Genomic DNA, 121,896 nt, shown 5'->3' with positions numbered 1-121,896 from the left:
AAGACCCTGAAACTGAGCTGCAGCACAGTGGCCAAGACCATACAGCAGTTTAACAGGACAGGTTCCACTCAGAACAGGCCTCACCATGGTCGACCAAAGAAGTTGAGTGCACGTGGTCAGCGTCATAACCAGAGGTTGTCTTTGGGAAATAGACGTTTAAGTGCTGCCAGCACTGCTGCAGAGGTTGAAGGGGTGGGGGCTCAGCCTGTCAGTGCTCAGACCATACGCCGCACACTGCATCAAATTGGTCTGATGGCTGTCGTCCCAGAAAGAAGTCTCTTCTAAAGATGATGCACAAATAAGGCCGCAAATGGTATGCTAAAGACAAGCAGACTAAGGACATGGATTAGTGGAACCATGTCCAGTGGTCTGATGAGACCAAGATAAACTTATTTGGATCAGATGTTGTCAAGCGTGTGTGGAGGCAACCAGGAGTACAAAGAAAAGTGGGTCTTGCCTACAGTCAAGCATGGTGATGGAAGCGTCATGGTTTGAGGCTGTACGAGTGCTGCTGCCACTGGGGAGCTACAGATCATTGAGGGAACCATGAATGCCAACATGTACTGTGACATACTGAAGCAGAGCATGATCCCCTCCCTTTGGAGAGTGAGCCGCAGGTCAGTATTCCAACATAATGACCCAAAACACACCTCCAAGACGACCACTGCCTTGCTAAAGAAGCTGAGGGTAATGGTGATGGACTGGCTAAGCATGTCTCCAGACCTAAACCCTATTCAGCATCTGTGGGGTATCCTCAAACAGAAGGTGGAGGAGCGCAAGGTCTCTAACATCCACCAGCTCCGTGATGTCGTCATGGAGGAATGAAAGAGGACTCCAGTGGCAACCTGTAAAGCTCTGGTGAACTCCATGCTCAAGAGGGTTAAGCCAGTGCTGACAAATAATGGTGGCCACACAAAATATTGACCACTTTGGGCCCAATTTGGACATTTTCACTTAGGGGGGTACTCACTTTTGTTGCCAGTGGTTAAGACATTATTGGCTGTATGTTGAGTTATTTTGAAGGAACAGCAAATTTACACTGTTATACAAGCTGTACACTCACTACTTTACATTGTAGCAAAGTGTAATTTCTTCAGTGTCGTCAAATGAAAAGATAGAATAAAATATTTACAAAAATGTAAGGGGTGTACTCGCTTTTGTGACATACTGTACATGTGACCACCATATTTGCTCACTGCATATATCTGCTGTGCATACTGCATAGGGGCAACGCACTATGCCTGCTCTTTACTACTCCTATTCTTTCAAGTGTATGGACAGACCAAACTTTCTGTGAAAACAGAATACCATATGTGACTTCTCTAGCAAAAGATATATCTAGTAGCAGTCCTTAAAGCGGTAGTACATCGCTGAAAAAAGCTAACAGCATAATGTGCTAGTATGCACTGCATACTAGCACATTATGAAATACCTTAGAACCCAGTCACCACTGAGGGAGCTGACATGTTCCCCCTGCATTTCTTCCGGGTTCGCTGGCTCCAGCACTGTGAATGGCTGGTGCCGTGCGGGAGTTTTCCGTTCCGGCAAGGAGCTCTGAATTTCTATCACAATCCGCAAAAATGACCAAGTGGGGTATACAACTGCTTTAAGAAAGGATGTCGACTGCACTGCCTGTAAGGTAAACACTAGAGGGAGACTTAAAGTGTCTGTATACGAAATAGAAAAGTGACAATTTGTCACAAAAAGTAGGAAAATGTGATATAAATATTACCATAATAGCTCAAGATAAATACTTAAAATACAAAACTGTGTTCCTAACTCAGGAGTAGGCTAGTATTTGTAAAGGGATTCACCTGGAATGAACCTGTGTTTTGCCTATGCAAAGAAAACCTTATAGGCACTTGCCCTGCTGCTGAGAGCTAGCAAAAGCTCCAAATCACTTTAAATTAAATTAAGTGGCAAGGGGGAAAGCAAGATATAATATTGTATTAATATTATTTAGAAGTCCGCAGTCAAGAAAATATAACTTTAGAAAAAAATTAATAGCAGGAGCTGCAATAGCAAATGCAATCTGTTTACCAAAACTGCACACAAAAGCACACAGACAAATATTTTATGCATATTTTTATTTATATTCATAAAAAAAATATATATATATAAAACTTCAGACTCCTAGATTGTTCCCTTGTATTGTCTTCAATCTTTCAGAGCATAGCATAAAATATAAATGAAAATGGCTATGAATTTCTTCAGAGAAATAGAACGTTTCTTGTGTCCCTGATTCCCTCATTTTTACTAGAACAAAATCATTATGTAAAATAAAAATCAGCGGCTCCACCTGGTGGTTATTCTGGAAAGTGACTCATGTCTTAGAAAAAGCTGTCAGAAGAGAACCAGATAAAACAATACAAAACGCAAGTACTAGCAGCAAGTAATTTCTTCTTCCCTGCAAAAAAATAAAAGAAAAAAATCAGATGATTTTTACAAATAATACTTTTAACTGAAGCTGGTAATATATACAGAGATAGTCAAGATCATTTTTGAAAGGAAAATTAAGATTTAATGATTACATGTCTGGTCTTCTAAGTAAACAGTGAAAAGGGAACATGCTAACAATGGGTGTCCTACATCAAATACAGTTTATGAAGCAATACAAAAATGTCAATATGCATGCACATATCAATAAAGTTTTTCAATTGTAGGCGACTTACATTAAAGTCGTTTTTCCACCCTCCCCACCCTGCGTTTTTTTTTTTTTTTAATAAACCCCTACCTTCATGATGGTGGGATCAGCACATTTTAGATACTCACCCTCTCAGCAGATCCAGTGCTGTCCAGCAGTGATCCTCCTCTCTTCTGGCAGGGCTCGGTCCAGTGCCAACATAGGGAAGCTGCCAGCTGCTTCGGGTTCATCCGGCACATCTCTCGATGACGCCCCGCTAGGCCCACCCCCTCTTCTTTTACTGAATGAGGGACTTTGCCTACTGGGATATGTGATGTTCCTATGCCAGGAGACAAATGGGGAAAAGTGCACATCGTCCACCTAGGCAAATGACGTGCATGGGGGAACGGGCCAGGCAATTTCATTAATGTGAAGTAAATAATGAAAAAAAAAAAAAAAAATCGAATCCCCAATTGTGCAGAGGACTGCAGAAGGGGTGTAGAGGAGGGATGATTACATGGAGGGTAAAGATCCGCTTTAACTGGCGAGTACATATTCTGTATATATACATATTTAAAAGAGAAGTATGGTGTTTTTCCTGATTTATACTTCCCTAGGTGGATGCAGCATGGGTCCTATGCTGTATTTGTCCCCCAGCACCTCTACACTGAGAGCCGAGCAATCTAACATCGCTGATCGCTCTGTTCTGACAGCTCACCAAGCTCACTAGGGCGCTGAACTGTGGAGGGGCAAGGAGTGGCGGGCTCATTCTCTCAGCTGCTCGCTGAGAGGCTAAGCGGATTGTCAGTCCAGGCACCTGGCGGATCCCGACTTCCATTATCGCGATGATGCAGTGTCTGGACTGATTCCAGTGACGTCAGCAGAGAGCAGACTTCAGCCCGCTCTCTGCTGAAAACAAGTCACAGGAGTGCAAAACAAATTGCACTCCTGTGATCCATAAGAGAAGTACAGCCAAACAAGCTTTGGCTATACTTTTCCTTTTAAAGGGTTTGTTAACCCATATAACTCAAACACTGCCAGACCCTCTATTAGAGCCTGGCATAGCTCACTACATTAGAAAAACGAGCATTGTAAATACCTATTTGGAGCGGTCTTGAGGCCGGTCACATGACTTGCGGCCACTGTACAGCTAGGATGAATGGCTTTTGCAGGAAGGGCCGTGATCTCCCTCTGACATCAGCCGGAGAGATCACATGACTGCTCAGCCCCTCCTGCAGTAGCCCTGGAAACCGGCCGAGAGTCACGTGACCGGCTGAAGACAGCGCTAAATCTGTATTTACAAAGCTCGTCTTTATAAAAGCCTAATGCATTGTGCTATGCCAGGATAGCATAGAGGGGCTGGCAGTGAGTATGTAACATTTTTAGTTTTGCTAATAGCGGCAGGGGGCAGTGGAGACAAACAGACACAAGCTGACAGGCAGGAAGGAGGGGATGAGGGGAAGAGAGGAGAGCAGAATGGACAGCTGCGTATGACGGAGGGACGCACTTTGAACACGGTGGTCAGGGCTCAGCAGCCCTGGTTTTAGTGGTCAGTATAGAGAGGGGATACAGGAAGTGGCAGGTTCATGGAGGTTTTTTTTTTTTTTTTTACAGTTTAGATGGGGGCGGATTACACAGCAATGTGCTGTTTAATCTGCTTTAAGGGACCAGGAAATCCATTTTTTTTTTGTTTGGGTTAACAAATACTTTAAGGCTGAACTTCAGGCAAACAGCTACAGCTGAAACATACTCATGCGATCCTGCAAAAGGATCTGCACTTCTTGCCCATCCACTTCTAAGATAAACACAGACCTACCACGAGGTACACGGACCTAACTTTTCTCTGCTGCAGTTATGCAACACAGCTAAGTCACTGCCCCACCCCCAGCCTGTGACAGGGCAGTGAGCAAGGCAGGAAATGGACTGATGATATATATCTTCTCTTTATCTCTCCCTTCTGTCAGCACTTGTGAATGGAGCGCTTAGAATTTTGTTAATACATACATACGGTAACTGGTATCTGCCTGGAATTCAACTTTAAGACACATATCATGCCACCAGACAGCTATGCCCTGGCAATGCTAAAATAAGACAACTGAAATAGAACACAAATGTATGGCCTGTCCACCGAAAACAGTTTAGTACTGGATAGTTGCTGGTGACCACCCACCATATCCTTCTATATGTCAGTAACTGACAGATTTTTTTTCGTTCTACCCTTACAAATTATCCCACTTTTTATTTATCATGTTTAACAAAGCTATACAAAATGTTCCATATAAAATACAATTATTTCAATGCAATTCATCCCAAAATCTAGCAAACCTTACTCATCAGAAAAGGCATAAAACCAGCATTAGTACAATGTAAAGTTAAAATCTACTGAAGTGAAAGGGACAATAATCCCAAAGTGGGTAGCTCACAGTACCAGAGAGATAAAAGAGAATCTTGAGTTATGGAGGAGTACTATATTTGCATTTCATTCCCTGACTATTCTACCAAGGCTGGAAACATTCTCTAAAATTTGGCCTATGTCATAGTAATACTAACTCCGGTTTTATGCAAAGCTGAAAAAATATATTTTTTTTAGGATTCCGCATTTTTGATTCTGCATTTTAGAAAGGGTGATTACATGACAGTACCGTACTTTATTTTTTCTTTATTTGAGAATTGTAACATACACTTTAGGTTGACACACCCCTTAATGGGTAAAGTACTCATAGCAACCGATTTAGCTTTAATCAAATTAAGTTAGTCAGGACAATGTAAATAGTTGTGATACATGCAAACTTGCTTTGTGCATAAAATTATATCAAACGTAGAAGTACAGAGGGCTCAATTAAACACCACTTATAATGAAAATACAGAACTAGAAGCTAAAGAAAACTACAAAGCTGATGCAAAATGTTTCATAAAAAGATATATGAAGCAAATGCAATTAAATGAAAATAAACTGAACATGATAGAAGCTGGTGGAAAATATGATGCATATTTAGAAGTAAAATCACTCTTTTTGGAAAATCTGCAAAATGCAGTCCTATATTTTAAAATTTAGTTTGGTAGCCAGCACTGCCAGATTCTAAAAGCACAAGTTAAAGGTTAGGTATACATCATGGGAGTCATTATTTATTCCTGCATGTACCCAAGTTCCTACCAGGGGCGGATCGGGGGGGGGTTGCAACAGTGAAATTGCCCCCACCCCAGAAAATAATACTGACTCCAAGGCTTTCTCCCTCCACCACCTTACCAGATTTGGAGGCATCATCTAAATGCAGCTGCAGGGACTTTATTTCTGCTTTCCCCAGCTCCCAGGTGGCTTAAAATATATTCCCTGGGCCCCATCCGTTCATTTAGAGGGGCCCAGTGATGTGGACCGCTGTGACACCGGGGCCGCTGCTACACACTGTAACATTACTGGCAGAGTTGCAGCAGAGTGGTGCGAGTGTCACTTCACTTCCCTGTCAGGCAGATTGATCTCCACCCAACAGGTCCTAATTCCTGGCTGGTGTGACAACATGACTCAGAGACCGGGAGCGCGGGATTGAAAACAAGATGCTGCCGATAGGACCTGTAGCCAGAGCTCATGTGCACTGCAAGCGAGTGATCACTTAACTCATTAACACAATAGTGCCTTAACTAACACCTTGTCTTAGCTGTGTGAAGTGGTTAACGCTTTGGGGGAGGGGGGTTAAATAATTTACAATAGTAATTGTAATATGGCACATGGAGGGGGTTAATGTACTCACTGATGTATTATTGACCAGTAGCAATTAACCCCTTTGTGCTGCATTAATGACAGTGGCACCATCAGTGTTAATGAACCCCTTTTATGCTACAGTATGAAGGGGGTTTATAAACACTGCCACTAATGCAGCACAAAGGGGATGATTAATTGCCACTGGTCACTAATATATCAGTGAGTACATTAACTCCCTCCATGTGCCATATTACAATTACCAAATCATCATCATCATGATAATCACACAGTACAGGTGCATTGAGCCACAGCACCTGTATTGTGTGATTATCATGATAATAATGTTGATACAGAATGACAGAAAAATTCTTCTGTAGGCTTCATTTACACAGGGCGTGCTGCAGACATGCGTGTAACATGCAGGACTGTATTTTACTGGCTTGGGGATGAATAAAGTGTTACAAGCATCCCAATGCTGTCATAGCGGCTGTGTGTCTCAGCAGAAATAAATGGGATGCATGTAACACTTTAAAACAGTGTCACAGTTTTAAACAAGATTAGGACTGTATGATATGTTAAATACAGTTCTGTAAACAACACCTTATTTTCTAGCAGTATCCCTCCCGAGACTAGACTCTGGATCCGCCCCTGGTTCCTACTGCAGATACACCACTTCTACACTAAACAGGATCAAAGGGGTGAATGAGGGCAGGCAAAGGTAGCGTGTAAAACACATTCAGGTTTATGTTCCTGCTTGTAAAGCCCAGTTAGATTCACAGCTTGGAATTGTGGCCCGTTCCCAATGCTGTCAGCCCTTCACAAATTTATAGGGAAACTTGCAAGTTTCAAGTAGATACTGAAGTAAGTTGCTAATCCCAAATGGCCATTAAAATGATACATAAGGGCAGTGATGGCGAACCTTGGCACCCCAGAGGTTTTGGAACTACATTTCCCATGATGTTCCACTACACTGCAGAGTGCATGAGAATCATGGGAAATGTAGTTCCAAAACATCTGGTATGCCAAGGTTCGTCATCACCGCATTAGGGGATCCCAGGGATTTACAAATTTCACTTGCCTCGCACCCCTTCTACCCTAATGCCGCGTACACACGGTCGGACTTTTCGTCTACAAAAGTCCAACGGACGCCGACGGACTAAAGCTGGCTGGTAATCCGATCGTGTGTGGGCTTCTCCGGACTTTCAGCAGACTTTTTCAGCCTCAAATCCGACGGACTTTAGATTTGAAACATGCTTCAAATCTTTACGTCGTAACTACGACGGACCCCGAAATCCGCTCGTCTGTGTGCTAGTCCGACGGACAAAAACCCATGCTAGGGCAGCTATTGGCTACTGGCTATGAACTTCCTTATTTTAGTCCGGTGTACGTCATCACGTACGAATCCGTCGGACTTTTGTGTGGTCGTGTGTAGGCAAGTCCGTTCGTTAGAAAGTCTGCTGCAAGTCCGCCGAAAGTCCGCCGGAAGTCTGTCGGACAGGCTGTCGGACTTTTGTAGACGAAAAGTCCGACCGTGTGTACGCGGCATAAGACTTTGATTTTAATATAGAGTTGCCCTGTAAGACAAGTCTGCACAGTGAGAAAACCAACAATGATGTCCTGTTAGAGTTTATGTTAAAATATTGAACACAGTCATGTGTTAAACATACCTTTATTTCTTTAAATACAAGCACCCCCCACAAGGCAGCAACCAGTCCAGGACCCTGTGACCAGAATATTAAGTTAAGATACAATTGTATACAAGCGGGTCAATACATTACATTTACATTGCCCTTAAATCATTTCTGTGTCCCTCTGTTGGTGGAGGTCTATCATTGCTTATGGTCCCAATGTTATTTGCGAATGGTGCAGAAAGCAAAGAAACATCCCTCATTGACAGCTGACGCTGTCAAAGGAACAGGAGGCGGGTAGAAATCCCCCAGTGACGGTGCTTGTCCTGCAGACAGCGGCCAAAGTAGAATTTCCTCCTCACTTCTCTCCTAACATTGGGTCAGAAAGTAATAGAAACTCTCCACAATAGGAATGCTTTCAATTGCTTTAGCAAAACAAAAAAAACAAAAAAAAAAAAAAAAAAGGCTTAATTAAAACCTAAAACTAAAAGATTCTATACCATTTACATGCAGAGACTCTTGTTAAATGCCTAACTCTAGTGACAGACATCACATACCATATTTATGATTTTGTACTTTATGTATGCTTCAACCCACGATTTTTGAGTGTTAAGATTCTTAAGATGGATATACAGTATAGCGCTGTGAAAAGTACTAGTTACTTACCGGTAACTGTCTTTCTGGGAAATCTTCCAGGACGGCACACCTGAGAGATGAGAGGCTTCTCCCCACAGGAAACACAATCAATCAACAGCTGTTTTAAGTCCACACCCTTCCCCCTGATCCTCAGTTTGTAGAGAAGTAACTCCTGAACCTGGTTCACAAGGGAAATCATTCCTCATAGGCACTCACCTTCTAGTGTTCTAAAATTTTCCCTCCTCCAACTGGTGGGAAGTAGGCCTGCCGTCCTGGAAGATTTCCCAGAAAGACAGTTACCGGTAAGTAACTAGTACTTTTCTCAAGTCATCTTCCAGGACGGCACACCTGAGAGGATAATCAAGTACCTCAGGCCTACCTTAGGGTGGGACCACTGCAAGACTCTTGGCGAACCTCGGTTCTGCAGTAAGCTTTACCTTTACTCCATATGCTTGATGAAGGTATCTTAGCTGGATCATGCGGCTGATCTGCCGGTCTACTCCACCGGTGTCCCTGCCTTCTCTATTTCGGATGCAGGATCTAGGTGGAGTGGGCTCTTAAAGATGGAATCAGAAAACATGTTAAACTTGTAGGTTATCAATGTTGCCTGTCACACATCTACCAACAATGGCCTATTCTGCCTATAGGTGCTGTTTAGAACCACTAAAAAGATTAATCGGAGACCTGTGTTGTAAGACAAGGACACTACATTGATCCATAAGGGGGCCTGTCTTAACACAACCCTGTCCAGGGAAATAAAACTGCCAAAAATGGGGGGCCCCTGACAGACAACCCCTTTTTGTTCATTTTTATCTTTATGTCAGCAAAGACTGAAGGGAAACCTACTTAAGGGAAATAGATTAACAAAAACTTAACCCCTGGGTTTAAGGCATGCCCAATCTATAGTTTTACTTACGCCTGAGAGCCTACTCAGGAGATTAACATCTATAGCAGGAGAAGAACACTCATATTGCTACATCTAGTTTTGCTAGAAGGGCAAAATGAAGGCCATGCACCGAGCTGTAACCTATTTGGTCGGGTATACATGTTTATACTTCATCTTCAGGCCATAAAAACTCCTCTGAACCGAACTTCCTAAGTTCTTATTAAACAGGGCGATTCATTATCGCCTTCCTCCAGTGACCCATAACTCTACTGGGCTTCAACCCTAGGAAATGGCTCTGGCATCCCTGAATGTAAGGGGTCGAGGCTTTCTGACATGTGACATCTGCACCAGAACTCCTGGCCCTTTCACGGAAGAGAAGGCTGAAATACAAAAAGGTGATACATGTATTAATATCACAAATAAAAAAAAAAATCATAGATTGTGGACATAGCACAATAGATTTAGACAGAAAGGACACAAGCATAGACATCAATGTTGTGTATCTGAGTGTGACTAGCTAAACCAAAATATCAAATATGGGAAGAGACCCAAATCTGAACCTCACAGTCTGGTTTTCTGATGTGCGGCCAATATGTAAGCATTAAGACACAAACACACCTTAAATGCTGCGCATTTCTGAAGTGCAGCTAGCTAGGTCATAACTGGTAAATACAGAAAGGACGGGAACCCCCTTTTACAGTGGTGTTTTACTGATGTACAGCAAAACAAGGCTATAAAGAGAAGACAGAAAGACCCAAACTTCTATGTTGCGTATTTATGACGAACCACCAAGTACAGTTATAAGACAATCCTTCCTGTTATGCAGTTCTGTAGTGCAGTTACATAGAACCAACAGAAAAAGAACACAAGCAACCTACAGCATTGTGTTTTTCTGAAGTGCCATAAGGTAAGGCAATATGAAACAGAAAGCACCAACAAGCTTCAATGTTGAGTACTTCTGCTGTGCAGCAACATAAAAACAAACAAACAACAGACAGCCTTTACAGCTGCGATCTTTCTGGTCTACTGCAAAATAAGGCAATAACTCCACAATGAGTATTCCTGCAGCATTGCAAAACCTGAACCAGAAGGGACAGATAAGCTTAGGGTTCCCACACCCGTGCGACCCAACCTGCCACTTGGGACTGCAAGACGCATGAGAAGTCATACTATGGCTTCCAAAGGGTATCATTCGTAACTGTGCGACTCCAGGTCGCAGCGTATCCAGCAGTCCCTGCTTACGGAACCACAGACCTCAAGATTACACAGGTCGCAGGAAAAGCAGTCTTCGGGTCGAACAAACAAGGGGTCCCCATGCTGTGGCTCCCTGGAGGAGTGCAGCCAACAACCCCCTACTGTGTATACCTAAGAAACAGCAAGGAAGATCAATGAGAAACACCACTTACTGCTGTGTCTTTCTGATATACGGACGATAAGTCAGTAAATATAGGACATACAGGACACAAACAATGTTCAATCTTTGTGTATGTCTGATGTGTAGCATATACCAATACTGAGCAGAGATGTCATTACCCTCAATGTGTCTCCCTGCTGAGCAGCAAAAACAAATCAGAAAAAGACAAACAACCTTCACTGTTGTGTCCTTTCTGATATGCAGCCAATAAGGCAGTAAACCTTCAAATTTGTATGTGTCTGATGTGCAACAACAATCTTGAATAGAGATAGCACATCCATATTCAAGTGATTTGGCATGTGACTCAACATGTCAAATCGCATGCCTAAAATTGGCAGCCATTGCCGTTAATAGCACTGTCTGAATCAGCCCGGGCCACTTTGTGGTGCTGCACTGATTACCAATGGCAGTATGTGTACTACCCCTGGCACAGGTTCAATTTTGTATTTTCCAACAAAATCAGGACCATCTGTCATCACTGCTGCCTTTCTGATAAGCAACCAATAAGGCAGTAATACAGGACCCACAGACAGACCTCAATCTTGTATATCTCTGATGTGCAATAATATAACAGTTCTGAATAGAGATAGCACATCCATATTGAAGTGATTTGGCATGCAACTCAACATGTCAAAATCGCATGCCTAAAATCGGCAGCCATTGCTGTTAATAGCGCTGTCTGAATCAGCACGTCACTTTGTGGTGCTGCACCGATTACCAATGGCAGTATGTGTACTACCCATGGCACAGGTTCAATTTGTATTTTCCAACAAAATCAGGACCATCCATCTTCACTGCTACCTTTCTGATAAGCAACCAATAAGGCAGTAATACAGGACCCACAGACAAACTTCAATCGTGTATATCTCTAATGTGCAACAATCTAACAATTCTGAATAGAGATAGCACATCCATATTGAAGCGATTTGGCATGCGACTCACATGTCAAATCGCATGCCTAAAATCGGCAGCTATTGCCGTTAATAGCACTGTCTGAATCAGCACGACGCCACCTTGTGGTGCTGTACCGATTACCAAAGGCAGTATATGTACTACGCCTGCCATCAATCTTTCCTGCTGCCTTTCTGACAAGCAACCAATAAGGCAGTAATACAGGACACAAAAACCCCACAGACAGACCCCAATCTTGTGTAGGTCTGATGTGCAGCAATATAACAATTATGAGCAGAAATGTCATCACCAGACTCAATGATGTGCGTTTCTGGCGTGCAGCACAAAACCAGAAAGTACAGACCACCTTCCCTGTTGTATTTTCTGATCTGTAGCCAAACAAAGCAGTACCTTTAGGATATAAAGGACACTCAACAAGCTTCAGCAGAGATGTCACAAATCTCAATGTGTACTTTAGTTGTGCCACCAAACACCCCAGCAAGGACAAACCTTCACTACTGAGGTCTACTGGTGAGCAGCCAAGAAGGAGTCATGGTGTATCCCTTTATGAAATAACCAAACAGGAGCAAATTATTTCATAGGCATAGCCTGGGCTGTAGATACTAATCCTTCACCACCAGTGAAGGAACCAATCCTAAAATGGTTGGACACCTTACTATAGTAGCTGTTGTCCTACCTTACTTCCGTAGATTGAGCAAACGCTAGCCAGCTCATACACGGGTGGGGCTGATCAGTAACTAAAGTCTCAGTGAGCCCAGCCCTAGAGACCAATATAAGACCTCTAAAAAGGGTGGTTACCAAATTAGCCTGGAGGTAAATAGCCACCTGCAGCCCTTAAAGAAGCAATCATATAGCCATCTAGCTCTTGCATATGTTTGCACAGAAAAATCCTTAATCAAAGGATATAGGAAAAACGATTTATGGTAAATCGCTTTTAGATCTGTCACTGAGTGGACTGTAGCCCAAACCAACAAAAAGGTTTTTCTTACCCCCTGCATTAAAATATAACCACAATGTAAGAGTGGAGTGGGAGGTTGGAGCTTATGAAAAGTTACCCATAGCAAGCAACCCCCAAAAGGAGGATCTGTCACAAGGGAACCCCTACTGTGCCACACAGAAGCTTGGTCCCTGCCACATTGTTGAAAGCTAGGTCAGCTTTTAAGTATCTTGGAGCAACTTTAAGCAGATTCCTAGCAGCTGGGCTAATAGGGCCAGATAACCTAGTGCACCTGCTGAGCAAGGGAGTTTACTCCTGAATCCTTCAACCATTGAACCATTAATAACTTGTTCAGTGGTATACCTGGCCAGTAAGGAACTCTTTGTTCTACCAGGTCACCCTCTTTGCTGTATTCACCCCTACTAATGTACCACAACCGGGTATGTAGGGAGAGGCTGGCAACCTACTGTTGTGATAACCACAGTGTCTCTGCTATAAGAGGAAGCTGTGGCTGGTGGTTTTTAGCAGTAGCTTCTGGGCTATTTTGTTATGGAGACCCCAGGTCCTGCACCGCACCACTCAGTAAATACAGGTGGAAGGGGAAAAAATGCCTTACCTACCTCTTTCCCATCTGAGGTGGTTTAGGCACACTCGCTCCTCTGCACCACTTGTCCACCATACAGCATCTCTGATGTAGGAGGGAGCTGTGGCTGGTGTCTTTAGCAAAAGCTTCTGGGCTATTTGAATCCAGACCCCAGGGGAGATTATCTCAAATGCCCAGAAGCCATCTGGCTGGGATTGGGGATTTTTGACTCACCGTTGTCGTCTTCCCCTTTTGCCACAGCCACCGGGCTTGCTTTTCCATCCTTATGGTCCACACGCAAGGAGGATAGCCGCCAAAGTGCCCCCCCCACAACTGCTGTCCCTTTTAGGGAGCTGCAAGGTTAGGTTGTGTCCTGCACTGTCCAGTCGGTATATACACATGGGGGGGGGGGGGTCTCAATGCCGTACATTCCTCATTCCCATGAGGTGGTTTAGACAGACATTCACCATAGTAAACTGGTATCTCCTCGAAAGGAGGATGTGGGCGCCTGCTCCTGCTGACTCTCAGCCTTTCCTTCTGGGTAAGAACGCGGGTCGTTCAGGCGGTGCCCTCCCTTGCAGCCCACGCGAGCTAACAGGGACCCAGGAGTCAGGGGATACGATCCCCCTGGAAAGAACCGACGGCCAGCACATCCGTCTGAACGGACGTCAGGACAGGTAAGGGGGAGAGACAGGATAAAGGCCCCTGAAGTTCTGGGGACACCACTGTACCCAGGGGCCTTCAGCTCTCAGGGGGGCTTTCCTAGTTTCTGCTGCCCCCCCTTAGGAAAGGATAGGGGAACCCCCCGGGAAGGATAAATATATCCCGCCAGACCCAGAGGCTTCCCAGGCATTTGGTCCGGCTCCCAGGGGGAGACCACCAGCCCCAGGCTTCGGTCATTTGGAAAAAAACAAACAGTTTCGCCGTGTAGGGAGAAACACAATCAAAAACTGAGGATCCGGGGGAAGGGTGTGGACTTAAAACAGCTGTTGATTGATTGTGTTTCCTGTGGGGAGGAGCCTCTCATCTCTCAGGTGTGCCGTCCTGGAAGATGACTTGAGAAAAAGTATTTTCCTGATTTTTTTTTTCTGCATATTTGTCACACTTAGGCCTCACATACAGGGGGCAGTTAAAAACCCTCTTCTGAACATTGGAAACTGACAGCTGATAAACGACAGTGGAAAACCTCCATTTAACAGCTTTTACATACTGAGTTTAGCAGCAGTTATCAGCAGTTGAGGTTAGAAGATTTTTTAAAGATAACCTCAGGAGACCCTCCAAAATGTCCACAATGCAGGGAAAACATGGAAATGATTAATTATTTCAGCCATTCTGTGAGAAGAGAGAGCAGTGTGCTTTAACTATGGAGTCTCTCCCTCGGTCTGTGCCTGCCCGTCTCTCTCTCTCTGCCTCTGCCTGCCTGTGCCAGTCTCGCTCTCTGCCTGTGCCAGTCTCGCTCTCTGCCTATCTCACCCTCTCCCCCCCCCCCCTTCCCCTGCAGGCAACAGCATGTGGTGAAAATTGTGTTTCTCCCATATCTCACATGTTCCTCTTTAGGGATGCTTATAAACGAAGACGTGCCTAAACTCAGGTTACAGCTTTTACACAAGTTTACATGCTGTTACAGGCATTTGGCATTTCAAATGCCTCTGATCGTCCGCCCTGAACCTATTTTTTTGCATTCCAAAAAATGCTTCTAAACCCAACTGCCTAGAAAGGACTATAAACTACCCTGTGTACATGTACTGATAAGATAACAAGGAGGAGAGTTCAGGGGCAGCTGAAAAAAATGCCCTGAAGCGCTGCGGCTTCACTTCCCGGTTCCCTACTGCGCATGCTCGAGTCGCGCTGCGCATCGTAACTGGTCCCCGCTATCTCCTGGGAGCTGTGTGTTTCCCAGGAGACAGCGCGGAGGGACAGGAAGAGGCATAGACTCCCATGGGAGTCTATGCCGGAAGTGGGTGCAAATACCTGTCTTAGACAGGTATCTGCACCCCCCTCCCCCCTGAAAGGTGCCAAATGTGACACCGGAGGGGGGGAGGGTTCCGAAAAGCGGAAGTTCCATTTTTGTGTGGAACTCTGCTTTAATATTACACAAAGAGAACTTGAGTAAATACAAAATGCAGTTTTTAAATGATGATTTCATTAATTAAGAGAAAGAGCTGGCACAATGAGAAAAAAGTAATTCCCGCCTAAACCTAATAATTGATTGTGCCACCCTTGGCAGAAACTGCAATCAAGCATTTGCCATAACTAGCACCAAGTCTTTCACGTTGCTGTGGAGTAATTTTGGCCAACTCTTCAATGCAGAATTGTTTTAAAGGGGTCGTAAACCCTCAAGGTTTTTCACCTTAATGCATACTATGCATTAAAGGTGAAAAACCTCCTGTTATGCAGCAGCCCCACTTTTTTTTTTTATCAAACATTTTTTATTGAAACGTTATATAGGCATTACAGAATGCGATAACAAAAGAAGCTTCCATTGACAAAATGTTCCAGATTAGGAACAAGAAAATTAACATTTCTGCATCTTCAGACAGAATGGCCCTATACCATACTTATAGTGGGGTTAACCGTGATTCTATAATGTGGTCTGGGCAGCTGAACTATATTCATAAGTGTTACCGTGTACTTCTAAAGTTATCCTCAGGGTAATCATTTGGGAGCTTATCTGGTGGGAAAGGGTCTGTAGATTATCCATAGTCCAGTCTCCCACTTCATGTTGGTAGGGGTGGGGAAAAAAAAGGCAAAGGGGGGGGGCTAAGCAAAAAGAGGGGAAAAAAGGAAAGAGGTGCGAGAAAGAGAGAAACCGAGAGGGGGTGGGAACACCACCAACAATCCTCTCCGTCTAGTACTGGCAGTTATGCACAGTACGTTGGGGCCCACAATGTTCTCTGGATTGTCATTACCAGAAGCATATTTCAGGTGCTTTCCTGTATTAGATCATGGTGTAAATGGGACTTCTGAAAAGCGAACCAAGGTTCCTGGATAGAGCAGCCCCCCTTTTACTTACATGAACCGGGTCTTTTCGGCGACGGGGACGAGCACACCAGCTCCAGCCGTTGTCTCGGGTCCTGATTGGATAGATTGATAGCAGCGCAGCCATTGTCAATCAAATCCAATCACATGGGAGCCGGGGGCAGGGCCGAGTCCTGCTGTCTGTGTCAATGGACGCAGCAGCAGGACACCAGAGCGTGCAAGCATGAGTGCCCCGAGGGAGAGCGCCTCTCCAAGGGGGCACTTGAGAAGAGGAGTAGCCAGGAGCGCCGCTGAGGGACCCCAGAAGAGGAGGATTGGAGTTACTCTGTGAAAAACTAACTACACAGAGGAGGTAAGTATGACAGGTTTGTTTTTTTAAACGAACCTTTACATATCCTTTAATTCAGCCCCAGCCTGTTTAAGGTCATGCCACAGCAACTCAATCGGATTTAAGTCCGAACTTTGGCTAGGTCCCTCCAAAACCTTCATTTAGTTTTTTTGGAGCCAGAGGTGGACTTACTGGTGTTTTTCAGGTCATTGTCCCGCTGTATGACCCAAGTGTGCTTGACCGTGAGGTCACAAACTGATGGCTGGACATTTTCCTTCAGGATTTTCTGGTAGCGTGCCGTTTTCATGGTTCCATCAATTTTGTCAAGTTGTCCAGGTCCTGAAGCTGCAAAGCAGCCCCAGACCATCACGCTACCACCATGTTTGACTGTTGGTATGATGTTCTTTTTATGAAATTCTGTTAGTTTTACACCAGTTGTAATGCACACCTTCCAAAAAGTACAACTTTGGTCTCGTCAGTCCACAGAATATTTTCCCAAAAGCCTTAGGGATAATCAGGGTATTTTTTGTGAGATGAACCATTGTGTTTTTTTTTTAATCCGCAGTGGCATTTGCCTTGGGACTCTCCCATGGATGCCATTTTTGCCCAGTCTCTTTCTAATTGTTGAATCATGAACACTGACCTTAACTGAGGCAAAAGAGGCCTGCAGTTTTTTAGATGTTGTTCTGGGTTCTTTTATGACCTCCTAGATGAGTCATTGTTGTACTCTTGGGAGTAATTTTGGCAGGCCGGCCACTCCTGGGAAGGTTCACCACTGTTCCAAGTTTTCTCCATTTGTGGATAATGGCTCTCACCATGGTTCGTTGGAGTCCCAAAGCCCTAGAAATGGCTTTGTAACCCTTTCCAGACTGATACATGTCAATTCCTTTGTTTTTCATCTGTTCTTGTATTTCTTTAGATCGCTGCATGATGTGTTGCGTTTGAAATCTTTTAGCGTGCTTCACTTTGTCATACACCTTATATTTAAGTGATTTCTTGATTCAACAGGTCTGGCAGTAATCAGTCCTGGGTGTGGCAAAGTGAAATTTAACTCAGCTTTCCAAAAAATGTGGTTAGAATGCATTCATGATTTAGCAAGAAGGGGGGTGCAATTACTTTTTCACATAGGGCCAGGCAAGTTTGGGCAACTTTTTTCCATTAATAAATGAAATCATAATTCAAGTAAATACAAAATGCAGTTTTTAAATTAATTTTGTGTAATATTAAAATCTGTTTAATGATCTGAATCATTTAAGTGTGATAAATATACAAAAAAAAAAAATCAGGAAGGGGCAAATACTTTTTCATTTCTGTGAATGTGTCCTGGATGGCGAGTACATCTCCCTGATATTTGAGTTGTGGTCTGTTTAAGGGGACCATTTGGAGACATTGCTGAGTACTCAGGGGTTTTCACCCATGCAGGATGAGGTGTTCTGTGGGAGTTTGGCTAGAAAGAGGACTGACTTATTCAGTCTGTATTGGGGAACCAGGATTTCAGAGAATTGAAGAGTTTTGGGTGGGAAGAACCTCCTCCAAATCCTGACTACAAGGGCTCTGGTCCTGAAAGGGAGGCTTGAAAGACAGCAGGATTGAGTTAGCATCTGTGTCTGAGGCAGTGTCGAGTAGCTCACAAGCTGTAAGGCCCCACACATATATACATATATATATATATATATACACACACACACACACACGTACATACATATACACACACACGGCTCAAAATTTCAAGTTTCTAGGGTTACTCGCCATATACACACATACATACAGTACATACACACACATACTTGGTTAGAAACAATTATCAATGTTTACAAATGATGGCGCTATGTAGGTTACATACTTTATAATGGCAAAACCTGACAGATTGATTTGTTTATTGTATGCACTGAATGTTTGGTGAATTAAAATAGAAGTGGTTGTGTACAAGATTCATGCATACAAAAACATGATTATTGGCAGTAAAGGCCCTAAACACCCTTTTCTGAACATAACAGACCATGCATTGACCTAACTTAGTAACTTCTTAAAGTCGAATTTTAAATTTTATTTTACTACGCAGCACCAGGGACATAACTTACCTCTAATGTAGTGAGTCCAATGTGTTTCACTCCTTTTATAAAACAATGCAAATGAGTTTAGTTTAATGCCTTGGAGTGATGAGCCCTTAGTACCAGGCTCTGGAGGCCCAAAGGTCTTGTTGGCTTTCTTTGGGCGAGGAGAAAGCTAAAAGAGCTCATAAAATTTAGCCTGACAAAATAGGTATACATGGCAAGTAAAACGTTATTTGGATGGTGTTATCTAACAAGATGAGGCTTAAAACGAAGGGACTGAATCTTCTACATTCCTTAAAGGTCATTTCATGTTGGGTAATTGTGCAGTTTGACATTTGGAAGATTTACTTTTCTCTATCTAATATCACAAAAGACCACAATAAATACTGACCGCAGTGATTATTGGGAAGCTGACCACAGCACTGAGGTAGTTATTAGCCAGGAACCAGCAGCAGTTTGCGATTGCCCAAAGGATGCCAGAGATAAAACCTTAGGGTTGCAGAGTAGGTACAAATTGTCATTACAAAGTATATGCAAGCCAGGACAAAAATGGCTTTTAGCAAACTTAAGGATCACATAACACACAGGTTTAGGATTTATGAAACCCTATAGACATTGCAGATTTCTAGGTATTGGAGTGATATCAAATTTAAATATGAGTTACCAATAATAAAAAATATTCATGTTGTAAGCATAATTGTATTAGATTTGTAAAGTGTATATATGGCCAAATTTTTCTTTTTTTCTTTTTTTTTTTAGTTTAAGGTGGGGAATGATTAAAACCTCTGTATTTTATTTTGGTTCTCTGTGTCCCACTGTGGGGATTTCCCTTAACATTTTTTCTGGGAGACAGGACAGGAAGTGAGGGAATCTCCCCACAATGAGAGGAAGCTGTTTAAAAGCCGTGTCTACAAGAGACGTTCGCATTGGAAAATGTTTTCCTCACTAATGTAGTATTTCCCATCACTTTCTGCCCCAGAGGCAATGGTAACCAGGATGAGGGTAAAACTCCCCAGTAGAGACACAGAAAACCTGACAAAAGTTTTAACTCCTCCCAACTCTATCCAAAACGGAATAAAACTGTTTGACTTTAGATATATGGTTAAATCCCTGTTTGCCTTCCTCTATGAGGTGAGGAGATATTTGACTGTAAGGGTGCTTTCACACCGAGGCGTCATCGGTAAAAATAGCAGCGCTTTACTGTGGTTTTAGCGGCGTTATACGGACGCTTTTAACACCCGCTAGCGGCCAAAAAAGGGTTAAAACCGCCTGCAAAGTGCCGTTGCCGGCGCTGCCCCATTGATTTATTAAAAATATAGATTACATAGATAAAAATAGCGCCTGCATAGTGCCTGTAAAGAGCCTCTCCTGTGCGCTGAGCGGTGCGCTTGCAGGACGGTAAAAAAAAGCATCTTTTCAGCTCCTACAGCGTCCCTGCCTATTGAAATCAATGGGGCAGCGGCGCTTTGCGGGCGGTTTTAACCCTTTTTCGGCTGCTAGCACACCGCTCCAGTGGAGAGACAGAATAGGCTCTATGCAGGCGCAATTTTTAGCGCTGTAGCGCCTGTAAAGCGACTCAGTGCGAAAGCAGTCTTGGGGCTATAGGAATGTGTGCTCAACTTTAGTGAGTTATATGCGAGGAGAGCGACAAGTCTTACATATATAGGTTGATTTACTAAAACTGGAGAGTGCAACCTGGTGCAGCTGTGTGTGGTAGCCAATCAGCTTCCAGGTGTTTTGTCAAAGCTTAACTTAACAAGCTGAAGTTAGAAGCCGATTGGCTATCATGCACAGCTGCACCAGATTTTATACTCTCCAGTTTTAGTATCAACCCCATAGTGCAGGGGTGTCAAACTCAACTTCATCACAGGCCGAATCAGCATTATAATTGCCCTTTAAGGGCCAGTTGTATATGTATGACCATATAAATTTATCCAGGGCTTTTTTTTCTCAGAGAAAAGGTGCAGGAACTTAACCATGCCCCCTTGCTGAACCACACTGAACAGTGGGTGGGGCCAAATTGCTCTGTTCACAGTGGGAGGATCTTTAGGGGCAATAAATACTAGCAATGCGTTGTGTGTGGCGTTCAGGGATGCACTATAAACAGACTGCAGAGTTCAGGTGGATGCGCTACATAAATAGTGCAGAATTCAGGGGTGCCCTATGCACAGAATACAGAGTTCAGGGATGACCTATATACACAGTGCAGGGTTTAGGGGTGTGCTATGCAGAGTTTGCACCTTTCACAGGAGTAAAGGGGGCAATAAATACCAAGAGCACGTTATGTGTGGAATTCTGGGATCCACTATAAACAGAGTGCACAGTTTAGGGGGATGCACCAAGTACATATAGTGCAGAGTTCAGGGGTGCACAAAGTGCAATTTCAGGGGCGTGCTATGCACAGAGTGCAGAGTTCAGGGGTGCGCTATGTACAGAGTGCAGGGTTTAGGGGTGTGCTATGCACAGTTTGCAGCTCTCTTTCACAGGCTGTCCACATTTCACTTCCACCCCCTCTTTCTCGGCTCCGACATCTACACCACTGTCCCCCATCCCAAACACCTCTGCACACATCTCCCTTTACAGCCCTCATCTCTCCCTTTCAATGCATCTTGCATACCCAGCCTGGCTCTAGTACCTCTCAGCAGTGTAGGAGTCTCTGCATCTCTCACTTACAGGGAGATCATTGCTCGGAATCTGTGTCCCTGGGCACTGGTGGGGATCACAGTGCAGCATACCGTGTGATGCCCCACACTGCACCTGCATTTCCCTTGTCCCGGCCATGAGTGCAGGGCAGGCAGGGAATCTGTGAGAGCCACTGAGACGAAAGCTGTCCTTGTAAATACAGAAGGCTTTTGTTTTTACAAGTTACAGTGCTGAGCAGAGGGTGAGAGACGGAGGTGGTGGAAAAAAAAAAGCCCTGGGTGAGAGGGCCATATGAAATGGGCTGGGGGGGGGGGTCAGATTTGGTTCACGGGCCTTGTGTTTGATATATGTGCCATAGTGTATGTGAAAATATGTACACAATAAGCCATAGTCATAAAGTAGTATTGTGACATTCACCAATTATTCAAAGGTGTTTAATTACGCCCTGTAATTTAAAACGCATACACCAGAAAAACTCACCTGCAGTGAACATTTGAAAGATACACGGCTTTATAAACATGCCCCTAAAGCCGCCCATACATGGGTCGAATTTCCAAAGCGTTCTCTTTTGAAAATCATAACCAAGAATTTTCATTCAAATGTCGCACCATTAGTGGACCACAGCAATGGCCAATTTTCATGCAGCCATCGAATTTGAGTAACTGTTCATGTTGGAAATTTTTTGACAAACAAATTTCTAATCAATGATGGGAGAATCGTGCGAGAAATATAATAAAGAAAGGAAATGTGCATGAGCTGTGACCTGGAAAGAAAAGATTCACAAAAAATCTTTTCTGTAGCAACACGAGATGAAATTGAAGGCTTGGTTGGTCAAATTTCGACAACAATGGTGGCACCATCAGATCACAAAACCCACAAAATTTCTGGTTCTCGAAAGAAAATAAATCCAGAATTTGACTCATGTTTGGCCTGCATAAGTGCATGTATGTTAGGGCAAAAAGAACAAAACATATACAGTACATCTGTGCAATACATGCACATTTCCCTGTTTTATCACCTACAAGTAAAAAAAACGTCTCTTGATCTGCCAGAAATGCACTTAGCTCCCAAGTCCTGTTCTGGGCCGACAACATGTAAAGGGGTATTCAATAAAGCTTTAAACTATGTGTTTTTGGAGGTAGCTACCTTTACAACTACCTGTACGTATTTAAGCAAACATTTGCGCCAGTTTCAGCAGCACTACCAACATATGCACCAAATTCAGGTAGTTCTATGGCCAATTTAGGAACCTGTTGCTAAGGCAGCAATAAATGCTTAACTACCTCCCACCAACCATATAGTAAAACAACGGCAGACGGGATCCCCTCTAGTCCTGAGGCAACGTCATATGATGTTGCCCAAGTGTCACTGCTCTCGCGCCTCCCTAGGACACGCGCAACCCGATCTTAGTAAAGAGCCCGTGATGTGACTCTTTACCATTAAAAGTGTCGTTTATCGGCTCTCCTCGCTTCACACTGACAGAGTGCCCTGATCATCAGTGCAGCCCCAGCAGTGCTCATCAGTGACACCAATCAGTGCCCATCAGTAATGCCAATCAGTGCTGCCCATCAGTGCCACCTATCATTGCCCATCAGTGCTGCCTTTCAGTGCCCATGAGGTAAAAAAAATACCACCGGTTCACATATTAGGAAACTGACAGTAATTATGACCAACTCAGAGCTGGTGTTTAGAGGCACATCAGTACTTGAATTGCAGCATGACTATGCTGCAAAGTTGATAGTTCCCCACGTGGTTGTGTATTCCGGCCCCATTCAGCTGTCTGCTGGGAGATTCCCCGAGCAAAAGCTAAAAATGCAAACAAAGCAGTAGGGAATAGTAGTGATGTCATTTGGTGGGTGGGTGGTGTCTCATGGGGAACTGAGAGGCTAGTTCCCCATCAGATATAACTAGAGGTCGACCGATATATAGGCCGATATTTGGCCTTTTTTAAGAGATTGGCATCGATTAATTATTGTGCAAATTAGGCCGAATAAGTTTCCAGGAGGAGGAGGATAGGTCAGCACACACCAATCCTGCAGCCGCACTCTGGCTGGCCTGGACAGGACATCTCCCCCTCACCTGTAGCCGCCCCCTGCCAAGCTAATGTCTCCATTGCCAGCGCCATTTTGTTTACGTCTGCCCATATACACAGAGTGGAGTTGGTCTTCAACAAAATGGCATCCAAAACCACAACTATGGGACAAATGTTATTTGTGAATGAGATAAACAACACTGAACGGGCAGGTGATATGAAGAGGGGGAGTGGGAGAGCCGGGAGGAGAAGCAGATCAAAGATTAAAGCCAAGGTCTCCCAGAGCCTGTCCTGCACCCGAGCAATGGAGGAGGTGAGGTCAGTTTGACAGCTCCAGCCAGGCCACACAGTCTATGGGGGGGGGGTCACCAGAGTCCCCCCTCCACATCATACCCTTTACATCAAAGTCTGAAGGATTCCCCCCGTACAAGGGGAGAAATCTGCGGCCCTTGATGTAAAGAGGAACTCTGATGTAAGCTGTGGGGTTCCCAAACGCCAAATACCTCCCTTCCTGCATTTTCCCACCCTGTCCCTTCACTCTAAAACGACCCCCACCCCTCCCTGCCTCTCCACCCTAAACAATAACCTCCTCCCCACATCTCCACCCTAAACAATAACCTCCTCGCCGCCTCTCAACACTAAATTTTATTAGATGAATGGAAAAAAAAGAAAAAGAAAAAAAAAAAAAAAAAAGAAATCTGCCTAAAATATCGGCAGTAAAAATCGGCAACATATATTTCTACATATTGGCATTGACCAGAAAAAACCCATATCGTTCGACCTCTAGATCTAACCCTACTTTTAAATGACAGTGAATGGCAGCGTGGATTTCGAAAGCCTCTACTGAACCAATAGGGGCTATAAAACTGCCCACTGCAGTGCGTAGTCAATCAAAAGTAAGGCAGACCTTACTTTTAGCGCACCCCTGAACTCCATGCGCCCGTTAGTGTGATGGTACAATAAAAAGGAGTACCCTGTATGGATAGTCCAGCCTTTTTGCCGGGCTTTGACCAAATCCCCAAAACAGGGAGCAAATTGCTAGGGTTTACCTACCCTATAACACACACAATGACTATTAGAAAATGGTTCTATATATCTTTTATTTGGAAGAAACAGACGGAGAAACTCACCAGGCAATATTGCTTGTGGATAAACTTTAGGACGATTTTTCATAACCGCACAGTAGATAAGAAAATAAACAGTGCTGGTGACAAAAATTCCACTGAAGTGTGCAAACACATAATCTAAATCTGAAAAAGAATATATTTTTTTTTAGTAGACTGCACTAATAGAGGAATTACCCAGATCCCACTGAGAAAATAATTGCACCCCATCAGTTGTAGCATTAAAGCATCTCACAAGCTAATGCATAAATTGTATGCGTCATCACAGAATGCTGCCTACACAAAAAAGGTCACAAAGCACATATGGATTTATCAATTAAGAAGAGGTAAATACGTTTTACCATAAGACATAAAGTCGTATATAATTGTGTCTCTTTGTTGAGTTCAAGTCAGCAGGCAACATATTACCTTTATGATTAATCATGCCTATAAAGTGCCATCATTTTCTTTAAAAAGTGTGATGCCACTATTTGAAGAGCAGTAGAAACGCTCATAAATAGGCATTCCATTTCTCTCCTTGTAGTGTAAATCCCACTTTGCTGGAACTATTTACAAAATATCTTCAACCATCAATAATTGCAGACTAAGGGAAAAAAAAAAGAAGGAGATCCAGTTTATCTACCTCTTACCAAATTGGCTTGCTCCAGCATATATGCTTTCATTGTGCTTGCTGTGGTCTTTGATATACAGGACAGGAATAAAACATGAGCCATAAAGGACACCTGCACAAATTGCCATCACTGAGCCTCTGTCAGAAAAATAAGAGCAGAGAGAATATAAACAAACAAGATTTACCCCCCTTCATGGCCAGGCCATTTTTTTTCCGATAAGACACTGTGTTATTTTTACTAACAATTACGTGGTCATGCAATGCTGTACACAAATTAAATTTATGTCATTTTTTTCCCCACAAATAGAGCTTCCATTTGGTGGTATTTGATCACCTCTGGGTTTTTTATTTTTTGTTCTATAAAACAAACATGGGCCATAATTTTGAAAAAAATATATATATTTTTCACCTTTTGCTATAAAACATATCCAATAAAAGTTTTTTTTAAATTTTAATTTCTTCATAAAATTTAGGCCAATACATATTCCGCTACATATTTTTGGTAAAAAAAAAAAAAAATCCCAATAATTGTTTATTGATTGGTTTGCGCAAAAAAGTTATAGCATCTTCAAACTATGGGATATATTCTGGAACTTTTATTTATTTATGTTTTTTTACTAGTTATGATGGCAATGAGGGAATTCTATTGGGACTGCGATATTGCGGCAGACAATCTGACACTTTTGACACTTTGTGGGAACCAGTGACACTAGGGGGCCCGTTAACTCCACAAAAATACACTCCGGATACATTCTGGATCAGTTTTTGCTTACAGTTCACACCACAGTTCCGTTTTTGATACAATTTGCTATGTTCCAGTACAGTTTTGTGCAAAAAAAATGCAGCACACTCTACTTTATTTTCTGCCCCAGAAACTGACTGCACTGGTGTGAACCAGAGCCTTTGGAATACATGGAAAACACTGTGCATGAATTTTTAGTGCAGAAAAAAAGTGCACGGAACTGCATCTGGTGTGAACTAGCATTAATACAGTGATCAGTGCTAAAAACGTATACACTGTCACTGTACTAATGACACTGGCTGGGAAGGGGTTAAACATCTAGGATGATCAAAGGGTTAAATGTGTGCTTAACCAGTGTTTGTGTGTAATATGTGTTGTGTTTCCTTTGCAGGAAAAGAAAATTCATCACCCCCCTCCCCTCCTTATAGGACGGAGCTCTGCACTGTTTACATGCAGAGCTCCATCCAGCAGTCATTCATTGGCCGGCACCCACTGATCAGCTTCTGCTGTGACTAAACACAGCAGAAGTGCAGAATCACATATATATATATATATATATATATATATATATATATATATATATATGTATATGCGGCACAGTGGTGTAGTGGTAGCACTCTCGCCTAGCAGTAAGAAGGGTCACTGGTTCGACACGACACTACCTGCTTGGAGTTTGCATGTTCTCCCTGTGCCTGCGTGGGTTTCCTCCGGGTACTCTGGTTTCCTCCCACACTCCAAAGACATGCTGGTAGGTTAATTAGATCCTGTCTAAATTGTCCCTAGTATGTATGAATGTGAGTTAGGGACCTTAGATTGTAAGCTCCTTGAGGGTAGGGACTGATGTGAATGTACAATGTATATGTAAAGCGCTGTGTAAATTGACGGCGCTATATAAGTACCTGAAATAAAAAATAAAATTATATATATATATATATATATATATATATATACACACACATACACACACACACACACACACACATACACACACATACACACATATATATATATACACACACACACACACACACGATTCTGCACAGATTGGCCACCCTATATAGCAGTAAACCGCTAAGGGGTGGTCAGCAAGTGGTTACCAAAAATAATAAAAAATAAAACAGTGAATAGCACTGCTGAAGGCATTACCACTGCCTACAGGCAGCTTTCTTGATCCATTCTGATCATGAACAAGCAAAGGTACTGTAATGCTGCATACACACAAGCAGACTTTCTAGCAGACTTGGTCCGGTGGACCGGACTCTGTCGGACAATTCAGTCGTGTGTGGGCTCCAGCAGACTTTTTTTTTCCCAAAAGTCAGACGGACCTAGAAAATAACGAGTTACATTTACTGGTAACGGTGTTTCTGGGAAGTCTTCCAGGACGGCACCCTGAGAGATGACTGGTCCACCTGACAGGAAACACAATCAATCAAAAGGTTAAAGGCCTCCGCCCCTCCCTGTGCTCCTCAGTTGTGACAAAGTATTGACACCACCACACTCTATACATAAAATGACACCTAAAGAGAATGGGTGGGAAGTAGGCCTACCGTCCTGGAAGACTTCCCAGAAACACAGTTACAGGTAAGTGTAACTGGTTATTTTCTCAAGTTGTCTTCCAGGACAGCACCCTGAGAAAGGAGCAAGTAGCTCAGGCCTACCTTAGGGCGGGACAACCGCTTGCAGGACCTTCCTGCCAAACGTCAGATCCTGAGGGGACAGTAACGCGACCCTGTAATGCCTCAGGAAAGTGTTCTGACTTGACCATGTAGCGGCTCTACATATCTGCTCCACCGAAGCTCCGCCCCTTTCCGCCCAGGAGGTTGCCAGAGATCGCGTGGAATTCGCTTTAAGGTCCCTAGGAGCTGCCTTACCGGACTGCTCATAGGCTAAAGAAATGGTATGCTTAATCCATCTAGCTATGGAAGCCTTGGATGCTTGTTGGCCCTTCTTTGGGCTGGAAAAATTAACTAAAAGATGGCTGGACTTTTGAAACTCCTTAACTTTCTAGTAGGATAATAAACAATGTCTGACGTCCAGACAGTGAAAAGAAACTTCCCTCTCATCTTTGGGACTGTTAAGGTAGAACTACCTCTCGAGTTCTGTGGAACTTGGATGCTACCTTAGGGAGGTATAGGGGGTCCTGCCTAAGTATAACCCTGTCCTCAAATAAATGAAAAAATGGCTCCTTAAATCGAGAAGGCCTGAATGTCACCTACTCTCCTGGCTGAGGCGATTGCTAGTAGAAAAGCCAACTTAAAAGTCAGGATCCTAAGGGGGATCTGATCTACTGGTTCAAACGGGGCCCTTGTTAACCCTTCTAACACCAAGGTAAGGTCCCAAGGTGGACACCTAGACACCTGGACAGGGGACAACCTCTCTCTGACCAAGAGAAATCTCTTGATCAGGGGGTCTAATGCCAAGCGTCTCTCCAGAAAGCAGGACAAGGCTGAGCCTTGTGCGTCTTGGTTGCCTGATCTGCTCCATCCTGGAGAGATTCTAAAATAGCAGGGATCTTCTGTTGTGAAGTCCCTCTCACCTGACACCAGTGAGAAAAAAATCCCCCATGTCTTAGCGTAAATACGCCTTGTGATCGGTTTTCTACTGAGGAGGAGTGTATCCACTACTCTGTCTGACAGGCCCTTCTCCCGCAGGTTCTGCCTTTCAAGAGCCAGGCCGTCAGCTTGAAGAAGCTGGGGTCTGGGTGGCAGACTGGACCCTGAAGGAGAAGGTCGCGCCGAACAGGAAGGTGTAGAGTTGGGACTATGGACCAACCCTGCGGGGTTGGAAACCAAGCTCTCTTGGGCCACCAAGGGACTATCAGAATCAAGTTGCCTTCCGAGAGAAACAATTTTTGAAGAACTCTCGGAATTAGCCCCAAGGGGGAAAAGGCATAGGCCAACCGGAAGTCCCAAACCCGGGCCAATGCATCTATCCCCTCTGAGCCCCTCTCTCGGGTAAAGGAAAAGAATCTCTTTACCCTTCTGTTTTTTCTGCGGGCGAAGAGATCTATTGCTGGAATGCCGAACTGCCGACCTACCAGAGAGAAGACCTCTGGATACAATTCCCATTCTCCCTGCAGAATCGGCTGACGACTGAGATAATCTGCCTCTATATTCAAAGTTTCCTTTATGTGAAGTGCAGAAATGGAGAGAATCCGATTCTCTGCCCAACACAGGATCTCCGATGACAGGGACAGGAGACTTGTAGATCTGGTGCCCCCCTGATGATTCAAGAATGCTACCGCTGTGGCATTGTCTGATAAGACCTGAACCTCCTGGTCCCTGATCCTCCCTCAAAATCTTTTAATGCTTCCCCGATGGTCAAAAGCTCTCAAAAGTTGGAGGAGGTCCTTCTCTGCCTTGGATCCCAGGACCCCTGAGCTATTAGATCCTCTAGGTGGGCCCCCCACTCCCAGGAACTTGCATCTGTAGTTATCCTGAGAGCCTGAAGCTGACTCCAAAAGGAGACCCCCCCTGAAGCCTCTGAGGGAAAAGCCACCAGTGAAGAGAGTCTTTTACCTCGACCGGAATGGCAACCTCTGTGTCCAGAGAGCTTCTTTTCCTGTCCCAAGAGGATAAGAAGAAGTGCTGGAGGATTCTGGAATGTAGCTGTGCCCAAGGAACTGCTGGTTTTAGATGGAGCCATCAGACTCAGTACCCTCATGATACCTCTATAGGAGATGTTCCTTGCCTGTAACAGTGATGTTACTGCTGATATGAGGCCTTCAACCTTGCTCTGGGGTAGTTTCTGTCTAATTTCTGTTCCGAGGAATCCACCAGGAATCCTAGATACAACTTTGTTTGGGCAGGAATCAGCGAGGCTTTTTCCTTGCTGATGATCCATCCCAGGGATTCTAAGGTCTCCATTACTCTGGTTAGATCCAGAAGTAGCTGATCCCGATTTTGATTGTAAATCAAATTGTCGTCTAAATAGGGAATCACTGCCACTCCCTGGAGATGCAGGAAGGCCACCACCTCTGTGAAGACCCTTGGACTGGATGCCAGTCCAAAAGGGGAGGGCCGCAAACTGCCAGTGCTGAACTCCCTCTGGAGATGCAATCGCGAATCTCAGGAAGATCTGATGGTCCCAAAATATAGGGACGTGAAGGTAGGCATCCTTTAAATCTAAGGTTACCATGAACACGTCCTTGAGGAGGTGTCTCCTGAGAGAATAAACACTCTCCATGAGGAACTTATTGTATCGTAGAAAAACATTTAGGTTTCTTAGATTTATGATAAGACGATACCTTCCTGAGGGCTTTGGTACCAAAAATATGTGGGAGCAAAATTCTTGACCCTGCTGGCCCACTGGGACTGGTATTATGACCTCCTGACTGGCCAGTTCTTCTATGTTTTGTAGGATTCCTGCTGCTTTGCAGGGATCCCTGGGAAGGTAAGTCAAGAGAAATTTGGGAGGCGGAGGGGAGAGAAACTCTAATCTGTAACCCTCTCTTATAATTTGAAGAATATGGGGGCTCTGTGTGCCCCTTTCCCACTGAGGGACAAAGTGGGAAAGTCTTCCCCCTACTGGAAAGTCATTTAGGGGTCTTGTCGCCTGACTTCTGGCTGGAAAAAAGAATGCCTGATCTTTGCTTGTCCTTTCCAGCCCCCCAACATCTATTAGGGGAGACCTTTTTCTCTGAGAAGCGGTTCTTTGCCTGGGGACCTCGAAAAAACCTCTTCCTCTCCCCTCCTAGGTTTAATAGGGAATTTCTTCCCCTTTTCGGTAGACCTAGCAAGGGCTTGATCTAGGCCAGTACCAAAAAGGAGGGCACCCTCAAAAGGAAGGCCGCATAGATGGGTCTTGGATGAGTTATCCCCGTCCCAGGTTTTAACCCAGAGGGCTCGCCTGGCTGAGTTTAGTAAGGCACCTGATTTGGCGGTTGTACGCACCGTCTCAACCGCAGCATCCGCTAAGTATGCGACAGCATTCCCTATGACTTCCAATGAATCTAAGATTTCCTAAGATTGGGATACGTGGTCCATCAGTTTACAGACCCACATGTCCACATTCCTTGCGATGCAAGCTGAGGCCATCGCGGGGCTCATAGCTGCAGCGTTAGCCTCCCAGGCCCTGCATAAAATGGTTTCAGCCATCCGATCCATTTGATCCTTTATATTACCGGTGTCTTCGAAGGAAAGATCAGACTGCTTAGAGACCTGTGCTAAGGAGGCGTCTAGCTTAGGAGTTTTGAAAAATTTCTCCTCATTCTCCTCAGTAAAGGGGCATCTACGCTTCCATGTTTTGTATTTCAGGAGCCTCTTTTCCGGTTCCTTCCACTCCCTTAAGATGACCTCCTTGAGGGCGGAATGTACAGGAAGCACCCTGGCCTGAGGCTTAATTAAGCCTCTATACATCTTATCTTGGGCAGAAACCTGCGCAGTGGGCTCCTGAATTTCTTCTAAAGCGTAAATGGCTCTCAGAAGGTTCTCCATGTCGTCAGCTGAAAAAATATGCCTGCTAGACCTGGAGTCCTCCCTCTCATCCTCCTCTTGGCTGTCCAACAACCCTTCGTCCGAAAACCCCTGCTCAAGGGATTCAGACTCGCCCTCCTCCTCTGAATCCTGAGGTAGGGGATACTTTAGGGTATCCGCCCGGCGTCTAGACCCCCTAGAGGAAGCGTCCTTACTAGTATGAGCCTCTGAATCCCTAGTTTTAAGGGAGGATTGAAAGGCCTTTAGAGTGGACAGCATCTCCGTTTGTACTGTAAGTAACTCCTTCATAATCTGAGATGTCTCCGTCCCTGTCAGCTTCTGTATACACTTAAAGCAGAAGGGTTTTGGATGATCTGGGGGGGACCTATCATTACAGTTCCCACATCTCTTACAACGGGTAGAAGATTTCACGGGACGGCTGGCAACCTCACGGGCAGTGGCATCGTCCCCTGAAACAAAAAACACAGGCATATAGCACTGTAACACCCAGAAGAGAAAAGTTGGTGTACCCACCCCCATCTAAACCTCCAGAGGCTGGTCAGACTCACCCCCTGTGGTCTCTTCCATGGTCATAGACCCTACGGGTCTCTCCTCATGTTCTATGCTGCTTTCTCTGTAAGAGATCCTTGGATACAAGAAAGCGGCAGAGGAGAAGAGGGCACCTACTCCTTCTGGATTTTATATCCCCCTAATGAGTGGCTTCCACCGCGCTGACGCTGCCACCATTTTGCCAAAGACCGGAAATGACGCGGCGCATGCTGAGCTCACTTCCTGTTCAGTGGAGGAAGTGATGTCACTCCTCCATGATTCTCAGGAAGATGGCGCCAAGTGCCCACAGGACGCTGAGCGGTTCTCAACACAAGAGAAGTGACCGCGCGAGCCCAGTGAATGAACAGGCGGGCGTCCAGGGGGGGCGGGAGGGGGGTGGCGGCGGCCACAGTCCTGCTGAATGAAGCAATAGTCCTGACCAGCCACCGCTGTATAGGACTCCCTCCTGCATAAGGAAAACGACTCAGCGCTGCCTTTGGAAGGAAAACCAGGCCCCTTTTCTGCACGGCCACCGCACAAGGAGAGGAAGCAGGAAAATGGGCCCCCTGAAGTTCTGGGTATACTACTGTACCCAGGGTCCTTCAGCACTTAGGGGGGCTCTTCCAGTTTCTGCTGCCCCCCCTGAGGAAAAAGGATAGGGGAACCCCCCAGGAAGATTAAATATATCCAGCCGGACCCAGAGGCTTCCCAAGCATTTGGTCCGGCTCCTAGGGGTAGACCACCAGCCCCAGGTTTCGGGTCATAAGGAAAATAAACGGTTTCACTGTGGGAAAACACAATCAAAAACTGAGGAGCACAGGGAGGGGCGGGGGCCTTTAACCTCTTGATTGATTGTGTTTCCTGTCAAGTGGACCAGTCATCTCTCAGGGTGCCGTCCTGGAAGACGACTTGAGAAATAAAACATGTTTCAAATCTTTCCGACGGACTTGAGTCCGGTCGAAAAATCCGCTCGTCTGTATGCTAGTCCGACGGACTAAAACCGACACTAGGGCAGCTATTGGCTACTGGCTATCAACTTCTTTATTTTAGTCCGGTCGTACGTCATCACGTACGAATCCGTCGGATAGTGGTGTGATCGTGTGTAGGCAAGTCAGTTCGTTAGGAAAGTCCATCGGAAGTCCGCCGAAAGTCCGTCGGACCAGTCCAGTCGAACAGTCTGCTCGTGTGTACGCAGCATAAGAAGCCACACATCTGCCAAAAATTCTTTTTAAATCAGGTAACCCTTTTATTTTTAACATGTACTAAGCATGCACAAACACCGAGTGCCCAACCCCAGACCTTGCTCACCCCCCTAAAACAGGTTTCACCCCACATCTCCCTGAAGTATGGCTCTGTGCAGAGGTTCAGGACAAAAAAAAAGTAAAAAAAAAAAAAAAGTACTACTGTGCTCTCTTCGGATAACTCACAATGCCCCACAAAACGTGTTATTGCTATCCCCTGCATTCAAATATTGTTCATAGTATTATATGTATAGTGTTAATCATCATTCCAAATGTTTTTCTTCAACTGACTGAACAATTTGTTTCCAAGTGTAGTGAGAATGACAGGATTACTTACATTATTCGTCTTTGTAAAGGTGATAATTTGTCTAACCACGATTCATCTGATGGAGTGTCCCCCCTTGAATTGATCTGTTCAAACAAATTAAAAAGTATTTTTTTCAGCTGCACTTGCCACATATTCAAACAAATGTCCTAATTAAGACTTGTTCAAATCAAAAGCACACAAAAACTCAAGCATTTAATTTTCAGCTAGCACATGAGGGATATACAGTATATAAAGCACCCCATTCAAACTGACTGAATTGCAAAATGCAGGTTAAAGTAATACCACCTATGCTTTGAATCTAAAGAGGAACTGCAGTTTTCTCACATAATTTGTAACAAAAACATCTTTTCAATTCTGAAGCCTCCCTCCAACCACTTTGCATATTATTTTATATATACTGTGATTCTGTACTTGCCAAATATCCTGCAGAAATCTCCCTACACTGAGTCTGGCTGCATCCATTTTAACTGTGGGCAGCTGTAGCTGCTGCCTGGTCACTTTCTGGATTTACACAGACACATGCCTCCAGATCTGCAGCTCTCATTGGCCCTCTTATGACTCATCCCCCACCCTTCCTGGCAAACTCCCACAAGAGTGAGAGAGCTGTGCATGAGGTCATAAGCCTAGGCTTTTTACCAGACAATAAACAGGACGGGGGCTGTATAAGGTATTTACTGGCAGAAAAAAAAAAAAGTTTTACTATCCAAAGTTAAAACAAGGGCAGAAGATTTAATAGATGGAAAATTGAAAACATGACTGAAGGTCCACTTTAAAGTAGAATTAAAATGGTTCTAAAGCCTAAAAGTTTTTTTTTTTTTTTTACATTAAATCATTATATGCATTAAGGTAAAAAAAATCTTATATATCTTATGTCATAGGATCCCAAAGGCCCCATTTATACTTACCTGAGGCCATTCCTGATTGAGCGCTGTGCATGAGAGCAGCAGCTCTCTCCACTCTCTCCCTCTCACTGGGCAGATTGTAAGGAGCAGGAGCCATTGGCTCCCACTGCGATCAATAAAATCCTGTGATAAGGGAGTGGGGGCGGGGCTGTACCACCCAGTCTGTGTCAACAGACGCAGACAGGGAGGTTCCAGAGCAAGCCCGCACTAGTGCCCCCATAGAAAGCGGCTTTGTATGGGGACACTCGCTGAAAGGGGGGGAACCAGGAGGGCCAGTGGGTGACCCCAGGAGAGGAGAATCAGGGCTCTATGCAAAACCATTGTACAGTGCAGGTAAGTACAACATTTTTTTTATTTTATTAAAAAAACAAAGCTTTAATATCACTTTCAACCTAAAGCCTATTATATTGCAGTCTACCAATTCTTCAGTGTGGTGGTTGCAGTCGTTTTCTTTTTTAAGCTTTCGTTCTTTTTTTTTTTTCACCTGGTGAACTGGCAATACATAGATCGCTCCTAAACCAGACAAATTTTGTCCACGTATGGGTACGGAGGTTGTACAGAAGTCGATCTACATGTACAACTGACCTGTCAGATTTTCTCTGCTCAATCAATGCTGCAGGTTATAGCCTGCAATGCTGATCAGTGTATTCTGACAGCAGGGAAGTCTCCCTACTGTTAGAATACAATAGCTCAGCAGGGAGGATTTCCTCATCCTTCTCGAGTGTGTGGATGGGGAAATCAAGACAGTTTTTTTTTTTCTTTCAACCTACTGTTGGAAGAAAAGAAAACTGACTCATCCATGGACTGCCTAAGTGTGTTCTTTTACCAGATCAAGCTGTTCTGCAAAGGTAGCAATTAGAAGGTTGAGACAAACCATTTACCACTGACAGGGATGCTTACAACAACCAGCTTTTATTTATTCATTTAAAACCTTTATCCCCCCCCCCCCCCCAAAAAAAAAAAATGTTGCTGTAACTGTTCCCCCCAGTGATATGAGGCAATAATGTTCCCACCGACACCCCCAGTGTGACATAATGCCTGCCGCTGACACCAACAATGGGGCACTGTTCCTCACTCAAGGTATCAACAATGGTACACTATTCCTCTCGATGACACCAATGATGGGAGGGGGGATTTCCTCCCACTGAAACCAATGACAGGTAAATATTCCTCACACAGACATAAGTTATGATGTACTATTCCTTCCACTCATACCAATGACAAGGGAGATTTTCCTCCTATTGATAGCAATGATGGGGAACAATTCCTCCCACTGATACCAATGATGGGTTACTATTGCTCTTGATAAATGGGGATGGCTCCTTAGGCCTAGTTCACACTAATGCGATTTCAGATGCAACTTGAGTCACACAGAAACACATGACAAGGGAAAATACATTGTTTTTAATGGTGTCTGTTTACATCAAAACAATTCAGCACAAAGCGATTTTGTAAAACAGTTCCTGCACTACTTTAGTGCAATTACTGTATGATTTTGGGCTCACAGAATATTTAAACCTCAAAGTTTCATCCAAGTAGCACTGAACATCAGATCAAAATCGTATCCCTGCTGTGTAAACCTAGCATCGGAGACATCTGGCAAATGTGAATGCAACCATGAAAGCCAATTTGCAGGAACAGTCATCTAAAAAGGGAGTTTCTGCGGGGCAGAGAGCACCAGATTGAGGTCCCAAGGAAGCACATGGTGCTGTGAAGGGGGCCTCATCTGAGATACACCTTGGAATAAAGGCTTCGACAAGGGAAAGCAAGGCCAGACTTTTTTGAAAAAATATAGACAAAGCTCAACTGCCCTAACTGGTTGCTAGGCGCCTGCTGCATGGCATCTAGCAACCAGTGGCATCACCAAAGAGCAAGGCCCCAGCATTCCACCTCAGGGACGTGGCGACTGCGCTGTGATATGGTCACTCTCTGGAGGAGCTCCGCTCAACCGCCGGGGATCTCCGCTTCCCACAGAACCCCTACACACGACAACGCGTCAGTTTTAATCCCCCAAGCTGCAGGTGCCTCCACACTTTGCCACGAAGGCCCTGGGACCAGCCGTGGCCAGGTAAGCTGGCCGAAATTTTCTCCAGGCTCTCTACTGGTCAAAATGGCGACGGCCCCAAGAGGAGCAGGCAAGCTCCCAAAGCACGTTGCGGGCATGCAGCCCATACAGAGGGGGTTCCAAGTCCCTCCACACTCCAGCCCACCGCTATCAGGAGCCTCTACGCCTTCCACCAGGAGCCCTGCTCAATCCAGAGCACGCAGGGACTTCCAGGATGAAGCACTAGATTCACTAGATATGGAGACAGGCTCACAGCAGCTTGCAGCTCTTGCATCCCAGTCTGCTGAGGATCCCTTTGCTGCATTCTCCACCTCAGACCTCCCAATCTCTGGAAACCCCTGCAAGCTGCATCTTTGGGGCGGGTTGGGAGCGCTGTATACAGGGATTGGAATGCATGGACAGCAACACCCAACACAACACGGGTGTTTTTAACCCCATTTTAACCCCTCCTTGGGGGTTAAAAATACCCCGCTAGTGGCCGAAAAGAGACGCTTAAACAGCGGTAAAACACAGCTAAAACGAGTGGTGCTTTACCGCTGATGCCTTCACCGCCCCAGTGTGAAAGTATCCTTAAAGTATGCTTACAGCCCTAAGATCATCTTAACAATTTGACAGGATGGCCAGGATCTAGGGAGCAGAGTAGACCATATCAAGGATGAACTTTTTCCTCCTCCATGCCTAGTGCACTGCTCTACCCACGTCCTCCTCAATCTTCTCCAGAGGACCGGTGGTATGCAGATGGATGACTACAGTGCACTATGCAGAGGGTGGCAGATGTGTAAGCTGGCAGCAGAGGAGAGGACATGGATAGATGAGACAGTGACAGATGCAATGACACCCTTGGAGCAGGGATGGGAGAAAGACACATCCCTAATTATCAGGGGTTCATGCTGGGACTTGTAGTCCTTCACTCTTAGGGGATGTGACCCCCCCAAAAGTGAAGGACTACAGGTCCCAGCATGAACCTCTGCGAGTGGCAAGTGACACACTGCATTTGGTTGCAGGCTGTGGATGGCAAATGGCACTGCATCTGTTGGCGGGCTATGGGTGGCAAGTGACACACTGCATTTGGCAGCAGGCTCTGGGTGGCAAGTGGCACTGCGCCTTGTGGCAGGCTATGGGTGGCAAGTGACACACTGCATTTGGCAGCAGGCTCTGGGTGGAAAGTGGCACCGCACCTGGTGATGGGCTATGGCTGGCAAGTGACACTGCATTTGGCAGCAGGCTCTGGGTGGCAAGTGGCAGGCTATGGCTGGCAAGTGAAAAACTGCATTTAGTGACAGGGTCTGGGTGGCAAGTGACACACTGCATTTGGCAGCAGGCTATGGATGGCAAGTGGCACACTGCATCTGGTGGCAGGCAGTCCGCATCCTCTAACCATTTCTTGTATCATGCCTGCAGCATTTCACCACCTCCTGGTACCATGTCTGCAGCCACTAACCATCTCCTGTACCATGTCCGTAATCTGACCATCTCGTGTCTTTTATCATGTCTTCAGTCTCTGAAGGGGAGTCTGGAGAGGAGACAAGAGTGAGAGCGCCGTCAGGATGGCGGTCACGGGAGAAGTCAGACGTGTGTGGACTGTGGAGAGGAGACTACGGGATAAAACCAGAGCCACCAAGCCGGAGCCAACTGACTGATCCCTGCATGGTGCACCTGAGAGGCGGTCAGTGACAGCGCTGCCAAGCCAGTCTGGGGGGGGGGGGGGGGGTCACTGATGTAAGTGGGGCGTAAATACAATAATGTAAGGGGACACTGATATAAAGTTTCCCCCCTATATTAGGACCCCCACACCTTAGTGCATTCACTCTGCGGAAGGTGGTCTCTGGTTACCAGAGTCCCCCCCACAACAGAGTACCCGGCATTCCCCCTTACAGTGCAAGGGGGAAATCTGTGGACGCTGATGTAACTCCATACCAAAAATGTAATATGTTACAGCTTACCAATCATTAGATCTGGCGGATGCATTCGTTTTCTTTTAGGCTTCTTTCCAAGGTAACACACCTCATAGTTACATAGTTAGTAAGGTTGACTAAAGTCACCAGTCCATCCAATTCAACCTGAGTGAGTGTGTGTGTGTCCACAAATATCCCTATTTATTTAAGACACCCATATAGCGCCGTCAATTTACGCAGTGCTCCACACATAGATCGCACACTCAATCGGTCCCTACCCTCAAGGAGCCCACAATCCAAGGTCACCAACTCACATTCATATACTAGGGCCAATTTTTTGGACAGAAGCCAATTAACCTACCAGCATGTCCTATATTAACGTGCCCCCACTCTGGATGAAGGTGCATGGGGCACAGCAGACCGCAGCATTGTTATTCTGGGGGGAGGGGAGTGTTAGATGGACTATCAGATTTAGATATATTAACAAATTGAGACAACACTCCACCTTACACTTCAGTTATACAAGCAGTTTTTTTTCCTTTTGGGATAAAGGTGTTTTTTTTACATGAATAAATAAAAGCTGATCATTGTAAGCACCCCTGTCAGTGGTAAATGTTTGTCTCAACACTCTTAAAATGACACTAAAGGTTCAGTTTTTTTTTTTTGTTTGTTTAATAACAAACACGTCATACTTACCTCCACTGTGCAACTCGTTGTGCACAGAGTGGCACCGAACCTGGTCTTCTGGGGTCCCTCGGCGGCTCTCGCAGCTCCTCCCCACATCTGATAACCCCCTTGGAGAAGCGTTCTCCTGAAGCGCTCTCCTGGGGGGGTTACCTTGCGGGCGCGCTCCCGAGTCCAGCATTCAGCATCCATAGAGGCCGAATGCAGGACTTGGCCCCGTCCCTGGCACCCGCGGAACCCCGGGCAGAGAGACAGCGCGTCCCCGTGGGACAAGTTCGAGGGTTCAGGTAAGTAAAACGGGGGGGGGGGGGGCTAGGAGGCCGGTCACTGACAGGTGTTTTTTCAACTTAATGCATAGGATGCACTAAGGTGAAGAAAAAACACGAACCTTTACAGCCCCTTTAAATGATACATTTGCAGGAGAGCTTGTTCTGATAACTTACTGGCTGGATCACCAGATGAAAATAAAGGAAAGAAAGGCTAACAAAAAAACAAAAAAAATAATGCAAAGAACTGGTAAGCTGCAATATAAAAATATTTCTTTTTGATTTAATACCACTTTAAAGTTGCAATGGTCTGGAGTGGAATTGCGCATATGGGACTACCTCAAAGGAGGCCATCATCAAGATATGAAGGGGGTAGGGAAGCAGGAAGGGGGAGAGGAAAGGGGTGGGAAATTATGACTGAGCGGTAAGAGGAGTCTCGTCTCTATAAAAGAAATAAGGAGTCCAAATCTTCCAAGATTTGTCCTCCTGTTCCTTCAGGATCATGGTAAAGCTCTCCATTTCCTGGATTTCCACAATCTTCAACCACCAACGAGCTATTGTTGGGGGGCTTGAACTTTGCCATAATGCCGGTACAAGCCTTGGCTGCTGTGAGCAAGTTTTTTTAGTAAAGAATTTTTAAATTTCTTGTTGGATAACGGAGTGTCATTCAAGAGGCACACAGCCGTAACTTTGTTAAAGCAGTAGTAATCCTCAAAAATAAAAAAAATTGCAACAAAATGGTCCACTGCAGGATAATAGCATAATGTGCTAGTATGCATTGCATACTAGCACATTATGAAAGACTTGCCTTAGAACGAAGCTCTCCAGCCGCACACTGTCACTGCTGACAGGGCTTCCATCTTCACCCGATCTTCCTCCCGGGTTCTCGGGCTTCGGTTGTTTGACTGGTAGAGCCGCGATGACGTCACTCCCGCAAATGCACGCGGGACTCACGGACACAGCACGTTCACCCTGCGCCGGTGATGCCAATGGCTGCTACTATGGTAAATATCTCCTAAACTATGCACGTTTATGAGATATTTACTGTACCTACAGGTAAACCTTATTTTAGGCTTACCTGTAGTTACAAGTAAACAGGGACTTTGCTACAACTGTAGGGGATACTCCCGTTAGGGTCTTAATCGTATCTTGTAGTTCATTCCTGGCATCTTTAAATTATGGGCATTTCCAGAAGATATGAATAGGAGTCCTCTCAGAATTCCGACAGTGCCAGCAGGTGTTAGGTACCAGGGTTAGGTACCAGGGGGGGACATACGGTGCAGTTTTTCTGGAGTTCTGTACCACCGTGTGAGGCACTTATATCCCATCACCGACATCTGATGGTTCATGATCCAACCACACCTTTGTAGAATTTGAACAGTATTTTGGAAATTGACTGACAGGATCCGGTTTGAATGTTCTCTGAGCAGGAGGTCATCTAGATAGCCCATGACTGGAACACCTGTGAGCATGACAGAGCCAGACACAGAGCTAGAGCCTTGGTGAATACTTGAGGTGCAGTGGACAGACAGGGAAGGGCTACAAACTGGTTGTGTATGGTTCCCAAAGGAAATCACAGGTAGTGTTGATGTGCTGGAAAGATTGGGGCATACAAGTAAGAATCCTTGATTTCCACAGAGGCCAGAAAGTCTCCCAGATGCATGGAGGCAATTACAGACCTTGGGAATTCTATGCAAACGTTTTTCACTTTTTACACAAATTCTTGTGTCGAGTGCAATCAAATCAATTTTTTATACTATACTTAAAAAAAACATAATTCAGATCCATAAAGTTCAAAAACACATACAACTTATGTGCAATAAATAAAGTACAATATGCAATCAAAATTAATGTGTATAAAATCTAACATTATATATGTCACGTCATGGGGAGCCTACCTGTGACGTCATCACGTACGCCACAAGCTGAGGGCGTCAGGGCAAGTGTTATGATAGCTGCATTATGCTGCTTGCTTTTGATTCCTGAGAGTGAAATTGCACAATAAAACTGTTTTTATTGGATACTGGGCCATGGTTTCTGTGTCACATGTTTTGTGCTTGTATAAAATTATTTGTACTATTGCTTGTCATATTGAATGTTTTTCCCTTACTTTGCCGAACAAATGATCCAAAATGCTATACAGCATGCTAAAATGCACATCACAAGTGTTGATTCAGGCATGTGAAAATGCACTAAGAGATACAGGTTTATTAGTGCACATAAACCCAAACTGTAGCCATAAGGATCACTGGTCCTTAACTGGTTCTCTAAATTAAACGGTTATACTGCCCACACTAATGCATATATGTAAACCTTAAATAAAAAAAAGTTATAGGTAAGGTCTTTCCTCTTTAACTAGCTCTGACTGACATTAAGCAGATGGGAACGCTTCGTGTGGAATACATAGCACATAAAAGCAAGCAATATACACTGCTTGGACTTTGTAATACATACACTATCCATTAGAAGTGGAGTTGTTTCTGGTTCAGATGTAACAGGTTTTATGTCAGTTTTCACAAACAGGAAAATAACTGCACTGTAAAACAAATATTCACACATATTAATCTTATAAACACAAGCAACAAATAATCTCATTAAAAAAATTCTGTGAAAACATGAGATTTCATGAATTTAAAAGATGACAATAATATAGGTATTATAAGCAATACACATGGAGTTTCCAAAACACATAAAAATGCTCATGTAACAAATGAGAAACATTACCTTAGAGCAGAAAGTCCAGCTCCTGCATAGTTTAAATACGGCCTGTGAACTACTTCTGGATCTATTCCAAACATGCCAAATCTGGAAAAAATAGGATTAGATACTTTATCTTGCATTTAATAGAACAACATTTTACATGGTCATTTTCTAACAGCAGTAAATACATGCATATACATAAAAAATATATAAAATGTTAGCAACAGCCACTGTAAATAATGTAAACATAAGTAAAGCAACGAAAATGTATAAACACAAGAGGAAAGATACCAATACATTGTTTGCATATTAAATATAAAATATCAAGATGCATTAACATTTTTGGGATTTTTGAAGAAGATGGAGTAATGGATAGACAGTACAGCTCTGGAAAAGTAACCGTACTTCAATGTGTTTGTCTCCATCCATCTCATGTTGGTGGTTTGTAACATTAGCAGATAAAAGAACACTTTCAGTCGTTGTACAATTATAGTAAACGCGGACTAAAAATCAGCTATGTGAAATGTCAGTGCATAGCACACTAATTTAGTATAAGATTTTCCTGAAACTCTGACTCTGATTGGGGACTGCAGGGTGATAATTTACTGTAACACTTCCTAAGAACAGGTTTATATATTCAAGCCCTGTATGTTTGTTTCAGTGGAACTTCAGCTTTGAGGCTGAATGACATGTGAGCGCCACTCACAGTCCAGGAGTGTTGTGAGCCCAAGCTGCAATGACATTGAAATCTTCGATGGCATACAGATCCATCACATCCTGACCTGTATACACAACATGGAGGGAGAGGAAGTCTTTATAAAGTGAGGGGAATCAATCTTCACATCACATCACTGGAAAAGTTTCCCATTTGGAAGATTTACCCTTTGACAACAAAAGTTGGATATTTCAGGCCTAGTGACAAAAGGCACCAGGACAAAATTGAAAGGGTGGAGATATACAAAGCAATGGAAGCCTGACAGAGGTTCTAACTTGTAAACACTTTATCCAAACCTAAACTGTGGTCTTTAACCACTTGACCTATGGAATATTTACCCCCCCCCCCTTCATGACCAGGCCATTTTTTGCAATACGGCACTGCGTTAACAATTGCGCGGTTATGCAACGCTGTACCCAAACATCATTTATGTTATGTTTTTCCCACAAATAGAGCTTTCTTTTGGTGGTATTTGATCACCTCTGCGGTCTTTATCTTTTGCACTATAAAAAAAAAAAACACAATATATTTTACTTTTCTATAAAACATATCCAATAAAAAAAAAAAAAAAAAAACTATTTCTTTCTAAATTTAGGCCATGTATTCTGCTACATGTTTTTGGTAAAAAAAAATGCCAATAAAGGTATATTGATTGGTTTACACGAACATTATAGCGTCTACAAGCTATTGTAATTATTTATGGTGTTTTCTTTCTTTATTTTTATAACTAGTATTGATGGCGATCAACCACTTACAGCAGGATTGCGATATTGCAGCTGACAATTGGACACTAACACTTTGTGGGAACCAGTGATACTAATACAGTGGTCAGTGCTAAAAAATACGCAGTGTCACTGTACTGTTACCTCCTCTCATGCTCGCCTTCAGGACTTCTCCAGAGCCTCTCCCATCCTCTGGAACTCCCTGCCCCGGTATATCTGATCAGCCCCTAACCTGTCCACCTTTAGGAGGTCCCTGAAAACTCACTTATTCAGGGAAGCCTATCCCACACCCACCTAACAACTGTCCTTGAACCACCCCATCAAATCATTCCCCGCATCTATTACCTTTTGTACCACCACCCCCTCCCTTTGGAATGTAAGCTCTACGAGCAGGGCCCTCCTGTATTGTACTGTAATTGTGCTGTACCCCCTCAACATTGTAAAGTGCTGCATAAACTGTTGGCGCTATATAAATCGTGTATAATAATAATACTGACACTGGCTGAGAAGAAGTTAAACATCCCCCCATGAGAACGGCGATCTGCGTTGTTTACATAGGTAGATCTCCGTTCTGTGTGGTTTACCAACGATCGGCGGGTGCATAGAGTGCACCCAGATTGCGCCCCCTGCAGCATACATACACATGATCCTGTGCAGAGCAGCTGCCCTGTAGCAGTAAAACTGCTATAGGATGGTCAGCAAGTGGTTAGAGTGACGCTGTAATCCTGTTTAAACTGTTAAACGTAAAAGGCCTACTTACAGCAGAGATCACAAGATTGTCTTTATTGAATAACAAAGTTTCTCCTCTGCCCCTCAGTTTCACTTTGTTACTGGGGCCAAACTTTCACAGACTCCGTCTACTGTGACTTTCACTGACAAGTAAGGGCACGGTCACTGGGTGGGTAGATACTGATAAATCTTTAAAGAGATATTTGGGGTTTTAATAAAAACAAACATACTAACCTCCATGCTGCATCACTAGGATGCTGAAGGTCTCACACGCCGGTGTCTTGCCGAAAAAGTTCCCCCGGCGTATAATGACCCCCATGTACAGGCGCAGCGCTTGCGCAGTACGAAGCACTACTGAGCCGAAAATAGCCAAACATAATCAGCTGAGCGTCAGCTGTACACCACACCTCGCACATTTAAAACCACATTCTACCACACGCTCCCGATGCTACCAGACAATGCCGCATGCTCCCGAAGCTCGTGCTACTCTGCAAGGGGTGGATAATAAACGCATTATCACAGTAATACACCCGCCCCTTGCAGAGTAGCTCGAGCATCGGGAGGGTGCGGCAGCTTCGGCCACAATGTCTTGCTCGTTGCGCAGGCGCCGTGTACAGCTCACTCATAGCTGTTCAGCTTCGGATATTTTCGGCGGCTCCATTGTTGTTCATATTGAGCAAGTGCTGCGCCTGCGCAGTACAGGGGGATCATTGTCCGCCGAGGGGAACTTTCTCGGCAGAACACTGGCTCTAAGCCTAAGAACTGAGCGATCTGAGGGAAATGAAAGAACACATGACCACTGACTACTCAGTTCTCTCAGAGCAGAGAGGGGCGACTGACATTCACCACTCTACACTCTGCCCCTCCAATGGTCACTGGAGGACTGGGCAGGAAAGAGGGCAGGAGCAGCTGGCTCTGACTGTCAGTGGTGGCAGAGCCAGCTGCCAATCACGCATCTGAACGGATCCCACCCATATTGTCACAATCCTTCCAGAGGCTAAAGTGGCTCTGTGATGCCCATTGTCAGCTGAATATAGGTCACAGGAGAGTAAATGTACTCATGTGACCCAGATGAGTAGTATGGGCGAAATGGCTTTGGCCATATTTCTGACGATTAAGTTAGTGAAAACAAAGTCCAATCATTAGAGGCAGAAAATACGTGTTTTAGATTAAGTCAAAAGGCAATCTACTGTAACTGCATTTGCAAACCAACAGTAGGTTTAGAAAAGGCAAATTTAAATTACAAGGGCAACAAAAAAACAAAAATGGTATAGTTATACATCATTTGCAATTCCTGCACACTCAAAGTAAATGTAGACGTTTAGTCTGGACACTAGTTTATAAATACCAACTGTGGGTGTATATGGGATTGTATTTTTTTTTTTGGTTGAACTTGATGGACTTGTGTCTTTTTTCAACCTGACTAACTATGCAAGATATGATATATTTTTCTGATGTTTTTTTCCACTCCTTAAAGACGAACCGCAGGCCGACAGCTAAATACACAGTAGGAATGCATGCATGGTGGCTGTCAATAACTTTGTATTTGTCCATCTAGTCCCAAGACATATACAGCTTTTATCAGACTGCCAAACCAGGTTGGTGTCCTGACTTTGGTCTGCTTCAATTAGGCAACAAGGTGAGGTCACCTCCCTGCCCCCAGCCTGTGACTGGACAGTGAAGTACCAGCAATAGATTGATAAAGGTATCTCTCTGCTCTTTCCTCCGTTCAACATGTTCCTTTTCAGCACATGTGAAGGCCAGACACCTAACTGAGAGTGCTGCCCCTCCCTCACCCGTCTAAGGCTGGCCATACATTATTTTATTTTCTTGTACAACTTTCCTTTAGCTTTAACAAATCCATATAATATGAGGTCAAACCTAAACAATTTTAATTTGTATGCAATCAGGCAGGCCCTTGCATTACAATATTTGAAGGTAAATCTAAAGAACATTGAATAAGAAAAGTGTATTCATTTTATATACCTACAGATGAAATATAAATACCTTGAACTTGCCCAGCCAGTGAGAAGGTTGGTAGAAGCCCATAGGAGAAGGCCTAACCCAAGTCCTACGGTTTTCACAATTGGAACAACTGTAATATTACCTGCACGTATAAAACACAAAATTACAAAATAAACTTCCAACAGCAATTAGCAAATTTTTTTTTAGGAACATGAACTGAATGCACAAGCATTGCTTTTACTGTGAAGAACTTGGCTATAGTTTAACAAAAGCCTCTGATTGAAAGGTCTTGTGCTGTTGTTAAAGGGCTCCGATTAAGGCTGGGTTCACATTTAGTGTGGACGTGGCTCACAGCAGGGGTCCGGTGCATCCCTGTTCTCCATTTCTCCAATTTTTGCCTGAATTCGGACCTGAAATGGAGCCAAAGACGCACAGGACCCCTGTGCAATCTGCTCTGCGGCCGCCACGGAGATGTGTGAACCAGCTCTATTGAGAGCCAGGCACGGTCTCCTGTCATCCAAATTGGATTTGGGGAAACCAGCATCCAATTCTCACTAGTGTGAACCCAGCCTTAACCTCCCTGGCGGTTTTCCCGAGTGTGGCTCGGGGTTAAAATTCAGTACCATTAGCGGTAACCCCGAGCCACACTCGGGATCGCATTGCAGGATCCTGGGGCGGCGTTACTTACCTTGTCCCCGGGATCCTGCGATGTCCCCCGCAGTGTCCGAGGGCTCCGTCCTCCTCCGAAGCCTCTCCGTGCTAGGCTCCGTTCCCTGCGAGCGGCGCGACGCACGGGGGCGGAGCCTGGCGGGAAATTCAAAAAAATGTAAAAAGCATAACACATACAGTACTGTAATCTTACAGATTACAGTACTGTATGAAATGATTTCACATCCCTTTTGTCCCCAGTGCTTTGTCCCATGCCCTGCATGCAATTTTACATGATATACACTGTTCTTTCTGCCTGGAAACTGGAGATTGTCCATAGCAACCAAAAAGTGTCCCTTTACGTCAAAAGTGGCTTTAGACCAGCTAGAAAACAGCGATAATAAATTAGAACACTTGCAGAATTGAGCGATAGTGAATTGTGGGGAAATTTATTTTATTACTATTTTTTTTTTTTTTTTATTTATTTTTATTTATTATATTATAATTTATGTTTTTGTGTTTCAAACTTTATCATACCCGGGATATCTACTAGACTCTGGTTTGGACAGATTTAAGTGTGTTATTGTTAAGATTTACAGACCTACAATATAAAATGCCAAATTTCCATGCAAAATAATGGTACCGCTTTCAGCACCTAAAATCCGAAATAATCATACCGCCAGGGAGGTTAAAGGAGTTGTAAAGGCAGAAGGTTTTAGCTTAATGCATTCTATGCATTAAGATAAAAAAACCTTCTGTGTGTAGTAGCCCCCTTGAGCTCCTTCTCTCCAGCGATGTCCATGATCCCCTCAGCCATCAAGTACACTCCTCCTGATTGGCTGAGACAGAGCAGTGGCACCATTGGCTCCCGCGGCTGTCAAAGTCAGTCAGCCAACCAGGGAAGAGAGGGGTGTGGGGCCAGGTCAGGGATCTGTGCCTGAATGGATACACGGAGCTCTGACTTGGCTTGGGTGCCCCCTGTAGCAAGCTGCTGGCTGAGGGGCACTCAAAGGAGGAAGGGACTAGGAGCAGCAAAGCGGGACAAGAGAAGAGGAGGATCCGGGCAGCTATGTGCAAAACCAACTGCACAGAGGAGGTAAGTATAACATGTTATTTATGTATTTATTTTAAACGAGCCTTTACAATCATTTTAAGCCTTCTTACACTGAAATGCCTTGGCGTACCTGGCATGCTTCTACGTAGTGGTTTATCTTTAGGCCTCATGCACATAGGGCTTAAAAACACCTTTTTTTTAAAGGAGTTCCAGCCTGTAAAGGCACCTATATGTTAACCTATGTATCCATGCACAAATAAGCATTTACAGGCATATAAGAAGAGAAGTGCCTACACACCCAAAAAAAAAAATTAAAAAAAAACACACAACACCACCATCACCAGCGCTTTCAGGAAGGTAGATTTTTAGTATCCAATCATTCTAATGGCCAGAATATAACATTCTGGCCAATGGAATCCATAAATTATCAAACGATTTACATACCTAAAAAAGCATGTAGACAATAAATAACTCAAGTGCAAATAGGAGAGCAACAAGTGGTTAAAAACATCTGTGGGACAGTCAGCTAGGAGACCGTCAAAATTCTCCAATTTTTTAAGCTGCTTTTTTAGGCTGTAGTATTGGGCGTTCAGATGAGCAATTGAAACACCATGTGTACCTGAGGCCTTATACTCAATAAAATTGTAGGACTTGCACCGTGTGAAGGAGTTTTTTGGATTCTGTTGGTAAAAGGACGAATGAAAACCTAAGTGGTGACAGCTGAAGATTCATGGACATCCTATAGGCTGTGTATATTGATACATATGAGGGGTCTTTAAAAAGTTTCCACACTTTTATACACATACCGTAACTTTGTTAAAGAAAAAGTGCAGAAACTTTTTGAAGAACCTATATACAGTGCCTTGCAAAAGTATTCACCCCCTTGGCATTTGTTGTGTTTTGCTGCCTCACAACCTGGAATTAACATGGATTGTTTGAGGATTTGCATCATTTAATTTACAGAACATGCCCACAACTTTGAAGATTTTTTTTTTTTTATCGTGAAGCAAATAACAAATAGGACAAAATAACAGAAAATGTCAATGTGCATAACTATTCACCCCCCTAAAGTCAAAACCTTGTAGAGCCACCTTTTGCGGCTATCACAGCTCCAAGTCGCTTTGGATAAGTCTCTATGAGCTTGCCACATCTTACCACTGGGATTTTAGCCCATTCCTCCTTGCAAAACTGCTCCATCTCCTTCAAGTTGGATGGTTTGCGCTTGTGAACAGCAATCTTTAAGTCTGACCACATATTTTCTATTGGATTGAGGTCTGGGCTTTGACTAGGCCATTCCAACACATTTACATGTTTCCCCTTAAACCACTCAAGTGTTGCTTTAACCGTGTGTTTGGGGTCATTGTCCTGCTGGAAGGTGAACCTCCGTCCTAGCCTCAAATCACACATAGAGTGGTACAGGTTTTGTTCAAGAATATCCCTGTATTTAGCACCATCCATCTTTCTCAACTCTGACCAGTTTCCCAGTCCTGACTGCTGAAAATGATCTCCACAGCATGATGCTGCCACCACCATGTTTCACTGTGGGGATGGTGTTCTTTGGGCGATGTGATGTGTTGGGTTTGCGCCAGACATAGCGTTTTCTTTGATGGCCAAAAAGTTCAATTTTAGTCTCATCAGACCAGAGCACCTTCCTCCATACATTTTGGGAGTCTCCCACATGCCTTTTCGCAAACTCAAAACATGCCATTTTGTTTTTTGCTGAAAAGTAATGGCTTTCTTCTGGCCACTCTGCCATAAAGCCCAACTCTATGGAGCGTACAGCTTATTGTCGTCCTATGTACAGGATACTTTAGTCTCTGTTGTGGAACTCTGCAGCTCCTCCAGGGTTAACTTAGGTCTCTGTGCTGCCTCTCTGATTAATGCCCTCCTTGCCCGGTCCATGAGTTTTGGTGTGCAGCCGTCTCTTGGCAGGTTTGCTGTTGTGCCATGTTCTTTCCATTTGATTAAGATAGATTTAATGGTGCTCCTAGGGATCATCAAAGATTGGATTTTTTTTTTAACCTAACCCTGACTTGTACTTAACAACATTGTCCCTTACTTGTTTGGAGAGTTCCTTGGTCTTCATGGCAGTGTTTGGTTAGTGGTGCCTCTTGCTTAGGTGTCGCAGCCTCTTGGGGCCTTTCAAAAAGATGTGTATATGTAATGACAGATCATAGGACACTTAGATTGCACACAGGTGGACATCATTTCACTAATTATGTGACTTCTGAAGGTAATTGGTTGCACCAGAGCTTTTTATGGGCTTCATAACAAAGGGGGTGAATACATACGCACATGCCAATTATCAGTTTTTTTGATTTCTGAAAAATAGTTTTATGTATATATTTTTCTAATTTCACTTCACCAACTTAGACAAACAAAATAGGTAAAAAGCCAAGGGGGGTGAATACTTTTGCAAGGCTATAGCTATCTATCTATCTATATATATAAATAATCGGCACAGTGGTGTAGTGGATAGCACTTTCGACTAGCAGTAAGCAGGGTCGCTGGTTCGAATCCCAACCACGACACTACCTGCCTGGAGTTTGCATGTTCTCCCTGTGCCTGCGTGGGTTTCCTCCGGGTACACGGGTTTCCTCCCACACTCCAAAGACATGCTGGTAGGTTAATTGGATCTGGTCTAAATTGTCCCTAGTATGTATGAATGTGAGTTAGGGACCTTAGATTGTAAGCTCCTTGAGGGTAGGGACTGATGTGAATGTACAATGTATATGTAAAGCGCTGCGTAAATGGACGGCGCTATATAAGTACCTGAAATAAATAAATAAATATAAATAGTATTCACTTTATTTCATTCATTTTGATTGGATATTGTACTTTATTTATTGCACATAAGTTGCATGTGTACACACACACACAATCTCACAAAAGTGATTACACCCTTCACCCCCCCGGGGGAAGATGGAAGACCTCTCAGCGGTGACAGCACGCCACTGGAGGGCTTCGTTTTAAGGTATTTAATATAATGTGCTAATATGTGAAGCATACTAGCACATTATGCTATTATTTTGCAGGGGAATGTCTGCTTTAAGTATGGTCACTACACGCTTGTGTCCCCCATAGTGGACTTATTCAAATGTTCCCAGAGCGATAATCTTCACAGGTACTTCTCTAGTGTTCCTTTAAATATGCTTAATATCTCCACTCACTCGTTCCAGGTGAGAACAAATCTGGTGGAGCGTGTTTCAAGTCACTCATGAAAGTACTGGCACAGAATGGCAGTGATTAAAGAGGATATCAACACTGGCAGAATTGAGAATACTTTGATTTGATTGCACATTGATACAGCATTGAGACTTATTTTTTTATCGATTATTATTATATTGATCACAAGATTGCACTATAAGTGGTAATATTTTGTGAAGCACGGCACCGATTGATAATTTATGTTGGCACATGAGAGGGAGTGTGTAGAGTGTGGGCGATTCACAACAAACAATTTTTTGAACGGCTCACAAGGCTCTTGCTTTTTTTTTTGCTATAGATATATAGTTTTATAGAGTAGCATTATAAAGAAATACCGTATATACTGTATGCATTGCTTAATGCACAGAAACATAAAAGCATGGTCCATCAAGTCTGCCCCTTTTTTTCTGTTTTTTTTTTTGTAACCCTTTTACTGAGCATAGATCTAGGATTGTCTCAAGCATGCTTATATTCACTTACTGTAGACTGACTCACTTCTACTAGAAGTCTATTCCAAGCATTAAATACTCTTTCGGTAAAGAAGCAGTTTTAACAATTCAAAAAAGCGTATGCATGCAAATACTTTTTGAAATCAATGGTTAATCTATAAGGCTACATTTCCATACAAATATTAACAATTTTACACCTCGACTTATTGTGGAGCTTTTGGTCCAAATGTACAAACCATGTAGCCCTTTATGGAATGCAGTAGCGGTCTTTGTGATAATGAGTTCGCAGAGAGGATTCTTCAGTGATTTTTTAGTTTCTTTTTGTAGGAAGCTGATTGATTTGGGAAATTAATCATTTCTTTGAAATATAGATTAGTTTCTACCTTTTTTAACTATTTTCTTTTTTAACATTCAGTCTTTCAGCAATAAGTACTGTGCAGTACAGTGAGAAGCCTCCAGAACAGGACTGATAAAGGAAGGAAACAGATTTACAGTAGACAAGGGCACTGACAAAAAAAAAATTGTTCGTTTTCGTTTCACTTGTTTTTTTCCTTTTTCCGGAAATTCGAATTTCTGAGAATTTCTGAATTTCGGAGATTCAGAAATTCGAAAAAAAGAAAGAAAATCAGTAAAATTCTAAATAACTAACTAAAAATAACTATTAAATTACAGGTATTGGCATTTCCTTTTAAATTTGGCTGTTTGTGAACGTAACGAATACAAATTTCTCTGAATTAACTTATTATCCAAAATAATGAATGCCGCATCTAAACAAATGGAATGGAACAAATTAATAATAAAAAATAATAATAAAAAGGTTTTTTTTATTATTATTGGTTTTATTATTAGATTGTTACCTTCCATTCGTTTAGATACGGCATTCTTTATTTCAGATAATTCGTAGCTTTGGATAAATTCGTACTCATTACGTTCACCAACAGCCAAATTTGAAAGGAAATTCCAATACCTATAACTTAATATTTATTATTAGTTAGTTATTATTTCAGATTTTCGAATTTTCAGATTCTCATTTTTGGATTTTCAAATTTCCTAATTCCTAATTTCCGAAATTTTCAATTTTCCAATTTCTGAATTTTCTAATTCCCGAAATTTTTTTTTTCGAAATTCGGAAATTCAAAAATTCGAAATTCGGAAATTAACATATTTGTCAACATTCGTTAAAAAGCGACTTCGGAACTAAACAAACTGCACATGTCTAATTCACAGTACATATTGTAATACTGTAAAACAGACACAGGAAACTGGAAGACATAAAGTGCATTGACTTCTCTATGGCTTAGAGCAGCAGTCTCCAAACTGTGGCCTGGGGGCCAGATGCGGCCCATTGCTTGTTTTTATCTGGATCTTGGGGCACTATTCCCCTTACCATCAGCAACAGTCGGACATAGTTCCTGCCACGGACCCCAACTATGGGGCACCATTCTTCCCACTGACACCAATGATGGGGTACTATTCCTCCCACTGACACCAACAGTGGTCACCAACAGCTCCTGGTCTCGCACGAAGACCACTTTTACACTGACAGCACCCGCCGTTCGCGCTAAAGCACCGTTCGCTTTAGCAGCCATTTTCGGCCGATAGCGGGGCGGTTTTAACCCCCCCCCCAAAAAAAGGTTAAAAACTCCCGTTTTGCAGAGCTTTCGAAGCGATTTTTAATGCGCTTTGGATGCGCTGCCCATTTGTTACAATGGGCAGGGCATTTTGGGAGCGCTAAATACAGCGCTCCCAACCCGCCCAAAGATGCTGCTTGCAGGACTTTTGGTAACGTCCCGCAAGAGCACCGCCCGAGAGTGAAAAATCACACTGCAGTGAATGGGAGGTGGTTTTCAGGCTCTTAGCAGAGGCTATTTCTAGTATTAAAGCGCCTGAAAATTGCTCCAAGGGGGGTGTGAAAGGGGTCTAAAGATTGGGAAGCGGGAGGAAGGACTCTCAATCATGTGATCACTGTGACTGGCCAATCACAGTGATCACTACTCACTGCCCCAGTACTGTGCCTCCTCTGAAAAGAGAAAAAGATACATTGTATGTACATCACAGTGAAGTCGCGGTAGTCTGAAAGGGGCCTAAGACTCCATTCACACCTAAGCATAGTGCAGCTAACAGCTGCTGCACAGCATTTTTTAAAATGTTTTTGTGGCACGTTTTTTGGGTGGCACCATGCATGTCTTTTGCCGTAATTCTGGAATCAGGGGCAAAATTGTGGGATTCCACCCACGATTCCAGTACACTCAGTTAAAAAAGGAAAAGAAGAGGGGGAAGAGGGGGGAGGAGGGAGGAGGAGAAAAGCACATTGTTTCTTTACCCTACTACAGGTACAAAGAACAAGCACATACAGTATGTGGTATTACTGCAATCATCAGCAGTACAGGAATTTATTTTGGGGGGTAGGTTATGGTAGTGACATAAAGATTTTTTACTATTTCAGGCCATTTTTTTCTTTTGGCAATACAACAAAATCAGGAACATTTGGCACCAAATATAAGCCTAATCTGTCTAGAAAAAAACATGGTATAATTTGCCTGGTAACACCAAGTAGTTAAGTTACAAAGATATGTACAGTTTTACCAACATATGCCAAGGTTGCAAAATTGAAGAGGTGAAAAAACAAAAACAAAAAAAACAAAAAACAAAAAACAAACAGCCACCTTGGATTGCATTACAGTAATGCCCCGTACACACGGTTGGATTTTCCGATGGAAAATGTCCGATCGGAGCGTGTTGTCGGAAATTCCGACCGTGTGTGGGCGCCATCGGACATTTTCCATCGGATTTTCCGACACACAAAGTTTGAGAGCAGGCTAAAAAATTTTCTAACAACAAAATCCGTTGTTGGAAATTCCGATCGTGTGTACACAAATCCGACGGACAAAGTGCCACACATGCTCAGAATAAATAAAGAGATGAAAGCTATTGGCCACTGCCCCGTTTATAGTCCCGATGTACGTGTTTTACGTCACCGCGTTCAGAATGATCGGATTTTCCGACAACTTTGTGTGACCATGTGTATGCAAGACAAGTTTGAGCCAACATCCGTCGGAAAAAATCCTAGGATTTTGTTGTCGGAATGTCCGAACAAAGTCCGACCATGTGTACGGGGCATAAGCCTTCATCACTTGGTCACTGCAGCTTACCTTCTAGAGGAGTCTTTTTAAAAGAATGATAATGAATCTGCTGACATGCCTTTTGTTTTAGATACTGCATTTACAGCTACATGGTAATAAACAATCGCATAGCAATGTAAAGCCAATAATTTCCTTTCAGGGCATGTATTTTTACTTTAGTACTAAAATAAGTCTCAGGATTTAAAATAAAATAAAAAAGTGTGTCAGTGTTACCAGTCTAATCCCCTTATCTTTACACTCTGGAGAATTTAGGATTAGTAAATTTCATAAATACACTTTTTCTGGGGAGTATAGACCGTTTAAATCACTGCCAGGATAAATGACAGAAAAATTAGGATACAATGTATGCAAAAAAAATGCAAACCTGAAGACTACTTATATTATATGGTAACAAAGAAGGTATATGCTAATAAATTAAAATAAAATAATCAGGAAAAAAAAATGAAAAAGTCAATTTGATATATGCACCTGATGGAACTAAGGCTGGCCACACATTATGCAATTTTCTTGTTCAATTTTCTTTTAGATTTACCAAAACCATATAATATGAGGTCAAACCTAAACACTTTCAATGTGTATGCAGTCAGGCAGGCCCTTGCACTACACTGTTGAAGGTAAATCTAAAGTAAATTGAACAAGAAAATTGTATAGTGTATGGCCAGCCTATCACCCCATACACACTATTAGATTTTCTGCAGACTTTTGTCTTCCAATTTACCAAAACCATGTAGTGTAAGGGCCTGCCTGCCTGCATACAAATTAAAACCATTAAGGTTTGACCACATATTATATGGTTTTGGTAAATCTGAAGACAAAAATCTGCAGAAAATCTAATAGTGTATGGGGCTTAAGTCATATTTCTGAAACTGCATTATTGTGTTAAAGTGATATTTAAATTTAAGAGTTACTTAAAAAGGTGAAAGATACTTTTACATTTATCCAGATTAACGTAACTAAAATCCACAAAAGCCTTATGCAAATTCAAGCTCTAGACAGGGTCACTGTCCACCAATCTTTAAAGTGAACATGTGGAAAGATCAGTAGATTAGACACCTGACAGTATAGGCAAACAGTACATACAATCTACAGTGCCTTGCAAAAGTATTCACCCCCTTGGCTTTTCACCCATTTTGTTACATTACAGTCTTTAGTTCAATGTTTTTTTAATCTGAATTATATGTGATGGATCAGAACACAATAGTCTAAGTTGGTGAAGTAAAATTAGAAATATAGATCCATAAAACTATTTTTGAGAAATAAAAAACTGATAATTGGCATGTGCGTATGTATTCACCCCCTTTGTTATGAAGCCCATAAAAAGCTCTGGTACAACCAATTACCTTCAGAAGTCACATAATTAGTGAAATGATGTCCACCTGTGTGTAATCTAAGTGTCACATGATCTGTCATTACATATACACACCTTTTTGAAAGGCTCCAGAGGCTGCAACACCTAAGCAAGAGGCACCACTAACCAAACACGGCCACGAAGACCAAGGAACTCTCCAAACAAGTAAGGGACAATGTTGTTGAGAAGTACAAGTCAGGGTTGGGTTATAAAAAAATATCCAAATCTTTGATGAACCCTAGGATCATCAAGAGATGGCTGCACACCAAAACTCACAGCCTGGGCATAAATCAGAGAGTTGGCACAGAGACCTGAGGTAACGCTGAAGGAGCTGCAGAGTTCCACAGCAGAGACTGGAGTTTCTGTACATAGAACGACAATAAGCTGTACACTCCATAGAGTTGGGCTTTATGGCAGAGTGGCCAGAAGAAAGCCATTACTTTTCAGCAAAAAACAAAATGGCATGTTTTGAGTTTGCGAAAAGGCATGTGGGAGACTCCCAAAATGTATGGAGGAAGGTGCTCTGGTCTGATGAGACTAAAATTTAACTTTTTAGCCATCAAAGAAAACGCTATATTTGGCACAAACCCAACATCACATCACCCGCAGTCGGGACTGGGAAACTGGTCAGAGTTGAGGGAAAGATGGATGGTGCTAAATACAGGGATATTCTTGAGCAAAACGTGTACCACACTGTGTGTGATTTGAGGCTAGGACGGAGGATCACCTTCCAGCAGGAAAATGACCCCAAACACACTGCTAAAGCAACACTTGAGTGGTTTAAGGGGTTTAAGGGGAAACATGTAAATGTGTTGGAATGGCCTAGTCAAAGCCCAGACCTCAATCCAATAGAAAATCTGTGGTCAGACTTAAAGATTGCTGTTCACAAGCGCAAACCATCCAACTTGAAGGAGCTGGAGCAGTTTTGCAAGGAGGAATGGGCAAAAATCCCAGTGGTAAGATGTGGCAAGCTCATCCAAAGCAACTTGGAGCTGTGAGAGCTGTGATAGCCGCAAAAGGTGGCTCTACAAAGTATTGACTTTAGGGGGGTGAATAGTTATGCACATTGACTTTTTCTGTTATTTTATCCTATTTGTTGTTTGCTTCACAATAAAAAAAAAAAAATCTTCAAAGTTGTGGGCATGTTCTGTAAATTAAATGATGCAAATCCTCAAACAATCCATGTTAATTCCAGATTGTGAAGCAACAAAACACGAAAAATGCCAAGGGGGTGAATACTTTTGCAAGGCACTGTACATAATTTTCCATCCAGTGCCACCCAGAGGTGTCTAAAAAGTAATATAAAAACAATGACATCTCATCACTACTATAAAGTATGTGAGACAGATTTGCAGCGGGCCAAAACTGATGTCTAAAGCCCCGTACACATGATCGGATTTACTAATGGGAAATGTGTGATGACAGGCTGTTGGCGGAAAACCCGACCATTTGTATGCTCCATCGGACAATTGTCGGATAGCAGGTTTTAAAATTTTTCATGGACAAATGTATGTTGTCGGATTTTCCGAGCGCGTGTACACAAGCGCTTCTGACAAAAGTCCAAAGTACAAACACGCATGCTCGGAAGCAAGGACAAGCCAGAAGCGGTCGGTCTTGTAAACTAGCGCTCGTAATGGAGAATTAACATTCGTGACGTGGCAAATTATGAAATCTTGAAATGCAGCGCATATTCTCTTCTTCTTTAAGGGGATAATAATGAAGCTGCTTTGCTGGTGATACTGATGGAGTTATTGCAAACAAATTTCCAAAGAGATTGTGAAGGGACAGAGGCAGTCCTTGTCTGAACAGACAAGTATATGTGTATAAACAGACTAGAGGTCCAGTGTGGTGACTGATGGAACCAGTTGAGCAAAAGGGCTGAGGCAGCTCTGCATCACCCTCAGTTCACATCTATGAGGTTTTTGGCGGCTGCGTTTGCTCGGGCACAGCAGCCCTTTCATTCGAACAGGCTGCTGTACTGCCTGAAAACACAGGGAAATGGTCCCTGCAACTCCAAAAACACAGCCACATGGAAACCGCATTGTGCAGTGCAGTTCCCAGTACAGGAAACCGTTCTGAAGTTTCCAGTGTGTGGGGGTGTCATTATGATTACTGATACCCCTGTACATCTACTAAGCAGCAACGGGTTTCTCTCTGCAGGTGCGGGAAGGCGATTCCACGCCTTCCCACACCCGCTCACGTGAACCACACTATACAATTTGCTTTAGATTTTTTCCTTTAGATTTACCAAAACCATATAATATGAGGTCAAATCTTAAAAGTTTCAGTTTGTATACACAGACAGGCAGGCCCTTGCACTACATAGTTTTGGAAAATCTAAAGAAAATCAGACAACAAAAGTTGTATAGTGTGTATGGGGGTCTAAGGCTGGGTTCACATTATTGCGGCTCTGTGCAGGTGTGTTTACACAGGCAAAGCAGTCCATTCACTTGAATAGATCCCAAACCCTTTAAAAAAAAAAAAAAAAACGCGGCAGCAGGGAACTGCTGATGCACATTGCAGTTTCCAGCCCCTGAAAACGCTCTGATGAGTGGGGGGTGCCATCAAAAATGTCTGCTAAAGAGCAGTGCATTTTGGCTACAGGTCTGGAATGCGTGCAATTTACACCTGCTCCCGCACCCACAATAATGTGTACAAAGCCTTAAGGAAGAAATAGACGTAGAAATAGTGAGTAGAATTCTTTTGGATCTAATAAAATGTATTGAGTACATACAGAGAGCACTATGCAAGTTTTATTTTGATCTTACATGGTGCAACGAGGTTTGTCTGTAACAACATTGATTGGGAGATCTGATGAGCGATCTGGAGCAGTAAGGCAGTGGATGTTTATTATGAGCTGGATCTCTGGAAAAGCACCTACACCTCTATTTAACCCCTTGTGAGGGGAAAGCTTTTGTCGACCCGTTTGCTCAGTAGGCCCACTGTGCAAGGTTTTTTCTTCCAAGGTGAGTGGCTTGTATTACTGTCGGTACTGGTATTTTCACGAATCTGCACAAGATTGAAAAGCATCTTTACAAAGCACAAGTGTTCACAGCTGAGGACTTTTTCTGCCTTACTCCCCGTTTACCTGCATGGACTATTTCTCTAAAGATTTTATAGCTATCCATTTATAATAATCTTTATGTATTTTGTTTAATTAGCGCTGCACTATTTATGATTAAAAAGTTTTATTGAAGATTTGTATTTTGACCTTGAGTGTTATAGCAGCTTTTTAGGTTAGGTTACTTGTTTGCGTCGAATGATCACAATTTTCTTATAATAAAGGTTTGACTCAATGTGATAGAGTAGACAGAGTAGACATAATGAGGCAAGATGACCTAACTTTGTTTTACAAGGGAAAGCTTCACATTTTGTTTGCCAAGTATACCGATTCATAACAATCCCTTTTATTCTTTTGGGAGGGTTCAGTCTGCCTCATAGTCGAAGTTACATGTGAAGTAGTCTTATAGTTTTACCTGTTGCCCATACACAGCCTCCAACCATAGCAAGAGGCCAAAATTTTGGACAGCGCAAGATCAGGTTCACCACTAAAGCTACTATCCATATGGCAGCACAGAGGATCCACTGGAAGAACATACCTGAAAGATAAAAGAAAACATCACATGTATATAGAAAAAAAAAAAAAAAAAGACATGGATATTTCTAGACTAGACCAGACATCCTACTTTAATTCACAGTGAATTTCCAAAACGAATAAAATATATGTAGGGACAGATAGCAAAACTAAAATATGCTGGAGTCAGCAGATTTCTTGCCTCTAAGTTTCTAAACCTAATTTTATCTAACTTGGTTGCAGGCAATGTTCTTTCACAGTGCAGTGATCTGGAAACTAAAGACTTAAACTAATAGGACCTTCTCTAAGAAGCAACGGCTTGAGAATCTGCTGCTCGGCACAGCCCAGAAAAAAGGAGCTTTCCTAATTAGTCTAGCTGGAAAATACTCACTCAAATATTGCTTAGCAGAGGAAAACTATACCAGGTACCAAAGATGAAATCTTACTAGACTTTATAAAGTTATTTCATTCTTTATAATGTAAGATGGGGGAATAGACTAACGATTCCCTTACCTGCGTCAATGTGTACATTAATAATAATAGTGATATTAGAGGCTTCCCGTTGTTATCACACACTGGAGAAATCTGGAGACATTTATATATGTCTAGAACTATCACTTCTGTATATGGTTAGCAACCTGCTAGGGACACCTAGTGGTTGCTTATGATATTGCACTAATTTGCAATCTATGAGATATATGTTTTGTTAAAGAGTAGGGTGCGTGGTGCACTTTAAATTTTATTTAAATTTTAGAATGGACCCCACCCTGTTACCATTGCCTTTTTAAAAAGCCAGATACACGAAGACAGTAATTATTATCATTGCATGGACAAGGCTTCTAGACCTTTAGAATCACATACATTGAGAATTTACACTCACCAGCCCCTTTATTATTAGGTACACCTGTTCAACTGCTTGGTAACACAGATTGCTAATCAGCCAATCACATGGCAGCAACTCAATGCATTTAGGCATCTAGACATGGTGAAGACAACTTACTGGAATAGAAACCGAGCATCAGAATGGGGAAGAAATGGGATTTAAGTGACATGGTTGTTGGTGCCAGACAGGCTGGTCTGAGTATTTCAAAAACTGCTGATAGTTGTGAATGAAAATCCCAGTTATCTCTATGATTTAAAGAGAATGGTCCAAAAAAGAGAAAACATCCAGTGAGCGGCAGTTGTGTGGACAAAAATGCCTTGTTGATATCAGAGGTGAGAGGAGAATGGGCAGACTGGTTTGAGATGATAGAAAGGCAACAATAACTCAAATAGCCACTCGTTACAACCAAGGTTTTCAGAATACCATCTCTGAATGCACAAAACATCGAACTTTGAACCAGATGGGCTACAGCAGCTGAAGACCACACACTGGGTGCCATTTTTGTCAGCTAAGAACAGGAAACTGAGGCTACAATTCACACAGGCTCACCAAAATTGGACAATAGAAGATTGGGAAAACGTTGTCCGGTCTGATGAATCTTGATTTCAGCTGTGACATTCAGATGATAGGGTCAGAATTTGGCATAAACAACATGAAAGCATGGATCTATCCTTCCTTGTATCAACAGTTCAGGCTGGTTGTGTAATGGTGTGGGGATATTTTTTGGCACACTTTGGACCCCTTTGTACAAACTGTATATCATTTAAAGTTAAACAGCCTACCTGAGTATTGTTGCTGACCATGTCCATCCCCTTATGACTACACTGTACACATCTTCTGATGGCTACTTCCAGCAGGATATTGCACCATGTCAGAAAGCTTAAATCATCACACCACTGTTTTTTTTTGAAAGACAATGAGTTCAGTGTACTCCAATGGCCTCCACAGTCACCAGATCTCAATTCAATAGAGCACCTTTGGGATGTGGTGGAACGGGAGATTCATGGATGTGCAGCCGACAAATCTGCAGCAACTGCATGATCATGTCAATATGGACCAAAATGTTAATGCATGAGAAAAGTACTTGAAGTTGTCTCGTCCTCGGGTGAATAAAGATAAGTTACCTGCAGCCATACATGTTCATAGGGAATTTCAATCAGCCACGATACTACAAATGGCAGCCACAACATTTGAGAACATCATTTCAAGGAAAGTCAAACAAAACATCACAAGTAATACAGTGGGGACGGAAAGTAATCAGACCCCCTTCAATTTTTCACACTCTCTTATATTGCAGCCATTTGCTAAAATCATTTAAGTTCATTTTTTTCCTCATTAATGTACACATAGCACCCCATATTGGACAGAAAAACACAGAATTGTTGACATTTTTGCAGATTTATTAAAAAAGAAAAACTGAAATATCACATGGTCCTAAGTATTCAGACCCTTTGCTCAGTATTTAGTAGAAGCACCCTTTTGATCTAATACAGCCATGAGTCTTTTGGGGAAAGATGCAACAAGTTTTTTACACCTGTATTTGGGTATCCTCTGCCATTCCTCCTTGCAGATCCTCTCCAGTTCTGTCAGGTTGGATGGTAAACGTTGGTGGACAGCCATTTTTAGGTCTTTCCAGAGATGCTCAATTGGGTTTAAGTCAGGGCTCTGGCTGGGCCATTCAAGAACAGTCATGGAGTTGTTGTGAAGCCACAACTTTGTTATTTTAGCTGTGTGCTTAGGGTCATTGTCTTGTTGAAAGGTAAACCTTCGGCCCAGTCTGAGGTCCTGAGCACTTTGGAGAAGGTTTTCGTCCAGGATATCCCTGTACTTGGCCGCATTCATCTTTCCCTCGATTGCAACCAGTCATCCTGTCCCTGCAGCTGAAAAACACCCCCACAGCATGATGCTGCCGCCACCATGCTTCACTGTTGGGACTGTATTGGACAGGTGATGAGCTGTTCCTGGTTTTCTCCACACATACCGCTTAGAATTAAGGCCAAAAAGTTCTATCTTGGTCTCATCAGACCAGAGAATCTTATTTCTCACCATCTTGGAGTCCTTCAGGTGTTTTTTAGCAAATTCCATGCGGGCTTTCATGTGTCTTGCACTGAGGAGAGGCTTCCGTCGTGCCACTCTGACATAAAGCCCCGACTGGTGGAGGGCTGCAGTGATGGTTGACTTTCTACAACTTTCTCCCATATCCCGACTGCATCTCTGGAGCTCAGCCACAGTGATCTTTGGGTTCTTCTTTACCTCTCTCACCAAGGCTCTTCTCCCCCGATAGCTCAGTTTGGCCGGACGGCCAGCTCTAGGAATGGTTCTGGTCGTCCCAAACGTGTTCCATTTAAGGATTATGGAGGCCACTGTGCTCTTAGGAACCTTAAGTGCAGCAGAATTTTTTTTGTAACCTTGGCCAGATCTGTGCCTTGCCACAATTCTGTCTGAGCTCTTCAGGCAGTTCCTTTGACCTCATGATTCTCATTTGCTCTGACATGCACTGTGAGCTGTAAGGTCTTATATAGACAAGTGTGTAGCTTTCCTAATCAAGTCCAATCAGTATAATCAAAACACAGCTGGACTCAAATGAAGGTGTAGAACCATCTCAAGGATGATCAGAAGAAATGAGCAGCACCTGAGTTAAATATGAGTGTCACAGCAAAGGGTCTGAATACTTAGGACCATTTGATATTTCAGTTTTTCATTTTTAATAAATCTGCAAAAATGTCAACAATTCTGTGTTTTTCTGTCAATACGGGGTGCTGTGTGTACATTAACCACTTGAGCCCCGGACCATTATGCTGCCTAAGGACCAGAGGTCTTTTTCCAATTTGGCACTGCGTCGCTTTAACTGCTAATTGCGCGGTTATGCAATGCTGTACCCAAACGAAATTTGCGTCCTTTTCTTCCCACAAATAGAGCTTTCTTTTGATGGTATTTGATCACTTCTGCAGTTTTTATTTTTTGCGCTATAAACGGAAAAAGACCGAAAATTTTGAAAAAAAATGATATTTTCTACTTTTTGTTATAAAAAAAATCCAATAAACTCAATTTTAGTCATACATTTAGGCCAAAATGTATTCGGCCACATGTCTTTGGTAAAAAAAATGTCAATAAGCGTATATTTATTGGTTTGCGCAAAAGTTATAGCGTCTACAAACTAGGGTACATTTTCTGGAATTTACACAGCTTTTAGTTTATGACTGCCTATGTCATTTCTTGAGGTGCTAAAATGGCAGGGCAGTACAAAACCCCCCCAAATGACCCCATTTTGGAAAGTAGACACCCCAAGGAAATTGCTGATAGGCATGTTGAACCCATTGAATATTTATTTTTTTTGTCCCAAGTGATTGAATAATGACAAAAAAAAAAAAAAAAAAAAATATTTACAAAAAGTTGTCACTAAATGATATATTGCTCACACAGGCCATGGGCCTATGTGGAATTGCACCCCAAAATATATTCAGCTACTTCTCCTGAGTACGGGGATACCACATGTGTGGGACTTTTTGGGAGCCTAGCCGCGTATGGGACCCCGAAAACCAATCACCGCCTTCAGGATTTCTAAGGGTGTAACTTTTTGATTTCACTCTTCACTGCCTATCACAGTTTCGGAGGCCATGGAATGCCCAGGTGGCACAACCCCCCCCCAAATGACCCCATTTTGGAAAGTAGACACCCCAAGCTATTTGCTGAGAGGCATATTGAGTCCATGGAATATTTTATATTTTGACACAAGTTGCGGGAAAGTGACACTTTTTTTTTTTTTTTTTTTTTTTTTGCACAAAGTTGTCACTAAATGATATATTGCTCACACAGGCCATGGGCCTATGTGGAATTGCACCCCAAAATACATTTAGCTGCTTCTCCTGAGTATGGGGATACCACATGTGTGGGACTTTTTGGGAGCCTAGCCGCGTACGGGGCCCCGAAAACCAATCACCGCCTTCAGCGTTTTTAAGGGCGTGAATTTTTGATTTTACTCTTCACTGCCTAACACCGTTTCGGAGGCCATGGAATGCCCAGGTGGCACAAACCCCCCCCAAATGACCCCATTTTGGAAAGTAGACACCCCAAGCTATTTGCTGAGAGGCATGGTGAGTATTTTGCAGCTCTCATTTGTTTTTGAAAATGAAGAAAGACAAGAAAAAACTTTTTTTTTTTTTCTTTTTTCAAATTTCAAAACTTTGTGACAAAAAGTGAGGTCTGCAAAATACTCACTATACCTCTCAGCAAATAGCTTGGGGTGTCTACTTTCCAAAATGGGGTCATTTGGGGGGGTTTTGTGCCACCTGGGCATTCCATGGCCTCCGAAACTGTGATAGGCAGTGAAGAGTGAAATCAAAAATTCACGCCCCTTAGAAAGCCTGAAGGCGGTGCTTGGTTTTCGGGGTCCCGTACACGGCTAGGCTCCCAAAAAGTCTCACACATATGGTATCCCCGTACTCAGGAGAAGCAGCAGAATGTATTTTGGGGTGTAATTTCACATATTCCCATGGCATGTTTGAGCAATATATCATTTAGTGACAACTTTGTGCAAAAAAAAAAAAAAAAAAAAAAAAATTTGTCTCTTTCCCGCAACTTGTGTCGCAATATAAAATATTCCATGGACTCGACATGCCTCTCAGCAAATAGCTTGGGGTGTCTACTTTCCAAAATGGGGTCATTTGGGGGGGTTTTGAACTGTCCTGGCATTTTATGCACAACATTTAGAAGCTTATGTCACACATCACCCACTCTTCTAACCACTTGAAGACAAAGCCCTTTCTGACACTTATTTTTTACATGAAAAAGTTTTTTTTTTTTTGCAAGAAAATTACTTTGAACCCCCAAACATTATATATTTTTTTAAAGCAAATGCCCTACAGATTAAAATGGTGGGTGTTTCATTTTTTTTTTTCACACAGTATTTGCGCAGCGATTTTTCAAACGCATTTTTTGGGGAAAAAACACACTTTTTTAAATTTTAATGCACTAAAACACACTATATTGCCCAAATGTTTGATGAAATAAAAAAGATGATCTTAGACCGAGTACATGGATACCAAACATGACATGCTTTACAATTGCGCACAAACGTGCAGTGGCAACAAAATAAATACATTTTTAAAAGCCTTTAAAAGCCTTTACAGGTTACCACTTTAGATCTACAGAGGAGGTCTACTGCAAAAATTACTGCCCTCGATCTGACCTTCGCGGCGATACCTCACATGCATGGTGCAATTGCTGTTTACGTTTGACGACAGACCGCCGCTTGCGTTCGCCTTAGCGCAAGAGCAGGGGGCGACAGGGGTGCTTTTTTTTTTTTTTTTTTTTTTCTTTATTATTTTTTTGCTTTTTTATCTTATTTTTAAACTGTTCCTTTCATTTTTTTTTTTTTTAAATCATTTTTATTGTTATCTCGGGGAATGTAAATATCCCCTATGATAGCAATAGGTAGTGACAGGTACTCTTTTTTGAAAAAATTGGGGTCTATTAGACCCTAGATCTCTCCTCTGCCCTCAAAGCATCTGACCACACCAAGATCGGTGTGATAAAATGCTTCCCCAATTTCCCAATGGCGCTATTTACATCCGGCGAAATCTAAGTCATAAAATGCTCGTAGCTTCCGGTTTCTTAGGCCATAGAGATGTTTGGAGCCACTCTTGTCTCTGATCAGCTCTATGGTCAGCTGGCTGAATCACCGGCTGCATTCTCAGGTTCCCTGTTGAGACAGGAGAGCCAGAGAAAAACACGGAAGACGGTGGGGGGGGGGGGGGGGGCATTCCCTCCCACGGGTTGTAAAGGCAGTCTAGAGGCTAATTAGCCGCTAGGATTGCTTTTACATGAAAGCCGACCGCTGGCTGAAAAGAATGATACCAAGATGATACCTAAACCTGCAGGCATCATTCTGGTATAACCACTCAAAGTTGTGAATGGCGTACCTGAAGACAAAAAAATGGTTAACAATAAAGCACAGTAAACAATAAAGTATAAATAATTACATACCTGAAAAACAAACATGATAAAACATAATAACAATAACAATAACAATAACAATAAAACACTGCAGAATAGAATACAGTAAAAAAAGAGCAGAACAATAGAGAGAGAGAATAGAGAGAGAGAACAATAAAACGACAACTATTTTTTTTTATTTTATATATATTTTTTTTTTTTTTACACTTTTTTTGTAACTAACTTTTATAACTGTAACCGGTTCCAGGTTCGGGTCTCTCAAAATGCGATGGCATCTTGGGAGACCCTGTGAAAGTGTGCCTAGTCTGTGCAATGCTGTACCCTACGCTAATACTCAACTAGTGTATGGTAGCGTTCAAAACATTCACCAATGCAAAGACCAGGATTGTCAGGACAGAAGGGACAATAATAGCGGGTGTCACGCCTATATCCGCGTTTGCTGCAGACACAACATCTTTTTGGGGGGGGTTCGTTGGGTAGGGGTACTCGGGAGCACATAAAAATGCCTCTCATGCAGCCGACTGCATTTCGTTGGGGGATGTGAATGGGGGAAGTACGGGCGCTGCAGAAGTGGTGGGTTCCCAATTAGGATTGGCGAATGCAGCAGGAAGGGCACTATGGGCACGACGGGCCTGTGTTTGTCTTTTTGGTGGCAGCGGGACACTACTTGTGCTTGTCACCTCACCAGCTTGAACTGCACTTATGGGACTCGCCACGTCACCAAGTGTTACTGCAGTGCTGGTTTGACTACGACCGGGGTGTACTAGGCCGCTGGTGCTTGCCAGTTCAATAAAAAGCTTCCAAAAAAACTGTTAGCGATCGCAGGGATCAGGCCTGACTCTGCAAACGCTGCAGTTATGCGTTTAGTGTTTTGTAAGTGACAGTGATCGATCGATACTGCACTTGGGTGGGCTGGACTGGGCCGGGCGGAGGGGCAAAACGCAGGTGCTAGCAGGTATCTGGGTTGATCCCGCTAACACTGCGTTTTTGGGAACCCTAAACTGCTGGGGACGCTAGTATAGATCTGATCTGATCGGATCAGATATTGATCCGTTCAGATACTATACCACTAAAGGAGGCGTATGCTGCGTGCGTGGGTGTTAGTGGTACTGGCGCTAACCTGACGCTGCCTGGGGCCGGTGCTTGCTAGTTCACCAAAATGCTACCAAAAAAACTGTTAGCGATCGCAGGGATCAGGCCTGACTCTGCGAACGCTGCAGTTATGCGTTTAGTGCCTTGTAAGTGTCAGTGATCGATCGATACTGCACTTGGGTGGGATGGGCTGGGCCGGGCGGAGGGGCACAACGCAGGTGCTAGCAGGTATCTGGGCTGATCCCGCTAACACTGCGTTTTTGGGAACCCTAAACTGCTGGGGACGCTAGTATAGATCTGATCGGATCAGATATTGATCCGATCAGATACTATACCACTAAGGGAGGTGTACGGTGCGTGCGTGGGTGTTAGCGGTACTGGCGCTAACCTGACGCTGCCTGGTGCTTGCTTGCCAGTTCACCAAAATGCTACCAAAAAAACTGTTAGCGATCGCAGGGATCAGGCCTGACTCTGTGAACGCTGCAGTTATGCGTTTAGTGTTTTGTAAGTGACAGTGATCGATCGATACTGCACTTGGGTGGGCTGGGCGGAGGGGCAAAACGCAGGTGCTAGCGGGTATCTGGGCTGATCCCGCTAACACTGTGTTTTTGGGAACCCTAAACTGCTGGGGACGCTAGTATAGATCTGATCAGATCAGATATTGATCCGATCAGATACTATACCACTAAGGGAGGCGCATGCTGCGTGCGTGGGTGTTAGTGGTACTGGCGCTAATCTGACGCTGCCTGGGGCGACGCATATCACCGCCGGGCGATCAGGGGGCTAAACCTTTATTAGGTAATAAACGGCGGGTGCCCTGACACTATAAAAAATAAACGAACTAACCTGCGTCACCCGTAACGGTTATACGGTGATCAGTGGTGAAAGGGTTAACTAGGGGGCAATCAAGGGGTTAAAACATTTATTAGGTAGTATATGGGGGTCCCTGTCACTATAAAACGCTGACGGCGAACCTAAATATTTACCTCACTAACTAGCGTCACCAGCGACACTAATACAGCGATCAGAAAAATGATCGCTTAGCAACACTGGTGACAGGGGGTGATCAAGGGGTTAAAACTTTATTAGGGGGGGTTAGGGGGGTACCCTAGACCTAAAGGGGGGTGATACTCACTGTCCCAACACTGTAACTGTCACAAACTGACACTATGCAGTAATCAGAAAAAAAAAAAAAAAAAAAAAAAAAAAACCTGCTGGTGTCAGTTTGTGACAGGGGGGGGGGGGTGATTGGGGGGGGATCGGGGGGGGGATCGGGGTGTTTTGTATGCCTGGCATGTTCTACTGTGTGTGTGTGTGTTGTGCACTCACATTGATGTCTTCTCCCCTCGGCGCTGGAACGGAAAATACCGAGCCGAGGGGAGATGACATCATTTCCTTTGCTGCTGTTTAGCATACAGCAGCAAAGGAGTGTTCCCATTGGCCGGCGGCGATCGCGAGGGGGGGGCCACGAACGGATGGCCTCCCCCTCATCTCGGATCGCCGGGGAACAGAACGGGACCGCTTCGGGCACCGGGGGGGGGTCCGATCGGACCCCCCACCCGCGAGAGGCAAATCACGTACATGTACGTGATTTTGCCTGCCCGTGCCGCCTTGCCGACGTAAATCGGCGTTAGGCGGTCCTTAAGTGGTTAATGAGGAAAAAAATGAACTTAATAGATTTTAGCAAATGCCTGCAATATAACAAAGTGAAAAATTTAAAGCGGGGGTCCACTTATCTATCGTTTTTTTTTGGAGTTCATTCACAAACTTTTCTTCTCATGATTATCTACTCACATGTTCTGTGTAATAAGTCCGCCTGTGTCCGATTTCGTTGTAAAGAATAACTTATAAAATTCACTGAAGGCGGTTTCCATCTTCATTGTGGGCATTTGAAGCCCACAAGCATGTATTTCCTGCTCCCAGCATTCACCGAGGTGTTGTGATGACACTGTTGCACAATGCATGCTGGGAAGCCTGAGACTAACTCCCAGGGGACTGTGGGAGGTCTGGGAGAGGCTAGAAACATGCCTACTCCCATGGGAGGAAAACCAGGAAGTGCTAAGAAGATTAGAAAAAAAAAAAAGGTAATTACGGCGATTTAAATTTTTTTACACAGCATGTCAGCATCTAGGCAAGGAAGAGAATGCATAGAGATAATGTTCAAAATTTGGGTGGAACCCCGCTTTAAGGGGGTCTGAATACTTTCCGTCCTCACTGTATATTACACGAATATCTAGTTAAAACAACAAAAACATTTGAGCATTACAATACCTTTAACATTCCACACTAGCTTCCTAGCAATTATTATATCCTAAATCTGGCAATAATATTTACAGTTTTTGTAGGTATTGGACTACTGAATAGTATTGATTATCTTCAGAAAATCATGTTCACACAACCTGTAGAGTTTTTTTTTTTCCTTTCATAAACATCGTCTCTGTTCCTCCCCACAAACAGTCTGTATTAGTGGGTATTACTGTAGCAGGGCAGTGGCAAAGCATAGCGGCCACTGTCCCCTTGTTTAGTTAGCACACCCGTGGGACATCCCCTCTCCCTTCCCTGAGACAAGCCTTGAAGTCATTGTAATGAAGTTGGAATCTTGTTTCCATGAGGAGCATAGGCTGTGAGCTGTCCTGTGCTCGGCTTCAATGCGAGGGCACCAAAAAGCAGACAAGCACTCCCTGAGCGATCCTCAATTTATTACAGGTTCTGTGCGCAAATTTGTGTACAGGAATATACAAGCCTGCGCTGCACCTGCGATGCTGTCTTGTTAATTATAAAAAGGAAAATGCTGAGTGAAATAAAAATTGCTAAGCGATTAGCACTTCCCCCTGGCAGCAATATGGTCATTGGTTCGAAACCCAACCATGACACTACCTGCACAGAGTTTGCAACCTCTCCCTGTGCCTACATGGGTTTCCTCCTACACTCCAAAGACATGCTGGTGGGTTTATTTGCTCCTGTCTTAATGGTCCCTAGTATGTGGATGTATGCATGTGAGTTAAGTTTGGTACACACTAATAGTTTCTTTTCATTCAACTCCGCAGGGCTGAAAAAAAACAAAAAAAAAAACTGACAGTTTAGGAACAGCCGCTATACTAACCATGTAATGTTAGTACAATGATCTCCCCTGCTGTACTATTGTGTTCTGACGGGGTGACTTCCCCCACACCAGAACACTTAAGTCAATGGCTAAGAGCTCTGATCGATAGCCGATCGGCAGACCTTTTTTGGTCATGCCCCTTCAACAGAAGCCAGCCAAACAGCAGGCTTCTGTCAAACCAGATGCAGTACACACGGGCTGAGTTTCAGCCAGTTTCTATTGAACTGGCCGTCGTCACCCGGCATTCTGCCTGTATGTACTAGGCTTCTTAGATTGTAAGCTCCTTGAGAGCAGGAGCCGATGTGAATGTATAATATATATGTAAAGTGCTGTGTAAATTGACAGCGCTATAAAAGTACCTGTAACAAACATATATATTAAGCCAGCAGCAGAATGCATGGTTACATAAACATTCACATACCATCTCCAGTGTCAAACTTCTTCACTGGCACAAAATTTGATCCAAACAAAATAACGGAAATGGCAGAAGATGCAAAGCCAATTGCCAGATTGGAACTGTCATTGTGGGCAGTATGATTGGTATCAGTGATCCAGAACTCCATGGCTTTTTCTCTGGTGTTTCTGTATTTATGGAGTCTAAAGAAAATAAAAATAATAAAAAATAAATAAGAAATACATTAAAATTAATCGTTTTATTTCAGGCAAGCAGGAAAAAATACATTTTGATGCTATTTTGTTATCATTATGCACAATATCACTATGCTAAATGAATGTAAATATTGGGTCTGAGGAAGGGGTGGAACCGAATGTTGCTACAAGAGAGGTCAATTCTTGTTGAAATTGTTTTTAAGGGATAAGAGCATTGTAACTAGTCATCACAGACAACCCAATTTCCTCCTAAACAAAATGTAAATACAATCACAGCCCTCCCATGTACAGGAAATTAGCTTTATATTGTCCATCCTGCCAGGGCCAGAATGAGGTTTCTCAACTTTACAGATCCCAGCAGGCTTTGATATCCCGTACATGCCTTAAGTATTGAAATAAAATTCAAGGAGGTCCAGTCACTAAAATTTTCTTCTGCCCGAGGTCCGAATCTCAAGTCTATGCCATGAAAGATTGTACACGTCTACTTCACTTTTTTGGGGGTAAGCCACGCTCTCTGGTGCTTTTGTGATCGTTTCCTCAACACACTCTGGTAATACTCTGTAAATGTAAATTGGATGTTCCCCTTACATCAGGTGCCCCTACCAGAGTAATTCATTACATTGCCCCCATAAATCAGCTGCCACCGTCAAAGTACTCTCTTATATCAGGTGTTCCCATCAGAGTGCCACCTTACATCAGGTATTCCCGTCAGAGTGCCCACTTATATCAGGTTTCTGCAAAGGAATGCCCCCTTACATCTGGTGTCTCCCATCGGTGTGCCCCCTTAAATCATTTGTCCCCAGAGTGCCCCATTATATAAGGTTCGCCCACAGTGCCCCCTTACATAGGGTGTCCTCATCAGAGTGACCCCTTACATTAGGTGTCGCCATGAGAGTGCCCCCTTTACATCAGGTGCCCCCATCAGAGTGCCACCTTACATCAGGCATACCCATCAGAGTGCCCCCTTACATCAGATGCCCTTATCAGCCTGCCCCTTAACATAATGTGCCCACCAGCGTGTCCCTTAACATAAAATGTGCCCATCAGCTTGCTCCTTAACAAAAAAAAAAGGGGTATGCTGATGGGCACATTTTATGTTAAGGGGAACATGTGCCCATCAGCGTGCCCCTTACCATAAAATAAGGGGCATGCCGATGGGCACATTTTATGGTAAGGGCACATGTTGTACCCATCAGAGTGGCCCTTAACATGAAATGTGCCCAGCAGCGTGCCCCTTAACAGAAAGTGTGCCCCTGTAAATATTACACTTCACATACCTTGAGGGCAGCAGCCAGCAGAGGTAGCAAGCTGCAGGGGGCAGTTTTCTGCACACTTTCTGTTAAGGGGCACGCTGATGGGTACATTTTATGTTAAGGGGCACTCTCATGGGCACCATACCTCGCAGCCGGCAAGGAGTGAGAGCCAGGACCCATGAAATAGTCAGCAGCAGGGGGCGGGGAGCATAGGTGACGTCAATGGTTGTTGAGACGCCCGTGGTCCCAGCAGCCAATGACTGCTGAGCGACGAAGATGTGGTACTGGCATGTGTGACCTTTGATGTGTCCCAGAATACTGCAGGGAGGGAGAGAACTTCAATCCTATCGGGAGTGGGTACCTACCTGTCAAAACTAGGTACCTGCTCCCCCCAAAATGATATGCCAAATATGGCACAGGAAGGGAGGAGGTCTTAAAGCAGAACGTTTGTGTGGAGTTCTGCATTAAAGACAAACTTATGATATAAAAGTACTGTGCATTCACCAGAGACAAACTTCATTTCAGCTACACTGCGACTGATTTGGTCATGCTTTTATTTTACTATGTGGAAAAAAAAAAACAAATGTTACAAATCAAATTTAGAAAACAGTGCTCTATAACTGAACAAGCTGAAGTTAGAAGCCGTTTGACTACCATGCACAGCTGCACCACATTTAGCACTGTACAGTTTAAGTAAATCAACTCTATTGTCTATTGAGCGTGTCATTCCTTTTGCCATCTCATCTATTAGCACATGTGCACAGAAGCTGCTGTAAGTTCTTTATTGCTCCCTGTCTCATGTCATAGTTCTCCAGCAATTCTTACATTATAGGGGGAATTAAAAAGCTATAAACAAAATGTTATTTGCCATTACGATAATTATTAAATATTATTGGATATAAATTGTTATGGAAGATAACATGTATTTTAGCTTTGTTAATTGATAATGACTTTAGTATTATTTTATTTATCACCACTTAGTGCTAATTTAAGGGAAAAGTCAATTCGCTAACATTTATAGCTGTAATTTCATGCCTTAATGCATTACACTTGTAGGCAAATTTGACGATTATCTTTGTCAGGGTCGATCTATTGTGCAGAGGAGATGTAGAAGGCCAGTTAAAATAACCCTCTATATTATTTTGGATGAATTAAAGAGGTATAAGTCCTCAGCCACATACCTATAAATGTAAATCTCTGTGTAAGTTGACAGTGCTATATAAGTACATATAATGAAATAAATTCTTTGTACATTTGATGACTGAATGAATGTGGTTTGAAAGGACTTCACTGTTTTGTTTGATTTCCAGATGAATGACATTTCCTGAATGAAAATCACATTCACTGTTAGAAATTCATTCATTCACCACTTCCCGCCTGCCATATAGCAAAATGACTGGTGGAAAGTGGTTGTATTAGCCTGACATATGACGTCCAGCAGGATAAGTCGCTAGCACGCGCCCGCGGGGGTGCACAACACAGTCATCGGTAGTGAGTCAGTCTGACACACCGCATCTCCAATCTAGGTAAAGAGCCTATGACGTAGGCTCTTTACCATGTGATGAGCTGCGTCCAATCACAGCTCATCACATGGTAACCAGGAAGTGCCGTTTATTGGATTTTCCTCTATACTCACTGACAGGCGTGGGTAGAGAAGAGCCGATCGGCTGCTCTCCTGACGGGGGGGGGGGGGGGGGGGAGGGTGTCTGTGCTGATAATCAGCGCATTGATTATCAGTGCAGACCCATCGAGGATTCCCACTGGAGACCACCATGGATGCCCACTAGCCCACCAGGGATGCCTGCCAGTGCCTCCTGATCAGTGCTGCCTATCAGTGCCACCAGTTCCGCCTATCAGTGCTGCATATAGGTGCCTCACCATCAGTTGCACCTCATCAGTGCACATCAGTGAAGGTGAAAACTTACTTATTTACAATGTTTTGTAACAGAAACAAAGAAAAACTTTTTTTTTTTTTTTAGTTTTTTTTATTTGTAGAGCAAAAAATAAAAACCCCAGTGGTGATCAAATACCACCAAAAAAAAGCTATATTTGTGGGGGGAAAAAAAATGATAAAAATGTTGTTTGGGTACATTTATGACCGTGCAATTGTCATTCAAAATGCGACAGCGCTAACAGCTGAAAATTGGCCTGGGCAGGAAGGGGCTAAAAGTGCCCTGTATTGAACTGGTTAAAGAAAATGTTTCCAGGCTGCCCCTTTTTTCGCTGAAAACGAAAAATTGTTTTGATCCCACACGTGATTAGAAAATTGAATGTTTTTATTACAAAACATTTTGAACAAAATACTACTAGTGTGCAACTAGCATACAGAACAATGGAAGTGGAGCTCTGCAGATACTGAGCATACAGAGCAAGAGGAAATGAACAGCGTCACATTCATATAAACAGAACAAATGGCAAGAATTATATCCATGTTGGGGAGAGCATTGCAGAGGGAGGAGCCGGATGTGGGCGTCCGGTCGGGTCTGACGCTAGTCCTGGGATGTGGGGTATGCCTGGAGCCTCTCCTCCCGTGATCCTGGCTCTGGCCTCGGGTTAGATGTGGATCGTCCCCCCCCCTGGGCTTCCCGCGGCCCCCCCCGACCCGGCACCCGGTGCCTTCGACTCTCCCCTCCCTCGGATATCCCTGATAGTGGTTTGGCGCTCTAAAGGCATGTTGGGAGCGAGTGGGGAGAGCGGATATCACAGCTGCAAGGAGATACGCCAAACCAATCCTGCGACAGGAGCTCTGACACTCACCTGAAGCGGACGCTGCGATCCACTGCCACCTACAGCGAGACGCCGATACGGGGCTCACGAGCCCGCCACCTCGCTACCCATTAACCATCCACCGCAGGGAGGCGTGGGAGATATTATAGCAGAGGAAGAGGACAAAGTGGAAATAAAACCCCCAGACGATCAGGAGATGGGTAAGATTGCTCAAACCCGGCAGAGGGGGTAAGTGTACTCCTCTAATTGTATACTGTGGGGGCACCTATTACAGTGGCCTTGAGAAGAACCAGGAAGATCGATAGGTTGTTCTCGGGATATCACAATTAGACTCAAAGAGCTCTGACTTTCTTGTCCTCCTTATATTATCTGTATTGTGGTCTATAGCATTTTTAGCATATCATGAGGTTTATTGATAGAACCAAGCTAACCTAAGACGCTTCAAAGGCGGATGTATTTAATATGAGTCTGTTGGACTATGTGACTTGATGCATACCTTTTTTTTTTTTGTTTTTTTTTTTTTTGCTCACATCCGCTTCGGGCCATATTTAATGCTAAATGTACATAGACTCTGGGTACCCTCCCCCCACTAGGTATCTATAGAAAACATGTTTCTGTTTGGGGTAGGAGACACACACACACCTGGACTGCATGCACAGATTGAAGCTTGGCGGGCTTGTTGTGTAGGGGGAGCTGGGTCCGAGAGGCCCCCTGTGCAGGAGTGGACGGCTCTTGGCTTGCGGTTCGTGGTCCCGCTGGAACAAGTAGTACCTGAAATCCCGTTAGGCGGCCTCAATATTAATTGTGTAGCCAGAACGTACAATCAGATTGCTGCTAGTGATCCCTCAATAGATCTGAATAGCCTACTGGGTAACCTGGGGGTAAAAGATATTAATAAAGATCGGGGTCCAGGAACCTAAATAGCCTAGTAAAGAAGCACCGTACCGGGACTATCCGGATATTCCTCTGGACTTTTTGGATATTTTTCAGAGTGTTTAACAGTGCACAATTTATATAGCCAACAGCATTTGTGTAGACTCCCTAGAGAAGAATAGGCGGGACCTCTTATTTCCAATTGGAGACCTCCTGAGTGATCTGCCTATTCTCTATACCTACTGCTCACTTAGTCCACTAAGTAAACTCTTTGAAGTGGGGTTTGACATGGGTGATTTTGCCCCTGATGGTATCTGATTCTGCCCCTGATGGTAACAGAAGGAGAGTGGAGGGGAGGGAGTAGATAGTGGGGGTACATAACCCTGGATAACTTTGAATATCCCTGTGGAATCAGGTCCCCATCTGAAGCTCAGTAGAGTGGAGGGAGGGGAGGAAAGAAGAAGGGGAAAAATGAAGGGAAAACCAGGGAAGGGGGCCACAGCCAACTCAGCTAACGCCACTAGAACAAATGAAGCCCGGGCACTATCAGAAAATATATGGTCCAGGATAGTGGCAAAGAAAGCCCGGGAAAGGCAGCTGGAACAAAAAACAAAACCCCTGAGTGTCCACCCAAAGTCAATACGAGAAGACAGTTGGTTGAGATGGATACACATACCGCAAGTACTGAGATAACAGAAGAAACAGCTATGGTACCCCAACAAAACAAACAACTGCCAACTAAGAGTGAGATGGCAGAAATGTTCGCACGGCTGGAAACCTCGATTAAAGGAGAAATAGAAACAGTACGGGAAGATATGAACCACATCTTAAACAGAGTAGAAGAGGTTGAAACAACGATGGATAGATAAGGGATAGAGATAAAAAAGCTCAAAGAACAGATGGAAGAGATCCAGCGAGAACAGAGGAATTTATTGTACAGACTGGAAGACCAGGAGAACCGTCATAGGAGGAAAAACCTATGGATTAGAGGCCTTTCTAGAGATACAAGGAGAAAAGGAGAATCTGCAAGAAAAAAATTGATCAAATATTTGGAGGCCTATTGAATCCACTGGATAACAGCCCCAAAATTAAACTGGGCAGAGTACACAGGATTAGAAAACCTACAGAGGTTAGCGAGGATGCTCCACGGGATGTAATCGTAAGATTTCACAATTATCAGGACAAGGAGCAGATGACATCCAGTATGCAAAGGAACCAACCAGTGATGTTCGGAGAGACAAACCTGCAGATTTTCCCAGACTTGGCAGCAGAGACATTATCTAGAAGAAGAGTTCTCAAACCGCTACTGGTTCAACTTAAAACACATGACGTTCAATATTCTTGGGGGTTCCCAGCATGCCTAATTGGGCGCAAAGAAGGTCGCTCGGCAACATTGAGATTTCCTGAAGAGATGCGGAAGTTCTGTCAGCGTCTAGACATACCACTTGTTGAAATTCCGGGTTGGTGGGAAAGAATAGTAAGCCAAGATACTACAGAGGACCCACCGGCTTGGAAACCAGTCTTTAAAATGAAAGGCCCAGAAACAAGGAAAAAGTAGTCATAACGAGACTCATAAAACTATAAGTTCGGGGTGAAATAAGGAAAAGTGTGGGATAGCTGGGGGGGGGGGGGGGGGTGGGGTATGCAATATCCCACTCCTGGGGAAGCTCTCGGGATCCAAGGATTGCTTCTCTGAGCTCAACCTCTAAGGGGCTAACCGAAGGGCCGGGTGGTGTAAGAGGGGCCACGTTTTTTTGGGCCATGAGATGGCCCGTTACCCCCAAGTGGAAGGGAGGGGGAGGGGGTGGTTGGGGAAAGGGTAGAGCAGGGGAGAGGGAAAGATACAGGTGGGAGGGGGGTGCTAAGGGGGGGAGGGGGGCTGGAAACTTGCATTTACCTCAGTGCTTCACACACCCTAATCTTTTTAGAAAAACGTCTCCTTCTCCCTTGATTGCGCTTCTAAGGGGAAAAGAGAAGAGGAAGGGAAAAAGGGAAAGAAAAATAGAGAAGAAAAAAAAAAAAAAAAAAAAAACAATGTCTAGTGTAAATTTAATAACATAACGTTAGGGGGTTGAATGCCCCCACTAAGAGGGCTAATCTACTGCGAGAACTGAAGTTCCTGAAGGCTGATGTGACACTGCTGCAGGAGACTCATCTGTGGGTGGGTAGTGGTCAAAAAATTTACTCTAAAGATTTCCCAGTCTGGTTTTATGGTGACTCTCCGACTAGGGGCGCAAAAGGGGTCGCAATAGGGTTTGCCAAGGAAGTAAAGCTCGAGCCCGAGACTAGACTGACTGATCCTGAGGGGCGATACCTCTTTTTGAGAGGGAAGTTAAACGGTTTCGAATGTTCATTGGCAAACATCTATGGACCAAATAAAAATAAAAATAGATTTATAAGGGGAGTTCTGGCGAAGTTTGAAGAATTTAAGAGAGGAGGGGCCATAATTGCAGGGGACTTTAATTTCTGTTTGGACCCAGCAAAAGATAGTACGTCACATGCACTGGGGACAGGAGAAGGTTGGGTGAAAAAACTAAAAAAGAAGTTGCACCAATATCAACTGGTTGATGTTTGGAGGATGCAACATGAGAAAGTACGTGATTACACATATTACTCTCCCGTTCATGCGACATACTCGAGGTTAGACGTTTTCTTAACGGACCATAGGTTACTGGAAAGGGTCACTTGTGCAAGCATTGGTACTATGACCTCTTCAGACCACGCGCCGGTAAAATTACAAATAGAAATCGGGGAGCAACAGAAACGGGGTAATAGCTGGAAATTAAATGAGGACCTACTTCATGACAAAGATACAGATAAGAGAAGAACTAGAGTGGTATTTTAAAATTAATGAGGCAGGGGAGGTAGCCGAGGCAACAGTCTGGGAGGCTCATAAAGCCTACATAAGGGGTATTTTTATGATGGTGGGGGCTGAGAAAAAGAGAAAAATGATGAAAGATAAGATAGCTCTGACAAAAGAAATCTATGTATTAGAACAACAACACAAAAAATTGGTATTGGCAAACCTCCATAGGAAAAGAGAGGACTTGAGGAACCTGGCAGAGCAAGAAACACGTAAGGTGTTTAATTTAACGAAGAAAGAAAGATATATAAATGGTAATAAACCTGGTAAATATCTGGCAGGGGTCGTGAGAAAAAAAAAAATCTATTAACTTCATTGAAAAAAATCAAGACTAAAACGGGAGAATTTAGGCATAAAACCAGCGACATCGCGAAAGTCTTTCAAAAGTACTATGGTGGGCTATATGCAATAGGAAAAAACAACTCACAAAAAGCCAAAGAAATAAAAAGAGAGAGAACAAAAAACTATTTAAAAGAGGCTCGACTACATAAGATCACGGATCAGGAAAAGAACTTGTTAGAGACCCCTTTCACTGAAGAAGAACTTAGGAAAGCTCTCCAGGAAACCCCAGTAGGTAAAAGCCCAGGGCCTGATGGGCTGACGGTTTTATACTATAAAAAATACCAGGACCTACTTGTTCCCAGGATGTGCTCATATATGAATGGGATCGGGGACAAGTGGGAGATAAGAAGGGAAGCATTAGAAGCCAACATAGCCATCATCCTGAAAGAAGGCAAAGATAACACGTTATGCTCCAGTTATAGGCCTATAGCACTCCTAAACGTAGACATAAAACTATTTGCCAAAATATTAGCCTAAAGAATGAAAACAATAATTAATGAGACCATTCACCCAGACCAGGTAGGTTTTGTATCAGGCAGAGAGGGGCGGGATAACGGTATTAAAACGTTATTGGTGGTTCAGGAGATTAAGAAAAGTGGAGCCCCAGGTCTACTCCTGTCAATTGACGCTGAAAAAGCCTTTGACAGGGTAGACTGGGGCTTCATGTGGAGCACACTCGAGGAAATCGGGTTGGGAGAGAGAATGCTTAATTGGATTAATGCTCTATATTCCCACCCCACTGCGAAAGTCAAAGTAAACGGCACCCTCTCTGATACATTTGAAATGAAGAACGGAAATAGGCAGGGATGCCCACTTTCCCCGCTACTGTTTGTGATAGCCCTGGAACCCCTGTTAAATAAGATCAGGAGGCGTTCGGACATTGGTGGGGTTAAAATGGGCAACGAGGACTACAAATTAGCTGCTTATGCGGATGATGTATTGTTTTACGTCACCCACCCAAGGACCACCCTTCCAAACCTGGTATCAGCGTTAAAAGAATTTGGGCAACTCTCCAATTTCCGGGTCAACCCAGATAAATCCGAAACGCTGGAGATCGATAAAAATAGTTACGGGGATACTACATATCAAAAATATTTCCCCTTCAGGTGGGGTTTAGAAGAACTAAATTATTTGGGAGTTAAAATTACTCCAACAATAGAGTCACTATTCAAGGCTAACTTTATCCCACTCCTTAATGAGATCAAGAAAGAACTTAATAAAATCTCAAGAGGTCAGCTTTCATGGGGGGGGGGGGAATAAATTTATATAAAATGATAATCTTACCCAAGATTATATACAAAATGCAAATGCTTCCAATAGCACTGCCACAGGGGTATTTTAAAATTCTGCGCACTATGTTGGTGAAGTTTGTTTGGAGAGGGAAAAAACCTCTTATAAATTTTACACAATTAACTAAAGAAAAGACGAAAGGGGGGTGGGGGGCACCAGATATCAAGAAATATTATGAGGCAATCGCCTTATCACGTGTTATAGAATGGGTTAAAAATAATAAAGAAAAACATTGGGTGGAAATAGAGAATAGTAAAAGTGAAGTAGATTTAGGTAAGATAATATGGATCCCACCACATTGTAGAAAATTGAGCTTGGGAACAATGGAGAGCACTAGACACATATTAAAAATTTGGAATAAACTACATAAAAGGGAAAAATGGGAATTTATCTCACCACTGATACCACTTAAAGATATAGAATTTTTCACTCCTGGGAAGGAGGATATGTTTGGGAAGTGGAATATTTGCACATACCAAGAACTAAAAGATAAAGATACATGGTTCATTATAAACCCGTGGCGCTATAAACAACTGAAACACTTTGTTAATTCACTCCCGCAGCCTATCAGGTCGACTAAGGAGTTGCTACCCCTGGAGAAAATATGTATGGAGAAAAAAGGGAAAGGGGGGGTTTCGAAGATATACAGAGTCTTAATGCATCTGGGGAGTGCAGAATACCCTCCATTCAAGGTGAAGTGGGAGAACGAACTAGGTCTCAAGCTAGATGAAAGGGATTGGGGACTGATATTGAAAAGGGTTAACACCACTTGGTAGGATAGTGGAGATGAATTACAAATTATTGGCGAGAATGTATATTACACCTGACAGAGCACATAGGATTCGGCGGGAAACCTCACAATTATGTTGAAGGGGATGTAATGATATCGGGACTATGGCACACATCTGGTGGCTATGTCCGGAAATTAAGAAGTTTTGGGAAGAGATAAGGGGTACTATTGCGGAGATTACCGAGATGGCCATCCCAGATGATCCCCGGATATGCTTATTCCATGGGAGTGAGATGCCCACGAAAACTTATTTGAAGTCATTACTATCACATCTTATAAATGCGGCCAAAAGCCTTATTCCTAGACACTGGCAGGACAAAAGAAGTCCCTCAATGCGGGAGTGGTTTGACAAAGTCAATGAAATATACTACCTAGAATACTTGAGGTTTAGTGAAGGGTTGGGTTTGGAAGCCTTTGAAAGGACATGGTGTAAGTGGGAAAAATATAGATACTCAATAAGAGCAGCAGAGGTGTGCGGTATTTAGATAGAGGCCCCATAATAATAAGTAAGGATAATAATTAAGGAAACTAGACAGGTAAGATAACAAAAAAATACTCCTCTCCTGAATGCGATTTGGTGCATTCAGATTTCTGCCCCTAAACGCCTATGTGTGCATGGACATATAGGAGAACATAAAAAGGCTCTCTCTTCTGCTAAGGCATCTCAGCTAATGAGGAGTAAGAGCCCCAGCTCTCGTGCACATCACTTGATGGCGATCGGGCTTAGGTAAGTTATGAGGGGGAGGGCGCGAGCTGCACACAAAGTTTTTTGCCTTCATGCATAAAAAACCTTCAGCCTTTATAATCACTTTAAAGACAGCTATCCAGTATCTTGGATTCTGTACACCACTTAGGGTTGCCACCTCATCCCTTTAAACCCGAACATATATGAATTACACAGGTTCTGAGGCTAATTTAATCCAGATAAGGCACCGAAGAGTTTAAATAACCACCTGAACCTGCATAATGAATGTGTTCTTGGGTTTTAAAGGGATGAGGTGGCAACCCTAATGCCTGTACACACAGTCGGACATTCCAACAACAAAATCCATGGATTTTTTCCGATGGATGTTGGCTCAAACTTGTCTTGCATACACACGGTCACACAAAGTTATTGGAAAATCCGATCGTTCTGAACGCGGTGACGTAAAACACGTACGTCGGGACTATAAACGGGGCAGTAGCCAATAGCTTTCGTCTCTTAATTTATTCTGAGCATGTGTGGCACTTTGTCCATCGGATTTGTGTACATACGATCGTAATTTCCGACAATGGATTTTATTGTCGGAAAATTTTATAGCAAGCTCTCAAACTTTGTGTGTTGGAAATTCCTATGGAAAATGTGTGACTGAGCCTACAAACGGTCGAATTTCCGACAACAAGGTCCTATCACACATTTTCCGTCGTGTGTACAGGGCATAACACCACTCCAGATATACATCCATGTCCTAAGCCAGTGTTCCTCAACTCCAGTCCTCAAATACCCCCAACAGGTCATGTTTTCAGGCTCTCCATTATTTTGCACAGCCAATTTGATCAGTTTCACTGCCTTAATAATTACCACAGCAGTTTCATCTGAGGGAAATCCTGAAAATATGACTTGTTGGAGCGTCTTGGGGACTGGAGTGACACTAAAGGTTAATTTTTTTTAAAAATAACAAACATATACTTACCTCCACTGTGCAGCTCGATTTGCACAGAATGGCCCCGAACCTGATCTTCTGGGGTCCCTCGGCGGCTCTCTCGGCTCCTCCCCACATCAGATAACCCCCTTGGAGAAGCACTCTCCCGGGGGGGTTACCTTGCGGGCGCGCTCCCGAGTCGATAGACGCTGAATGCAGGGCTCAGCCCCGCCCCCTGGCAGCCACATCATTGGATTTGATTGACAGCAGCGGGAGCCAATGGCTGCGCTGCTATCAATCTATTCAATCAACAGCCGAGAACCCCTTAGTAGAGAGACAGTGCATACCCGTGGGACAAGTTCGAGGGTTCAAGTAAGTAAAACGGGGGGGGGGTCTAGGAGGCCGGTCACTGACAGGTGTTTTTTCACCTTAATGCATCCTATGCATTAAGGTGAAAAAAAACACAAACCTTTACAACCCCTTTAAGTAACACTGTCCTAACTAACAGTACATGTTGTTCGTGCTTCCAGCAGCACAGGAAATGTGAGGATCAAATCCCTAGGGTCATTGTACCTCTGATTCTGTAACCAAAACTCCCCAGGAATTGAAGAACTAGTCTATTCACAACACACACTCACTCTCTAATACCTCTGCAAACTCTTTTAGTACAGTAAAAAACGAATAGAGCTGACTGTGTGTACATGTATGACTCCCTCTGTGAAACGATCAGTTCACTTACCTGTGTTAGTGTTCAGCCCATAGACTTCTGTGAGCTTTGTTTCCTCATTGTAACCTGAACAGATCACATGACTTACTTCCTGGTCACATGACAGCTGCTGAGCATTGTCCTGGCTCACCTCCCAGACGAGTCTTGTGATCGGAGAGAAGCTGTGACTGTCATGTGACCCCACCTGATTGGAGGATGGCACAGAGCTCAGCTTAGCTTTTGTATTTGGAGAGCTGTTGGGTTTCCTTTAATGAGGGACAATTAGTAGTCTAGGTACATCGGAGCAAAGATAACAAAGGTCCAGAGACATTCCACACACTATATATAAACCGCTGAGCTGTTACAGGGGTGTGACTGTGAGCACGTTAGCTCTGAATTCCCCCTTTGCACATTGCTATACACCTTGTCATAGATAGCACACGCTTCCAGAAAAACAGGAATTTTTGGTTCACATATATGACAATGCGTGTCTGAAGTGTCACTAGATGGAAAACTTTCCTTTCATTTTGGATAGAGTAAGGGAGGCTTATAATGTCCATGTTTTTTTTTTTTCATCTGTCTCCCATTGGAGAGATTTCCCTTCACTTCCTGTTCCATCAAGAAAACAGGAAGTCCCTTCAAAGTGAGATAATCTCAGTGTCACCAGAATAGGGTTTTCCACCTCATCCTTTTAAATCCGAACACATATGAATTACTTATGTTCTGAGGCTAATTTAATGCAGATGAGGGACCAAGTGAGTTTAATTGCCACCTTAAATCAGCCACAGAACCTGTGTAATAATTACGTGTTCGGTTTTAAAGGGGTTGTAAAGGTACGTGTATTTTCACCTTAATGCATCCTATGCATTAAGGTGAAAAAACACCTGGCAGTCACCGGCCCCCTAGCCACCCCCCCCCCCCCATTTTACTTACCTCAACCCCTTCATTCAGTCGGCAGGGACGTGCTGACTCTCTCTCCACGGGCTCCCGGCTTGGATAGGTTGGCCATTGGCTCCCGCTGCTGTCATTAAAATCCAATGGCGCCGGGGGATGGGGCCGAGTACTGCATTTGGCCTCTATGGACACTGAATGCTGGACTCGGGAGCACACCCGCAAGGTAATCCCCGGGAGAACGCTTCTCCCAGGGGGTTATCTGATGCGGGGAGGAGCTAGGAGACCAGGTTCGGGACCACCCTGTGCAAAACGAGCTGCACAGTGGAGGTAGGTATGATATGTTTGTTAGTTAAAAAAAAAAATTACCCTTACAATTACTTTAAACTTAGGTTCACACTTTATGCCCGCATGTCAGTCCCGTCTTCGGGGGCGATTTCAGAGATACCTGTGTGGGTTTCTCCACAGATGTCTATTGAAATCGCACCCCGAAGTCGACAAAAGTAGTACAGAAACTACTTTTGGGAATCGGTGGGGCGCTGCAAATGCGGCGTCACACTGATTCGGGCGGTGCCATTGCTGGCAATAGCTGTCGATTTGGCATTTAATTTGACAAATCGCATGCCAAATCGCTGTAATGTGAACCAGGGCTCAAGGGATGAGGTGGCAACCCTACACCAGAACTAGTGTCTCCATTTAACCACTTCAGCCCCGGAAGGTTCTACCCCCTTAATGACCAGAGCATTTATTGCGATACGGCACTGTGTTGTTTTAACTGACAATTGCTCGGTTATGCGACGCTGTACCCAAACAAAATTGACGTCCTTTTTTTCCCCACAAATAGAGCTTTCTTTTGGTGGTATTTGATCATCTCCGCGGTTTTTATTTTTTGCGCTATAAACAAAAAAAGAGCGACAATTTTGAAAAAAAAAAACAATATTTTTTACTTTTTGCTATAATAAATATCCCATATTTATTTTTTTTAAAAACACATTTCTTCATTAGTTTATATATTCTTCTACATATTTTTGGTTAAAAAAAATTGCAATAAGCGTATATTGATTGGTTTGTGCAAAAATTATAGTGTCTACAAAACAGGGGATACATTTATGGCATTTTGATATTTTTTTTTTTTTTTTACTAGTAATGGCGGTGATCTGTGATTTTATATCATGACTGCGACATTGCGGTGGACATATCGGACACTTTGGACACTTTTTTGGGACCATTGGCATTTATACAGCGATCAGAGCTAAAAATTGCCACTGATTACTGTATAAATGTCACTGGCAGGGAAGGGGTTAACACTAGGGGGCGATCGAGGGGTTAACTTTGTTCCCTATGCGTGTTTCTAACTGTGGGGGGGATGGGCTTACTGAGACATGACAGCGATCACTGTTCCCGATCACTATTCCTGACCACTGAGTACAGTAGATCTCTGTCATGTCTCCTGTCAGAACGAGGAAATGCCTTGTTTACATTGGCATTTCCCCATTCTGCTGGTGGACAAGGCAATCTCAGGCCGCCGGAGGACATCGAGTCCTCCTGACCCTCTTGCACACTCCCGCAGCGGAGCTCGCCCACCCGCAACTGAGCCTGCGCGTCATAGGGTTGCCACCTCATCCCCTTAAACCCGAACACATATGAATTACACAGGTTCTGAGGCTAATTAAATGCAGATAAGGCAACAAGTGAGTTTAATTACCACCTTAATCAGCCACAGAACCTGTGTAATTCATATGTGTTTGGGTTTAAAGGGATGAGGTGGCAACTCTACTGCACGAGCCACCGTAAACCTACGGCGATTCGCACAGGAGAGCCATTGTGCCGCCATCAAATGATGGCAGCCAGTCTTAAAAATTAAAGCGGTTTAAAAATTAAAGGGGTTGTAAACCTTCGTGTTTTTTCACCTTAATGCATCCAATGCATTAAGGTGAAAAAACACCTGGCAGTGACCGGCCCCCCTGCCCCCACGCTTTACTTACCTAAACCCTGGAAATTGACCGGCAGGGACGCGCTGTCTCTCTGCATGGGGTTCTTGGCTCTTGATTGGATAGATTGATAGCAGCGCAACCATTGGCTCCCGCTGCTGTCAATCAAATCCAATGATGTGTGTGCCAGGGGGCATGGCCCAGTCATACATTTGGCGTCTATGGACGCCGAATGCTGGACTTGGGAGTTTGCCCACAAGGTGATCCCCTCAGGAGAGCGCTTCTCCTAGGGGGTTATCTGATGTGGGGAGGAGCCGCGACCGCCGTCGGGGGACCCCAGAAGACGAGGTTCGGGGCCACTCTGTGCAAAGCACAGTGGAGATAAGTATGATATGTTTGTTATTTAACCACTTGCTTACTGGGCACTTAAACCCCCCTCCTGCCCAGACCAATTTTGAGCTTTCAGCGCTGTCGCACTTTGAATGACAATTGCGTGGTCATACAACGCTGTACCCAAATGAAATTTTTATCATTTTTTTCCCACAAATAGAGCTTTCATTTGGTGGTATTTAATCACAGCTGGGGTTTTTATTTTTTGCTAAACAAACAAAAAAAGATGGAAATTTTTGAAAAAAAAAAAAAATCATGTTTAATAGTTTGTTATAAAATTTTGCAAACAGGTACTTTTTCTCCTTCATTGATATGCGCTGATGAGGCGGCACTGATGGGCACTGATAGGCTGCACTGATGGGCACGGATAGGCACAGATAAGGCGGCACTGATAGGCACAGTTAAGGCGGCACTGATAGGCACAGTTAAGGTGGCACTGATGGGGACAGATAAGACGGTACTGATGGGCACAGATAAGGCAGCACTGATGGCCACGGATGGGCGGCACGGATGGGCGGCACGGATGGGTGGCACGGATGGGTGGCACGGATAAGTGGCACGGATGGGCACTGATAGGTGCCACTGATGGGGGGCACTGATCGGGGGCACTGATGGGCGGCACTGATGGGCACTGGTAGGTGACACTGATGGGCACTGATAGGTTGCACTGATGTGGGTGCTGATGGGTGGCACTGATGTGGGTGCTGATGGGTGGCGCTGATTGATGGCACTGTGGGCACTGATGGGTGACGCTGGTGGGCACTGGTAGGCAGCACTGCTGCCTATTGCTTTGTGTCAGAAGATTGCCGTGATCGGGACTGATGTCCCGATCACGGCCGCCGGTGATCGGGTTTTTTTTTTCTCCTCACGCTGTCAGCGCGAGGAGGGAAAATAGCCGATTACCGGCTCTGTTTACATCACATGATCAGCTGTCATTGGCTGACAGCTGATCATGTGGTAAGGGGTCGGGACCGACCCCTTACTCTGATCTGTGATCAGGCGAGTCTCATAGACTCGCTGATCACCGAGCGCGCCGCGCGCGCCCTGCAGGGGGCGCGCAGGCCGCTCGTGCACGGGACGACGTCAATAGACGTCGTCCCGGCAATTTAGATCTGCGCTGTTGCCGTCATTTGGCAATGGCCCGGATCTGAAGCGGTTAAAAAAAAAAAAAAGAACACTTACAATCACTTTAAGGGCTGGTTTACACTAGATGCAGTGCAGTGTGTTTTTATTCTGCATCAAAAACCTATGGACACTGCTTAACATGGATTCCAATGGCCCTAGTTCACATCAGTGCAGTGCATTCCAGTGCACTCAACAAAAGAATGTTGCTTTTTTCTGCATAAATCACATCTGGAATGTGGCAAAATGCATAGGAATGCACGGCCTCAATTGAGATGAAGTAAAAAAAGGTATCAAAAACACGCATGCAGAAACGTATCTGGAACGCATAAATCGTGATGTGAACCAGCTCTTAGTTTTCTTTCGGATTTCCTTTTACTTTCACTTTCAATGATAATGGTAAACAGTTAAGGAAAAGAAAGAAAACGTGGGGAGACCAGGATAACCACCCACAAAACAGTAGTTGCATATGGAGAACCAACAATGGTGATATTTGAATAGTATTGACTTTATTGAAAAAAATTACCAAAAAATTGACAGGCACAATGACCCACCCCTCCAAACACCATTTAAAAATAGGTTTAAATAAGGGAAACAGCGTTGTTATTCACATACAACACAACAAGGCGCCACTCACACATGCAGACATGCCACAATTACCTCCAAATATTTCCTGGTATCTATGCCCGAGAGGTCTGGGTAGGGGGTCACAGGATGCTGAGCTATACTTACCCCATATGGGGCTAATTGTAAGCTACTGGCACCACTGACTCCTCTACTACCTTTTACAGCCCCGTGTCACCATGGCTCTCAGCTCTATGATACACTACAGGAAGGAGTAAAGTATAACAGTAAACTGGTAGGGTAACGCTAATTATATTGGAGTGCCCCTGTAGGAAACTATATGTGGGCAAAACAAAACGCCAATTGCGCATCAGGGTCAGTGAACACATAAAGAGCATCGACTTCAAAGAAGAAAACCCTATTGCATTTCACTTTGCTGAGTATCACAATGGACAATCTAGGGGACTTACAGTCAAGAGCTTTTTTGCCCCTAAATTAACAAATCGTAGAGGTGACTTCGATACAATTCTTTTGAGAAAGGAAAAATCTTGCATATTTAGACTAGGATCCATGGCACCAAAGGGGTTAAACAATAAAATTAGTCTTATGCCGTGTACACAATAGCGGACTTTTCGACAGCAAAGGTCCGACGGAACGAATCCGCCGGACAATTCGATCGTGTGTGGGCTTCATCGGACCTTTGCTGTCGAAAAATCAGACGGACTTTAGATTTAGAACATTTCAAATCTTTGCGATTGACTCGAGTACGGTCGAAAAATCAGTTAGTCTGTATACTAGTCCGATGGACAAAAAACGACGCTAGGGCAGCTATTGGCTACTGGCTATGAACGTCCTCATTCTAGTCCCTTCGTACGTCATCACGTTCAAACCAACGGACTTTCGAACGGACTTTCGTGTGTGGGCAAGTCCGGTTGTTCGAAAGTCCGTAGTAACTCCGTCGAAAGTCCCTCGAAAAGACCGTCGGACCTTTGATGCTGAAAAGTCCGCTCGTGTGTACACGGCATTAAAGTGTTCCCTGAACCCTGACCTGACTCATCCAAACTATGCAATGGGGTACCTGTGATATTGGGAAACCCCAGGGACAAGTTATTGTGATGTACTATGTACAATAGCTATCTATGGAGAGATCAACAAAATTATTAGGTCACGATAATGAAATGAATATTATGTGATTTCTTTGATGTGTGAAAATATGCGAATGCATGAATTTATGACAAAAGGGGTTTTGAGCTAGTTTTGCCATATATAGCAGACATCCCAACCTGCAAAAACTCATTTTAGAGAGGCAGCAAACTAATTTCAGGGAGGTGGTGCTCCCTGCCCGCAAACCTTCAACCACGAGAAAGCCAGAAGAATTTTCAGAAGAATTGGCCAACACACTCTTTTAAACTCCAGCCGTCTAAGCTACTCACCCCAAATTGAAGATCAACAGAAGGTCTAGTCAGATCCAGGATACCAGCACTGAGGAGTGGTGAGAACCTAAGGGCAGCTGTGTGTCCTAATATCCACCTCCCACTTGGGCGACTTGTGCAGCACTCACTGACACAAAGTGAATGTCGTCTGCCAATGCGGTGTCAGTGTCAGTTTATTTTACATGAGTGGTTTACTTCTGAAGCCCCCTGTGTAACAGTCCATACCTTTGAAACCACTTTCAATCTAGCCATCCATCAGTCCTAAATACGCTATGGAGTGACTTGATAAGCTGTCAACAGTAGCTCGTCACTAGGATCGGTTATGGACTGCCACTTACACTTGTGACTATCCTCCTACACATAGGAGATCTCATAGGACAACCTGATGAGAGATTACATGGAACTGAGGGTATTCCATATGTGACCTGGGGCATGATCCCACAATTTCCCTTATATGGTTGATTACATCACATTGGATGTATTCCACACCCAGTGCTAATTCCACACGAATCACATAGGGGTTACATTCGGGACTGTCTGAAAATGCTGTGTTGGTGTATCAGGAATTCATGACAGGCTGCAGCCTATTATTAGCCTTACCCTACCAGTTTACTGTTATTCTTTACTCCTTCCTGTAGTGCATCATAGAGCTGAGAGCTGTGGTGACACGGGACTGTCAAAGGTAGTAGAGGAGTCAGTGGTGCCAGTAGCTTACAATTAGCCCCGTATGGGGTAAGTATAGGTCAGCATCCCTTGACCCCCTACCCAGACCTCTCAGGCATAGATACCAGGAAATACAGTATTTGGAGGTAATTGTGTTATGTCTGCATGTGTGAGTGGCACCTTGTTGTGTTGTATGTGAATAACAACGTTGTTTCCCCTTTTTAAACCTTTTTTTAAATGGTGTTTGGAGGGGTGGGCCATTGTGCCTGCCAATTTTTTGATATTCAATAAAAGTCAATACTATTCAAATAATACTGTTGTTGGTTCTCCATATGCAACTACTGTTTCATGGGTGGTTATCCTGGTCTCCCCACGTTTTCTTTCTTTTCCGTCAGTGCATAGCCCATATTTGTGGAGGTACCCCATCCATGTGGTTGAATCGGTTCAACTGTAATAGTGACTTTAACACAGTTTGGGACCCATCTTTTATGTTTATATCCAATAATGGTAAACAGGACAAATAGGGTGAATCTCCCTAAGGCTCCTTTCACACAAGCGGAACGTTTGTCCGTTTTTCATCCATCCGTTAACAGATGAAAAACTGACATCAATGCATCTCTATGGAAAAATGGATGTAAACGGATGATCATAGATAGTAGATTACATAAAACCCCCAAAGCATTATATATTTTCTGAATGCAGACACTATAGAGAATACAATAGTGTTACTTACAATTGTTTATGTCACATGATATACTGCAAGGGTCAAGGAAATGCAAAATTTCTGTAAAAAACACACAAAAGTTAATTTTAGGGGCACAAAAACATCTGTCGGACCAGCAGCCATACACATGGGCCGAATGCTGGCCCGTGTGTACTAGGCTTAAGACAAGAAGTTTATTACTGTGCAGATCACCAGGTGAAATAAAAAGGAACAAAAGCGTAAACAGAAAAAAAAAAAAAAAAGAAAATGATTGGAGCCACCACATGTAATAATTGGTAAACTGCATTATGTTAAATTTGTGTTTTTGGGTTTAATACTGTTTTAAGTTAAAAAAAGGAAATAATATGTAAAAAAAGTTAAAACACGTACATAGGAATGCAGGCACATGCATTGGATGCCCACCCATACATAATGTTAGTTATTGCTGTGTACTTGAATGTTGGGTGTTTGTGTATACACTGGAACAAGAGCAATCATTTTAGAGTCATCATTCACTGTTAACTTTAAATTGATGAGCTGCAAAGGTTTTCTAATAGTCCCCTATGGACAATTTTGGGCAATGTAGTTTTTTACTGTTTTGTGTGCAACAACTGCTCTATTTTTACGTGCAGAAATAGATTACAAGTAATTAGGCACCCTACTGTTAAAGTACTTTACTCATCTTGCAAGTTTATTTTCTTAATTTCCAATTTCGCAGCTTGTGGCAAAATTCTGTAGCATAAAGGATGATGGTTAAAAAACTGTGGGCACTAAACAAGTTAAACTAATGAATAGATATGACATACATAATCCCACGCAGGCTTTTGTAAACCGATTTTTTAATCATAAAAAGGCACCTTAGTAATTTGAAGTCTTGTAGACAAATTATGCATGAGCCACTAGAGGGCTCTCATGTCGTTCTGAATTTTAACACTTCTATGCAGAAGCATTTAAATAGCGCTTTAAAAAAAAAAAAGCCTTTCTATGAAAGGATGATATTTCACCACACTTTTATTTTATATAACAGTTCAGACAGTTTCACTGTTTATAACACTGTTTTGGGCAATATCTTTGTCATATTTTGGCTCAGGGAAGTTTATCTTGTTAATAGACTGCTAGTTTATTACACATTTATTTTTTCCTGAGAACTGACTTAAAGTGTAACTAAAGAAAAAACTTTTTTTTTCCATTGTAGATAGAGTAAGGGAGGTTTATAACCCCTGTCATTTTTGTTAACCATCTGTGTCCCATAGGGGAGATTCCCCTTCATCCCATAGCCAATATAGGATGTGACAGGAAATCCCTACAAAGTGAAGGAATCCCGTTGTAGATGTAGACCCAAAATTTGTGATTGTCTTTCTTTTTCACTTTTATTGATAACAATAAACAGGACAAATAGAGAGGGTGTATCTCTCTAATGGGGGATGCAGACAGCAATAAAAACAGGTGTTTAAATCCCTCTCCACTCTATCCAAAGCTAAAAGAAAAGTTTTGCCTTTGGTTATATTTTAGGGGGGCTTCACACTGCTCTGGTGCAGTCCCTCTGTGCTTTGAGCAAAGCAAAGCTAACCCGTGTGTTGTGTGTGGGCTGGCTGCGCTTTCCCATAGACTTCTATGATGTCCCGCAATTTTGGTGCGGTGTCAGAAAGCATACCAAAGATGCAGTATGCAGGAGTTTTGGTACACTTTTTGAAACTGCACCAAAATCTATAGATGTGTAGCACCCTGGTGTTAGACAGGGTTGCTAACAAATTTAGTTTTCCATGAGGTAATTATCCTGGCTAATTGTTAGGAGATCCACTGATTTCGCCCTAATTCTGGAATTGCTGCTCTTCTCTCTTCTGTCACTAGGTGGCATTGTAGCTGGTGACATTAGATAGACAAGGCCATAGCAAGGACAGATCATGAATGGATGGGGTGTCTCAGCCAATAGGCAAGGGTTTCTTTAAGTCCCTTGGCCTGCTGGGAGAGCCTATTTATTTGGGTGGAGTCAGGTGATATGGGTTCTGTGCCACCTGGACAGCTGTCTGGGTGGATGTGTGTCATGTCACCCCAGGCTCAGGTCAGAAGCCTGAGGCCTATCCCAGGGACACCTGGCTGCTAGGCTGCCTGATGCCCATCCAGGAGCAGGAGAAGAAGGGTATTGTTGGGACTGCAGGATTGGAGTCCAACCGAGTTGCGATAGTTCAGCCAGACGTGGTACCAGTTGTGGTCGTAGATAGAGGGGAAGCTGTCGCCACTAAAGGACCATCCACCTTGTTACCGGAGACTACTGTGAGTAAGCTGAAGCAAGTACCTGAGCAGTCTTCTCACCAGCCGGGGTAGGTGAAGAAGTGGGAAAGCATTAGCAAGTGCCAAGCCAGGGACCCAGCAGAATAGCGGGGTGACGCTTGAGGAGTATACAGCGGGATCCAGTGACGACTGGGATCTGGAAGTGTAGTGAGGGACTGAGAGCTCAGTGAGTGAAGATCTACAGTGGGACACTGTGAGATAAGTAAAGGACTGTTCTATGTTACCAAAAGTTATGTACAACTACCGTTAGTGACTGTTTAGTTGCCATAGGAGACAGTGGTCCTACCTATACTGATGTATAGCTGTCTACCTATAGAAGTCTTGGAGTCTGCCAATCATCATTGCAGCTACTCAAGGGTATCCTGGCCCTAACCCTCTCGCCCACAGTTCTGTTAAGAGATAATAAATCTCTTGTTCGCATCCAAAAGTGGCCGGGGCCCATAATTTCTTCTTGCATCCCACCATGCTTTGTAACCCACTCTACAAGGGCAGATGTCAGCTCTCCCTAACCCTTGAAGTCACCATTAGGCCGCTGGGGCCCGGGACCTTGCTACAGAAGTCCGTGAGAAAGTGCATCTAACCTGCACGAAAACCACGGGTTAACTGTGCTTTAGCAATAGCACAGTGGGGCAATGTTAAGCCACTTTAAAGTTAAAAATTACATTTGCTGTCATACCCCCAGTCCTTGCCCTGTTGCCATAAACAAGACACGTGCCCCTTCCCCTGATTTCCATCAAGAGCGATGGCACAACTATCAACCCGTCCACACATGCCAAGGTTCTTGTCAGGAAAGGTTCCACCTGCTGGTGTCGCTGTCGTATATTTGGTTTGCAGTGCTGATGTCCACCAGCGGGTGTCTCCTGGCAGTCTGGAACTGTCAGGAAAGGTTTCACCTGTTGGTGGCACTAGTTGATCCTTGGGCCGCAGTGCTGGCGTCCACCAGCGGGTGTTTCTCGGTAGTGTGGAGCCGACATTATCTCCTGCGATCAGGTGTCACCTGAGCCTGATTGCAGGAAATTATGTGTATTAATACCCGGCAAACACACACACACTTGCCTTGGTATCTTCCTTGCGCCCTGACCTGAACCTGTGATCTCTGAACCTGGTACCTGAACCCTGTGCCCTGTACCTGAACCTGTCCCTCCTGTGAACCTGTTACCTTTACCTTTGTGCTGCACCCTGATCCGTCCATCCTCTCCCTGTGCTGTTTGCTCCCTGTCCCTGCTAATCTCCCGTTGATGACCCTGGTCTGGCTACGTTTACGAATCTGGTATTCCCCACTTATTGTATATACCTGTCTGACTGTTGCTATTTGTGGGTCTAATGCCCTGTACACACGGTCAGATTTTCTGATGGAAAATGTGCGATCGGAGCTTGTTGTCGGAAATTCCAACCATGTGTGGGCTCCATCGGACTTTCTCCATCGGATTTTCTGACACACAAAGTTTGAGAGCAGGCTGTAAAATTTTCCGACAACAAAATCCGATCGCGTCAATTACGACCGTGTGTGGCCAGTTCCGACGCACAAAGTGCCACGCATGCTCAGAAGAAATTCCGAGAAGGAACTGCTCGGTCCGGTAAAATTAGCGTTCGGAATGGATATAGCACTTTCGTCACACTGCAATGTTTTAAATTGTTTAATGCAGCTCACTCTCTTCTTCTTTATAATGCAGAAGAATGAAGTTGTTTTGCTGCTCATATTCACACAGACTTCTCACAAACTTCTTTCATTATTATTTATCGTGATTTCATCAATATTTTTTTATTTGTCACATCTGACTAAAAAATTAAAAAATTGTAATTTGGGGTTTTGTAATTTTTTTTTTTTGGTTTTGTATTTTTTTAAAGCCTGATCTTGTGTTTTTTTTTTTTTTTGGTTCATTTTTTTTACTCCAGAATAGTTTGGGTGTGTTTTGTGTGTGTCAAGTTACCACAACATCATTATTATCTTGTATTATTTATTAATCTCAAGGAGATTGCTTGGTGTTGGTGTCCCTTGTTAATTTCACATTGTATTTTTGAAATGTACCTGCCTCCTCACAAACAAACTGTCCTTTTTGAATGAAAACACTCATAGGCGAGTATAATTGAAACAAAAATTCCCTTATTAAGGGGTCATAACCAAACAAAGAGGGAGGCAACGCTGGATAAACATCAGAAATTGCCGAAGCCTTTGGCCCCCAGGGCAGACATCAATTATTTTTCTCAATAAATAAGGGAGTACAATCTGGTCCAGAAGTCCAAGAGATCATGAACAGCAGCAGATGACATGTATGTCCCCAGGCTGTGGTCATACAAGAGCCTGCATCTTTTTCCAGACCAGACTGAACCCAGGTCATCACTCTCTGGTCTTCCTTATACGCTTCCTTCCTGGCTGTGGCTCTGGTGTTGGAGGTGTGGCAGGAGGAGGAGTAGAACCTGGAGGAGGAGGAGTAGAACCTGGAGGAGGAGGAGTAGGACCTGGAGGAGGAGGACCATGGGTGAGCTCACAAATGTGGATTTGGCTTGTGAGTTGGCCCCTCAACCCCTTATTTAGAGCCTCTAAAATGAGAAACTCACAAAAGAGGCGTTGGCTCTCCTCCATTTGCAGCATTTTGCATGCTGTTAGGTCAGCAAAATCCTCTTCCACACTGTGGAGGGTTCTGAGGGCCTCAGTAGCCTTCCAGAATAGGCCAATTGCTGCCTACTCCAGGTTACTCCTCTTCCTGCCACTTTTTCTTTGAAGGCGGAGGGGAGGGACCTGGGTATCGGGCAGCCTACTTGGCCTGGCCACCTCCTGGCTGAGACTTTCCTGTGTATGAAAAAGGGACATTGTTTTAGTTTTTGGTTCATCAATCACAATCAGAAATGAGTACTCCAAAATAACATATATTTAACATCATTAATCTGACAACCAGAAATATTTAGAAGAATGCTATACCTGGCTCAAGCTGGGCTCCTCCACATGTTGCTGCCTGGAAGGCCCAGGTTGGACGTCAGAAGCCTCAGCTGGGGGGGAAGGAAGCGTGGATGGAAGAGTAGAGAATGCTGGCCTGGGTTCAGTCTGTCCTGCCAGAAAATGCAGCCTGTCATAGTACCACAGCCTGGGTACATAAATGTCATCTGCTGCTCCTGATCTCAAGGAATCCTGGACCTTCTTGCGCTCCCTTAGATAAGTACTCCTCATGCCACCAATTAGGATCTTCAAATAGGTGATGTCTGCCGCGGGGATCACCAGCTTCACAAATTGCAGCAAATTTTCCAGTGCTGCCTTCTTCTTTGTTTGGTTCCTATAATCGGGGTGGTTTACCTGCCACAGACAGGGCAGCTCCCTGAACAGATCAATGAATATGGGGATAAAGTCCTCATCCTTCAATATATCCATTTTCTCTGCAAGACACAACACAAGACAAACTCTAATGTCAGGCTAAAGTCTCCTAATCTTGTCCCAATATAGGCCTCAATTTCTAAGCAGTATAGACCCAAGTTTAAATGTTACCTTCGTTATCACGATCGGCGCTTCCGATACTCCTTCCTCCGCTCACAGATCGTATGTACAGTGGGGACGGAAAGTATTCAGACCCCCTTAAATTTTTCACTCTTTGTTATATTGCAGCTATTTGCTAAAATCATTTAAGTTCATTTTTTTCCTCATTAATGTACACACAGCACCCCATATTGACAGAAAAACACAGAATTGTTGACATTTTTGCAGATTTATTAAAAAAGAAAAACTGAAATATCACATGGTCCTAAGTATTCAGACTTTTAGCTCAGTATTTAGTAGAAGCACCCTTTTGATCCAATACAGCCATAATTCTTTTTGGGAAAGATTCAACAAGTTTTTCACACCTGGATTTGGGGATCCTCTGCCATTCCTCCTTGCAGATCCTCTCCAGTTCTGTCAGGTTGGATGGTAAATGTTGGTGGACAGCCATTTTTAGGTCTCTGAAGAGATGCTCAATTGGGTTTAAGTCAGGGCTCTGGCTGGGCCATTCAAGAACAGTCACGGAGTTGTTGTGAAGCCACTCCTTCGTTATTTTAGCTGTGTGCTTAGGGTCATTGTCTTGTTGGAAGGTAAACCTTCAGCCCAGTCTGAGGTCCTGAGCACTCTGGAGAAGGTTTTCGTCCAGGGTATCTCTGTACTTGGCCGCATTCATCTTTACCTCAATTGCAACCAGTCATCCTGTCCGTGCAGCTGAAAAACACCCCCACAGCATGATGCTGCCACCACCATGCTTCACTGTTGGGACTGTATTGGAAAGGTGATGAGTAGTGCCTGGTTTTCTCCACACATACCACTTAGAATTAAGGCCAAAAAGTTTCTTGGTCTCATCAGACCAAAGAATGTTATTTCTCACCATCTTGGAGTCCTTCAGGTGTTTTTTTAGCAAACTCCATGCGGGCTTTCATGTGTCTTGCACTGAGGAGAGGCTTCCGTCGGGCCAGTCTGCCATAAAGCCCCCACTGGTGGAGGGCTGCAGTGATGGTTGACTTTCTACAACTTTCTCCCATCTCCTGACTGCATCTCTGAAGCTCAGCCACAGTGATCTTTGGGTTCTTCTTTACCTCTCACCAAGGCTCTTCTCCCCCGATAGCTCAGTTTGGCTGGACAGCCAGCTCTAGGAAGGTTTCTGGTCATCCCAAACGTCTTCCATTTAAGGATTATGGAGGCCACTGTGCTCTTAGGAACCTTAAGTGCAGCAGAAATGTTTTTGTAACCTTGGCCAGATCTGTGCCTTGCCACAATTCTGTCTCTGAGCTCTTCAGGCAGTTCCTTTGACCTCATGATTCTCATTTGCTCTGACATGTACTGTGAGCTGTAAGGTCTTATATAGACAGGTGTGTGGCTTTCCTAATCAAGTCCAATCAGTATAATTAAACACAGCTGGACTCAAATGAAGGTGTAGAACCATCTCAAGGATGATCAGAAGAAATGGACCGCACCTGAGTTAAATATATGAGTGTCACAGCAAAGGGTCTGAATACTTAGGACCATGTGATATTTCAGTTTTTCTTTTTTAATAAATCTGCAAAAATGTCAACAATTCTGTGTTTTTCTGACAATATGGGGTGCTGTGTGTACATTAATGAGGAAAAAAATGAACTTAAATGATTTTAGCAAATGGCTGCAGGATAACAAAGACTGAAAAATTTAAGGGGGTCTGAATACTTTCCGTCCCCACTGTTCTACGCACGCGTGTTACGCTTTATAGCCCGGAGCCAGAAATGTCCCGATCCCGGAGGAGACGATTTAAGGCCTCAAATATGCCCTTTGGGGAGATGTTGGAGATGGTGGACATCCTAAAGAGGGCCGACTATGACGGGAAGTATGGACCTTACCCCAACCCCAATGTCAGAAAGGCCAAGTTCATGGTGAAAGTTGTGAAGAGTCTGCAGAAGAATTTTGGGGTTCAAGGATCAACTCCGGAAACGGTGGTCGGACCTCAAATTAAGGGAGCACGATCAGTATAGAAGGATCAGGAGAGTGCTGCAAAAAAGTAAGTAGTTGTCCTGTGTTCCTATTCATTATTTTTAGAATGTTCGTGCTGCTCCTTGTGCTTTTCTTTACTGTTGTAGTTTAAAATGGCAACTTTCATGTTCATGGACACATTATTCGTTCGTAGGAAACATTGTTCGTTCGGCCAATAAAACACCATGTTTTGTCCAGATGCAGTTCAATACATTTTTTCAGGCATACTTCTGTTAAATACATTTTGGTATCTAGATGGGTTTGGAACTAGAAGGAAATGCAAACTAGAGTCTGTGTATGGAGAGGACACATCTGGACACAGGAGCACTAGTGTGGGACACAAGAACACCCTTTTTATTAGGGGGGCCCACACAGGTGCTCCAGTGGATACTATAGGGGTGACTCCATCTGTGAAGCTTGTACAAAACAGGTAAGTATTCAAGCTTTACAAAATACATGAATATTTCTTCATCTTGGAACTCTGCCAAAACAGACAATTGTACCCCACTTCCAAGCAATGTTTCATATTACTATTTCTGCCATCAAATATCTGTGTGCTAAGTATACCTATTTTTTTTTACATAGGGGAGAAAAGACTCTGAGGAGACCACGGACCCCCCACCTCATGAGGAAGTGGAAATTCCCCAAAGCCAACCGGAGCAGGAGGAAGGAGACGTAATCGAAATAGTCACCACAACAGGTGAGTGTCTGCGACCACAGGCTCAGGTAAGAGATGGATGCCGGCATATTTATAATACATGGTGGTTTTTTTCTATATTTTTAGGTGATGTTGTGGATCAAGGTCATTTCACCAGTGAAAGTGCCCAGATACTGATCGGGGAGATCATGGGGTGTAATAGGGACTTGGAAAACATCAAGCAAAACATCAATGATGTTCAAAACAAAATGAAGAACATCACTGATGTTTTAGGGAGAGTTTAAACCCCGTCGAAATCTCTTACTTACGGTAGTTGTGCTTTTTTACAGAAAATATTATTTTTCTAATTTTTTTACATATTCTCATAAAGCCAAATTTTGGAGATGCACACAGTGTGTCAACATGTGCTATCTGCCATTATGGGAGATCAATGTATGCGTTTTGGGGGTGCAACTCCTTCCTCAATAATAAAGTAGCTGAGAGGTAGGGGTTGCACCCCCAAAACACGTCCCTTGATCCCCCGTGATGGCAGCTAGCATATGTTGACTTTCGGCAATTTGTGTGCATCTTCAAAATTTGGCTTTTCCAGGGGTGACTTCACCCCATCTGCTGAACGCAATATCAAACACAGTTTATAAATACTCATGTCTGATATTGCCTCCAATTTCTAACAAAGTTGAAATTTGTAAGTTCCAGATTTGTGTATTTCTTGTTGGTTTTAAACATGCCTGTTTTACCTTAAATGGACATTTCTACTTTTATTAATGTGACCAAAAAAACTGTTATACAACAAACATGTTGGTTTGTTTTAAAAACCTTTTATAAATGCACATGTGATTGTGCTTGTATTAAAAAGATTGATAATCAGCAATGTGTGACTTTTTCTTTCAATGCTCCTAAACTTTTTGTGTGGTAAAATTGGTGTTTTCTGTGGCAATGGGGGTTATTTACTAAGGGCAAATCCACTTTGCACTACAAGTGCAGTTTCAGTGCAGTCTCAAGTGCACTTGTAGTGCAAAGTGTCTTTGCCTTTAGTAAATAACACCCAACAGTGCTTTCTAATGTTACACAATCACGCCATTTTCAGGACTCCCCAAATTTCAGTCAGGGTCAGCTAAAAGAAACACACGCAGTAAATGTCAGCAAATATTTTAGTAGTTAAAATTTTTTTTTATTTAAAAAATGTCTCAGACATATTGATGGCCCCAATACCCACAAAGTATTCCATGTATCTTAGACGGACCTCGCGGGCACTCAGGGAGGGCAAGCCAGGACGGCCAGCTTCAAGCGCCGTCAGGGTTGGTTCATTGAGATTAATTCCGGATTCAGGCCCAACTGAGCCAGCATAGTTCACAGAATTTCTCCTTAAAAACTTGTGGAGAACACAGCAAGCCAGGATGATGTGATTCAGTTTATACTCAGCCATGTGTATGGGTGTAAGAAATAGGCGGAACCGGCTGGCCATTATTCCAAATGTGTTCTCCACCACTCTTCTGGCTCTGGCCAGCCGGTAATTAAAAACCCTCTGGTCCGGGGTGAGGGTCCTCATAGGGAATGGCTGCATAAGATGGTCCCCCAGCGCAAACGCTTAATCCGCAACGAAGACGAATGGGACTCCTTCCGCATTGTCTTCTGGAGGTGGCAAGCCCAAGCTGCCATTCTGGAGACGCCTGTAGAACTCCATCTGGGCGATGACTCCACCATCCGACATCCGGCCATTCTTCCCCAGGTCCACATACAGGAACTCGTAAGTAGCCGACACCACCGCTAACATCACAATACTATTGAACCCCTTGTAGTTGTAATAGTATGACCCCGAGTTGGGTGGTGGGACGATGTGGACGTGTTTCCCATCAATTGTCCCTCCGCAGTTAGGAAAGTCCCACCGCTGGGCAAAGTGGGATGCCACAGTCTGCCATTCCTGTGGGTTGGAAGGAAACTGTGGAGTTAAAACAAGAAATAAAAATTAATTTTGCACATAAACATGGAAAGTAGATTAGACTCAAACATTCTTGGCCAACATCAGTTTTACATTTATTTTAGGGAGTATTTAAAGACAAAGGTATAAGGTCCACCTATCAGATTCCCCCCCCCCCCATGGGCCATTTTATAAATTTTATGGGGGGGGGGGAGATGTTTTGGACAGGTAACCCTCTCCACTTCATTGAGAGATGAATGCCTAAATAATGTATATTACTTTGGCCAGCCCCTCCTTACTTACACTATTGGCAGCCCACCGGACAGGTAAGAAGTGTCATAATACAAAGAGATAAATACACACTGTACACATTTTAGCACATTTTTACATTCTGCTATTACCTATCAAGATAATAATAGGATACAGAAACTTAAAAAAAGTACCATTTGAAAGTATTCAGGCAGGCCCTTGCACTACATGCTTTGGGGAATTCATCCATAAATCTGACCACAAAAGAGGTAGGTATATAGTGTGTATGGGTTTGGCAAAGTCAGCAGATAGAGGATTGATATCAGCTGAGTTAGCAATTGGGGGGAGGGAGGGTTCCAAATGATTTTGGGACCTAAAAAAAAAAAACTCTGGCACTCTGCCTGAATTTAAAGCACAAATCACAATTGTAAACATTTTAGGGGGTATTTAGGGTAAAGCACTACTATGGAGCTGACAAAATACATTGTTAAGTGACTACACTAGGTGAATATAGGGCCAGGAGAGCATGCTGGGGAGGTAAGTGAAGGCAAATATGTATGAAGGACAAAAAAAAATATAAAAAAAAATTACAGCATGCATGAGGACAAAGGGGACATTCACAGCATATTACAATTATGGTAATTAGGGAATGAGGAAAGAAATACAATATATTATCAAACATTAAATACAATAAAATATGATGTTAAAGGATAAATCTTACCTTAATATACTCCTTTTGCAGGACCTGAATGATGGCAGAACCGGTCTCCGGGATAATGATCCCCAGAGCCTGGGGGGAGATGCCTGTCAAGAACTTAAGGTCCTGCAGGCTTCTCCCCGTCGCCAAGTACCGCAGGGTGGCGACTAGCCTCTGCTCCAGAGTGATGGCTTGCCTTATGCAGGTATCCTGCCTGCTGATATAGGGGGTCAGCAAAGCCAACAAACGGTGAAATATGGGGTCCGTCATCCTGAGAAAGTTCCTGAAATCATCAGGATTATTCTCACGGATCTCACGGAGCAAAGGCATGTGGCAGAACTGGTCACGCTGGAGCAACCAATTCTTGGTCCATGAACTCCTCCCCACCCTGTTCATGGACTGGGCTTGTGTCAAAGTAAGGACCCCAACGCCAAGCCCCCGCACAGCACGAACTCTACGATGAGTACGTACATGCAACATGGCTAGAAAATGGTTGGCTGCTCAGAACGGAGTAACGGAACGCACTGAAGAACAGCAAGGCCTGTGAAGAGCGACCTGAAAATCAGTAACGAACTAACAAGAACACAATGACAAAGTCAAGGGTAACCCGCTGCACGCACTGAAGACCAGATACAAACCCACAAGCACAAACTGAACAGCAGAAAACAATCTGAAAACCACTAGTCTGAAAAAGCGCAAATCGTCTCTCACCAAACTTTTACTAACACGAGATTAGCAAAAGGAGCCCAAAGGGTGCGGTGCTTGGTTCTGAACTGCCCTTTTATAGTCTCGTCGTACGTGGTGTACGTGAGCGCATTCTTGGCGTTCGGAAATTCCGACAACTTTGTGCGACCATGTGTAGACAAAACAAGTTTGAGCCAACATCTGTCGGAAAAAATCCATGGAATTTGTTGTCGGAGTGTCCGATCAATGTCCAATCGTGTGTACGGGGCATTAGTCTGGTAGTTGGTTTGTTGTGCACTGTGTTGTATGGGAGGTGTTTGTATATTTCACTTTCTTTAATAAATTACTCTATTTTCACATTACATGTGTTTGGTTTCCTCTTTGCTGTCCACGCAGTTCTGGTCACACTTGATTCATGACGGTTCTAGGTGTAGTCCTGGACTCTGAACTCTCCTTTCAGCCCCACGTCAAATCACTGTCCCAATCTTACTGCTTCAACCTGCGCAGTATCACAAAATATGCAGCTTCCTAACTAATGATACCAAAAAGCTCCTAGTTCACTCCCTGGTCATCTCCCGCCTCGACTACTGCAACTCCCTCCTCCCTCATTGGATTACCTTTACATAGGCTATCCCCCTGTCAATCCATCATGAATGCTGCTGACAGACCCATCCACCTTACCCACCGTTCAGTGTTTGCTAACCTACAATAGTCTCAAAATACCAACCTAATCTTTCTCTTTGTTCCTCCCAACACCTCCTGCTCTCTATCTCCCTTGCCACCTCCTCCCATGCTCACCTCCAGCACTTTTCCCAGAGCCTTTCCCATCCTCTGGAACTCCCTACCCAAATCTGTCCGCTTATCTCCTACTCTGTCTGCTTTTAGATAATCCTTGAAAACCCTTCTCTTCAGAGAAGCCTATTTTGCCCCCACCTAACAACTGTACTTTTATTTTCTCCATCAGCTCATCCCCCACAGCTATAACTTTTTGTATCACTTGACTTTCCCTCCTAGATTGTAAGCTGTAATGAGCAGGGACCTCTTCCCCCTACAGGAGATTCCTCCTGTATTTAATTGTATTGTAAGCATTCTGTCTGTCCTCATGCTGTAAAGTGCTGTGCAAACTGTTAGCGCTATATAAATCCTGTATAATAATAATGTGCGACTCTGAAATACATGTTCACTAAGGTGAGCTTCATCCCCAACCAAGCCACTTCTAGTTCTCTAATTTTCATTTCTTTTACATGGCCAAGACATATTCAGTGTCAGGTAGGGGGACTGATTGACTGCTTAGGGGGTGGCATTGAGAAGCCAGATCATATGTGTCTGAGAATTACAGTTTGAGTGTAAACTGTTATTTTTTTTAATGGTAGCAGTAAGGATTCAACAGTCAATAAATCTGTTTCTTTATCATTAAACCATCATTTATTTCATCAGATTTTATTTTTTTTTATCATCAGAGTTTCTTGCTCCACACTTATGCCGCGTACACACGGTCAGATTTTCCGATGGGAAATGTTCGATGGGAGCTTGTTGTTGGAAATTCCGACCATGTGTAGGCTCCATCGAACATTTTCCGTCGGAATTTCCGACAAACAAAATTTGAGATCTGGATCTCAAATTTTCCGACAACAAAAATCCATTGTCGTAAATTCCGATTGTGTGTACACAATTCCAATGCACAAAGTTCCACGCATGCTCGGAATCAAGCAGAAGAGCCGCACTGGCTATTGCACTTCATTATTCTTGGCTCGTCGTACGTGTTGTACGTCACCGCGTTCTTGTCGATCAGAATTTCCTACAAGATTTGTGTGACCGTGTGTATGCAAGACAAGTTTGAGCCAACAACCATCGGAAAAAAAACATGGATTTTGTTGTCGGAATGTACGATCGTGTGTACGCGGCATTACACTTTACATGTATGGGTCACTTGTTCATATATTTACCATGATCATATGATGTGGTCAACATGGCCACGAGAAAGTTGTCTTTGGGTATAGTTGCATTTTTGCTTGTTTATATGACTTGTTGTTGACTGGTTAAAAGTGCCTTCTCCTACCAAGTGACCACTGCCTTCTTCTAGGCAAGTGCTATACTCCATAATGTGGATGTGCTTTATTCAGTTTTACCTCCTTTGCAAAACTAGCTCTCTAGCTTGATCTTGACTCACTGCTGCTAGAGTTTCGCTTTGTTCCTAACCATGGCTTTCTTTCCATCCTGTTACCTTGGGCCCTTCACACCAGTCCATTGTGGTAATGAGCATTGTTGGTTGGTGTGAAGTGGTACCATTCATTCTGGATGACATCCAAATGTACCATCCTGGTGCACTTGACAAGCGCTAATGCACTCTTGCGTTTTGCATTGTTCTTCCAAAAATGCAGCACAGTGACTTTTAAAGTTTCAACAAAAAGATGTGATGCTTTGCAATAACATTTGGTGATATGCTCTAGAGCAAAAAATCTATTATTACACTAATCTTTATAAAGATAGTGAGACCTCTTTTCACCCACCTGGGCCAAAGGAACACCCAAAAAAGCTCCCTGAGCCTCTTTGGATACCTTGGCAGCCTCAACTTGCGATTCCCCCACACACACAACCCCCAGACCCGTATGGTCTCTTGTCTCCTCATTTGGCTCCCGATCCTCCGGCACAGGCACAGCATCAGATTCCGCCGCTTCCTCACTAGTGGCATCACTCATAAGTAGTTTCTCCACAAAAGGCAGCAGAGTGGATGTCTCTTTTCAAGACATTGTGCCCAAGGTTCAATGGTTACATTCAACTGCCCACAGTAAGGGTATATTGGCACTGGGGTTTCACTCACCCTATTTGGGCAAATGGAAAACCCTTTGGGTGGGGTCATCCACAGTCCAGTGTCCACTGTAATACCTCAATAAATCAGCATAGCAATCTGGGGCTTAACCTCCTCCTGAGAAATTCTCTTAAATGTGCACATCCCAGATGCAGTTTGTTCACATTGTTGAATGACTCCTTCTTGTTCTCACGTTGAACACAGCCACACCTCAGCAACACCTCCCAGCACCCCTTCACCTAGTGAGGCCGACAAATCTCCAGGTGGTGAAGCACCTTATCCTGCTGACTACGCCAAGTATTGGCAGCCCTGATCCTGATTTAGGAATGTATAACTCCACCCCCCAGTTCTACTCAAAGGAGGGATCTCACTAAAAGGGGTACTAACCCCTTTTACATAAAGGTGTGGGATACGTCTCCTGCTAAACTTAAACTCCTGCTAAACTTAAGTACATGAGCTGTAGTCTGCCATGTAGACATACTGGGAACAGTGTGCATGCTGTCTGTACTTATCCAGGAACTTAAATTCCTCATGGATGACAACATGGATTTTGCACTATATGATGCACTTAGACAGGGAGGGGAAACACACACCTCCCCTAACATGGCACCAACTTTATGGGTGCCATAAATTGTAGTAAAATGGTGGCCTACATCACCCGCTAATTACATTTTTCTGCTTTTTAGCTTATAGTTCAGGACCTGTGTCTGGATTGTGCCATTTGATTTCAGCTTTTTTTAACTGTCTATGTACTTGTGTGTACCAGGGACTGAGCTTTTAGAATAATATTTTTGTAGATTTCACATTTTCACATTTCATGAACTTTGGCTGGGTCATCTTGTGGTCAGAACAGAGACGTCTGCAAAATGAAGAATGATGCATTAGTCTGCTTGTCAGCATCAGTTTCTTGTGACTTCGAACAAGTCTTGTGATTCTTTATTTACCAAGAAAAATGTAAATATGATGATTGAGTAAAATGTATATGCTGGTGTGTGCTATGTTGAACATTTCTTTATTGAAGAGGTATGGTAATAAAACTGTTTGTTGAAAGATGAAAGAATAGCACACAAAGTCTTTGCATGCAGTTTTTATTATATCTCTCTACTAGGTTCCACATGCTTGCATCAAATATTAAATATAGGAAAGGTTTATTTGTAAAAATTTTAAAATAACATCCAAGTCTGAACATGTTTCTACAGACCTGCCAACCAAGAGTCTTAAAGCAACCGAACAGAAGATAGTCAGCAAAACCATACCATTACTTATCTTTCATGCTGCCCAGGCCGGTGAAATCTTATCTGATGCTGTGAAATGGTCACTTGGAGTCTGCTGGGAAACTAACACTTCTGGGAGTTTCAATCTCCATGTCCCCCTAGTTATCACTGGTTCTTCCTTCAGCTTGTGTCACCACAAAAGAGAGTGGTGAAAGGTGACTTGAGGTCAGTGGGAGAAACTAGTAACAGCCCTTTGGTAACAGGGCTGGGGAAGTACTAACGAAACTGCAAGTACGGTGATGTCACCACGCTTGTGTTCTATTGAGATCAATGAGTCCCTCTGCCATGGTGGCAGATGGGACTTGCAGTCTCTCCACTCACAGATCTCTGTGGATGGATGACGCAGCTGTGTGGGCAGAGCTGCGCAAAACCACACCGAATTAATGAAAATGTGTGTGGGGAAAAGAACACCCGTATTCAGTAAGGCTGGTGGGGTGCTGCGGACTGTAAAACTGTTTAATGTTACAAGCTAAAGATGTAACTTGAAACATAGTTATAAAGGTGTACTTAGCCTTTAACAAATAGTTTTTATGTAGCACCATACCTCATGTACTTCTGTTGTTTGCTGTCCCTATTGTCTTTGCAGCACAATTCTGCAACTAAACTATGCCCCTAGTATTTCTGCCTATAGGGTGGCTACTCTGTCATACAGGGTTTCCCTGGAATCCCATTGTAGCAACCATGATGTGCACATTCCTAGCTGGGAAAAAGGTTTTGGGTGGAAGGACCATCTAAAGCTCCATTAGCGAAGACACAGCCTATTGTGCCAAACCCACCACTCTGGCAAGAGAGGTAAAACTGTTATTTCCTGGATAAAAGTTCTGTTGTCTTATTGCTTTGCCCTACTGTACAGAAGTTATGGTTTCTATTGCTTGCACCAACATGAAAAAGGCCTTACACAGTTATCTGCAAAGTGGATGAATGTAACTGCATATTTTTGGATATATTTGTGCTAATAACCAGTGATGCATCAGCATAGATCAGTGATAGGTATTGCTCTGACCACTATACCCTATACCTGTACTGATATTAGCTGCTGTTGCTGACCTCCTTTTGAAAATGCTTTTACCTAGCTGCTTTGGCTTTCCTAATGTCTGAGTCGAGTATCTTTAATGGGCATGCAGCAGCAAGTCAGGTGAAGGCAGGTCAAGTGAAGGCAGGATGCTCATTTAGAGTCAGTACTGTGCCAAAGTTATGAATTTTGTGTGTGTGCTGGCAAGATGATTCAGGTGCAGGCTTTGTATATCTCTTTGGGACTCCAGTAGAAGAATTCATCAGACTTTAGTTCAGTTAAGTTTTACTTAAGTGTTGTGTGTTGTTACCAAGTCAAGTAACGGTGTCAGTTTCCCTATGCATTCTCCATTAAGTTGAGTAAACAAATATTTGATGAATCCAGCTTGTAGGCAGGTTGGAAATGTGTACAGTGATTTTATTCAGCACCTGCCCAGGCTGGGAAAGGGGTTAATTGTTTTTAACTCAGTTCCCGGGCTTTGGATCCTGGCCGGCCCACCTGTGCTATAACAAGGGGACAGCCAATGTCCAGAATTCGGGAATGTGGATACTGATGGGATTCAAGGTGGCGCTGCTGAAGAAACTGGGAATTGCGGAGGACATCCAAGCCATGGACTATGCCATAATAGACTCTCAACTCACGGAGGTATGCCTGGGCCACTGCATTATTCTAATTAGCATTAGGGACAGGACAGTGCTTATATTGAACTGTATCATGCATCGTGTTCAGTATAGTTACAATAACCGTTATGAGCCTGGTCTGAAGTTACTCAAATAGGTGCATGTTGGTTCTGGCTTCTAAAAGAACCTGGGTCTGTAAAGCACTATGGGGTGGGAAGTGACACTACTACAAAAGGTTAACTCTGCCAGACAATAACTGAAGTGTAGTTGCTAAGGGTAACCAAGCACAAGTTCAAGGCACAAAGCAGCCAGTCGTGAAAGGACCTCCGGTAGCAAAGGAAGTGATTTTTTGACTCCCTTCCTAGCTGTTGGTATCCAACTGGATCCAAACCTGCTTTACAGAGATCTATGGCCTGGTCTTAAGGTATGGGAAAGGAAGAATTAATGTGTTGCTAAACACAGGACCCTACTTTCACTATATCTAGTCTCCCACAGTACACAGAACATGGAAATGCAATTATTTTAATAAATATAAACTGCTAAATACTGTAGCACCCTGTAGTTTAGGCAGGGAGCTCCTCACAAATTTACTTGCCAGGTGTAGTTATCCTGGTTGATTGATAGAGATCTATTGATTGCCTTGCTGCACTTTTCTCTTCTACCACTAGGTGGCCAGGTACTTGGTGGTACTAGACATGAGAAGGGCAACCCAAGGTCAAGTTATGGGTATGTGGGATATCTCAGCCAATGGGCAGGGGTTTTCTTGAATCCCTTGGCCTGCTGAGAGAACCTATATATTCTGGTGGAGTCAGGTGATCTACGTTCAGTGCCACCTGGACGGCTGTCTGCATGGACGTTTGTTGGGTGCCCTGGGCTGCTAGGCCGGAGATTGGGCCTATCCCGGGGCATCTAGCTGCTAGGCTGTGTGAGGGCCTATCCAGAAGTAAGAGAGCAGCGCAGGGTTGGAATTGCGGCTTGCAGTCCAACCAGAAGTGATGGTTCTGCCGGCCGAAGAAACCTGTCAGTGGTCGGAGGTAGAAGGGAAGCTGTCGCCACAAAGAGACCACGCACCATATTGCCAGGGACCACAGTGAGTAACTGAAGCATGTACCGGAGCAACATTGTCACCCAACGGGCGCTGTGGAAAAACGGAAAACTTCAGGCGGTGATCAAGTCAGGGACCCAACCAGCGGAGGTGACGCTTGCGGAGCAGCCTTGTGTGTCAAGCTAGGGACTGAGCCGGTCAGCAGGAGTGAAGCTTGAGAAGTATCTGGAGTGCCAAACTAGGGACCCAGCGAGGAAGCGGGGTGAGGCTTGAGGGAGATACCACCGCAAACATTGGAGGAGCTCAAGGGATTCCGAGCCAGTGAATCAGAGGGTCTAGCGAGAGACTGGGAGCTCAGTGTTGAAGAACTACAAGAGGCAGGTGTAGTGAAGCTGAAGGAACTGTTGCGTTTAAGTTGGGAACTGTTGGGGACCGTTGCCATGGGAGACAACATTTCCTGCAGATGTGGCACCTTGCTGGGGCCTTTGCCTGCACAGCTGTCCTCCTATTGAAGTCTTGGAGTCTGCTAATTGAATTTACAGCTACTTAAGGGTGGCCTGGCCATAACCCTCCTTCCCCCAAAAATACAAAAAGGACTGTTAAGAGAAATAAAAACTCTTTTACATCCAAGAAGTGTCTGGCGCCCAATAACTTTGTCCACCTTACACCCACTATGCCTCACAACCCACCACATACAGAAGGATATCAGCTATCTTTGGCGTGGGAAGTTCTCATTAGACTGGACAAGGCAAAGACCTTGCTACAATGCCTTTTCTCATCAGCAGTTAGAGCAGTCTTGTGACTTCTATCAGTGTCTGGTTTAAGCTTGTAGAAGGAGTTTCTGCTCTGATTGTCCTATGAGGCTTCAGGACCCCTGACCCTCTCTGTCTGTACAGTGCTGATTGGCCCTGTGCTGATCACATGCACCCTCCCAAGAAAATAAATCACTCTCTAGCAATACACACCAAACTGAGCATGTCCAGCTTGCCCCCAAGGCGCTGTTCTATCAGCAGATAGATTGGGGACTGTGTAAAAGGGAGGATCAGAGAAGACAGGATCAAACAGCCTTTTTACACAGTGTACATCATTAACCCCTTGGGTTCCACAGCGAGTATAACAAGCATGCTTTACTGCATATACAGATTGATTTTACTGTTGTAGTTTTAGTAACACTTCAAGTGAGGGACCGCATGAGGTCTGTGCTCATCAGGACCTCATTCTTTCACTGGGAGTGAGGTAACAAAGGTATGCTGGACTGGTGGATTGGGCTCAGACTCTGCACATCCCTTTAAGTGCAAACTTACATCAAGTTACAGTGTGTAGTGACATGGAACAAGTTGCTTTTCAAAGGAACGCTACATTATTACTGCACACAGTAAAAGCTCATATGTAAGTCGGGGAACTTCCTCCACTTCGCATCCAGGCCATTTCTGACACTTCGCTCCTACATGTCAAAAATCATAATTTCTTTGCTATAAAATTACATAGAACCCCCAAACATTATATAAGTTTTTTTAGCAGAGACCCTAGAGAATACAATGGCGGTCATTGCAACTTTTTATCTTGCACGGTATTTGCGCAGCAATTTTTCAAACGCATTTTTTTAAAAAAAAAAAACAGTTTCATGCTTTAAAAAAAAAAAAACAGCAAAGTTAGCCAAATTTTTTTGCATTGTGTGAAAGATGAAGTTACGCTGAGTAAATAGATACCTAACATGTCACGCTTCAAAATTGCACACGCTCGTGGAATGGGGCCAAACTTTGGTACTTAAAAATCCCCATAGGCGACGCTTTAAAATTTTTTACTGGTTACATGTTTTGAGTTACAGAGGAGGTCTAGGGCCAAAATTATTGCTCTCGCTCTAACGTTCGCGGCGATACCTCACATGTGTGGTTTGAACACCGTTTTCATATGTGGGCGGGACTTACGTATGCGTTCGCTTCTGCGTGCGAGCTCACGGGGACAGGGGCGCTTTAAAATTTTTTTTTTTTTTTTATTGTTAATTTTACTTAAAAATTTTTATTTTGACACTTTTTACATTTTTTTTTTTTTTTTTATCACTTTTATTCCTATTACAAGGAATGTAAACATCCCTTGTAATAGGAATATGACACGATCAGTCCTCTTTACAGTGAGATATGGGGTCAATAAGACCCCACATCTCACCTCTGGGCTGGGAAGCCTAAAATTAAAAAAAAAAAAAAAAAAAACGATCGCCGCTTCACAGCCGAAGCGGCGCCGTTTTTTTTAATGCAGAGGCCGGGCGTGACGTCATAACGTCGCGCCCGGCCTCCGAACGATCATAGAGACTCCGGCGACCATCTGGCCTGCCGGAAATCTCTATGGTGAACATCCGGCGCCGGCGGATCCGCTATCCGACTCACCGATCGCTGAGGTGAGTCGGTAGAAGCACCGGAGGGCGGCGGGAGGGGGGGACGTCCCCTCTCGCTGCCCGTAAGAACGATCAAGTGGTGGAACAGCTGCTATGATCGTTCTTATGGTGTACGGAATCGCCGGCTGAAAATGCCGGTATCTGAATGATGTCTGTAGCCTCAGGCATCATTCAGATATAACCCCCGAAAGTCGAGGCCGTCATATGACGGCCTCCCGATGTCAAGCGGTTAATGTTTGATTCTTCACATGACCGCAGTCTCTGTCTGGTCCCGAGCATTGATGAGCCCGCTCTGCGCGAAGGGTACCCCCACATGCACTGGCGCATATGACCCTGCCCACACACTCAGCGTAGTTGTAATAACCTGCTCGCAAGCTATAAGAGTGTTATGCTGCGTACACACGATCGGACATTCCCCCAACAAAATCCATGGATTTTTTCCAATTGATGTTGGCTCAAACTTGTCTTACACACGGTCACACAAATCTTGTCGGAAATTCTGAATGTCAAGAATGTACAACACGTACGACGACACTAGAAAAGGGAAGTTCAATACCAAGTGCGCCACCCTTTGGGCTCCTTCTGCTAATCTCGTTAAGTAGAAGTTTGGTGAGAGACGATTCGCGCTTTTCAGCCTTGTGCTTTTCCGATCGTTACTGCTCTTCAGTTTGTGTTTGTGGGTTTGTATCTGGTTTTCAGTGCGTGTAGTTATTTTGCATTTGTTTTTCAGTGCGTATTTTATAGTACGTATTTGATTTTGCAGTGCGTTCTTGTCCACCCGTTTCTGATTTTCAGCTCGCTCTTCTCAGGCCTTTTTGTTTTTTAGTGCTTTCTGTTAGTTCGTTCTGACCAGATGACCGTTTTGAAGCCATGAGGACCCTCACCCCGAACCAGAGGGTTTTTAACTACCGGCTGGCCAGAGCCAGAAGAGTGATGGATAACGCTTTCGGGATAATGGCCAGCCAGTTCCGCCTATTCCTTACAGCAATCAACATGGCGGAATATAAACTTAACCATATAATCCTTGCATGCTGCATTCTCCACAACTCTTTAAGGAGAAATTCATTGAACTATGTTGCCTCAGTTGGGCCTAAGGCCAGACTTCAGGAAGAAACCCGGACGGCGCTTGAAGCTGGCCGTCCTGGCTTGCCCCCCAAAGCGCCGCGAAGTAAGACAGAAGTATGTCGAGTACTTTACGGGTAGGGGGGCCATTGATATGCCAGAAAATGTTTAGGAAACATTTTCAAAATAAATGTTTTAGTTAAACTGAAATAAGATTTACTTAAATTTACTGCTTGTGTTTCTTTTAGCTGTCTCCTAGGTTCTCCAATGGGCTTTTCTTTTTGACCATTTTCTTCAATAGTGCAAATGTAATTTATTTGATACATGAGGTGACAATCTCTTCTTCAGCGAACTATTATTATGCTGTGGGTCTGATACACACACCTTGTTTTTGTTGTTAATGTATGTAATGATTACTCATAAAAATATACATCATTTTCAGCATCATGAATGAATTTTGGTGAGTCATGAAAATGGCATGATTGTGGCAAATTATAAAGCACTGTGGGAGTTATTTACTAAAGGAAAATCCACTTTGCACTCCAGGTGCATTGCAAAAGTGCACATGAAACTGCACTGAAAGTGCACTTGTAGTGCAAAGTGGATTTGGCTATAGTAAATAACCCCCATTTCAGTGTAAACACCAACTTAGTCCAAAAAATGATATTGAGTCTTGAAAGAAGAAGCCACACATTGTTGAGTAGAAAACGTTTTACTCTGTGCACATTCACATGTGCGTTAGAAAAGGGTTTTTGAACAAACTAACATATTTTAGTAATAACATTTTTTTTGGACAGTACAAATAGCCTTCTTTGTGTTAAAACAGGCATGTTTAAAACCATAAAACAATACACAACTCAGGAACTTACAAAGTTCAACTTTGACAAAGTGAAGGCAATATCAGACATTAGTATGTCCAAACTGTGTTGATATTGCCTTCATCAGATGGGGTGATGTCACCCCTGTGAAAGCCAAATTTTGAAGATGCACACAAATTGACAGTCAAAATGGGGATTTCCCTCCTGATCCCATGCCTAATGTCAACATGTGCTAGCTCCCATCATGGGAGATCAATAGACGTGTTTCAGGGGTGCAACCCCTTCCTTTTACTTTAGTTGCGAGGAAGGGGTTGCACCCCCAAAACGCGTACCTTGATATACCATGATGGCAGATAGCACATGTTGACACACTGTGTGCATCTTCAAAATTTGGCTTTCAAAATTTTGGAGAAAAGTGAGAAAAATAGAAAGAATTTGATAAATGTTGGTGTGTTTTCGATTCTGCCTAAAACATCAATAATGTTTTTGAGTCTTTTTTCAACATCATTAATGTCTTCCTTGATCTTCTGTAAATCCCGATTGCACACCATGATCTCCCCGATGAGGACTTGTGCACTTGCACTTATGAAATGTGTTCCTTCTTCAACAACATCCACATCACCTAAAAAACAAAAACAAAAAAACATGTATTATAAATATGCAGACATCCATCTATTACCTGAAGCTGTGGTCTCAGAGACTCACCTGTTGTGGTCACTATTTCGCCCACTTCATAAACCTCTCCTTCCTCCTCTGGTTGTTGTTTTTGGATTTCCCCTTCTTTAGGAGGTTGGGGGTGCCTGGTGACCTTAGACGTCCTGAGTCTTTTCTCCCCTATGTGAATAACATAAAGATATACTTAGCACACAGATATTTGAGGCAAGTAATAGGAATATGAAACATTGCTTTGAAGTGTCGTACAATTGTCTGTTTTGGCAGAGTTCAAAGTTGAAGACATGATTTTTTCCCTTTACAAAGTTGGAATACTTACCGTTTTTGTTAAAGTATGACACATGTAGAGACCCCTAGTATCGACTGGAGCACCTGTGTGGGACACCCTAAAAAGTTTGTTCTGGTGTCCCACACTAGTGCTCCTGTGTCCAGATGTGTAAACAGCTGCTGAGTGTCCTCCTTACACTGAATCAAGTTTGCATTTCATTCTAGTTACAAACCCAGCTAGACAACAATGTACTAAACTTCTTTTAAGACAAATAGGCATGACCAAATGTAGTTAACCTGCATCTGCAAAAAACATCGTATTAGTGGGAGAACGAACGATGTTTACTACGAACAATTACTGTGCCCACGAACCTGAAACTTACCATTTTAAACTGTGCAACAGTAAAGAAAAGCACATGGAGCAGCACGAACGAAAGAAGAATAGGAAAACACGAAAAAATACTTACTTTTTTGCAGCACTCTCTTGATTCTTCTCTACTGACCTTTCTCCCTCAATTTGAGGTCTGACCATCGTTTCCTCAGTTGATCCTTGGATCGCCGTACCCCAAAATTCATCGTCAGACTTTTCACAACTTTAGTCATGATCTTGGCCTTTCTCACATTTGGGTTTGGGTACGGTCCATGCTTCCCGTCATAGTTGGCCCTCTTGAAGATGTCCACCGTCTCCACCATCTCTATAAAGGCCATATTTGAGGCCCTAAATATCCTCTGGGATTGGGACGTTCGTGGCTCCGGGCTTTTGTCGTTGCTGCTGCTGTCTTCATGCACCTGTTGTCTCTCTGCCATGTGCTCTCCCACTGCGCCGAAAGAGAAGGGGCGGGGAATATACTAGAAAGAAGGTCAGGGGTGGGTGGAGTTTCACGCATGCGCAGTGTATATAAAGCGTAACACGCGTGTGTCATACGTACGATCTGTGAGCGGAGGAAGGAGTAGCAGAAGCACCGACCTTTCTAACAAAAGTACAATTTTAACTTGGTGCGTCAGTGGCCTAGATTGAGGCCTATATTGAGACAAGATTAGGAGAGTTTAGCCTGACATTAGGGTTTGTCTTGTGTTGTGTCTTGCAGAGAAAATTTATCTATTCAATGATGAGGACTTTATCCCCATATTCATTGATATGTACAGGGAGCTGCCCTGTCTGTGGCAGGTAAACCACCCCTTTTATAACAATAAACCAAAGAGGAAGGCAGCGCTGGATCAATTGCTGGAATTTGTGAAGCCTGTGATCCCCACTGCAGACATCCCCTATTTGAAGGCCCTAATTGGTGGCATGAGGAGCACTTATAATAGGGAGCGCAAGAAGGTCCAGGATTCCCAGAGATCAGGAGCTGCAGCAGATGGCATTTATGTACCCAGGCTGTGGTACTATGACAGACTGCATTTTCTGGCAGACCAGACTGAACCCGGGCCAGTATTCTCCAATCTTCCTTCAAGGCTTCCTTCCACCTCAGCTGAGGCTTCCAACATCCAACCTGGGCCTTCCAGCCAGGAAGAAGTGGAGGAGCCTAGCTTGAGCCAGGTATAGCATTGTTCAACATATTTCTAGTCAAATAATTAACTAGATGTTATTATTGATCAGTAATTTCTGATTTTACAAAGTGTTTTACATATCAATAGACAGTAGTAGCCACAAATGATTGGGACAAAAATGAAAAATGCTGGGGTCAGAATGATAGTCTTTTCTATTTATTAACATTCAATTTGCAACAGTCATGAGCTGAAAATTGTGTGTGATTGATGAACCAAAAACTAAAACTATGTCCCTTTTTCATACACAGGAAAGTCTCAGCCAGAAGGAGGCCGTGGAAAGTGTCAGCCAGGAGGTGGCGGGGGTAAGTGGCAGCCAGGAGGTGGCCAAGCCCAGCAGCCTGCTCGAATCCCAGGTCCCTCATCTCGGCCTTCCACAAAATAGTCCCAGGAAGAGGAGTAACCTGGAGGAGGCAGCACTTGGCCTATTTTGGAAGGCTACTGCAGCCCTCAGAACCCCCCCATAATCAAGAGGACTATGCCTACATGGCAGCCTGCAAAATACAGGAAATGGAGGAGGGCCAACACCTCTTATGTGAGGAAGTTATGTTACAAGCCCTAAATAAGGGATGGAGGGGCGAACTCACAAGCCAAGCCATGTTTGTGAGTTCAACCATGGTCCTCCTCCTCCTCCTCCACCTCCTGCCACAATTACAACACCAGAGCCACAGCCTGGAAGCAAGCATGTAAGGAAGACAGGAAGAGAGTGATGGCCTGGGTTTGGTGTGGTCTGACAAAAGACGCAGGCTGTTGTAAGACCTCAGCCTGGGGACAGATATGTCATCTGCTGCTGTTCCTAATCTCTTGTAGTCCTGGACCAGATTGTGCTCACTATTATAAGTACTCCTCAGGCCACCAATTTTGAATGTAAAATAATTAATGTGTGCCCTGGGGTACAAAGGCTTTGCAAATTTCACCAGTTTCTCCAGTGTTGCCTTCCTCTTTATTTTGTTATGACCCATAATAAATGGCTATTTATTTTTCACAAATAATTGCCTAGGTGTTTAACTTCAAAAAGGACAGTTTGTGAGTAGGCAGGTACATTTCAAAAATACAAAGTCAAATTAACAAGGGACACCAACACGAACCTCCTTGAGGTTAGAAAATACAAGATAATAATGGTGTTGTGGTAACTTGACACAAAACGAAAGAAAAAATTATGGAGATCACTACAAAAAAACATAAAAAAATAGGAGATCTGGATAAAAAAAACAAAAAAAAACAAATAACACTATAACCAAAAATTCTAAACATTATTATAGAGATCTGACGAAAAAAAAAAAAACATTTATTCATGAGATCACGAGAAATAATAAAGAAATCAAGTTGTCAGAACTCTGTGTGAATATGAGCAGCAAAACAACTTCATTATTCTAGCATTCTAAAGAAGAAAATGTACTGCATTAAAAGATTTAAAAATTTGCAGCATGACGAATGTGCTATCTCCATTACGAACGCTAGTTTTACCAGACCGACCGCTTCTGTCTCGTAATTGATTCAAAGCACGTGTGGAACTTTGTGCGTCGGAATTGTGTACACACAATCGGAATTTACCAGAACGGATTTTGTTGTTGGAATTGTGTACACACGTCCGGAATTTCCGACAACAAGCTCCCATCGAACATTTGTTGTGTGCAGGGCATGGGGGGGGGGATTTTGAGAGGTAAACCTGTGGTAAGAAATGTTATCATTGGAGGCTAATGAAGATAGCAGCACTTTTCATTTCATAACTGGTGGGTAAAGCATTCACAGATACTCGGACACATTTCCTCCTCTGAGAAAAATAGTATGTGAGGCTTTAGCATTTGAAAGTGCTGAGGAAGCTACAGTAGAAAATTATAGAAATTATGGTATCTTTGAAACATTCAAATGAGAAAAAAAATTAAGGTTCAAGAATTATGCAGTGAAAGAAAGCCATGGTCACCCATTGCCAGTTTTTAGTACAGGCAGAGCAGTAGTCAAATATTTACAAACCTCCAGGCATATGGTGCAATAGTATAAATTAACCGCTGGAGAGAACAGAGTGTAACACATCTGCTGCAAGACAGATGTGCTATTCACTGAGGCAGCATTTTGTGCCTGTACAATCCACTGTTTCTATTTTATTTTTTGCCTTCTAAGCATTTTGCTTTGTATGTATAGTTACAGTTTGTTCTGCTTTTTTGCCTATTTTTGCCCTAAGAAATTAGTGTAATGTTTATCTGATATTTTTCTTCTTCTATTGCCATGATACAAAGGCTGTTCTGGAAAATGGTAGGGCAAGGCTTCAACTCAATTAATTGAATACAAATTACAAAAACTCTAGGCCACAGATGTTAGATAATAAAAATAAAAATGAATCAATATCTATGGGCAGTCTGAGACCTGTGCAGACATCCTCTGGCCAAATTACCTTGATGTAGGATTAAGACATACACTAAAAGAGGTTCCTTAGAAAACTTCCCTTTCGAGAATGTTCATTCGATTTTTCAAGAAAATCACTCGATTCCCCCATCAACACAATCAGTGTTGATGGGGGAATCCCTCCCACAGAGCTATTGTGTTCACCCAGCAGGGGGTGCAGGGAGCACAGTGATTACTGCTAAAGGCTACACCCGCTGGCAATAATTGCATGCTAAAAATCCAACATACTGGTCGTACCCAAGATCGCTGGATCGGCTTGGGTGCAATTAGCTTGCCCATAGATGATAGAATCTCGTCCGGTCCCTGCCGAACCAGCCGAGATTCGAACCATCTATGACGGGTTTAATTTCTAACAGATAATGTGTTTTTTGTTCAGGAAATCACATTCGTTGCAATGTTAAAAGGAAAGGAAATTTTGAAGTACTTTCAAAAACTATTCATCAAGTCATCAATTGTACAGACAATATTAGATGTTCTAATCCATCTCCACTCTATCCAAAACTAAACAAAAGTTTTGCCTTTATGTTTATTTTAATCCGAAGACCTGAAGCTTGAAAAAGCTGGTAAAAATAAAGCAGAGGACAATCAGCGCAAACTAAACGTAATAATGAATGCAAGCTGGACACTTAAAGGATTCACCAACCTCAATAGCAAATAACTAAACAAATGAAAGTGCAGCGCAAACTGTTAAAAGCATTAAATAAAAGCATTAAATAAAAAGTCCATCTAGTAAGACATATATTAAATTCTTCTTGGCACAAACAGACTGGTCCCCTTTTCCTGTGTCTCAGATGTCATATACAAAATCGTATGGGTACGCTTACCAGAAAGGATGGACCCCTTAATTACAGGGGGTCAGACACGCCTGGATGAATATCTGATGGGCAGCTGCCTTAGATCTCGTCTGCGGTGGTCGGTCAAACAGTATATCTGAAGTGAAGCCGTAACCTGGGAACTCATCACATGTATCTTCACTGTGCAAATCCTGCAGGATTTTTTTGTACAATAAAAAAGATGGGATAGTTTGAAATACTTATATGCCAAATGTGTCTAGCCTCCAAACTGTGTGCCAAAAAAATGCCCCAAAAAAATAAGGGAACCTAAAATTAATAATGGGAGATGTTTTACGAGCCTTTACTGCTCATCAGTTTAGAGTAAACCATAAAAAGAGAGATTCCTACAATTATACTCACATACCTCCCATTTGTGGTGCAGTCGTGGTTTTCATATATGTGCACACTGTATGCATTTGCGGTTGTGCGCAGGGCAAAGGAATTACTTTTTAAAATTTTTATTAAACTTTTTTATAATTACATTTTTTAAGCCCCTATGTGATAGCATACGGCAAGTGACAGGTTCTTTTAAAGTGGGGACACACCTCCCACACTGTGTATAGTCACCTGGATCACTTTTACATTACAGCCATGAGATGGCAGCCACAAGCTTGATTTTTTTCTTTTACATTTTTTGAATGGTGCAATATCAAAAAATATCCACAACTTAAATCTTAAATACAATTAATTACAATATGACACCTAACCATTTTTTTTAAGGAGAAGTAGAAAAAATATACAGCAACCGTTAATAATCCTCATAACCATATATTTTAAATAAATAGACACCTTTTTTTTGGATTATATTTAAGATTACCCAAACTATTAGTAACATCAGCTTTGATATACCATTCTGTATATTTGAACATAAATTGTTATTTCTCCACCAATCTTCCAGCACTCAGTACCTCAACCTGGTCACAGCTGAACAGTAACATCAAAGGGTCTTTGTGAACGGTAATACCTGTAACCAAATGTATAAATCTTAACACCTGCTCCCAAAAGGATGACATTTTCGGACCATCCATGTGCTAACATGGGCCTATATGATTTACATTGAGGACATATTTTTGCATACAGCAATGAGGGATTTATTAAAAATGGGATGTATGCTCTAAGCATAATATTAAATTGAGTTTCAACTCTCATTTATAATGATTTTCCGAAGCTTGTTATATTCCTCCAATCGTTTTTCCACCAGACTTTCATGGAGGAAATTAGCATGCCAATTTTTTAAGCTTGTATTTTCCTCTGATTTAGAAAAAATATAATTCAAAGGATGATATACAATGATCAGTCATAACTTTAAGACCACTGACAGGTTAATTGAACAACACTGATTATCTCTTTACAATAGCATCTGAAAGTGGGTGGGGTAGATTAGGCAGAAAGCAAACATGTTGTCCCTGAAGTTAATGCGTTGAAAGGAGAAAAGATGGGCATCAGAGTGTGTTGTGTATGGGGTTGTGTAGCCGCAGACCGGTCAGGGTGCCCATGCTGACCCTTGTCCACAGCTAAAAGTACCTACAATGGGCACATGAGCATCAGAACTGGACCACAGAGCAATAGAAGAAGGTGGCCTGGTTGGATGGATCATGTTTTCTTTTACATCATGTAGATGGCGTCACTTAACTGAGAAAAAACTCGCTACCTCCACCTGTCCGGCTATCCCTTACTCTTGCTACCTTCAGGCGATCCCTGAAAACTCATCTCTTCAGGAAAGCCTATAACGTCTCTAACTAATCTTTAACCACTTCCATCAGCCCATTCCCCACAGTTACAAACTTTTGTACCACTTGCCCCACCCTATTAGATTGTAAGCTCTTCTGAGCAGGGCCCTCCTAATCCTCCTGTATCTTATTGTATTATAACTGTATTGTCTCTCTTTTATATTGTAAAGCGCTGCGTAAACTGTTGGTGCTATATAAATCCTGTATAATGATAATAAAAAAAAATGGCA

The 121,896-nt window shown here is 43.4% G+C and overlaps 1 protein-coding gene and 1 long non-coding RNA gene across 2 annotated transcripts; both read right to left on the bottom strand.

Moving 5' to 3' along the window:
- Nucleotides 1–2,070: 2,070 nt before the first annotated feature.
- On the bottom strand, nt 2,071–83,722 carry TMEM144 (transmembrane protein 144). Its single transcript, XM_073605789.1, has 12 exons — nt 83,568–83,722; nt 70,881–71,056; nt 59,329–59,451; nt 46,046–46,145; nt 41,897–41,977; nt 41,627–41,708; nt 33,370–33,443; nt 25,106–25,224; nt 24,483–24,602; nt 19,069–19,166; nt 7,988–8,041; nt 2,071–2,407 (listed from the first exon to the last, which is right to left on the bottom strand). Exons 2-12 carry the CDS (start codon nt 71,020–71,022, stop codon nt 2,324–2,326), a joined length of 1,077 nt encoding a protein of 358 aa, XP_073461890.1. The 5' UTR covers nt 71,023–71,056; nt 83,568–83,722; the 3' UTR covers nt 2,071–2,323.
- Nucleotides 8,390–19,061, bottom strand: LOC141112753 (uncharacterized). The gene is made up of 2 exons (XR_012236637.1): nt 14,373–19,061; nt 8,390–8,590 (listed from the first exon to the last, which is right to left on the bottom strand). It is a non-coding gene; the product is annotated as an uncharacterized lncRNA (long non-coding RNA).
- Nucleotides 83,723–121,896: the final 38,174 nt, after the last annotated feature.

This window comes from Aquarana catesbeiana, linkage group LG01 (assembly GCF_042186555.1).
Source record: "Aquarana catesbeiana isolate 2022-GZ linkage group LG01, ASM4218655v1, whole genome shotgun sequence".
In the NCBI taxonomy this organism is placed as follows: Eukaryota; Metazoa; Chordata; class Amphibia; order Anura; family Ranidae; genus Aquarana; species Aquarana catesbeiana.
This window is presented reverse-complemented; position numbering and strand designations above follow the sequence as displayed.

What these genes read in the sequence shown, in the direction of transcription:
- TMEM144 (XM_073605789.1), bottom strand. Translation starts at nt 71,022, where the DNA reads ATGGAGTTCTGGATCACTGATACCAATCATACTGCCCACAATGACAGT. An exon ending in CTCCACTTCTAATGGATAGT is followed by an intron (nt 33,444 to 41,626) that starts GTATGTATTACA and finishes TTGTTTGAACAG; the next exon opens with ATCAATTCAAGGGGGGACAC. An exon ending in TTGTATTTAAAGAAATAAAG is followed by an intron (nt 2,408 to 7,987) that starts GTATGTTTAACA and finishes ATTTTTTTGCAG; the next exon opens with GGAAGAAGAAATTACTTGCT.